Source organism: Staurois parvus, unplaced genomic scaffold, assembly GCF_062004578.1.
Source record: "Staurois parvus isolate SC_StPar_1 unplaced genomic scaffold, SC_StPar_1.0 ptg000672l, whole genome shotgun sequence".
In the NCBI taxonomy this organism is placed as follows: domain Eukaryota; kingdom Metazoa; phylum Chordata; class Amphibia; order Anura; family Ranidae; genus Staurois; species Staurois parvus.
Window position 1 is genome coordinate 1,498,365 of NW_028318468.1, and position 144,179 is coordinate 1,642,543.

General features: G+C 40.9%; 1 protein-coding gene across 1 annotated transcript; it reads left to right on the forward strand.

The window, feature by feature from the left end:
* The first annotated feature begins 1,790 nt into the window (after positions 1-1,790).
* RFX6 (regulatory factor X6) lies at positions 1,791-120,726 on the forward strand. The gene is made up of 19 exons (XM_089652139.1): positions 1,791-2,013; positions 5,750-5,906; positions 12,182-12,305; positions 33,512-33,573; positions 42,257-42,334; positions 48,882-48,909; positions 68,608-68,715; positions 75,349-75,426; positions 75,519-75,632; positions 75,719-75,768; positions 77,999-78,158; positions 94,281-94,425; positions 98,189-98,283; positions 101,809-101,926; positions 104,142-104,264; positions 105,647-105,856; positions 107,744-108,256; positions 117,569-117,787; positions 120,542-120,726. The coding sequence occupies exons 1-19, from the start codon at positions 1,791-1,793 to the stop codon at positions 120,724-120,726; spliced, it is 2,790 nt and encodes a 929-aa protein (XP_089508265.1).
* The last annotated feature ends 23,453 nt before the right edge of the window (positions 120,727-144,179 follow it).

Sequence of the window (144,179 nt, forward strand, 5' to 3'; positions counted from 1 at the left end):
TCAACGCACATCAGTGAAGGAGAAAAAATACCTGTTTGAAAAATTTTATAATAGAAACAAAGAAACTTTTTTTTTTTTTTCAAATTTTTTGCACTTTTTTATTTATAGCGCAAAAAGTAAAGCGCCCAGTGGCGATTAAATACCACCAAAAGAAAGCTCTATTTGTGAGAAAAAAATGATCAAAATTTCATATGGGTACACTGTTGCATGACCGCGCAATTGTCAATCAAAGTGCGGCAGCACTGAAAGCTGAAAATTGGCCTGGTAAGGAAGGGGGTATAAGTGCCTGGTAGGCAAGTGGTTAAAGTGTTACTAAACCCACAACAGTAAAATCAGTCTGTATATGCAGTAAAGCATGCTTGTTATACTCACTGTGGAACCTATTAAGGGGTTAATCCGCTGCATTGAGTAAAAAGGCTGTTAGATCCTGATTCTTCTCTGCCCCTCCTCTTGTTGAAATGACCACCTGATACAGACTGAACCCGTGGTCACATGCGCATGCTCAGTTTGGTGTGTATTGCTAGAGAGTTTTTTTTTTTTTTTGGGAGGGTGCATGTGATCAGCACAGAGCCAATCAGCACTGTCCAGACAGAGGATCAGAGGTATCACATCCTCCTAGAGCAGAAAGAAAACTCCTCTTACAAGCTTTAACCTGTGCTCTGTTGAAGTCACAAGACTACTCTAACTGCTGATGAGAAAAGGTATTTAGCAGTTTATATTTACTAAAATAATTGCATTTCCATGTTCTGTGTACTGTGGGAGACCAGATATAGTGAATGCAGGGTCCTGGGTTTAGTATGACTTTAAGGAGAAATGATAAAAATGTATGAAAAATTCTACACAAAATTTGAAAGTAGCAAAAAAATGGGGAAAGAAAGTTTAAAAATCAAAAGTGCAAATTTCAGAGAAATGGTTTAATTACCATTTTAAAAGTAGGCTGCTAAAATTACTTTGGCAGATTTACCTACATGTGCTCATACAGTATAATAATATTTTAATATATAATATTGTATTAGTTCTCTTTACATATTATTTATAGGCCTGTATAAATGAAATAACTTCCCTCATTCTAACAAGCGTGTTTAATGCTGTCATAATATTATGGTACAGATTTATACATTCATTTTTTTCCTTTATGCCTTCTAAATTTATTTTTGAATACACTTTCCTTTGATTTTTATCCTGCCTCAAAGATGTAAAGACCACACATTTGAGTCAGTCATGCAGCTCTAGATATGGAAACACATAATAAACAAACATCCCTTCCTCACACAATCTGACAGGATTGTTTCAACCTGTTAATCATTAATATAGTTGATGTGATCACCACCATTTTTTCTATCTTTTTGAGACAACAGATAACCCAATTTACTGTGGCTACGTCACATCCAGAGTCATTATCTCTACCCCTGTGTGACTTTTTGTCAAAATAAAAGCACCTGGGATTCTAGGCACCGACCTTTAGATGAACAACTGGCTTTCATTTGATAGGAGATATAGGCCAACAACAGGTTGTGCTTCTAGCTATACTTTAAAATAGCCAGTGATGTCAAAGCTTTTAGAGCAACATTTGCCGGACCAGAAAGCAAATATTGTATGAAGCTCGTGAAGGACCAGACAAGCAATATGCTCCACATGGACTTTTACACAGTCTTCTTTATAATTCATAACTATTTTCCCTTTATATAACACCTGGGATGTTGTTTGGATTCCTTTTAGACTGAAATTTTGATTTTGTCTTTTGAGTTTCTTTGACAGTTGATGAGCTGGCATAATTGTAAATTTATACAATGCCAATCGAACAGTTTTCTGAGACACAAGAAGGAGACTGTCCATTCCAAACTGAAGAGCCACATAAAAAAAGTAACACAAGGATACCGGATTGCTATGGGTCTATGGTGGAGAAAGAGCTTCTAGCTTATTCACAGGAAAGTCTCTGCACGGAGAGGAGTGATGGTATAATGCTTACGCCAGATGAGGAAGAAACTCCAGCTGGCCTTGGAATAAAAACAGGTATGATCTCCAGCTCTATATAATACTTAAAGCCAGTGTTTCTCAACCTTTTTTCAGTCAAGGCACCCTTGAAAATGATGCACAATCTTGAGGCACCCCATTCTAAAATGTAAAAAGTAAACTAATAGATTTACATAATGCATGAACATCTACACATGCACGATACCCAACGTTAGAGGTAATTTAGTCTGTTAAAGAAAATACACCTTTGCACATTGGTATTTACTAATATTGCAATGTTTCTCCTCTCCCCAAGTTTCTATCCCTCACTTAGATAATGTGACCCCAGTACTGACAGAGAGGGTTGGGACCCGACATCCTCCAGATCAAATGATGACATCATTGCTTGTTAGGATTTCGGTGACTAGAAGGTTCTAATGGTGCACATTGAAAAGCTTTGGCTTTGTTTAACTAAAAGGCAGGCTCAGGGATGGACTGACCATTTGAAAACTCGGGCACTGCCCGAGGGCCCAGGGTCAGTAGCAGCCCTCACCTCAACCTCAGCTTCAAAGACACAAAATGTTGAGGTATCAAGGGATATGTGACATTTTTTAACGTAACTACGGAACAATTTAATCACATCTAAACAGATCCAGATTTTATTTAGACAGGAGTGATCTGTACTTCATGAATTAACCTTTTCTTATGCAGCTGGAGCCTCCCGGAGCTGCATGCCTACCTATCTCTATGGGGATGCAGCACCCAGGGGCGGACTGACCATTTGGAAACTCGGGCACTGCCCGAGGGCCCAGGTCAGTAGAGATGCCCCTGGTACCTTTTTCATAGGCTTTTTTGAGTTTGGGCAAGGACACAGGGGCCCCATGATCCCCTATTGCCCGGGGGCCCCATGAGTTGTCAGTCCACCCCTGGGAAGGCTTCATCCACCCTCTGGCTTGTATACAAGTTTGGGCAATTTTTAAGCATTTTGTTAAGGCACCCCTGAATAAACCTGAAGGCACCCCAGAATTTTTATATGTGCACTCACACATTTGTGCATCGGTACACATTTGTCATCTTGCTAGCAGCAGCCAGTCTAGTTGATCAGTCCTCTGTGCAGGTTATACTCACGCACCCCAGAATGCCTGGGCACCCTGCTTGAAAAAGGCTGATTTAAACAATAGATAGAAAGATCTCTCTCAGAAAATGGGTGGCATTGTGTGATATACCCACCTAGTTGTTGCAGCAGAAGGTATTCAGAATTGACCACTTTCAAGAACTAGCTGACCCCTTGAAGAACTTTTTTTTATTGGTTTCTAAAAAATGTCAGTGGTTGATAATACGTTTCAGGATATGTGTATCTGTAGGTGATGTGAACACTCCTGGTGTCCAGAAGTGATTCAACCCTTTCTTTCCATATCAGCTACATGGTAGCCTAAGTATAGGGTGTAAAATTAAAGATGTCCATGAACCTAAGACAGCAGTCATTCAGTAAATGACAGAACCAACAAATTACATGTTATGCACCTGATGCTCAAATACACATGCAGAGTTGTGAAGGGGTACATATTTTAAAGCTCTGCCTAGGTAATGAAGTAGTATAATCCACTGGCAAAATAAGGTTCAAAGTCAACCAATGGTTTTGTACCCTGAGAACATACCTAAAGATTATGTAAATTGTTCTTTTGCAATCCACACACAGCCCAATTCTAAACATCATCCAAAGGTACAGGTATCTGACAATACACATCTTTTCTCTGTATTCAGTCTTGAGGTGCCATATTTGCAACAAACAATCAAATGTAAAATCATAGTTTTTAGCTTATTTGTAAAACTGAGGAAAACACAGGTTTTGGGACTGCTAAATTGTATATTGGACTTTTGGTGATAGTTATTTATTTTGTTTTAATATGTACACAGTTATATATGCTATACGCATCATTCTAGAAGCACATCTCACCACTTGCCCTCCAGAGGATTTACCCTCCTTCCTGACCAGGCCATTTTTTGCGATATGCCGCTACATTACATTAACTGACTATTGCGCAGTCATGCAATACTGCACCCAAATAAAATTTACGTCCTTTCCCACAAAAAGAGCTTTCTTTTGGTGGTATTTGATCGCCTGCGCATTTTTTATATTTTGTGCTATAAAAAAAAGACCAACAATTTTGAGAAAAAAACTATATTTTTGACATTTTGCTATTAAACATGTCTAGTAAAAAAATTTAAAAATTAAAATTCCATCATAAATTTAGGCCAAAATGTATTTTGCTATATGTCTTTTCTAAAACAAATCCCAATATATGTAAATTAATTGGTTTACGTGAAGGTTATAACATTTACAAATGGCGGTATATATACTGGAATTCTTTTTTTTTTTACTAGTATTGGCAGCAATCAACAACTTATTGCAGGACTGCAGGACTGCGGCAGGCATTCTGACACTGGGAGGAACTGACTTGATGTCACTGACATCCCCAGTGACACCAATACAGTGATCAGTGCTAATACAAAGCACTGACACTGTATTAATGGCACTGGGCAGGAAGAGGTTAACATCTGGAGCGATCAAGGGGTTAATTGTGTGCTGTTTCACATTATATGCTGTGTGTGTGCTTCCCTGTAAGCACACTGCTTTGTATGGCTCTGCTGTGCAGAGCCATAAAAAGCAGTGTGCAAGAGCTTACAGGGGGAGTACTGTATTGTTTACATACAGTTCTCTGCCTTTGGAGGTATTACTTGGCGATCACCAAGAGCCGACGAGTAATCACTGGCCGGGACCCAGTGATTGACAGCCGAGGCCGCAAATGGCGGCGCGGGTAAGGCACACACGTGGCTCGCATGTGCCCCTTAACCGGAACTGCGAAATCACGTATATATATACGTGATTTTGGGCACCCGTGCCACCCTGTAGCAGTATTTCTGCTATAGAGCAGACAGCAAGTGGTTAATGCACATATTTTTGGGTTTGGTATAAATGCTTAAATAAATTTGCAACTGAGTTCAACATTTCTCTACAGGAATTGTCTTTTGGTGTAATTACATAACGGGAAAACTTGAATGAAGGAGCTTGGAGGCTGTTGTTGCCAACCTCTCCTAAATATACTAATTACTTGACTGTCACGTTGATCCAATGACTGGATCCGCTGACTTGGACCCAGCAGGCAAATTAGGAGCATCGACTTTTCTAATATGCGTGCATGTTCCATGCCAGTGTCTCAATTTACTAAAGGCAGACAACTAGCATTTTCAGGAACATTTACATTTACAGTCTCTGTATTTCTCAAAGGACAGAAATTATACATTAGGCCAGTTTCTCAACTTTTTTTTAACACCATTGACCTTTTTTTTCGGTTTCAGGGAGCCCCTGCTAAAAATGACCACATATACGACTCATGATACATTAGTGTGATGGTCAATGGGAAGAATGTTCCCTACACCTGTGGACATTGGGAGGAATTACCCCCTTATAGATAGCTATAGATCAATGGTGCTAGTGGGGAACTTATCTAAGAGGAACCTTTGGGTTTCATGGAACACTGTTGTAGAGACCCTGCATTGGGAGATGTTTAGAATACAAGAGCAGGTACTGTACATTTGTATATGAAGTACATAGCATCTTTACTGTATACATACATCAATTTTATTCTGTGACATCTATAAAGGGGAAAATATTAATCATTTTTGCAAAGATGAGAAATAAACAGGTTTTCAGTTATGTTATCAATATGAAGAAATTGGTAAAAATATTAATGGCACATACATTTACAGACCTTTTTCTGCTGTTTGTATTCAGAGATGCATCTGTCAAATGACACGTGTTCATCAGAAGATGAGGACCTTGATATCATTTATAGGAAGAATAGAGTTATTTGCAATAAGGCAGCACAGAAAAAATCAATCACACAGATTATTAAGGATAAGAAGAAACAGACACAACTCACTTTACAATGGTGAGTATAAGAAATTCATATGAAAATCACTCTTTGTTTTCTGATTCTTTATACTATGTAGAAGTAAGAACATGTTAATGGTGCCCATGAATTCAGTACGTTCAAGGTGATAGCAAAATACTTTTGATCATAAAAATTGTTTCAGTGTTTTTAGAATTGGTTAAAACCTTAAAAAATATCCATGGATAACCCCAGTAGTAACAGCAACACACTGTTTAATGGATGTTGTGAGTCTATTGAATGTCATGAGCCTCCCTGTCCAGCTCCCAGTGCCTGAAAACCTGTTAGGTAGCACTGTGCAATGTTAGAATGACTCACAGTACATAGGATCCTTCTAATTTCTGGTGTGCAGGGAACTGTGGAACACATAATATTTTCCCTCTGATTGTTTTATACTCAAGGATTAGTTTTAAAAATCCTTGTGGATTCAGTAAAATAAATACTTGTTTTTATAAAAAAAAATTCAGATTTGATTTCTCTTCCTTGAATGTGGAATGTTGTTGTACTAAATGGTATAGACTTAAAGTAAATCCACCCCCCTTCCAAAAATGTAATATATTGTAGCAACCAATCCATAGATGTGATAGATCCATTTGTTTTCTTTGATCATGCTTTTTTTTTACTTTATTTTTACCTGATCATCCTTCCACATATTTCCTAGGATGACAATGATCACTTACTGTACTGCATCTACGGATGGGTAGCATGGTCATGCTAGGCAGCTTGTTGCTCATTTGGACTACAAACATTACCTCCTCTCCTCATGTCCATCACATAGAGGGAAGTTGTGTTGTAGTTCCAAAGAGGTAGCTGGGAAAGCTGATTCTTTGATATTTCAGTTTAGTTCATAGGACGTTTAAAGGATACTGGATTTCTTATAACAACAGGTATTTTCTGTACATGCAAAATTGTTCTGAGCCAGAAATAAACAAATAAATTAATAAACGTTTTGGAAGATAGTCGTTTTAAGAAAGATACTCAATTTTCAGACTGTTAGTGGGGTCAAATCAGCATTTGTTTTTGACCATAGTGATGAGAAAATTTGAAGGAGCAGGATTGCATTTTTTTCTTAAATGAACACATTTCTAACAGTGTATGCTTTTTTTTGTTAAGTAAAGTCCATTCACTCCAAAATTGAATGTTAAAGGAAACAAAATTTTGAATGACATTTGTTAAGCCGAATGTACTGAGAATTTTGATACAAATGTTCATATGAATATTCCTACAAATATTCATTAGAAAATCTACTAGTGTATATTCAGCTATACTCTCTACAAACACTCTGCTGGAGAATGTGATCAGCCTAATGTAAATAGTCATATCATTGTGTATGATTTTTAAAACGTATTTTTGTAAAAGTTTAAAAGTGAAATGTTATACTCCCACATTACATGTGCTTTCTTAGCATTGCTGGCAGTGATTATTGTGTAACTGTCCCTTTCTCATATTAAAGCCATTGAATCAGATGTGACAGACTGAAAACTCTACCTTATCTGTAGGACTGATTTTATCTCACCAAGGCTGATCAAATTCCCTTAAATACAGATGGCCACTAGAGGGAACATTTGAAAATCTACATTGCAAAATCTACTGAAATGCAGCATGAACTAAGGTGCAACAAGAAAGTAAAACATTATATCAAAATTTACAAAAATTTCCAGGAATAAACTATAGACTAGGGTTGGGCATCATGTCTGAGTCAAACATAAGTTAGACTCAAACACGGGCCATTTGTGTGTTTGGCGAACACATGAATGGTAAAGGCGTTCGGAGGGCTATTCGCCCGCTGTGCTCCACAATGCACTGTGCACTGACAGGGGATTGTAATTGGCTAAAGCAATGCACCTGACCAAAGGTCAGGTGCAAGGCTTTGGCCAATCACAGTGCATGATGACGTCACAAGAGCCGGGAGTGCCCCCACCCCCTCGTGACATCATCACAGTATTTAAAGGATAAATTCACCTTTAGGAACATGTTACATGTTCCACCCGGTTTTAGGGTGGAACATGTACTATGTTCCCATAGCCGCCCCCTCCCTCTGACAGGTAGTCTCCCCATACTATCTGTCAGATTTGAAAACAGCGCGGCCGTGCGGGGCTCCGCACACACGACCACATCACTCATTCTCAGAGTTCTGTGAATGAGTGCCTACAAGTCCCGGCAGCCTTAACTGCTGTCAGCTTGTAGTTTTCAGTGAACTACCACGGCACTGTGGGGTACCATGGAAGTTCATTGAAGCTTCCTGTTAGAATATCTGCTTGCTTGTACATCCCTAATGGCAAGCAGATATTCTGACAGGCTTGCAGGAGACCTGCTTGGCATCAGAGATCTACTGATTGCTGGTGTGATGCTTTATAGGCTCCTGCAGACAGAAATAATAAATGCACTGTTTTTGCAATGCAAAAAACTGTACATTTATTATTTTTGTAAAAAAGGTGAACTTCCTAAAATTCTTTAAGAACTGTCATCCCAGCACAACTGTCAGACAGCGGGAGCCAGCGTTGGGAGTGGAGTGGTTTTTTTTTCGGGTCAGTGGTGATGGCGGACATTGTGATTTACATTGGATCTACTTTGGGAGACATTTTTTAATCTTTGTTTTTAATAAAGGACTTGTCAAAGACTGTCTCTTGTAATTTTTACGCTACACGTTTTTTTTGTGAATGTGTAGCGGTACCATATACCCCATACTCATTCACATGGGGGGGTGGGATCTGGGGGCCCCCTTCTTAAAGGTGGCTTCCAGATTCCAATAAGCCCCCCCGCAGATACCCACAACCACCAGACAGGGTTGTGATGAAGAGGCCCTTGTCCCTATCAACATGGGGACAAAGTTCTTTGAGGGTGCCCCAAAGCACCCCCCCATGTTGAGGGCATGTGGCCTTGTATAGTTTAGGAGGGGTGACACTCACCCCCCCTCCTTTCTTGACCTGCCGGCCAGCATGCTTGGATAAGGGTCTGGTATGGATTTTGGGGGGGACCCCCATGCAATTTTTTAAACAATTTTGGCATAAGGGTTCCCCTCAAAATCCATATCAATGTCAGCAATTCTTTTTACATTCAGCTGTCAACGGAAAACCCCACTGACAGCTGAAACATTAAAGAATGTCTTCACTACTATAATACCACATGACTTAATAATATAACTCATGCAGTATTTTAGTAACTGTGCGGTATCTTGTCCCTGTTCGAAGTACGCGGTCGAACTTTCGGTAGGTTCGAATGTTCGACTGCAAACCAGACAGGGGGGTGTTCAGCCCATCACTACAATAGACCTTGAAGTAAATATGTACTTTGCCCAGGTAGAGCAAGACAAAAGGTTTGGAATAATTCCCCCTTTTCCACCAGTAGATTCACTATCCTTCACTCTTCCTCTGCTCCATTTATTTACATTAAGCAAAGAAACTACCTGGTACATTAGGTTATTGAGGAACATGTGACAGAGTCCATGTGACAGGAATGAGCCTAACGTCAAGTCAAGGGAGAATGTCATCAGCACACTGAGGATCACCAATATGGGTCCAAAAGTTTTAATGAATGATCAGCAAAGCAATGTTTCGGAGTCTCGCAGGACCCCTTCATCAGCAATGTGATGTCAAGACTCCAAAACGCTGCCTTGCTGTAACTATGTGATCATTCATTAAAACTTTTGGACCCATATTGGTGATCCTCGGTGTGCTGGTGGCATTTTCCGTTGCTGATTCTGTTCGCTTCCAGCCAATGGTCACAGCACCCACTTATACACACAGCCATTTTTAACACAGGAACGTGTGCGTTTGGATTGTACACTTAATGTCAAATCAATTCACTAAAGGTTACCGTATGTGATATGAAGATCACGTGACCCATTTTTCAGAAATATTGCATGAGATAATAAAAGAGTCAATTCATCAAAGTAAAATGTTGAATGTGAGATAAATGCTGCACATTTGTTAAAATAGTGAGATAAATGCTGCAAAAAAACATGAGATAAATCATTAAAGTCAATTCATTAAAAACAAACACATTCGTTATTTATCACCTCGTGTTTACGGGCGGTATTTTAGAAATGTACAAAATAACAATTAGAGGAACTCTGTACTGGCCAGAAAGTGAAAAGTATACAATGTATCAATGAGCTCACAAATGAAAATAAATTGTAAGATTTCATCAGAGGGAGATCGCTTTGTCAATGAAGTACACTAAAATGTTTTCATAGTTTAATATTGATCTGTGCCTTCTAGTGCTGTGTTAGGCTTCATGTAAATGACCCTACCCTGACTTCCGGCTTTGGATAAACACAAATCGCATCAAAAACACGGTACTGTGGTTGTGTTTTCCTATCTTGAACGCGATTCTTCTGCCTTCAGGATAGGAAAGTTTAACCTCACCTAAACACGGAAGCTCCTAAACCCTGCTAAAAGCCTATGTGTACATGGACACAGGCTTTTATGGCGCTAAGGTTAGTAGCTTTGACAAAAAAATGCCAAAAGCTCCTAAACTCAAGTTTAGGAGCTGCTCGTGTACATGAAGCCTTAAGCTGGCCATACATGGATTGAATTCTGAAAGAATTTTCTTTCAAAAATCTTTTCCAATATTTTTCTTTCACAAATCTTTTCTAAGAATTTTCATTCGAATTTCGCACCATTAGTGGGTCACAGAAATGGCCGATTTTTGTGTGACCATCGAATTTGAGTGATCGGGCATGTTGGAAATTTTTTGAAAAATGAACGAATTTCTAATCAATAATGGGAGAATCATGCGAGAAATGTAATTGAAAAAGAAATGAGCATGAGCTGTGACCTGGAAAGAAAAGAAAATTCTTGGCCACGAAAATTCTTTTCTGTAGCAACATGAGGTGAAATTAAAGGCTTGGTTGGTTGAATTTTGAACTCAAGGGTGGCGCCATCAGATTACAAAATGCTCGAAATTTCCAATTGTCTAAAGAAAATTTGTTTGAAATTCGACCCATGTATGGCCTGCATTAGCCTGTAAGAAAAATATGTGAAAATAACACTCAAAATAATGCAAAATTTAAGAACTAAATATCTCAGAACATAAATATTTAATTAATTTGGTAAATAACGCATTTTTTTTTAGTGAATTGGCTACTTTTGAGATAAGTACCACATGAGTTATTTTAGCTCAAAAATTCATGTAGTATTTGAATTGACCCCCTAATCCTTTTTAATAAATTAAATCCCTATTTGCAAAAACGAAGACTGCATACATATTGCAAAATGTATACAACACATAGAAGCAGTGCTTTAAAAACTTTTGAATGTAAAAAAAAAAATGAAACTAAATTAGACCCCAAATCAATATATTTTCCCTTTAAAACAGTAACAGTCAGTAAAAAAAAGAGGGGGGGGGGGGTTAGATCTTCTATTTTATCTATCTATATTTTTTTTTAAATCTTTTTAGCAGCCCTCACCTCAACCTCAGCTTCAAAGACACAAAATGTTGAGGTATCAAGGGATATGTGACATTTTTTAACATAACTACGGAACAATTTAATCACATCTAAACAGATCCAGATTTTATTTAGACAGGAGTGATCTGTACTTCGTGAATTAACCTTTTCTTATGCAGCTGGAGCCTTCAGGAGCTGCATGCCTGCCTAACTCTATGGGGATGCAGCACCCAGGGGTGGACTGACCATTTGGAAACTTGGGCACTGCCTGAGGGCCCAGGTCAGTAGGGGGCCCCATGAGATGCCCTTGGTACCTTTTTCATAGGCTTTTTTGAGTTTGGGCAAGGACACAGGGGCCCCATGATCCCCTATTACCTGGGGGTCCCATGAGTTTTCAGTCCGCCCCTGGCAGCACCTGTGTAGACACAGTTGCCCATCCTAATTTGACAATGTAGGGACGTGTAAGTGGCCCTAAATGCACACTATCAGCATTCTGGGCTGAGCACCCACCCCTCCATTTCTGTCAAATTAGGGCAAGTGGCTGTTTCTGTTCATCCACTACATTCCTATATAGGCACGTATATTTCCTGCACACTGCTCCTGGAGGCTCCAATTGTGTAAATAAATTACTGATTCACAATGTACAGGCCACAGCTCCCATGGAAATACCGTTCTACTGTATTCAAAGACTAGATTATGAAAGGACTCTTTAAATATAGTCATTTACAACACGTTTTTGGTTACATTGATAAATAGCTAGTAAAAAGAAAGCAATTGTGATAAGATTTTAAAGAAATGATCTTGGTCTGTTCAATCCAAACAAATGTAGTTTGACGTAAAAGGTGTGAGATGAACATAAATAAAATGTATGACTTTTACACCACAGGTTGGAAGAAAACTACATTGTATGTGAAGGGGTATGCTTGCCAAGGTGTATACTTTATGCGCATTATCTAGATTTCTGCAGAAAGGAGAAATTGGAGCCAGCTTGTGCAGCAACTTTTGGAAAGGTACTTTGTTTTTCGTATACACTTTAGAAATGGACTGCGTTTTGTAGTTACAGGCTTGCCAGCAATAATTGTCGCTATTACATAATGTTTGTGCAATTTCACTTTTGTTGAAAAATTCTCTCTTTGCAATGTATATAACATTATAAATGCATATAAAATGGTTATAATTATGTATAAAGTTATATACATTGCAAGGAGTTTTAGCAAACACACACATTTCTACCTACTGCTATTTCTCTTAGACAAACTCATCATTTTCACTTATTTTCTTGCTTCCTGAGGGCTAGGTGAGAGGGTTGGCCTGCTATAGTCACATGATCAATGATCAATCCTAGGGATATCATTAGAAAAAAGAAGTCAGAAAATCAAATGAACAGGAGATGTATACAATGTAGAATATTCCCATTGTTTTCATGTTTTCTGTGGTTAGCAAAGTACCATATTTGACTATTTTGAGCTTTAGATGTTAGAACTGGCTGTAGATTTAAAGGGACGATGTGCTGTAAAGATCCAACTATTCTGAACAGTATGAAAAAGTCAGGGGGGCAGTATGAGAGAGATATAGGATGACAGCTCCAGGGTGAGCTTATCTGTGGTGGAACTATAGTAACCTATCAGACTGATTGTTTTTACTGACTGGCTGTTAGCATGGTTTTGTTTGTAGGTGCCATAGACATGAGATGGTTGCTGAAATCAGTTTTTGATTGTCAAGTCAGAAGACACCCATGTCACAATTATAGCCATCCTTACTTCTAGAGTTCTAGAGGCTCAAGGTTTTTTACCTTCATGTATTCTATGCATGAAGGTAAAAAACCTCCTGTGCAGCCTCCCAATACTGAGCTGAGCCTCATCTTGATCCAGTGATGTGCTCGAGAGCCTCGGCTGTCAAGGGTTTCTCTTATCTCATTGGCTACCACTACCATCAATCATATACAGTGAGCCAATGACGAAAGAGCAGAGGGTGGGGCCCAGACACATCTGTCTCTGAATCGATACACAGAGCAGTGGCTCAGGAGCAAGTCTGCTTGAGTGCCCCCACAGCGAGCTGTTTGCTATGGGGGCATTTGGCAGCAGGGAGGGGCCAGGAGTGCTCACGGGGGACCCAAGAAGAGGAGGATCAGTGCTGCTCTGTCCACTGCAAAGAGCAGGTAAATATGACATGTTTGTTATTTAAAACAAATCTGCCTTTACAATCACTTTTTAGGATCCAGTTTAAGTTCTTCTGTCTTCAGTCTGTGAACTACTAGTGTCAACTCAGCAACCTGCATTTGCTTGTAGGAGTGAAATAAATTAGGAGGAAGATCACATTCAGTACATGGAATTAAATTGTTTTATAATACAAGTGACTTTGGGGGTCAATTTATCAACGTTTTCAACCAAAATTCACACAACTTTTCATTCAGATTAGAAAGTGAATCTTGGAGGAAAGTTGTGTGACTCTTAGATGAAAAGATTGATGAATATAATCTCTGAGTACAAAATTCAAATGTTTGCATCAGAGACCAATAAAGCAATCTGTTGGCTAGAGATAGACCCAGTGACTAACCTTTGGGGTTTGGGAATCCTTTTAGCCCAAGCCTGTCTTTAAATAATTAAAGACTTGAGTTTTGAAACAATCTGGAATGCAAGAACATGTCCAAAGCACATGAAATGTGTCTACAGATATATAACATATTTGACATGCAGCATGATTTGTTAAAGAGTAACTCCACTTTTGTTGAGAAATAAACATTCCCCGCTAAGTGATCTATGTACATTGCAAGGATTTTAACAAATGTTGTTCCAGATTCCTACCTTTTGTTATTTTGAAGAAATAGCTGTTTGTTTGTCTGGGTTCATGTGCAAAGTGAATGTGAATGGGAGTGACTTTTTCATTAGTGATCAGCTGTTGCACTTGTAGGGCTCTAATGAGGAAAGATGCAGGGTCTACATTCCTTTAGACTGGAAAAATCAGTGGCCAATCACCCAAGCAGCAAATTACATTTTGGGAGGGGGGGGGGGGGCGTTCTGTGCACCATCTGAAAAACCCAGCTGTGAAAGTACTTGTAGGACAATAAGTGAAAACTGGTTAAGGCAACAGTTTTCAAAATGAAAATGAGGTTTCTGAAAACAGGTTATTTGGGACTAATGTTTCTGTTGGATAATGAACTTCTCCAGGACAATGGTGTAACTTCAGTTTTCTGATCAAGCCGAAATTACTTCAAGTCAGAAGTCATTGATTAATTATCATATTTAGGTATTCAGTGTCTTCCTTATGACATCATATGTGTCAGAAAGGAAATGAAATGTAAGAGGCAGAAGAGTAATAAACTGTTGGCAGGTGGCTGAAAATCTCATAATTTTAGCATTTGCCAGAAGGTCAACTATACATGGGCTGGTGAGAACTACTAAGGGCTGCTCTACTGCACTTATTTTAATAATATGATTGTAAAAATCACTGAAATGTTTACTTTACAGCTAGGCACTTTTACTGTTATACATTTGGTAATGGCACTGCTACAGATAAAGACAGCAGATAGTGTACATAAATATTACAATTAGTAAACTATGTGGGGAATATTTATAAAGCAGTGAATGCGACATTCAATAAATTTGCAGTACAGGTGAATATGCATCTTACATTACAGGGAATGATTCATTACAGTAAATGATTCACTTCCTGTGAATGTTTGGTAAAATATTCACTGTTTTATAAATAAATACGCCCTTATGTGTTAATAATTTCAGTATACTGTAAATCAGTGCACAAACAGAGTCTCTCCCCACAGCAGCAGGAAAAAATACCACCTCCAAATGAATGTCCAAAATATATATATATATATATATATGTTTTAATGCTTGACAAAAAGGAAAGGTCCTTGGTGCACAGTACTTAGGAACTTCTCTTCCTGTGTGTTTAATGCATTAAACTCTTATCTGATTCTATAACACCTGGTGAATGTGGGTCGAAAAAGCTTCATTTCAAAACCACTTTTTTGTTTTTCTATAACATTCCCAATTTTCAATAACCACGTTGATTCCACAAAATTTGAACTTAGATGAGTAAATGCTACATTGAAAATGTGGGATTGGTTATATGGGATGGTGAACAAATGGGACTTAGTGGTATGCACTTTTATTCACAGTCAAATGTGAGCACATTTTATGAACATTTATTGATTGAATGGTCAAGACTATATTGCACTATTGAGCATCTTGTTTTTTGGGGGATTAATAACATCATGAAAACATCTGAGGGCTGGGAAGTTTCTAAGAATAGAGCAGGATTGAAGTTGAATTATGTATGATTTGAAGATATTTTATATTTTGTAAGAGTATATGGACATGTGAGAGTGAAGAACAAATACGGAACTCAGTGTTGTGTGGCACATCATCACTCATACACTATATTGGCAAAAGTATGGGGACACCTGCCTTTTACACGCACATGAACTGTAATGGCATCCGAGTCTTAGTCCGTATGGTTCACTATTGAGTTGGCCTAACTTTTCCAGCTATAACAGCTTCAACTCTTCTGGGAAGGCTGTCCACAGGGTTTAGGAGGGTGTCTATGGGAATATTTGACCATTCTTCCAGAAGCGCATTTGTGAGGTCAGGTACTGATGTTGGACAAGAAAGCCTGGCTTGCAGTCTCTGCTCTAATTCATTCCAAAGGTGTTCTATTGGATTGAGGTCAGGAAGCCAGTCAAGTTCCTCCACCCCAAACTTGCTCATCCATGTCTTTATGGACCTTGCTTTGTGCACTGGTGCGTAGTCATGTTGGAATAGGAAGAGGCCATCCCCAAACTGTTCCCACAAAGTTGGGAGCATGAAATTGTCCAAAATGTCTTAGTATGCTGATGCCTTAAGCGTTCCCTTCACTGGAACTAAGAAGCCAAGCCCACCCATGAAAAACAACCCCACACCACAATCCCTCCTCCACCAAACTTTATACTTGGTACAATGCAGTCAGGCAAGTATCACTCTCCTGACAAGTGACACATCCTTCGGATTGCCGGACCAGGAAGCATGATTCGTCACTCCAGAGAACACGCTCCACTGCTCGTGTCCAGTGGCAGCGTGCTTTAGACCACTGCATCTGACCTTTTGAATTGCACTTGGTGATGTAAGGCTTGGATGCAGCTGCTTGGTCATGGAAACCCATTCCATGAAGCTCTCTATGCACTGTTGTTGTTCTAATCTGAAGACCACAAGAAGTTTGTAGGTCTTTAGCTATTGACTCTGCAGAGAGTTGCTGACTTTTGCACACTGTGCCCTTCAGCATGTGCTGACTCCACTCTGTCATTTTACATGGCCTACCACTTCATAGCTGAGTTGCTGTTGTTCCCAGTTGCTTCCACTTTGTTATAATACCACTAACAGTTGACCGTGGAATATTTATTAGTAAGGAAAGTTCACGGATGGGCTTATTGCACAGGTGGCAACCTATCATGGTACCATTCTTGAATTCACTGAGCTCCTGAAAGTGACCCATTCTTTCACAAATGTTTGTAGAAGCAGTCTGCATGCCTAGGTACTTGATTTTATACATCTGTGTCCATGGAGGTGATTGTAACACCTGAATTCAATGATTTGGAGGGGTGTCCCAATACTTTTGGCAATATAGTGTATATGTGAGAAAAATAAATTATTGGTTTATGAAATTAAGTGGGTTTGAGGATACTACACTATATGGTTCTTTCTGTTTTGCTTTTTGGATATAGCAAATTGGATAACAAATGAAATAAAGAGAAGACACAGTAGTTTTGAAATTAAACTTTATTTTACCCACATTCACCAGAGGCCAAGGAATCTGGTAAGAGTTTAATTCATTAAACATACAGGAAGTAAAGTTCAAAAGTACTTCACAAAATGTATCAAGGACCATATGTGCTAATGTTGTTTCCTTTTCTAACTCTGGCAATGGATATTTAAAAATGTTAGAGTTAAAATAGTTTTTTGTTGTTGTTTAGTTAGCTATGGTGATACCAATACCAATATGTTTGCTTAGAAAAAAATGCACAATTGTATGCTACTTTTCTGAATATGGAACTCTTGCCTGCCCATATACAGAAAAAGAGCATTGAATGATATTGGCACAGTCTTACACAATTTCCATGTGTGTAGGATGTAACAAATTAAACTCTCAGCCTCAGCCTGTGCAGAGATAGTCCAGGTGGCAAGACACCAATCTAAGCACCAGTAGAGTGTTCATCACTGGACCCAGGTAACTCTTTACACAAAGAAATGGTTGTAAAACACTCAGGGGGAGATTTACTAAAACTGGAGCATGCAAAATCTAGCGCAGCAGTGAAAAGAGACCAGTCAGCTTTCAGGTTTTATTGTCAAAATTTAATTGAACAAGCTGAAGTTAAAAGCTGATTGGCTACAATGCACAGCTGCACTAGATTCTGAGTGCTCCAGTTTTAGTAAATCTACCCCTTAGTGTTTTCCAACCATTTGTTTGTGTAAAGAGGTACCTGGGCCCAGTGATGATCATTCTACTGGTGTTTCATTCAATGCTCTTTTTCTGTATATGGGCAGGCAAGAATTCCATAATCAGAAAATTAGGATACAATTGTGCATCTGCTGTTGCAATTCTGACGTTTATTAAATGTCTGTGACACTCACTGCCATGTTCAGAAAGGAGAACAGAGTTACACAAAGCCCTCATGGAGGGCTCAGAGGTTCAACATAACAATTGTTAAATATAATTTGAAAGAAAAAGAAAAACTGTGCAATAAAATGTTTACAGAAAACATGTTATAAAATAGACAATATGCAACAGTAAAATAAACAAGTTTAAAACTGTCAGGATTAAAATGAAAAAAAAAAAAAAAACTTGAACAAATCTTAGTTGTGGCATGTAAACAACACTTTTTTTTTTCATTTTAACAATTTTTATTGATTTTCACAAAGATATATATACATACAAAAAACATTACAGGAGAGAGAAGGAGCACATCGATGGTGAGATCTGCATGGTTACAAACATAATAATGACATATAGTTACATTGAGGAGGCTGTCAAAACTAAATATCTGTAGAAAGGCGGGAGGAGGATAAATTGTCCCATGGGTGCCACACTGCCTCAAACACAGGAATCGAACAGGTGTGTATAGCAGTCAAGTACTCCATCTGTCGCACATCAGCAATAGTTTTAAACAACATTGACATCGAAGGAGGTATAGAGGATAGCCAACACATAGGAATGCTTCTTCTGGCCGCAGTCAGAATATGTGTGGAGAGTTTCCTGGCCATTATGGGAAGACCCGGAAATGGCAGGCTCAGTAAAAAGTGCAGAGGCTCAAAAGGGAGAGAGGTCTGCAATAACAATTGTAAAAAAGACAAAACCTCTTCCCAAAAAGGGACAATGGAACCACAAGTCCAAAAAATGTGGAAGAGGGAGCCAATGTCTTTCCCACAATGCCAGCAAGCAGAAGAAGCACTCGGATTAAAGGCATGGACAACCTCGGGAGTTTTGTACCATCACATCAAAAGTTTATGTATTTTCTTTATAAACCACACAAACAGAAGATTTAGACGTGTTGTCCCAAATTTTCTTCCATTGTGTAAGGTCAATGTCACATTGCAAAAGCTGGGACCACTTGCGCATATAGTGACGAGTGTCATTAGTGAGGGGAGTAGCATCCATAAGAATTTTATATATATTAGAAACTATGCCCTTTTGATGTGGACCTTGTATACAGAGACGCTCAAAGGGAGTAGGATTCCCAAGAGTCAGCGTGGGGGATATAGTGGAGAAAAAGTGACGTATCTGGAGATATATATAAAAATGGAGGGAGGGCAGATCTTTTTTCTAGAAATGTGAGAATGGTTGCAGCTTTTGAGTAACAGGATGCACTAGGTGACGAAGTTGGAAAAGTCTGGCCATGACCCAAAGGGCCATTCGGGGGACCGCCAGATTATCTGGAAGGTTGGGGTTAAAAAGGATATTAATTAGTGGGGAACAATCGGAGGCTAGTGCAAACCTGGTTTTACATTTCCGCAATATAGTCATGGAGACCAAGGAACAGACAACGAATAGGGGAAAGGTCCACCTTCGAAGATGACCATAGGATAGAGCAGGGGTGAGTCGGGGTCAATTGTAAGGATTCTATCTCGGTCCACAGATTAGAAGGGGATAGAATGGACCATGATGTAAGGAAGTGGAGGTGAGTAACGTAATAATAGGTCATAATATCCGTGTACCCATGCCTCCTCTAGAACGCAAAGAAAGCAGTACACTAGGTGCAATTCTATGTTGCTTATTATGCCAAATGAAATGTAGAAGAGATTTCTGCAGGGAGTGTAGCTTTGACATAGGGACAGGGAGGGTCACAAATAAATACAAAAGTTTGGGTAAAACAGTCATCTTTATGACGTTGATACGTCCCAAGAATGATAAGGCTAGAGTATCCCAAGATTTCAGGGAACGGGAAATAGCTATGAATGGGGGGGGGGGGGGAAGTTGGCGTCATATATTGAACTATAGGAGGAAGTAAGGTTAGTACCCAGATATTTTAGAGAGCGGGTGCACCATCGATACAGAAAAGATTCTTGAAGGGGCGAGAGAACAACTGGTGAGATATGGAGTGGGAGTGCTTCAGTCTTGGAAGTGTTAACCTTGTAACCCGAGAGGGCCCCGAACTGTCGTAAAAGTTTATGCAGTGTTGGGAGGGAGATTTGGGGGTTCGAGAGTGTAAGGAGAATATCATCCGCAAAAAGGAACAATTTGTATTCACGACCATGAGACGTTATGCCTTGAATATCAGGATGGTACCGGATTGCAATAGCCAGTGGTTCCAAACAGAGAATAGACAATAGAGGAGAGAGAGGACATCCCTGACGTGTACCATTCGACATCAGGAAAGGGGGCGAGAGAATGGAGGCCATTCTGACCTGCGAGCAAGGATGAAAATAGAGAGCTTTCAAAGCTGCCACAAAAGGTCCACGGAAGCCAAACTTCTCCAAAACCATAAACATATAAGGCCAGCTGAGACGATTGAATGCTTTTTGGGCATCCAAGCTCAATAGAATGGCGGGAATAGAAGACCGGTTAACCAAGTCAACCAGATCAATAGATCTCCTGGTGATGTCCGCTGCATGTCTAGCTGGGACAAAGCTTACTTCGTCTCTGTGTTTGAGTTTGGAGATGAGTCTAGACAGCCAATTGGCTAGGATCTTAGTAAAAATCTTGTAATCAGAATTCAGCAGAGCAATAGGACGGTAGTTATCCAGGATAGAATGATCCTTGTCAGGTTTGGGAATTACAGAGATGTATGCACGAGAGAAGTCCGCTTGTGGAGTAATACCTTTAAAAAGTTTGTGATAGAAAGAGAGAAGGTGGGGAACCAGGGTACCAATGAAAGTCTTATAATAAGAGTAGGGAAGACCGTCTGGTCCCGGGGTTTTGCGTGAGGGGAGATGTTTGACTGTATTAAATAATTCTTCAGGCAAGATGTCGAGCATTAAGAGCCGCAATATCAGAAGACGAAAGCTTAGGCCATAATAGAAGGTCAAAAAACCTATCAAAAGAGATCTCTGTGCGAGGAGGGTGTTGGTCTGGGGTCAAACAGTTATAGAGGGATTCATAATATGAGCCAAAAAGACAGACCATTACATGAGGATCATAAGTAGGGCTTCCATTCTGCTGGACTAGGTGGTCCGGCACCGTACAGAGGGATTGGGCTTTAAGTCTATTAACGAGCATACAGTGAGGTTTGTTAGAGAATTCATAGAATTTCTGCCTGACCCAAAGGAGAGATCTCGTGGACTTACTTGCATCAAGGGTCTTGATTTGGTCACAAAGAGAAGTTACTCTATACAGCCCAGAAATAGACGGTTTTGCAAGGAGTCCACGTTCAGCCAGAGTTAACTGGTGGACTAGAGCAATCCTGGCAAACTCCGAGGACTTCTTCAGGCGAGAGCCAATAGAGATACAAAGGCCACGAAAACCGCCTTATGGGCTTCCCATACAGTTGAGGTAGATGTTACAGAGCCTGCATTAAGTTGAAAGTACATATCAAGTCCTTGAGAGAGCTCAGTACGGAGATGTTCCGTGGATAAAAAGGTCTCATTAAGGCGCCAATGGCCTGTTTTTGGAATAACATTAGGGAATAACATGTTTAAGGTCAAAGAAGCGTGGTCAGACCAAGTGATGGGATTAATGTCAGAAGAGACTAGAAGAGGGACAAGAGAAGCTATAATGAAAAAGTGATCTAGGCGGGAGTAACTACGATGAGGTGTAGAATAAAAAGTAAATTGTTTGTGGGTTGTCGGATCCGCCAGGCGTCAAAGAGACGATGCTCCCCGATCAATTTGTGGAAGGATTTTGAGGAGGAGCATTGCCACTTCGAAGGAGTGGGCTCAAAGAGAACCTTCCTATCTTTGTGAGGTGAAAGGATTAAATTAAAATCACTCCCAATAATCATATGTGGAGTGGAGAAGGACCCTAATTTAGCAAGCATTTGTGTGAGGAACTGTAACTGACCTGAATTTGGGGCATAGAGATTCCTTAACCTCCCTGGCGGTATGATTATTTCAGATTTTTGGTGCTGAAAGCGGTACCATTATTTTGCATGGAAATATGTAGTTTTTTTATTGTAGGCCTGTCATTTTTAGGAATAACTCACTGAAATCTATCCGAAAAAGAGTCTAGTAAACATTCCGGATATGATAAAACTTGGAACACGAAATCATAAATTATAATTTAATAAATAATCATACAAAATGATAATATAATAATAATAAGTTCGCACATCGCTGAGCAAAGACGCAGAATCGTTTTCAGTGTCTGATGACGAATTTCCCCACAAATCATTATCACTCAATTCTGCAAGTGGTTCTGATTTACTATCGCTGTTCTCTAGCTGCGCTAAAACCGATTTTGACCTAAAGGGACGCTTTTTGGAGGCCATGGACTTTTCCCACTTTCCAGGCAGAAAGAACAGTCAAAATGCAGGCAGGGCACAGGACAAAGCAGTAGGGACAAAATGTATGTGAAATGCTTTGAAACAGCAATGTTTTACTATGTAATAATCGTTTACAAAAAAAGACATTTTTTAAAACTTTCAAATTTGCCGGCACTCTGGCCCCCGTACGTCCCGACCGGACACTGGGGACACATCGCGGCCGGGGACGCTGCAGGGGACACATCGCGGGAGGGAAGGACAAGGTAAGTGCTGCAGAGAATCCCTGAGCAACGCGGCATGGTAAGCCCGAATGTAGCTCGGGGTTACCGCTAGTGTTACTGAAACTTTACCCCAAGCTACACTCGGGAATACCGCCAGGGAGGTTAAAATAAGGGGGGTGTCACCAAGCATACATTCTAAGATAATGAAGCGACCATGTTGATCGACCTTGGAGGAAACAACCCGAAGGGAGCAGTGTGTCCGAATCAGGATTGCCACCCCAGCCTTGCCAGATGGGTCGAAGGCTGAATAGGATTGGGAAAAATACCTAGTGGCAAACGAAAAGAGCCTTTCGATTTAAAATGGGTCTCCTGGACAAAAATAATATCTGCTCCTGAGGATTGGAATTCCTTCAAAGCCATCCACCGTTTCTGGATGAAATTAAGTCCTTTAACATTATAGGATAAAAGTCGTAGAGCCATCACAAAATGACAATGAGTGTAGCAAATGTACCAGCAGAAAAGATAAATGAAATACCATCGATGAGATAAAACAGAGAACTGATAACATTAATAGACAAACCAAAAAAATAACAATAAGGAACAGAAATATCCGTATGGATATGAACTGGGGAAAGACAATGGCACCCAAGTCGTCCAGGCAAATGTCTGGACGGGATCGGGGGCAACATGACAACCAGAACATATCAATCGGCAAACCCGGCCAAAAAGATACAGCATAAGAAGGCACCCAGGAAGGGAGAAGAAGAGAAGGGAGAGGAGGAAAAGGGGGGAAAGGGAAGGGGGGAGGAAGGGGGGGAAGAAAATGAGGGGGGGTGGAGAGGGGAGGGGGAGAGGGGAGGAGGTAGGGATACAAACTCGAAGTGCCCACAGAAGAACACCTCAAAGAAACATCAAGCAGGATTATCGCTGGAACGAGGGGAGAGAGGGCATTATGGAGTATGTGAAGGATGCTTCCTTCCCCTACGAACTGGAGTCCAGATCTTGCTGGGGGTAGCGGAAGGATGAGACGGAGTAGATGGTAATGAGGAATTGTCTTCCAGCAATGGAGGTAGTCCCAGTTGCTTCAAGAAGGAATCCGCCTCAAAAAGATCACGTAGAATAACTTGGGAGTTATCTTTGGAGACGACAAGCTTGAAGGGAAAACCCCAGCGGTAAGGGATACGATGGTGTTGAAGATGCGTGGTGAGTGGCTTCAGCGCTCACCGTTTAGCCAGGGTAATCAGAGAGAGATCACAAAAGAGCTGAAGCTGGTCTGCTTTAAATTCTGGGGAGGGATTGTTGCGTACAGAGGCCAACAAGGCTTCCTTGCTCTCAAAAAAACGGAAGCGGATGATGACATCACGTGGTCTGGTGCCGTCAGCCGGTCTGGGACCTAAAGAACGGTGGGCCCTGTCCATGCACATGATACTCCCACCACCATGCTTGACTGTGGACAAGACACATTTGTCTTCGTACTCCTCACCTGGTTTCCGCCACACATGCTTGACACCATCTGAACCAAATAAGTTTATCTTGGTCTCATCAGACCACAGGACATGGTTCCAGTAATCCATGTCTTTAGTCTGCCCCTCTTCAGTAAACTGTTTGCAGGCTTTCTTGTGCATCATCTTTAGAACAGGCTTCCTTTTGGGATGACAGCCATGCAGACCAATTTGATGCAGTATGTGGTGTATGGTCTGAGCACTGACAGGCTGACCCCCCACCCCTTCAAACTTTGCAGCAATGCTGGCAACACTCCTAAATCTATTTCCTAAAGACAACCTCTGGATATGAAGCTGAGCATGTGCACTGAACTGCTTTGGTCAACCATGGCGAGACCTGTTCTGAGTGGAACCTGTCCTGTTAAACCGCTCTATGGTCTTGGCCACCGTGCTTCAGCTCTCTTTCAGGGTCTTGGCAGTCTTCTAATAGCCTAAGCCATCTTTATGTAGAGCAACAATTCTTTTTTTCAGATCCTCAGAGAGTTCTTTGCCATGAGGTGCCATGTTTAGACATTAATGTCTGTGTGTTGAGTTATTTTGAGGGGACATCAAATTTACACTGTTATACAAGCTGTACACTTACTACTTTGTAGCAAAGTGTAATTTCTTCAGTGTTATCACATGAAAAGCTAGAATAAAATATTTACAAAAATGTGAGGGGTGTACTCACTTCTGGGAGATTCTGTAAATATGTAAGACTTCTGGCATGGGCTTTCAGGACCTAATATGCACACTCATTTATTCACAAAATTCATATCTGTATCGACAGTACATTTTTAAAATCCTCAGCCATAGTAGCAGTCTTTAAGAAATATTATTCTAATTTATATAACTTCTCAATTTCTGACACTGATTCCCAGCAGGTGGCCCAAGGAGCTAAAATTATTAAATATTTGACAGAGGCTAACCTACCTACTCTCAACGGATGGGACAGTAGAGATGGAATCATCTATCACTTCTGACAAATTTCTTATGGCAACAAAGTGGGGAGTGACTATGTGTTTTCATTAGACTAATTGATGGCCCATATCACCTTAATTCTCAAGGAGGGTAAAGACCCTCTGTATTCTCCTAATTGTTGCCTTATTTCCTTGTTCAATGTGGATCTAAATCTATTCACCAATATTTTATCAAGCTTATGGGGTCCTTCAAAAAATTATTCATCACAATCAGGATGGCTTTTTTCCTACCAGAGAAGCCCAGTATAATTTAATCAGGATGCTGAATGTCCTCCAATTGGCCCCGTTAAAACAATTTCCAAGGTTATTGCTTTCCACTGACGGATGAAAAGCATTTGACCTGATGGATTTGGACGTTTATGGAACTGAATCTCAAAGATATGGACTTCAGTGAAAGGATAATTACTTTTTCCTCGCCATTTGTAATAATGAATGGTACAAAGTAGGATTTCCCTCACTTGTTTTTGTTCTTACTTTGGAACCATTCTTGTTCCCTCTCCAATTTTCAAATTAATTACAAAAAGTCGGAGGCCTTAAATATTTCCCTCCCAGACAAGTTGATCCAGAACTTTGCCTTCAAATGGTTGGAATTGGTCATTACATACTCCGGTACTAATATCCCTCGGAATCTCAAACATATAAGGTTCTTTTCCCTGACATCCTAAGACGGATTAGGAAAGGTCTCACTCATTAGCATCATATCAGTAGATTTTTCTGGTTTGGCAGGAACAATGTTTGAACATGAATGTACTGCCTGTAAAACTGTGCCTGCTGCAAGCAATACTGGATCATACACCATCTTCTTTCTTTAAGGTAGTGCATAAAACATTGGAACAGTTTTTATGGACTCTTAAATCCCTGAGTTTAAAACAGTGTATCCTTACACTCCATAAAGAAAAGGGAGGGATTGCATTACCAGATGCTTCATTATACCATGTAGCTTGTCATCTTACAAGAGTAATTTACTAGTATTGTCATGGTCGGAAGAAACAATGGATAGACTTAGAACAAACCATTATTCCCACTGAAAACATTCCCTTGGTGTCAGGATAATGTCCCTGCCTCAGTAAAAACACACCCTACCATAGGTACCACTTGGGCTATATGTAGAAAACTCTTTTTAGTAGGAAATTTCTCTCCATCACCTTTTCCTCTCTTTCCAATTTTTGGAATACTGTCATTTCCTCTAGGTATAGAAGATCTTCAGTTTAGGGATAAAACTCACTGAAAGATATATACATCACAAAACTGGCATATGCTAGAACAATTGGTGCCAGACATTTGAATAGCAGGTGGCGGTTATCACAATTATCTCATTTCCTCTGTTCGTTGCTAATTGAATATTTTCTAGACCACTCGCACAATTTGAAAATTGATGCAACAAGATGAGCTGCTCAGACATCCAGTCTGCATTATGTACAATTCTCTTAAAGGAGAACCTCTTTTCCTAAGGTCACAGGTGTGCACTTCCTTCTGCACTTTTGAAACCCATTTTCAGCTGACAGCAGGCTAAAGTCCGCTGTCCATTGATGTCATTTAGCTGGTCCAGGCTCAGGAAAGTTTCCAACTTTACAGTTGAGATTCACCAAGATGCCTGGACTGGCAGATGGCTCAGACTCTCAGCAAGCTACTGAGAGCCTGAGCCAGCCGCTCCTACCCCATTCACAGCCCAGTGCTCCAGTGAGCATTGAAGGGGCAGAGCAGAGAACCAGTGACTGACTTCTCTCTGCAAACTGAATACCAAGAGCTGAGCAATCAGCGGTTTTTGATCGCTCAGTTCTCAGTCTTTAAGCTAGCAGCAGATAGATGCAGCATGGATCCATGCTGTATCCACCTAGGTGAGCATGACTGTTTTTTTTTAAACGCAAACGTATCTTTTAATGCCTCACTTGACAATTTTATCCCTCACTGTATACTTCCAAAGTACATCTGAACAAAGGGACAAGATAATCTATTATGCCCACAAGACATCCATCTTCACAAAATATCAGGAATCTGGCTTCAAGAATCTCACATGATGGTACAGGATACCTCCAACCCTACATGTTATGTAATCAGCAACTTTTGACTTATGTTGGAGATGTAACCCAGTTATATGCAATATCTTGCACATCTTTTTGCTTTGCTTTATCCCCTTTTCCATGACCCAGGCCTTTTATAATTACATCATAACAGCTTTCCCCCAAAAAATAATTGGGCAACTATATGGCAAATGAGGTTTAATGTTGGGACTTTAACAGATTAGACAGACACATCAAAATAATATCATCGAGGTTTTCTTATAACATTTAATTTAAAAGCTACTGGGGTGTATTTAGTTCCCTAAAAAACAAGATAAAGGTTATAGCAAGCCATAAACCTCTAACAGCCTCCCCCCCCCCTCTTCCCCCGAGGCACCTCCCCTCCTCAATCACTTGATTTCATAAACACATACGTACAGCATCATAATAAATATGGGGTGTGGGGGATATTTTCTTGGTACTAGAAAGGTGTATCTAATACCTAATTTGCACTATTGCTTCTTCAGTGGTTCATGGAGTTCAGTTGAATATGGCAAAGACTGAATACCACCAAACAGACCCAAAAAGGGGATTAACCCAATCCGTTAAAGAATCCCACAGAGTATGGCTATAAGCGTGGAGGGCAATTGTTGGAACTGATATGAACAGGGCAGCCAAAGATCTGACCAAAGATCTGACCCATGAATAGGAGGAAGGAGTAGCGTCCCTCACTCAGATAATTAGAAGACACAAAAAACCTGCATCAGTTGAGGCATCCAGCAGACATACTGTAGCTTAAACACCATCCATTCCCTATGAAAGCTTCACCTTTATGTATTATATTCCAGTGCACATGCCTAGATCTACTGCTGTAATAATACCGTCACTTCAGATGCCAGTGAGGAGAGCCCATGGTTTGTTTTCATACATTTGTAAGGGATGTGGTGACTGTATATTCCACTGAACCTACTATTTATTGAGGTTTATAGTTAATAAATGTAAAGCTATGCACTTGGGGGCTAAGAATATGCATGCATCATACACACTAGGGAGAGCACAACTGGGGGAATCAATCGTAGAGAAGGATCTGGGAGTTCTGGTAGATCATAAGCTTAATAATGGCATGCAATTCCAAGCTGCGGTTTCTAAAGCCAGCAAAGTTCTTTGTTGTATTAAGAGAGTTATAGACTCCAGAGAGAGAGATATCATTTACCCCTGTACAAATCATTAGTTATACCTCATCTGGAATATGCAGTTCAATTTTGGGCACCAGTTCACAAAAAAAATATTGGGGAATTGGAGAAAGTGCAGAGAAGGGCAACCAAATTGATAATAGGCATGGAGGAGCTCAGCTATGAGGAAGGATTTGAGGAACTGAATTTAAGGAGGGAGATTAAGGGGGGATATGATCAACATGTTGTGGTCCATATAATGAACTTGGTGTAGAGTTATTTACCTTAAAGGCCGTCACAGAGGACAAGGGGGCACTCTTTACTTCTGGAGGGAAAGAGATTTAATCTCCAAATATGGAAAGGCTTCTTCAAAGTAAGAGCTGTGAAAATGCGGAATAGACTCCCTAAAGAGCTGGTTCTGACCAGCTCAGTGGATTACTTTAAAAAAGGTCTGGATTCTTTCCAAAATGTACATAACAACTGCATACTAATTTATAGGTAACATTGATCCAGGGAATATCAAATTGTCTCTGGGGGATCAAGAAGGAATTTTTTTCCCCTGATGGAGCAAAGTGCATCAAGCTTTATTGGGGTTTTTCTCTTCCTCTGAATCAACTACGGGTATAGGATTGTGTACTAACTACATAGCTACGACATGACAACCCCAGGATGAATATGACCCCTCACAGAGTAAGAGTGGATAGGGGAGAGACCACCTCTGTCTTTTGAACACTTGGATGCACCTATTTTTTTATTTTATATTCTTGATGACAACTTAATTATCAGAGTGTAAGGTAAAGAGTGATGATTTGTGCATTTTATGTCAGCAGGTATTTTATGCCTTTTAGGAACATTGGAATTGTACTATTTGTATATGCTGCAGTCCTGTTCTGTATATGAACAACTTGGCTAGTTTATTATAGGTCTTCATATAGGTCTTTAATATAGGTTTATTGTAGGTCAATAGTGCACTATTTAATGGGGATGTTATAGAACCATACAATTTTCAAGGTAAACTATCATGTTCCATATGTTTTTGTAACTGACTGCCTGGAATAAAAGTGTTTTATTGAAGTTTTAGAGCTTATCTATACATTGTTGGCCTCACTCAAGTTATATGTTAGTTTATTGATTAAACAATCCTATAATGAAAAGCAGCCAGTTAACATCTAAAAATGTAATGTTTAAGACAGGAAAGATATTTAAACATTATCTATATTCATTTAGAACTACCTGCAAGTGCACTTTAAGACAGGCCTTAGATGACTGATTTTCTCCCTGCCGTGGAGCTACTGTGTTCTCCCTGCAGGGGGCGCAGAGGGGGAGCTGTGCCTGCTGGGAGAGCACAATGATTATTGCTAGTTGCTATGGCTGCTGGCAAAAATTGCATGTAAAATCCCACATGCTGGTTGTATCCAAGTCATACAACAATCAAATAGGGAACAATCAGCCCGCCCATAGATGGTTTGAATCTGGGCCGGTTCCTCCTGAATTGGCTGAGATGCAAACCATCTATGGCCAGCTGAAGTTGTTAAACCATTGATTTTTAGGGTAATCTTAAGTAAATTGGTGTAATATTTGCATTTTAGTAGTTTGATTTTCTGTTGTTATTTATTCTGTGTAGCATTTTAATAACATAGTATAATTAATTTGCTGTAATTAGTAATTTTATGGATGTTGTTGTGTCTTGTTTCTGTTTGTTATTGTGATTTTTTGTTGTCTTTGTTGAATGTAACTGTATCTTAATAATTTCCCCTTGGAATTGATAAAATATTCTTCTGCATCTGAATCTAAAAGGATTTTGAAACAACAACCAATAATATAATGCAAAATCAATATTAGAAGATTGATATGTTATATAGTCTGTATGCATGTGAAAGGACCATTCACACCTATGCATGGACCTCCTAGCTGTAACTGGGACCTAAACAATAGTTTTAATTGACTGTAAGATGGGATTGAAATTGTCGTGAATGAGCATGAGAAAACCTATAGCTTTCTAAAACAATTTGTGACAGTTTTTTCCTATTTCACTTCCATCCTGCAATAAACTGTATTTAAGCTGTCAATGGATTGCCCAGTTTTGATTTTAAAACTTACAGATTCTTTGGGCTCTGTTGACAGTACAGTTGTAGGTAGGGGATTCCTGGTAGTGGTAGTTATCATATTTGTTGTTTCCTTTTGGCTTAAAAGTGGTTGAAATTGATTGAAAATTGCCACATGCATGGCCATCTTTATGCTTTGTCCGTCTTAATTCCAGCCACCATTGCTAGCTGTTGAGATGAGATGTTGATGTAGATGAAAGACTCTGCATAGGTCTTGATTTTTTTTTTTATTTCTTCAGTAAGTTTATAGAGGCTGTTGGAGGCTTGGACATCAGTACTGGGAGGTGTTTTTATACATAACAATAGTTCTTTAAATAGCTGATAGCAAAAAGGTGTTTTTAAGTTATAGTATACATTTGTAGACATTCCTACAATGGCACATATTCACAGGAACAAAGGTCATATGGCCTTCGATTCAGTGTACCATTACACAGCAGTTTACATATGGGACATAATTAATTCTGTGGAACAGCTAGGCAATGTTAAACAGGAGCAGTGAGATAAGTATATTATACTTAGTTTCATTCATACATCCTCTTTCAGCTGCTTTGAAATTGCAACAGAACAAAAAAACCTGCCAGTTACGGAGTAACTGTAGCTGCTGGCTTTTATTAAACACATACTCACCTATCCCAGGGTCCAGCGATTTACTCACCCACGCCATCCTTTCTCCCCCTCTCCTCTTCCCGGCATCTCAACTTTGGGCACCAGGATGTGAAAGCTTGCATTTTCACAGCTGGGTATCCACTGCGCATGCACCAGTTGTGCTTCATATCCTGATTGGTCTGGCAGTCTTCTGGGATCTGTGAAGTGTCCCAGAAGTCTGAGAGAGGAAGGAGGGGGGACAAACTTCTGTCTCAGTTCGCTTTGACGAAGTGGGAGCAGGTACCTGTCAAAACCAGGTATCTGTCCCCCCCCTCCCCCCAAAAGTGTCCAATATGGCAGTGGAGAGGGGAGGAGGTAAACAAGTGGGTAAACAAGTTCCACTTTTGGGTGGAACTCCGCTTTAAATATCTTTCTGATTTGGGTGATTCTGATTTGCTGCCCAAGATCCCAAGTGTATGGGTTGCAAATGAAAAAAAAAAAACTTGTATAGACTTACATAATAAACTTCCCTCGTAGTGTTAAATCTGGGGTCTGCCGAAGAACAGCAGCAATGGTAAGCTGCTGCAACGTTAAAGTGACACTAAAGCTTCATTTTTTCTTTTTTTTTTTTAAACCAACATGTCTATACTTATCTGCTCTGTGCAGTGGTTGTGCACAGAGCAGCCCCGATCCTCTTGTTTTTGGGTCCCTGCCAGGGCTCCTTGCTTTTCCCCCTTGAGCAGTACCTCCAGGGAAATCCGGTAGCCCTGGGGGCACCGCTGCATGTCCGTCCCCGAGCCGCTTCTCTATGTGTGCATAAGACACATAGAGCTGTGGCTCAGCCCCGCCCCTGCTCTCTCCTCATTGGCTCACTGGCCATGGTTGACAGCAGCGCTGCACACAGTAGTTTTTTTTTATCTTCATGCATAGAGTACATGAATGTAAAAAAAGACCTTGAGCCTTTAGAACCACTTTAAAGTAAAATTTTAAAATTCTCAGTTGGATTGAATACCCTGCTGTTTACCTGTCTTTTCCCTAGTTAATCTGTAAAATTGTTCCTAATGCCTTGTGCACACATTCATTTTATTTTCATTCAACCCAGCGGGCTGAATGAAAAAAAGCCGGCAGATTACTGTACTAACCCAAGTGATGTTAGTCCAGCGATCTCTCCAGATATGCTATTGTGTTCTGATAGGGGCCCCCCCTCCCTCCAGAGCTCTCTACTCAGCATTCGCAGCCATTAGCACTGTTCGGATTTTCGGGTTTTCCAGCAAGCCTCTTCGGCAAAAGTTGGTCCTTAGACTAGCTTCTGTTGGAAGGACATCTGTACACATGCTCTGAATATCAGCCGGTTCCTGCTTGATGTGGTAGTAAAGTCTTTTTTTCTCTTGTACCTACAGGTAAGCCTATAATAGGGCTTACCTGTAGGTACAGTAATTATCTCCTAAGCGTGCGCTATTTAGAAGATATCTACTTTATCATCGCCGGTGGAAAGTGTGTAATCTATAGGATCAACTGGTTAGAATAAAGACCTAAATGCTGAAAAGAAAACTAATGTAGCTGCCAAATCTAAGGATTGATAAACTGCACTGTATACATATTTTATTTTTGGGTTTTGACATGCTTTAATGCCAAACTCCAGGCTCAAGAACATTACAGCAGCCAAACATTTTTGCTCTTCAAAAGCCATACTTGCATACTTTTATGTTCTGCAATCCAGTTGGTTTACATGCTGAAAATTGCACAGCTCCCACTGTACTTCCTAGCCACTACAGATATAAGTGCCACAGGTTTCATAAACCCAGTCATGTCTCCTGTGCCCTATCATCATTACCATTCACAAAAAAGGACCCGGAGCCTAAGAATAGCGCAGCAGGAGCTGTTGAGTGAGTCACCAGTAAGCAGATTCGAACATGCTTGGGACAAATCTAGATTTATACTCAGACAAAAAAATGTAATAAAAAATAAATGTAAAAAATATGTGGCAGACTCAAAGGACCACATTGCATTTTTTTTGCTATCACTCTTCTGTGTTTTTATTTGTGTACTAATCCCGGCATGTAAACTAATCAATTTGCAGGACATAGAAGTATGCCTGAATGATGGTGATGGTTTCTGTAAACCTGTTAAGTTAATCATAACCGGATTTGGGCTCTAGAGTACAATGGCAGAAAGAGGAGAGTGGAAGGCTGCTAGAAGAAGTAGTTAAGATGATAAGGAAAGTAACCTATGGAAATAAAAAGTAAAACAAGTGTGCAAAAGTAAAGCAGGAGACATTATTGAATGAAATGATAAAGAAGTGACGCTGAGTTTGTGATGCAAATACTGTCTTGATGTTTGAACATTAGTCCTATCGCTATACAACCATACAGCAAAGTCTTTGTTGCATCATTGACCTGAATACTGAAAAACATCGTACTGGGGTCATTGGTTCGAATACCAACCATGGCATCACCTGCCTAGAGTTTGCATGTTCTCCCTGTGTCTGCGTGTGTTCCCTCTGGGTACTTCGGTTTCCACCCACACATGCTGGTAGGTTAATTGGCTCCTGTCTAAATTGGCCCTAATATGTGTATGTATGAATGTGAGTTAGGGATTGTACACCCTTGAGGGTTAGGGACTGATATGAATGTATATATATATATGTAAAGCGCTGCATAAATTGACAACGCTATATAAGTACCTGAACAAAATAAAGCAGTGCTGTATTTTATTTGAAATATTGCTGGAAAATGTAAGCTAACTCATGTCATATATGTATGTTTTTAGACAATTCGACAGAAGTTTCCCCTTCTGACCACAAGACGACTGGGCACCAGAGGACATTCAAAGTAAGACCAGTATATTATGACAGTGTGTTTTTATGACTGCTTAGTCGTGATTATTTATACCCTCCAACAAACAAGCAAAACTCAATGGCCAACCACAAAGTTTAAGGATTTGTTTCGCTCAACATAAACTACTGCTTGTAGAATGATAAGATACTTACTTATACTTACTTTATACATTGCAGTAGTAAGTGTAAATTACAGTGTTTAAATACAAGAAGATTATAGTATTTGATCAATATTTGATGGAATATTGAAGAACAGGGATGGAAATGGATGCTGGAAATGATGTATTAATTTTTTTCTGCTGTAGGCACACACAGGAGATGTTCAATTTGGATGGCAAACTGATTAAAAGCTTGTTTGGTTGGTTTTTCTGGAGCTATTTTTAGTGAGGGGTTAGGATGATTCAATAGAGATATGGTATACAGAATGCTTACACAGCCTACATTTTGACAGACGTAAATTAATTGATTTCATAAATGGCAACAGCAATAGCATAGCAATAAGGAGGCTATTCATTCCAAAAGGAGACTAAACCACTAATTTCACAGTATGTAGTAAAGTATATGTGATGATTAAGGACCATCATAGTTTTCTCACAGAATGGGCAGTGGGCCATTAGGCCTCCTTGAACTTGACTGTTCAGTTATTGTATGCTTGCAAAATTTTGCGTGTTACCAGAAATTGCATTAAGAAAGCTTATTTATTTAAAATGGGTTGCCAATACATGGAATGAAAAGGAAACTAAGCCTGCACTTTTTTTAATGCAAAACATCCTTGAATCAGCACAAGTTCCTTGGAACCTACTGTACTTGTTGATATACTAAAGGAATAGAGACTGTCCACTTATTAAAGTGTATGTTCACTGAGCATAGTAATTAACATTATGCTGTGTTTATGTCAAATCGGTGGCATATCTAGAACCTTCAGGGCCCAGGTGCAAGAAACCATGAAGCCCCCCCCCCCTACCCCTGGCCGTGGCTCTTCCCACTGATCCCAGGGGCTGGGGGTAGCAGGACCTGGATAGGAGGGGCAGTGGGGGTGGCATACAGAGGAACCAATCCCCTTCATTTTCCTCCTGCAGCCACTGAATGCCTGTGAGAGGGAGAGGAGGACAAGCTGGCTTTAAACAGTTGCAGGAGGAGAATGGAAGGCATTTTTTTTAATGCTGCCCCCACCGTCCCTCCTATCCAGGTGCACAGGTGCGCAGCATGGGCTCCCTGGAGCATGGGGCCGGGTCACAATTGTGACCCCTGTAGTTATGCCCCTAGTCACATATAAACTCTCTGGTCATATGGAATGGGGGTAATGTACAGAGTATTATGGGATATAAATACACCCCCCAATCAGTCAAAGATTGGGGGGTCATAATATACATTTAGACATCATATATACAGTAATACACTGTTCCTTCTCACCCCCTCACCCACAGAGGTCAGTCATAGATGGTGGTTGGGTCTTCTGGGCTTGTAGTTCAGCCTTCTATGGATCCCCTTCCCCCATGACAGGTCCTCTTTCCCCCTCCCACTGACTGATGTATGGCTAAGAAATAGGGGGGAGGGTGGGCTCAGCGACAGGGGTGGGGTTACCAATTTCTAATCCCCTCTCCATGGAAAGTCCTCTTTCTCCTCCATTGACTGGTGTGTTTCTCAGAAACAGGAGGGTAGGGTGGGCTGAGTGACAAGGGGCAAGGTTACCAATCTCTAATCCCCTCCCCCATGACAGATCCCCTCCCACTGACAGGTGTAAGGCTCGGGGACAGGAGGGCAGAGCTGGCTCAGTGACAGGGGGCAGGGTTACAAGTCTCTAATCCCCTCCCTCATGACACCTCCTCTTTCCCCCCCTCCCACTGGCCTTATATGGCTCAGGGACAGGAGGGCAGGGCGGGTCCAGGGGAGGGGGGCAGGGTTAATATTAACATAACCCTGCTATGCTGTCACTGTCCCAGGCATTCAGTGGCTGAAGGAGGAAAGTGGAGGGCATTGGTTGCTTTATATGCTGCCCCCACCTCTCTATCCAGCTGTAAAGGAGGTCGCACATGCCCCCTGGAGCATGGAGCTTGGGTCACAATAGCGACTCCAGCAACCCCTATAGTTACGCCCCTGCGTCAATCAACCTATTGTGTTTTAGAAAAAAAAAATCACTTTTTAAAACATTTTCCTCACACATGATTGGGTAATCAAAGTAAACGCAACTTTACTAAGCTTAGCAAATATATATCAATTGCAAATTATACCTTTTTCAATGTGACCATTTGCTTTGCTAAGTGGCCAATCTCTATTCCTTTACTAAATTATCCTCTATGTGTTACTGTTCTTATTACCACATTTCCGCAAGCAAAGGTGTGAAGACAGCCCTAAAGGGAAAGTAAAGTGTATATTCAGTGAGCACATATTGTGAGTAATTTTTGCATTGTATTTTCTGGTGTGACTTTGGTCTGTGTACACTGGCATTTTTTTGAGTCAAAACTGCTTTTCTTCCCACACAATGGGAAAGTTTGAATCAACTCAGAAGGAAATCAGGAGTAGCTCAGAAGAAGGTCAAAATCATCTGTAAAGCAAAGGTAGACTAACCAATAAAAAGTGTTTGTATAACTGCTTAACACGGATCAAATGACCTATTGATTAACAGCCTCTAATGCCTCAATTAATGAACCCCTATTAAGCAGGCCATAGACGTGGGGAAACTCGGACATTTTTTTTTCAAAAGTCGTAAATCGGTCGTTCAGACGGCCGACTTTGCCACTAATTAAAAAAAAAAGTCGGCGGGTTTTAGTCCCGTCTACAGCCGTCAATTAATATAATAGCGGTGTCCCTGCATAGAGACCCGTTATTATATTTGACAGAAGAAATAGATTATACAGAAGAAGAAGAAGAGAAACAACATTGTATCTATTTGTACTTGAATAGAAACATCTGTATCCGAAATGCATACAAATAGATACAATGTTGCAACTTTTTTTCTTCTCCGTCTTCTTCTGCAAAATCTATTTTATCTTCTCCTCTTTTCTTCTATTCTTCTTCTTGATATTCTATTTCTTCTTCTCCTGCAAAATCTATTTCTTCTATTTCTTCATAGTCAATTTATTGTCAAATCAGCCAGAAGAACGGCCGATTTGACCATAAATTACTGCGAAAATCGGCCGACCTAACAAATCATCCCAGGATTTTTCAGCTTGGATGATTTTCAAAATCTCTTAAAATTAAGAAAAACGGCCAACATTTTTCTCCACTAACGGTACGAATATCGGCCGATAATTCGGCAAGAAAATCGGAAATCTCTGGCTGCCTTTAGGTAGAGACTATTCAGTAAGCAAAGTGAATGTTCATATGGCTTAGTAAATAGGGCAAAGGTTTGTTTACTTTGCACATGACAGGGTGAATGAAGTGAATACAGCTTGAACTTTTTCAGTATACTAAGAGAACATTCACTTTGCAGAAATGACCTCTCTACTCTCTGACTTCTCTACTCTTCTAGTAAATCAACCCCATAGAATTGAATTGTGTGAAGGAGCAGTATGTGATACTAACATGCAGGAGATTTGCATGTCTAATGAGAATATATGGCTACCTTGTGTATATACATCATTAGAAATTATACATGAATCAGTTTAACCACGTGACAACCGCATTACGTATATAAACATTGTGCTTTCAAAGTAGTTTACCGGGGTTATGGCTGAAGAAATCAGCCCTAACACTGGTTTTGTTCAGTGGATGGCCAGCTTTAACATGAAAGTGGCCCTAGTGGCTCATGAGCCACTGGATGGCTTTTAGTACTTGCAGAAGGGGACCCCCCCCCCCCCCTCTCGCCACTCTCCGGTGTTTCCCAGGCTTACCGTTAATGCCTGAGAAATGATCCAATGGTGCAGCCTCCTCAAGATGGCGGCAATGAAAGATTTTATCGCCTCTGTCGTGATGGAGGGCCGGAGAGACGCCATGACGTTAAATCCGGTCATGGGGGGAAGTAAACACATTTTTTTCTTTTTTTTTAAATCTTTTGCTTTTAAAGCACAGAACAGGTCTGGGGTCTTTTTGACCCCAAATCTCTTCTTACAGAGAACCTGTCACGCATATTTCTATGACACTGGATGTTTACATTCCTTGAAATAGGAATGAGTGATCAAAGAAAAATAAAAGGGAGAGTTTAAAAATAAAAATATAAGAAAATCTTTTTTTTAAGTGTCCCATCCCAACGTGTTCACGCGCACAAGCGAATGCATATGTAAATCATGCACACATATGTAAACAGTGTTTGCAACACACATGTCAGGTATTGCTGTGAACGTTAGAGTGAGAGCAATAATTCTAGCACTAGAACTCCTCTGTAACTCTAAACAGGTAACCTGTAAAAATTTTCAAAGCATCGCCTATGGAGATTTTTAAGTACTATAGTCTGTCGCCATTCGACAACCGTGCACAAAAAAATTTAAAGCCTGACATGTTAGGGATCTATGTACTCGCCGTAACATCCTCTTTCAAATTTAAAAAAAATTGGGTAACTCTTGTGTTTGTTTTTTTTAATACACTAAAGTGTATTTCCCCCCCCCCCCAAATTTTTTTTGTGTTGAAAAACTGCCACGCAAATACTGTGTGACATAAAAAATTGCAACAATCGCCAAGTCATTCTCTAGGGTCTTTGCTAAAATAATAAAAAATATATATATATATATATATATATATAATGTTTGGGGGTTCTAAGTAATTTTCTAGCAAAAAAAAAAAATTGCACTTGTAAACAAAACATCCCAGAAAATGCTTGGTCAAGCTTTTATTACATTGATAAAAATTGTAGGATCATTCTCATGAGGCTGATTCTTTCCATATATGTTTTTTAAAAAAAACAACCTTGAAGACACCATACATTCTCCTTAACTCATGGATTGAAACTTTCAGTCGGAGGTTAGAGAGTTCCAGAAAATCCACTAGTTTTGGACAATGATAGATAGATCTCTCATCTTCCAGCACTAACAATGCAAGATCTAGCTATTGTCTTTAGGTAAATAATTTTTAGCTCTTTAGAGATGAAGTACAAATAGCAGAACCTTATTTAGGGGATGTGATTGAACATGCTGAAAAAATGGCATGACAGCTGGCCCCATGATAACATGTTATTGCAGGCTGGAGATAGCTTCCTTATATCAATCTGCTTATCAGCCGTTGTTTGTGGCAGTGCATGATAAAGACAGGTCTTGTGGGTGCACACACAAAAAGTGAACATATGCTGCAGGAAATGTATAGTATCTTTCAAATAAAGAAGCCATAAATGCAGTAAATTAAATATCAGCCTCCTTTTTAAACTAACAATTGTGTAAATTGAAGTGATATGCAGTAAGAGCAATGTGAAAAATTTGTGGGAAAGATAAGCAATGTTTAGTTTACAGTATACTTTAGGTTAAATTGATTCAAGTGTTTTAAGGTAATAGAATTTAAGATGGGTGACCTATTTTAATTTGCTATATAACTAAAAAAGGTTAATAATACTGGTGTTTATTTAACCCTTCAAAAAACATAGGTGCCATCACTATCAGTTTCTTGAGGATTCTAGTAAATACAGGCGTACCTCGGTTTACGAATGCCTCGGTTAACGTAATTTTTGGTTTTCGATTGAAAATCCATTGAAAATAATGCCTCGGTTAACAATTTTTTTTCGCAATACGAAGTAAGTTTCCCCAGGATGCATTGCGCCTGGATGATTAATAGTGCGGGTCCCGTGCCTTTAAAGTGCACTTTATAAAGAGTTTTGAACAGATAAGACTTTTTTTTTTTTACTTTTTTCTGACCACTGGAATGGATTAATTGGTTTTCAATGCATTTACGATTTTTTTTAATCATGTCCCTGTACAGTACTATGCCTTTAAAGTGCACTTTATAAAGAGTTTTGAACAGATAAGACTTTTTTTTACTTTTTTCTGACCTCCGGGACGGAATAATTGGTTTTCAATGCATTTACGATTTTTTTTAAAATCTTGTCCCTGTACAGTACTATGCCTTTAACCGCCTCCCGCCCACCATATAGTAATATGATGGACACAAGGTGGTTCTCTGGTTCTGGGAGGACGTCATATGATGTCCTCCCATTCTAACCACGCATGCGCGGCTCCGGGAGAGCGATCGGCGGTATGTTGTGTCCCTCGGACACAGTGGATCACCAATCCACGGAAAGAGCCGAAGATGTTGGCTCTGTCATGTGATTAGCTGTGTCCAATCACAGCTGATCACATGTAAACAGGGAAATGCTGGTTATTGGCATTTCTCTCCCCACGAGCTGTCACGCTGACAGCTCGAGAGGAGAGGAGAGCCGGTAATCGTCATTCCTCAGAGGGGACATGTACACAGATCATCAAAGCACTGATGATCAGTGTGCCCTGATGATCTCTGTAGCCCCAGCAGTGCCACCTGTCAGTGTCCATCAGTGCCAGCTCTCAGTGCTCATCAATGCCACCTGCCAGTGCCACATCAGTGCCACATTTCAGTGCCCATCAGTGCCACATCAATGCCACATATCAGTGCCCATCTGAGCTGCCTTTCAGTGTCACCCATCAGTGCCAGTCAGTGCCACCTATCAATGCCAGTCAGTGCCACCTATCAGTGCTACCAATCAGTGCAACCTATCAGTGCTGCCAATCAGTGCCGCCTATCAGTGCCAGTCAGTGCTGCCTATCGGTGCCTGTCAGTGCCGCCTATCAGTGTGCATCAGTGCCACCTAACAGTGCCAGTCAGTGCCACCTAACAGTGCCAGTCAGTGCCGCCTATCAGTGCCAGTCAGTGCCACCTATCAGTGCAACCTACCAGTGCCACCTATCAGTGCCATATATGAGTGCTGCCTTTCAGTGCCCATCAGTGATGCCTGTCAATGCCCATCAGTGCCACCTACCAGTACCTCCTCATCAGTGCCCATCAGTGCCACCTATCAGTGTCCATCAGTGCAGCTTATCAGTGCCAATCACTGCAGCCTCATTAGCACACATCAGTGAAGTAGAAAAATCACTTATTTACAAAATTTTATAACAAAAACTAAGAAAAAACATTTTTTTTTCAAACTTTTCTGTGGTTTTTGGTTTGTTTAAGTAAAAATAAAAAACCCAGAGGTGTTTAAATACCACCAAAATAAATCTCTATCTGTCACAAAAAATGATAAAAATTTCATACGGGTATAGTGGTGCATGACCGCGCAATTGTCATTCAAAGTGCAACAGCGCTGAAAGCTGGAAATTGGCCTGGGCAGGAAGGGGGTATAAGCAGGGGAGGACTGACCATTTGGAAACTCGGGCACTGCCCGAGGGCCCGGGGTCAGTAGGGGGCTCCATGAGATGCCCCTGGTACCTTTTTCATAGGCTTTTTTGAGTTTGGGCAAGGACACAGGGGCCCCATGATCCCCTATTGCCCAGGGGCCCCATGAGTTGTCAGTCCGCCCCTGGGTATAAATGCCCTGTAGGCTAGTGGTTAAAGTGTACTTTATAAAGGGTTTTGAACAGATAAGATTTTTTTTTTTTTACTTTTTTCTGACCTCTGGCATGGATTAATTGGTTTTCAATGCATTTACAATTTTTTTAAATCATGTCCCTGTACAGTATTTATGCCTTTAAAGTGCACTTTATCAAGAGTTTTGAACAGATAAGACTTTTTTTTTACTTTTTTCTGACCTCCGGAACGGATTAACTGGTCTTCAATGCATTTACGAATTCATTTTTAATCATGTCCCTGTACAGTATTTATACCTTTAAAGTGCACTTTATAAAGAGTTTTGAACAGATAAAAGACTTTTTCGTACCTTCTTTCTGACCTCCAGAACGGTTTAATTGGTTTTCAATGCATTCCTATGGGTAACCGCTTTTTGGTTTACAAACTTTTCACAATACGAAATGTCCCGGAGAACGCATTACATTCGTAAACCAAGGTACGCCTGTATATTTGAATCAAGATTTGATGACATTGGGACCCAAGCATGCTAAACTAAAATTATTAAAAGAGCAGAAATGGAAGACGTGAAAGCAGGCTCAAGGTCAGGGCTGTATTTACCTTTAGGCACTGGGTGTGTACCTATAAGTAGCAAAGGCTAAATAACTGCTTTTTCCTGTACAGTTATCAACCATGCATTGTTTCTCATTATAACTAAAAATCAAGTAATCTCACAAGCTTGTTTATTCTTAGTTAGTAAATAGCAGTATCAGCTGTATAGTAGGTGTTTAGGTCTAATAGCTCTTTGGTTAAAGAAAACAAAACGTGATATTTAGGATTATGTGTGTTCATAATTAGATTGGTTTTCCCATTTGGTTGAATTTGTGTATTTTATTAATATGATTAAATATAATTGAAATCCTTCCCTATTCTAGCCAAAACTGAGTGAAGTTGCCCTTTAAAAAGTACATCTATGTATGGAAACCAAGGCACATTGTGGGAGATTTACTAAAGCTGGTTCACTCAGAATCTCGTGTACCTGTACATGGTAGCCAATCAGCTTCTAACTTCAGCTTGTTCAATTGAGCTAGCAATAAAACCTGGAAGTTGGTTTTTATGCAGAAGTGCATGAGATTCTAAGTGAACTAGCTTTAGTAAATGAACCCCATTGTGTCCAGTTTGGAAAACAGTATGTGATTTTCATGTTTGTGGTTAAAGTAACTGCAGGTTTCTTTCATTATTTATTTTCCCTATTATAAAAATGTGCTTTTTTCTTTGTACAGATATCATTACTATGGCATTGGCATAAAGGAAAGCAGTGCATATTATCATTCAGTGTACTCTGGAAAAGGGCTGACGAGGTATAAATACTTTTAAAACAGATAAAATAATTATTGATATTTGGAAAAATAATTATCATCGTCATCATCATAGTCATCAACATCTTTATTGTGTTTTAAAAGCTGAAAATAAGCATTAAATTGCATGCAGGTGACACAGACTGTCTGGTTAGTACTTTTTCTTTTAGGTTTTTACTGTAATGCTGTAGTACTACCAAGTCCTTTTTGCTGGTTATCTGGGAACTCATGCTTGTAATTAGAGATGAGCGAATCGAACCAGGCGAAGTGGAATTCGTTTCGAATTTCAGGAAAAATTCGATTCGCGTCGAATCCGAATATTTGCATAATTCGGGTGCGCGAATCGGATTTTTCCCGATCAGCCGGCAAAAGTGTCCCTGCAGAGAGCTCCGCTATTTCTGACAGTTCTCTGACAGTTCCTTCACATGTACAGCGGTTGAAACATTGTATCTATTTGTTTCCATTTAGGATACAGATGTTTTTATTCGGAAATAAATAGATACAATGTTTCAACCGCTGTACATGTGAAGGAACTGTCAGAGAACTGTCAGAAATAGCGGAGCTCTCTGCAGATACACTTTTTGCTGTACTGGAATACTTCTTCTTTTCATTCTTCTTTTCATTCTTCTCATTCTTCTTTTCATTCTTCTTTTCATTCTTCTTCTCATTCTTCTTTTCATTCTTCTTCTTCTTTTCATTCTTCTTTTCATTCTTCTCATTCTTCTTTTCTTCTTCATGAAAAGAAGAATGAGAAGAAGAATGAAAAGAAGAATGAAAAGAAGAATGAGAAGAATGAAAAGAAGAAGAAGAATGAAAAGAAGAATGAGAAGAAGAATGAAAAGAAGAATGAGAAGAAGAATGAGAAGAATGAAAAGAAGAATGAAAAGAAGAAGAAGAAGAATGAAAAGAAGAAGAAGAATGAAAAGAAGAATGAAAAGAAGAAGAAGAAGAATCTTTTCATTCTTCTCATTCTTCTTTTCATTCTTCTTTTCATTCTTCTTCTTCTTCTTCTTCTTTTCATTCTTCTTCTTCTTTTCATTCTTCTTTTCATTCTTCTTCTTCTTCTTTTCATTCTTCTTCTTCTTTTCATTCTTCTTTTCATTCTTCTTCTTCTTCTTTTCATTCTTCTCATTCTTCTTTTCATTCTTCTTCTTCTTCTTTTCATTCTTCTTCTTCTTTTCATTCTTCTTCTTCTTCTTCTTTTCATTCTTCTTCTTCTTCTTTTCATTCTTCTTTTCATTCTTCTTCTTCTTTTCATTCTTCTTCCTCTTCTTTTCATTCTTCTTTTCATTCTTCTCATTCTTCTTTTCATTCTTCTCATTCTTCTTTTCATTCTTCTTTTCATTCTTCTTCTCATTCTTCTTTTCATTCTTCTTCTTTTCATTCTTCTTTTCATTCTTCTCATTCTTCTTTTCTTCTTCATGAAAAGAAGAATGAGAAGAAGAATGAAAAGAAGAATGAAAAGAAGAAGAAGAATGAAAAGCAGAATGAGAAGAAGAATGAAAAGAAGAATGAAAAGAAGAATGAGAAGAATGAAAAGAAGAATGAAAAGAAGAAGAAGAATGAAAAGAAGAATGAGAAGAAGAATGAAAAGAAGAATGAGAAGAAGAATGAGAAGAATGAAAAGAAGAATGAGAAGAATGAAAAGAAGAATGAAAAGAAGAAGAAGAATGAAAAGAAGAAGAAGAATGAAAAGAAGAATGAAAAGAAGAAGAATCTTTTCATTCTTCTCATTATTCTTTTCATTCTTCTTTTCATTCTCCTTCTTCTTCTTTTCATTCTTCTTCTTCTTTTCATTCTTCTTTTCATTCTTCTTCTTCTTCTTTTCATTCTTCTTTTCATTCTTCTTCTTCTTCTTTTTATTCTTCTTCTTCTTCTTTTCATTCTTCTTCTTTTCATTCTTCTATTCATTCTTCTCATTCTTCTTTTCATTCTTCTCATTCTTCTTTTCATTCTTCTTTTCATTCTTCTTCTCATTCTTCTTTTCATTCTTCTTCTTCTTCTTTTAATTCTTCTTTTCATTCTTCTCATTCTTCTTTTCTTCTTCATGAAAAGAAGAATGAAAAGAAGAATGAAAAGAAGAAGAAGAATGAGAAGAAGAATGAAAAGAAGAATGAAAAGAAGAATGAGAAGAATGAAAAGAAGAATGAAAAGAAGAATGAAAAGAAGAAGAAGAATGAAAAGAAGAATGAGAAGAAGAATTGAAAAGAAGAATGAGAAGAAGAATGAGAAGAATGAAAAGAAGAATGAGAAGAATGAAAAGAAGAATGAAAAGAAGAAGAAGAAGAATGAAAAGAAGAAGAAGAATGAATGAAAAGAAGAAGAATGAAAAGAAGAATGAGAAGAAGAATGAAAAGAAGAATGAGAAGAATGAAAAGAAGAATGAAAAGAAGAAGAAGAATGAAAAGAAGAATGAGAAGAAGAATGAAAAGAAGAATGAGAAGAAGAATGAGAAGAATGAAAAGAAGAATGAGAAGAATGAAAAGAAGAATGAAAAGAAGAAGAAGAAGAATGAAAAGAAGAAGAAGAATGAAAAGAAGAATGAAAAGAAGAAGAAGAAGAATCTTTTCATTCTTCTCATTCTTCTTTTCAATCTTCTTCTTCTTCTTTTCATTCTTCTTCTTCTTTTCATTCTTCTTTTCATCCTACTTCTTCTTCATCCTCATCCTCATCCTCTTCTTCTTCTTCTGAGGATGAGGATGAAGAAGAAGAAGAAGAAGAAGAAGAAGAAGAAGTAGGATGAAAATAAGAAGAATTCCAAGCCGGCAAAAAGTGTATCTGCAGAGCTCCTCTATTCTGCAGATACACTTAGAGGAGCTCTGCAGATACACTTTTTGCCGGTTTGGAATTCTTCTTATTTTCATCCTACTTCTTCTTCTTCTTCTTCATCCTCATCCTCATCCTCGGAAGAAGAAGAAGAGGATGAGGATGAGGATGAAGAAGAAGAAGAAGAAGTAGGATGAAAATAAGAAGAATTCCAAGCCGGCAAAAAGTGTATCTGCAGAGCTCCTCTATTTCTGACAGTTCTCTGACATAGAACTGTCAGAAATAGAGGAGCTCTGCAGATACACTTTTTGCCAGCTTGGAATTCTTCTTATTTTCATCCTACTGCTTCTTCTTCTTCATCCTCATCCTCATCCTCTTCTTCTGAGGATGAGGATGAGGATGAAGAAGAAGAAGAAGAAGAAGAAGTAGGATGAAAATAAGAAGAATTCCAAGCCGGCAAAAAGTGTATCTGCAGAGCTCCTCTAAGTGTATCTGCAGAATGGAGGAGCTCTGCAGATACACTTTTTGCCGGCTTGGAATTCTTCTTATTTTCATCCTACTTCTTCTTCTTCTTCTTCATCCTCATCCTCAGAAGAAGAAGAAGAGGATGAGGATGAAGAAGAAGAAGAAGTAGGATGAAAATAAGAATTCCAAGCCGGCAAAAAGTGTATCTGCAGAGCTCCGCTAAGTGTATCTGCAGAGCTCCGCTATTTCTGACAGTTCTCTGACACTCACTCCATACAGCGGTTGAAACATTGTATCTATTTGTTTCCATTTATGGAAACAAATAGATACAATGTTTCAACCGCTGTATGGAGTGAATGTCAGAGAACTGTCAGAAATAGGCTATTTCTGACAGTTCTCTGACATTCAATACTCCATACAGCGGTTGAGGAGTGAATGTCAGAGAACTGTCAGAAATAGCCTATTTCTGACAGTTCTCTGACATTCACTCCATACAGCGGTTGAAACATTGTATCTATTTGTTTCCATTTATGGAAACAAATAGATACAATGTTTCAACCGCTGTATGGAGTGAATGTCAGAGAACTGTCAGAAATAGCGGAGCTCTGCAGATACACTTAGCGGAGCTCTGCAGATACACTTTTTGCCGGTTTGGAATTCTTTTTATTTTCATCCTACTTCTTCTTCTTCTTCATCCTCATCCTCATTCTCAGAAGAAGAAGAAGAGGATGAGGATGAGGATGAAGAAGAAGAAGAAGAAGAAGAAGTAGGATGAAAATAAGAAGAATTCCAAGCCGGCAAAAAGTGTATCTGCAGAGCTCCTCTAAGTGTATCTGCAGAATAGAGGAGCTCTGCAGATACACTTTTTGCCGGCTTGGAATTCTTCTTATTTTCATCCTACTTCTTCTTCTTCTTCTTCTTCCTCTTCATCCTCATCCTCATCCTCTTCTTCTTCTTCTGAGGATGAGGATGAAGAAGAAGAAGAAGTAGGATGAAAATAAGAAGAATTCCAAGCCGGCAAAAAGTGTATCTGCAGAGCTCCGCTAAGTGTATCTGCAGAGCTCAGCGGTTGAAACATTGTATCTATTTGTTTCCATTTATGGAAACAAATAGATACAATGTTTCAACCGCTGTATGGAGTGAATGTCAGAGAACTGTCAGAAATAGGCTATTTCTGACAGTTCTCTGACATTCACTCCATACAGCGGTTGAGGAGTGAATGTCAGAGAACTGTCAGAAATAGGCTAGTTCTGACAGTTCTCTGACATTCAATACTCCATACAGCGGTTGAGGAGTGAATGTCAGAGAACTGTCAGAAATAGCCTATTTCTGACAGTTCTCTGACATTCACTCCATACAGCGGTTGAAACATTGTATCTATTTGTTTCCATTTATGGAAACAAATAGATACAATGTTTCAACCGCTGTATGGAGTGAATGTCAGAGAACTGTCAGAAATAGCGGAGCTCTGCAGATACACTTAGCGGAGCTCTGCAGATACACTTTTTGCCGGCTTGGAATTCTTCTTATTTTCATCCTACTTCTTCTTCATCCTCATCCTCATCCTCTTCTTCTTCTTCTGAGGATGAGGATGAGGATGAAGAAGAATAAGAAGAAGAAGTAGGATGAAAATAAGAAGAATTCCAAGCTGGCAAAAAGTGTATCTGCAGAGCTCCTCTAAGTGTATCTGCAGAATAGAGGAGCTCTGCAGATACACTTTTTGCCAACTTGGAATTCTTCTTATTTTCATCCTACTTCTTCTTCTTCTTCTTCCTCTTCATCCTCATCCTCATCCTCTTCTTGTTCTTCTGAGGATGAGGATGAGGATGAAGAAGAAGAAGAAGTAGGATGAAAATAAGAAGAATTCCAAGCCGGCAAAAAGTGTATCTGCAGAGCTCCGCTAAGTGTATCTGCAGAGCTCCGCTAAGTGTATCTGCAGAGCTCCGCTAAGAAATAGCGGGGCTCTGCAGATACACTTTTTGCCGGCTTGGAATTCTCCTTCTTCTCATCCTTCTTCTTCTTCTCATCCTTCTCCTTCTTCTCATCCTTCTTCTTCTTCTCATCCTTCTTCTTCTTCTCATCCTTCTCCTTCTTCTCATCCTTCTTCTTCTTCTCATCCTTCTCCTTCTTCTCATCCTTCTTCTTCTTCTCATCCTTCTTCTTCTTCTCATCCTTCTTCTTCTTCTCATCCTTCTTCTCATCCTTCTTCTTCTTCTCATCCTTCTCCTTCTTCTCATCCTTCTTCTTCTCATCCTTCTCCTTCTTCTCATCCTTCTTCTCATCCTTCTCCTTCTTCTCATCCTTCTCCTTCTTCTCATCCTTCTCCTTCTTCTCATCCTTCTCCTTCTTCTCATCCTTCTCCTTCTTCTCATCCTTCTCCTTCTTCTCATCCTTCTCCGTCTTCTCATCCTTCTCCTTCTCCTTCTTCTCATCCTTCTCCTTCTTCTCATTCTTCTCCTTCTCCTTCTCCTTCTCCTTCTTCTCATCCTTCTCCTTCTTCTCATCCTTCTCCTTCTTCTCATCCTTCTCCTTCTCCTTCTTCTCATCCTTCTCCTTCTCCTTCTTCTCATCCTTCTCCTTCTCCTTCTCCTTCCTCATCTCCAAGAGCATTTAAATTAAAGGTACAGTGTTCTGCACTAATTTAAAGGCTCTCTGAAGCCTAGAAACCCTTTTTATAAGTTAAATTCGTAGCGAATAAATTCGCATCGAATCGAATTTCTTCCTCAAATTCGGCGAATCAGCCGAATCGAATTTTTGAATAATTCGCTCATCTCTACTTGTAATTCATAAAATGTAGTCCCAACACACCCACTACTGTAGTATGTACTACAGTACTGTACTGTAGTGTACCAATGACACTTGGACTCTGTGCTTTGTGGATTCTGGCTACTTTGGGTTACAGAGGACTCAAATTTTGATAAACTAAGCTATCTATCTATCTATCTATCTATCTATCTATCTATCTATCTATCTATCTATCTATCCATCCATCCATCCATCCATCCATCCATCCATCCATCCATCCATCCATCCATCTATCTATCTATCTATCTATCTATCTATCTATCTATCTATCTATCTATCTATCTATCTATCTATCTGTCTATCTGTCTATCTGTCTGTCTGTCTGTCTGTCTGTCTGTCTGTCTGTCTGTCTGTCTGTCTGTCTGTCTATCTATCTATCTATCGATTGATCGATCTATATATCTATCCATCCTTCTATCCATCTATTGATCTATCTATCCATCCATCTATCTCCATCTCTATTTATATTTATATCTGCATAACTGTCTAATTTTTCATATTTATTTTCATAAAGGTTTTCTGGCAGCAAGTTGAAGAGTGAGGTATGTCAATTTGTCTTGCTGTCTTTAAAACAAAAATCTTGTATTGCTGTTTTGTTTAACTATTTAAACCCAATAATAAAATGTATTATATTTTTGTTTACAAGTTCTTTGATACGGTGGCTGCATTAGTTTCCGTTTTAGGCTTCTTTTCTGTTATTTTTACCTAGTGATCCTGCCAGTAAAACTGTTCCTGTTCTAGGGTATCTGTGCCCAATGATTATGCTGTATCTATGTCACCTTAAGATGGAATGTGTGTAAAGACTATAGCACATACCCCCTCTTCTCATTTTTATAATATAGGAGGAAATATTATGTAGTCCACAGATATAGATGTTAAATTCCAGTTCAGCAGGGGAAGATAGCTCACTGGAGTTCTAGCAGAATCTATGAGTATCTGTCCTTGCTGCTGGTGTCTTAGAGAGACAAAACATGGGGACATGTGCATATATTAGAAAGTTGCAATAAATATATATATATATATATATATATATATATATACAGTATATTGCCAAAAGTATTGGGACGCCTGCCTTTACACACACATGAACTTTAATGGCATCCCAGTCTTTGTCTGTAGGATTCAATATTGAGTTGGCCCACCATTTGCAGCTATAACAGCTTCAACTCTTCTGGAAAGGCTGTCCACAAGGTTTAGGAGTGTGACTATGGAAATGTTTGACCATTCTTCCAGAACATTTGTGAGGTCAGGCACTTATGTCAGATGAAAAGGCCTGGCTCGCAGTCTTCGCTCTAATTTATCTCAAAGGTGTTCTATCGGGTTGAGGTCAGGACTCTGTGCAGGCCATTCAAGTTCCTCCACCCCAAATTCGCTTATCCATGTCTTTATGGACCTTGCTTTGTGCACTGGTGCTCAGTCATGTTGGAACAGGAAGAGGCCATCCCCAAACTGTTCCCACAAAGTTGGGCTCATGAAATTGTCAGAAATGTCTTGGTGTGCTGATGCCTTAAGAGTTCCCTTCACTGGAACTAAGAGGCCAAGCCCAACCCCTGAAAAACGACCCCACACCACCAAATTTACACTTGGCACAATGCAGTCAGGTAAGTACTGTTCTCCTGGCAAGCGCCAAACCCAGACACGTCCATCGGATTTCTAGACAGAAGTGTGATTCCTCACTCCAGAGAACACGTCTCCACTGCTGTAGAGTCCAGTGGTGGCGTGCTTTAAACCACTGCACCTGACGCTTTGGACTGCACTTTGTGATGTAAGGCTTGGATGCAGCTTCTCGGCCATGGAAACCCATTCGATGAAGCTCTCTTTGCACTGTTGTGCTAATCTAAAGGCCACACAAAGTTTGTAGGTCTTTAGCTATTGATTTTGCAGACGGTGACTTCTGTGCGCTTTAGCATGTTCTGCCCCCACTCTGTCATTTTACATGGCCTACCACTTCGTGGCTGTGTTGCTATTGTTCCCAGTTGCTTCCAGTTTGTTATGATACCACTAACAGTTGACCGTGGAATATTTAGTAGCAAGGAAATTTCAAGCATGGACTTATTACACAGATGGCAGCCTATCATGGTACCACACTTGAATTCACTGAGCTCCTGAAAGCGACCAACTCTTTCACAAATATTTGTAGAAGCAGTCTGCATGCCTAGATGCTTGATTTTATACACCTGTGGCCATGGAGGTGATTGGAACACCTGAATCCAATCATTTGGAGGGGTGTCCCAATACTTTTGGCAGTATAGTGTATATATATACATATATATATATATATATATATATAGATTGTAAGCTCCGAGGAGCAGGCTCCTCCTATCCCTCTTGTATTGAACTGTACTGTTGCTGTATTATCTCCCATTATATTGTAAAGAGCTGAGCAAACTGTTGGCGCTATATAAATCCTGTATAATAATAACTATTAATATATATATATATATATATATATATATAAAATTGGATCAAGGCACAGACTTTAACTTCCTGTACCTCAACTGTACGGTACCAGAATTGCAAAGTATACTGCCAGGAAGGAACTTGGGAATGGAGTGAGGGGGAGGTTTGGATAATCATCTAGTGAGCACTGTCATAACGACAGGAGATATCTTCACAAGCCAGTCCTATCCCTATACCAATTACTCCTGTTCTCCTCAACCTACATGAGTAAATCCAGGAGCATATAAAAACTTCTCAATAATAGCTAAAAAAAAAAACATTTTTTAATGTAATAAAACTATAAATGCATACATTAATGAAATCACATTTCAGGAAAAACCCTAAGGTCCCATTCACACCTGTGCATTTTATGCGCATGCTAGGTGCAAAAGTCTTGCATGAAGCATGTTTGATACACTTTTATTAAAACACTTTGATTTACTAGCACTGGGGAGTGCAAAATCTGATGCAGCTGTGCATGGTAGCCAATCAGCTTCTAGCTTCATGATAAAAAGATAGAAAACATGAGAGCTAGGTAACAAGCCGCTAGCATTAAGGTGAAACCTCAGACCCTTTAGATAAATATATAATATATAATACAGAAATGCAGTACTGAGAACAGTAGTGAAAAATATATATATATATGAAAGTGTGGTGCTAAGGAGCGCTTTAAGTGGTACAATATAGTGGTATTGTCTAATTATGACGTATTGATATGGTGAACATAAAGTGAATGATTAAAGTGACATTCAGTGATCAATGCATAACATAATCAAGTCCAAATGTCCAAAGTGAAATCCGTGACTCGGTCGCTGGAAGCTTTTGTATAATATTGCTCTAACCAGAAGCGCAATAAATAAGTGCATTTGTGTATATAAATCTCATCATGGTCATCTGGATCTGAATGGGTGTATCGAGAATCATCTGGCACACGTCAGCACGTCAGGTGATCAGCAGACCTCACTCGCAGGTTCCAGGGGCATCACGTCCGATGTTAGAGACTAATCATGGGCATATGGCAGGTGTATTTTCAGGACTCCACCTTAGGGGCTCGTTGAATAATGAGCCAGAAAAAAATCTTTGATGCAGTATTTTTTATTTAAATATTGCAAGGAATGTGAAAAAACAAGTGCATTCTCATCTGGCTAACAATAATAAAGATGGCCGCCGGCCTTCCTCGTGGCCTGTGAGACGTGACATCACGTCACCTGCCACCTGCTGGCAGCTGTCATGGGGGGAGGAGGCTTTGGGGGTGAAGGAAGGTTTGTAGCAACATGTTACACCCTAATTGCGGGTATAACATGTAACACATTGCTAAAGGTGAACGTAGCCTTTTTTTTTAAATGTTTAATTCTTTTTATTGTTTTTCCAAGAAAAATACACTTAACATGACCATTTACATGCTCAGGCACTCACCCACGCAGGGGTATCTTAGTGAAAAACAAGGTTTCAGACTGCAAACATACCAACATACTCTGGAGCCATCTGCATGCTGACTGACATGGCTGAGACATGGCTGAGGCTCATGTCCAAGATGGCCACCAGAGATGAAGAAGAGCGGAGATCACTCTGGGGAGGACGAAAGGAGCACAGCCTTCCAGGGGACAGCGGGGAAGCTTGGGGGGTGCCAAGGGGTTTTCTAGAGCCCAGGGTGCAGGTTAGAGAGCTCAAGTTAGGTATATAGAAGCCCGGAGAGTGTAAATGATAAGGTCAGGATGTATCCATTTCTTCTTAAAGAATGTCAAGCACAGATTTGCCACTGGCAAATGCCCTTTATAACTCCAGTAAAATCCAACAGCATCTTGGCAGCAAATGAGCAGTTTATGACTGGCAAACTGGTTCCTTTAGATATGGGTAGCACAGTGGTTACCAGCACTAAGGTCACTGGTTTAGATCCCAACCATGGTACTACATGCCTGGCATTTGCATGTTCTCCCTGCATGGGTTTCTTCCGGGTACTCCCACCCCAAAGTCCCACTGGTTTCCTTCCACCCCAAAGGCATGCTGGTAGGTTAATTGGCTTATGTCTATATTGGCTCTAGTGTATATGAATGTGAGTTAGGGACCTTAGATTGTATGCTCTTTGAGGGCAAGAACTGATGTGAATGTACAATATATATGTAAAGCGCTGCTTAAATTAATGGCGCTATATAAGTACCTGTTATAAATAATATATACAGTTTAGAGCCACCTTTCTATGTTACTAGGTTGCTATCATAATGTGAGTGAGGCTTGTTAGTCTGTACATCCCTTGACTCCTGTTCTGAAACTTGGGGACAGATTGATGACTAAAGCCTAGTACACACGATCAGAAAATCTTACAAAAAATACTGCTTTAGGAGCAATCGTACGATGACCTGATTGTTAGTACACAGGTTTTGTCTGAAATTATGCAAAGGAACAAGCATGATAAGTTTTCTTGCACGATACCAGATTGTATGATTTTCATTTAACTAGCACAATTTTTGTCCAAAAATACAATACAAATACAATACAAATACAATACAATACATTACATCACTTCCAAATTTTTTTCTGTCGTACAAGAATTTTTGTAACTTTAGTAATCTCTTTACTTTTGATATGAAACTAGCATGCAAAAAAACCCCAAACAATCATTTGTTCGGTATTCTCATCATGTAAGTAGTAAGTAAACAGGATCAAACATATCTGATTTTTTACAGTTTCACTGTATCATTGGAATACATTTAGTCAGCATATATGTAAATATTAATTATAATATATGATTATGATATTCATTTTATATATAATGTACAGTCAGAAAGCGAGGACAGTGCTTGCAGTTAAACAGTGATCTAATACACATCAATAAAAAGGTTTCGCACACAGGTCAGTAAGTACAGAGGAAGTCACATATGTTTCATATCAGTGATTCATAAGTAGTGTACCGTGTGCTAACTATAATTAAGTGATATACTTGATTCTCTTCTTATGAACTAAGGCTTAAGATATAATAAGATTTTCTTCCTATGATATGCCCTGCACATAGGTAGGCAATAGTTTAAAGGAAAATTTGATACCAACAGTATTTGTGTAATGAATAGTAATGCAAGGTATTTGGTGTCTAGGACTACTGTACTAGTCTGCGTTTCAAAAGAAACAGCTGTAAATTAACATTATCTAACATGTAGTAAGTAATTGATGTGAAAGATTGAACTACAAACAGACTTGTTTTTTGAGTCAATGTATCACTCACTGTTAGTAACAGCAGGTCTTGGTGCTCCAAGTACGTAGCTAATTATATCCAGCAATCCATGAAAACAGTCCAGGGTGCTTGTGGCATATTGTTTTTTTTTTTTTAGAAATAAATTCCAAAGCTTAAAGAATATGTAAACCCTCACCTTGTAAAACAACACATTTAGTTTAATATAGTAGAGAATAAGTAAATAACCCTCAAGCAGCATACAATCTAATGTTCCTAACTCACATACTTGGGCAAATTTAGACAGGATCCAATTAACCTACCAGCATGTCTTTGGAGGAAACCAATGCAAGCACAGAACATGCAAACTCCAGGCAGGAGATGCCGTGGTTGGGATTTGAGCCAACGACCCTAGTACTGTCACGCAGAAATGCTAACCATTTAGCCACTGTGGATGCATAGGGCCTAGACATGTAGTTTGGTACCATAACATAAATATAATATAGTGGTGCGTGTGTGAAATTATGATTTGTAGGACTAGGGTTACAGTGTGCACATACAACTATATTTCATGCTCCTGTTAAAGTTTATATAAACTCAAGAACAAATATTTAAAGGCTAAGCTTACTTTTTTTTTTAATAAATATTAAATGCACATGCTTTTGAAAGTAAAAAAAAATGCATTATTTTTTTTCCCCAGAACCCTGCAGAGCATTGCACCCATGATTAGTGGATTGCGGGTGTAATGTCAGGTTCCTGCAGACACTTCCTACAGTCCTTTGCCTGTACCTCCTTATGGGCTGTCAGTTTCAGAGCTGCAGGAAATGTCAATGGACTACAAGGGCTTGGATCAGTGCTCCCATAGTCCATTGAGAACTACAACCTGTCTCCCTCAGTGACAAATGTGACTCGTAGTTCATTCACTCACAGATTGCTGTGAATAAATGATGTGGCTGTGTGGGTGGAGCCCCGCACAGCCATGGCAATTTTAAATGTGACAGCAGCCTCAGGGCAGAAGAACTCCACCTGCTATCATTGGGGGGGCTTTGGGGATGAAGGAAGATTTGTAGCAGCATGTTACCCCCCCTAAAGATGGGTGTAACATGTAACACATTGCTTTTTACCTTTTTTACCCTTTTTTATAAGTATTCACATTACATTTGTTCTCAGCTGAATAAAGAGCTCAGGGAGGAGAAACAGCAGCACATTGATCTTCCTAGTAAATGGATGTGCAGGGAGGGGGGCATGTCAGCACATGTATGGTCATTGGATTTTCTCCCAGCACATGTAAAAAAAACTGACCACACCATGCTCTCGTGCCTAGAGTGGTCAGTTTTTGATAGAAAAGCAGAGGGACTGACAGGAACACCAGGGGCTTCACACAAAGGAAACAATACAAAGAGAACAGGACTCTCTTTCATACAATTGCATGGTACAGCAGGCACATGGCAAGAATATGAAATATTGGGTTTATACTGTACATTCTTTAAAAACAATTAAAACACATTCAGTTGCTGAACGTTTCTTGTGCACTGCATTTGCTTGAGAAAGTGTGTGCTTAGCATGAGAAACATTTGTCAGCTGCATGTGTTTTAATTGTTTATAGGCTTTGGAATTTATGACTAAATAAAGAAGAATGATATACGGGGAGAACCCTGAACTCAATTGTGTGTGGGGGTCTATTTTTGCTGGGGTGGGGTCTATTGTTGCTGGGGGGTCTACTGTTGCTAGGGTAGGATCTATTTTTGCTTACATGCAGGAGATCTATTTTACTGTTTTTCTTATTATCATTAACACATTTCCATACAAATTACTTAGTAGCACAAAATGATACTTGCTTCTGTATTCTCTACAAGGGGCGGTACTGGGAGGTGGGTAGGGGATGGAGCCAAGGGACAGTGATCAGAAGTGGGTAGGGGGTGGAAGCAAGGGATGTTGCTCAGAGGTGCGTAGGGCCTGAGACAAAGAGTGACTCAGAAGGGGTAGTCCTTGCTCCTCTTTTCTGGGAAACAAAGCCCTGCATAAGGGGGTTTATTTACTAAAGCTGGAGAGTGAAAAATCAGGCTCACTGATGCATAGAAGCCAATCAGCTTCTAACCTCAGATGGTTCCATTAAGCTTTGGCAATAAAACCTGAAAGCTGATTGGTTTCTGTGCAGAAGTAAGCCCGATTTTGCACTCTCCAGCTTTAGTAAATAAACCCCAAGGTGTTGATAGGCTGCTCACTTTGCAAGGGATTTGCTACGGAGCTTAGCAAATGGGATAAAATTTCACTTTGCAAAAAATATCCAATATTGGATGAAGGAAGTCAGCAAAACTTCATCTCATTCACTAAGCTCTGGGAAAATTCCTTTGCAATGTGCAATTTACTTTCATGGGCTTGTGATCATTCATTTTTGGACAGTTGGCGCTGATCTACTGAAAATACAGCACAGACAACTGGAGTACAGTGGAGCTGTTTGCTCTAGCAGCCAATGATTATTATAATACAGGATTTATATAGCGCCAACAGTTTACACAGCTCTTTACAAAATTTATCTGATTTCATATATTTTTGTATGGGAAGATGAACTGAAAAAATTGACTGGTTGTTGTGTATGTAAATATTTCATTTGTTGCCATTTTCCTTTGCTTCAGTTTTTACACTGAGAGCATCAGATGTCATTTTCACCTGAAATGCAACCAACTATTTAGGGCATATAATTTGAAATCCTCATTTGTACCCATAGGCGGAAACAAGTGACTTTGCCTATTCAAAAACTATAGAGAACATTAGCGGTCCAATACATTTTTTTCAGCCTACCAGATCTGTCTGCTGTACTGCACTGATCTGCTCAGGAAATGTATATCCCAACATAGTTACAATGTTACATATCAAAACATATGGTGTGTCATTGTCAATGTTGGTAAATAACCTGATGATACATACACAAGCATCAGGTGCTAATATTTGCATTGGAAGTGCTTACATTGGTCCCATACTTTCCTACCTTGCAGTGCCAGTCAGAGGGCAGCTAGTACATGAGGTCTGTGACATCAACATAGCCTGATGCTGCAACCAGCATTCAGTGCAGAGCTGTGTAGAATGAAGACAATAATTCAGTGAATACTGCTAAGTATTGAGCCATTTTAATCAATAATTTCACTGTGTATAGGTCAGTTCTTTCACCTGATCAATATTCTCCTAGACATTGAAGGGGGGCAAGATGGAAAGAGCTTGTTAAACAGTGATAGCATCTGCCTGTGTACACACAGCTGCCTTCATTACACTCTTCAGCATCCAGCTCAGAACAGGAACTTTATGTTTGAATTTGTTCAATTTGGTCACTCACAAATTGGATAAAGCTGCATATTAATTATTTGCTCATCAAAATAATGTCCACTTTTATTGTGTTACCCTGTATGACCACAGTGGTTGGCCTTACAGAATTCAGTTATGCGTAGTTTGCTTCTAATGAACTTTTCTGATACTTTAACTAAGAAATCTGCATGTTACAAATGAATATAACAGGATAAAACCAAAAAAACCATAATGCGTTTAGTGTACCTAATGTGTTTTAAGAATGCAGCACACAACAAATAATAATAACCAATAGGCACGCAATCTTTACAAAAAAACAATAACACAATTTCTGTAAAGAGATTAATTTCAATATAATATTAAACTGTTATTTATATATGCAGTACTTCAAGAACCAGCGTGGGTATTCATGTGACATAAACATAAAAAGTTGAATGAATCAATAACAAAAATAAAAAAATGACGAGTGATTGACCATCAGCATATTGCACCACATCCCCAATAAAATTATACAAAAGAGAGTGGTTATGGGATTTTGGAGGTGCATAACAATGAACCAACTATTTTTTTAAAGTTTTTTACCAATTTATTGCAATAAAGTTACAAAAGATACAGATAGGTACATCAAACTTGACAACAAGACCATCTGGCTGAATGTCTAACTACAATGCTATAGGGGGATATATTCTGATAACCGAAGACACTTCTCTAATACACAAGGATGGTATGTTCATCTATATCTCAACATGCCTTCTGGGGTTTTTGATACCTGCGTTACCCCACTGACCGATCCTTCACACATCATATTTTAAGCTCTAGCAATACCTGTCTGGCTGGGCCAATACATGAGGATGTAATGCCTTCTCCCCTCCCCCCCTTTTTTTTTTTGTTCTTTTCTTCCCCAACATCTCACCCTATAATTCTTTCTACTACTGTCTTTCTTTCTAACCTCTTGTCTTCACACCTGTTATTTCCCTGTATCAGTTCTTTTCTACCAATCAAATAGAGCATTTACCTGCACACAGATATGACTAACTTTAACCATAACACATACGGTAGCTATAAATATGTAAACAATGACCATCACTGTACCCAACGCTTTCCCTACCCTTACCCCTAACATCACACTACTTTACCATTGAAAAGTGGATGAGAGTCAGGACGAGATAACTAGAGATGAGCGAATCGAACATGACGAAGTGGAATTCGTTCCGAAGATTTGGAAAAATTCTATTCGCGACGAATCCGAAGATTAGCAAAATTCGGATGCACGAATCGAATTTTCCCAAAAATGGAGGCGACATGTGTGGCGACGGAGAAAATGGACAGAGAAGATGGGGCGGGGATCTCTGGGAAGGCGGCAGACAAGGCGCGCTGACCCATAATGCATTCATGATATGTGATCGCATTAGCCAATCAGCAGCCAGCCAGCACTGTGTAATGGTGGAGCTATAAATCGCGGCCATCTTAGAATTCTCCATTAGCCTCCGGTCATTCAAGAGAGACAGACCTGTGTGTATTAAGGGACAGAGTTAGGGCCACAGAGACTTTAGGGCCACAGAATCGTTACTCAGGGACACAGAATCGTTACTCAGGGACACAGAATCGTTACTCAGGGACACAGAATCGTTACTTAGGGCCACAGCTATCAAAGAATCGAAAATTTAAAGTGACATACACCCTTTTTTTTTTGGTGGCTGTCGTGCACAGTTGGTGCTGCAGTTTGCCGATTGTGCTAAATAAACTGACTTTCTGCTTCACAACCACTATTGTACGTTCAAAGAGTTAAATCCATATACACGCCGGGTGGCGGTAATATTTTTTGGGTGATTAGTGCATTCCAGTGACATAAACGTACAGTTTCCAGCCAACGGCAAGCTGCAATTGACCGATTGTGCTAAATAAACTGACTTTCTGCTTCACAACCACTATTGTACGTTCAAAGAGTTAGATCCATTTACACGCCGGGTGGCGGTAATATTTTTTGGGTGATTAGTGCATTCCAGTGACATAAACGTACAGTTTCCAGCCAACGGCAAGCTGCAATTGACCGATTGTGCTAAATAAACTGACTTTCTGCTTCACAACCACTATTGTACGTTCAAGGAGTTAAATCCATTTACACGCCGGCTGGCGGTAATATTTTTTGGGTGATTAGTGCATTCCAGTGACATAAACGTACAGTTTACAGCCAACGGCAAGCTGCAATTGACCGATTGTGCTAAATAAACTGACTTTCTGCTTCACAACCACTATTGTACGTTCAAAGAGTTAAATCCATTTACACGCCGGCTGGCGGTAATATTTTTTGGGTGATTAGTGCATTCCAGTGACCTAAACGTACAGTTTCCAGCCAACGGCAAGCTGCAATTGACCGATTGTGTACAATAAACTGACTTTCTGCTTCACAACCACTATTGTATGTTCAAAGAGTTAAATCCATTTACACGCCGGGTGGCGGTAATATTTTTTGGGTGATTAGTGCATTCCAGTGACCTAAACGTACAGTTTACAGCCAACGGCAAGCTGCAATTGACCGATTGTGCTAAATAAACTGACTTTCTGCTTCACAACCACTATTGTACGTTCAAAGAGTTAAATCCGGTTTTATTTTTGGGGTGCTTATTGAATTAAAAAGTATGTCAGACAACACGCAGAGGAGTGGCAGAGGAGGCAATGTTTCAGGAGCGAGCAGACGTGGCAGCAGAGGAAGGGGTCGAGGCAGCACTAGTCGCAGCCAGAGGCCAGTGCTCCCGGTGTCATCCAGCGGTCGTGTCTCCACCGACAACCCTGCCGTCATCGATTGGTTGACTCGGTCGTCTTCCTCTTCCCAGGTCACCTCTGACACCTACAGCCAACGGTCGGTGGGTACGTCAGACACAACCGTTAGTTGGCATGGCCCGGGAGCAAGCCCACTGAAATCACGTGTCCTCTACCTGCCCCTGTCCTTTGGTGTTCCCTCACCAAGCGAAGTATCGCATGCTGTGGGCTCAGCCCCACTGTACAGTGAGGAAGAGCTAACAGAGGGCGGTCAGGAACGGGGGGAGACATCCGCCTCTTCAGCAGCCAGGCAAAGAAGTACTGGCGAGGAGAGTGGCTCGGTAGCCGGTCTAGAGACAGGTCTGTCTCCTGACCCACACGCAGCCGAGGGGGCTAGTAGTGACGCGGAGACCCTAATTGATGATGATGAGGCTGATCGCACTTGGCAGCCTCGTCGTCATCAGGCTATTGCTTCCGCATCATCAGGAGAAGAGGGTGCCAGCTTGCCAGCGAGCAAAACAGTCGGTGGGTTGCCCAGGAGGCAGCAGGGTCGCAGCAGTGTCAGTGGAGCCAAACGGCCACGGAGTAGAGCACCAGCTCCACTGCAGCCTACCACCACGGCCAGTAGTGGTGCCGGTGTGCACGGAGGAAGTAGCAGTCAGCCAGTAAGGAGTAGCGGGGGCAAAGTTTCCTACTCGGCGGTGTGGCAATTTTTCGGCAAGCCGCCCGAGGAAGTAAACGTAGCCGTATGTCGACTATGTGGCCAGAAAGTCAAGCGTGGCCAGGAGGCCAATATTGGGACTACAGCGTTGCGTCAGCATATGCAGCGTCGCCATTCGGTGGCCTGGGAAAACCGTGATAAAGATACGGCGGTTCTGCCTGCCCCAGCCCCCGCTCCATCACCCGCTCCGTTACTTGCTCCGTCACCCGACGCCAATCGCCCTCTATCAGCCAGTCAAGGCTCCAACACCTCTGCTGAGGGGAGTTGTCGCTCGTTGGCATCTTCCGCTCGTTCAGATGCTCCTTCTCCTGCTACTCCTCTTCACGGATTCCGTCAGCAGTCTTTCTTGGAATCCGTTTCCAAGAGACAACAGTTTGCGAGCACGCACCTGACGGTGCAGAAGCTGAACGTCCTTCTGTCCAAGTTGCTGGTGCTGCAGTCCCTCCCTTTCCAAGTGGTGGACTCAGCACCTTTCCGAGAAATGATGGCTTGTGCCGAGCCGCGGTGGAGAGTGCCAAGCCAGCATTTCTTCGCCAAAAAGGCAGTGCCAGCCCTGCATTCACATGTAGAAGAGATGGTGGGCCAGTCTTTGAGCATGTCGGTCTCTGCCAAAGTGCACGGCAGCGCCGACGTGTGCAGCTGTAACTACGGTCAGGGACAGTACATGTCATTTACGGCCCACTGGGTGAACGTGGTGCCGGCACAGCCGCACCAGCAACTTGGACAGGTCACGCCGCTTTTGCCTCCACGTTTGCACGTCCTTGGTCCAGCAAAGATGTCCGCCTCTACCACCTCTTCTTCCGCCGTGTCCTCAGCCGCCACCCCCGTGCCAAGTCCCATTACCCGACCGGCATATCACATGTGCAGGGCGCAACGGTGTCACGCTGTGCTGCACCTGGTATGCCTTGGCGAACGTAGTCACACAGGGGAGGAACTTCTGAGTGTAATGAACAGAGAAATCGACAGATGGCTGTCTCCGCGCAAACTGAAAATCGGAACCATGTTGACCGACAATGGAAAGAACATGGTGTCTGCTCTGCATCAAGGAAGGTTGTGCCATGCGCCATGCATGGCTCACGTGTTCAATCTGGTTGTCAAGCGGTTCCTAAAATCCACCATCCCACTGCAAGACATCCTTAAAATGTCACGTAAACTTTGCATGCATTTCAGCCATTCCTACACCGCAAAGCACACCCTCCTTGAGCTGCAGCGGCAGAACGGAATTCCACAGCATCGCCTGATCTGCGACGTTGCAACAAGGTGGAATTCAACCCTACATATGTTAGACCGCCTTTACGAACAGCGAAAGGCCATCACCGATTTCCTGATGTTACAAGCGGATAAAGGTACTCCCCTGTGTAACTTAGATGTCAGCCATTGGCAGCTCATGCGTGACACCTGCCGCTTGCTCAGGCCCTTTGAGGAGGCCACGCTATTCGTGAGTCGGCAGGACTATGGGATGAACGACGTCATTCCTCTGTTGCACGCCCTGGAACAAATGCTGTTAACAATGGCTGGTCAGGGTGCGGTAGACGTGGCGCACAGATCTCAACGCCACATGACCCCTGTGGGGGCAGGACAGGAAGAAGAGGAGGAGGTAGAGGAGGACATTGGTGCTCAGGAATTATTGAGTGAAATGGGTGGTTTTTCCACTCAGCGGACAGGAGTGGAGGAGCAGGAGCATCTGGTAGAGGAGGAGGAGGAGGAGACAGAGGACCCAGACGCACCGTGGCAGTATGCTGTGGAGATGGAGGCAGGGAGTCCCTCGCATTCCTTGGCACAAATGGCCCATAGCATGCTCGGTTGCTTGCGTAGCGACAGCCGAATAATAACCATCAGACAGAGGGATGACTTTTGGCTGTCCACCTTGTTGGACCCTCGCTACTGTTCAAAAATGGTGGCCTTTTTCACACCTGCTGAGAGGGAGGCCAAAATAAAGTACTATAAAAACCACCTATGTAGTCAGTTGGTCTCTGCCTTTGTGCGCCAACGTCCATCCTCAGACACTGTGGGCCCTGTGCGCTCGCGTTCCGCTGCCATGACAGCAGGGGAGGGGTGGGGTGGTAGGAGCAGTGGCAGCTCCACCAGCAGCGGCTGCCTCAGTCTGCAGTCGATGATGAGTAGCTTTCTTCACCAGCGCAGTGAGGAAACTACTAACCAGCCGCAGCAGCAGCAGCATCAGGTGGACCTGGAGCAGGACCTCAAACAACAGGCTCGGGCCTACTTGGACAGCACCCTGCCAACCGAGGTAGACAATCCCCTTGACTACTGGGCAACGAAACTTGACCTTTGGCCCCAACTAGCTGAATTTGCCCTTGAAAGGCTGTCATGCCCGGCCAGTAGCGTGGCATCGGAGCGCGTGTTTAGTGCGGCAGGAGGTATTGTAACTCCGCGGAGGACACGACTGTCCACCCAAAGTGTGGAGAGACTCACGTTTGTGAAAATGAATCAGGCGTGGATTAGTCTGGATTTCAAACCACCAGTTCCTGACACAACTGACTAAATCCGCCATGAATCATGCCCCAAACATGTTATTATTTTTAACATAGGCCTCTGTATGGCCTTCAATTTAAGCTGCTTACACTTCGCCATTCTGCCATGGGCCCCTGTACCGCCTCCTCTTGCTGCTGCCAGGTCCAGAGTGTGTCATGGGTCCCTGTACGGCCTCCCATTGCTGCTGACTTCATCGCCAGACTCTGCCATGTGCCACTTTCAGGTCTCCTTACACTGTTGGTGGGTTCCATTTTGTGATAGGGTACTGTATGGCCTTCCATTGCTGCTGCCTCCACCGCCACCCTGTGCCATGTGCCTCTGTCGTCTGCTCATGCTGCTGACGGCTTCCGCTTTTTAACCGAGGCCTGTGTTTGGCTTCCGAATACTGCTGCATCCACCGCCACCCTGCGCCATGTGTCTCTGTCGTCTGCTCACGCTGCTGACGGCTTCCGCTTTTTAACCTAGGCCTGTGTATGGCTTCAGAATAATGCTGCCTACACCGCCACCCTGCGCCATGTGCCTCTGTCGTCTGCTCACGCTGCTGCCAGGTCCATACTGATTCATGGCCCCCTGTACCGGCTCCTCATGAACGTGGTTCAGCGGGTTTGCATCACTTAACGGCAAATCGTTGACAAACGCTGGGACGTTCAGTGTTGTGCGCATTAAGCCAGACACCAAAGGGCAGCACAGACCTGTTATTACTCGCTCAAGCATGGCTGAACAAAACCAGTCTCTACCACAAATTGGACCCAGACCTGCCCAGGGTCTCGTAAGTAGATTGCACGGAGGAGTAGAGTTCGTTATTGGAATTAACTGTGAGGGACTTTTAAACCTAGGCCTGTGTATGGCCTTCAATTGAAGCTGCTTCTGCTCCGCCACTCTGCCATTGGACTCTTGATAGTCGTCTCCCCACGCTGCTGCTGGGGGGACTTTTTAACATAGGCCTCTGTATGGCCTTCAATTTTAGCTGCTTACGTTCCGCCACTCTGCCATGGGCCCCTGTACCGCCTCCTCATGCTGCTGCCAGGTCCAGAGTGTGTCATGGGTGCCTGTACGGCCTCCCATTGCTGCTGCCAGGCCCGTAATCTGCCATGGGCCCCCGTACCGACTCCTCATGCTGCTGCCAGGCCCGTAATCTGTCATGGGCCCCTGTACCGCCTCCTCATGCTGCTGCCAGGTCCAGAGTGTGTCATGGGTCCCTGTACAGCCTCCCATTGCTGCTGTCTCCATCGCCACACTCTGCCATGTGCCACTTTCAGGTCTCCTCACACTGCTGGTGGGTTCCATTTTGTCATAGGGTGCTGTATGGCCTCCCATTGCTGCTGCCTCCACCGCCACACTGTGGCTCCACACTCTGGTTTTGGCCCCGTGACTGCCCAAATGAGTGAAGTGTGCGGCGATTCTAAGATCGACGGCACTCATCTGCATGTCATACTGACTGACAGTATTATTTCTCTTCCCCAGCAGACTCCAAGGGCATTTAAATTAAAGATACAGTGTTCTGCACTAATATAAAGGCTCTCTGAAGCCTAGAAACACCCTTTTTATAAGTTAAATTCGCAGCGAATATATTCGCCTCGAATCGAATTTATTCCGTGAATTCGGCGAATCAGCCGAATCGAATTTTTGAATAATTCGCTCATCTCTAATCACTAACATTCAGTAACATAAAATTGATGCTTGTTTGTCATTAGTAATATTATTATCATGAAATAACATAATGACTTTTAATCTTATCTCCTTGGTAATGAACACTTTCAAACATATGGCATGCCTTAAAATATAAGTATATACACCAGTACAATATACCAGATAATCATTCTAAGTAAATCCATTAGTTTTACTAAATGCTTTGCATTAAGAAGTCCTTTGCCTCTCAGCCTTTTTCCTTTGCTTTTAATACACATAATGGGCAATTTAATTACTTAATTGCACACTTTATCAATATACACAAAACTTAATATTTGCAGTTAAGTGATTGGCTATAAAATATTGATTTAGTATACATGTTTTGCTTGTTAAGTCTTATTGTAAAATCTTTTTCCAGCCTGTGCTTAATTTTTCCTTTCACTGTCCTTATCTCTATTCTTGTTACGCTTATGTATTAAATGTAATTTGCTAATTTTTTTATATCTAAGAATAGAAAGATGGGTAGGATGCAGGGGTGGACTGACCATTGGGGAACTTGGGCACTGCCCGAGGGCTCGGGGTCAGTAGGGGACCCCATGAGATGTCCCTGGTACCTTTCATAGGCTTTTTTGGGTGTGATTTGAGTGTGGGTAAGGACACAGGGGCCCCATGATCCCCTATTACCCAGGGGCCCCATGAGTTATCAGTCCGCCCCTAGTAGGATGACCCAAACATGATAATGTATCTTGACTGGACTGCTAAAGCTAACTCAATGATATTCTAAACTGTGCAAATGTACAAAAAATAAGTCTGGAATTGTAAATGGTTCATATAGGCCTTTCAACAAAGATTGCGGGGTTTGGTTTCAGCCTCAGGCACTCTGATATGAATGCAATTGTTGTGCAGTGCCCATTATTGCACCTTGAATTATGTGAGGGCACAGGCCAGCAGACATTGTACTGCATAAATGTGTTCTGTCTTTACAAATGTCATGAAAGATAGGCCTGGATCTGAACAAGAAGAAAACCAAAAGCTTGCTATACACTAATAGATTCTTGCACAAACGTTAAAAATATACAAAAACTCACATCAGTGCATTCAATGACTTAATGAACATTGTTAAAAAGTACTTTAAAAAAGCCTGCTTTTACCATTTGAGTTTGGAGTAAGTGGACTTTCCTTAACCTCTTTAAGCCGACCGTACGCAAATATGTGGCCTCTCAGTGGCTGGGCCTTGACGCTGAGCGGCCGCATATTTACGTACCATTTGAAAACAATCATGTGCTGAGAGTGACATGTGCTGGCATCCCATGGAACGGTCCCGATCTCTCCTTGTGATCAGGACCTTTCCGATCATGTGACTGCTGTGACAGCCAATCACGGCGGTCACATGACCCTAAACCCTGCCCCACCTCCCGGCATCAGAAACACCTTAAAGAGCTGGGAGGCGCTGGCGTGAAGCGGCTAATGAAAACCACATAGACTGTTAGAAATCCATTGGTCAAGAAAAGTTTTGCATCCTTTGAATTTTTTTTTTTTTCAAAAATGAACACAAATTTGACCCTACTAACAGTTAGAAAATAAAACAACCTTTCTTAAAATGTATATTTTTGAATGAAATCCTACTAGTGTCTGGCCAGCTTAAGTGTAAGGCCTGCAAGACAGGGTTGGGAGGGTGCTAGAGTCACAGAGGGTTAGTTATAGGAGGAGACATGGTGAGAGGAAATTGGCACTTACCCTGATTGGAGATCTGAGTTTTAATGTTAGAAAAATAGAAGGAAGGTCCTGAGGGAGCGAGACCACCCACAGTCCAGATGTTCAAAAGAGGGGTAGAGCTCTGAACCAACTTTACCACCCTCCTGCACATAGATAGGATTTGTTTTTTTTTCGATAAGAATATTGTGTAGGTAAAGTTTTTTTTATTCTCACCAAGCAACTTTTTGTTTTGTCATTGCAGCTAGTTGAGGTCTTAGGGTCCTTGAGGGCTAATATTTAATCAGGATTAATAGAGATACCATATCTGGTATGGTGCCCATTAATTACAGTTAAATTGGAGTTCAGGTTTTGTATGTGTGGTGATTATGGTGGACATGCCAGTCAATGTCCTGGCAAGTGGGGGCACCTCTGTTGAAGAAATATGCCTTTGAAGACCTAATACCTTCCTAGTAGATATCACTGTATGTAAATGTAACTCTTGGTGTAGTTTTAAATATTTGTTGGGTTGTATAAGGATGGGGGGGGGGGGGAGATGGGAACAGCCCATGTAAGGGATACCAAATGTAGGTATCCAGCAGGAATGACCAAGTCAGTGGGCTACATCTCAAGGAATCAGGAACCAGGCAAAATAAGGTTAAATAAAGTTAATAACATATATATCACTCTTCCAATACCAACACCAGTAAACTATAAACATTTGATGCATTTCCCTTAATGAACATGCAGGGCTAGAGTACTTTGAAGAATGGACAGCTTTGTGTGGTGGCTGAATTAGTTCCCTTTTTTCTTTTATATTCACCTGGTGATCATTCCAGTAACACACTACCTGGATGGACTTTTGTCTTTTTTCAGCCAGACTAACTATGTAACTATGTACCTGTCCTATTAAGACAACTATCACTGACAGTACTGTATCTATGGAGAAACAGCAATGCCATCCTAGGCTGCTTTCATGACTTCAATGACAGATACCTCCCTCTCTCTGTTCATAGGGAGGAGGGATTTCGTAGTTCACAGAAGTTAGCTGGAAAAACTGATAACATTGTTTGAAATTTCAATTACAAGGATACTAGATTTCTATCAGGATCAACAGGAAATTGATAGGAATATGCAGCTGTAGAAAATGTACTTTACAGGAAAAAATGAAAACAAATGCAGCCACTACATCTAAGATGTAATACAATACATTTTTGGTTTAGATATACTTTAATTTGAGAGGTTATTATTAGTTTGAGAGTGAGAGGAATGGGAAGGGGAAGTGTTCAGATCAACACTTCCCCCATGTCTATACTTACCTGCTATGTGCAGTGGTTTTGAAAAGAGCAGCCTGGATTCTCCTCTTCTCGGGTCCCCTGTTGGCTCCCCTGGCCCTTCCCTCCTGTCAGGTGCCCCCACAGCAAGCAGCTTGCTATGGGTACACCCGCTGCTCCATGTGTCCATTCACACATGGAGCCACGGCTCGGCACCATCCCCTCTCTCTTCTCATTGGCTCACTGACTGTGATTGACAGCAGTGGGAGCCAATAAAAAGAGGGAGTCCTGGGATAGTGGAGACTCCAGTGCACATCACTAGATTGAGAGGGGGCTTAGGTGAGTATTGGGGGGGCTGGGGTGATGGCGCACACAGAAAAAAAATTTGAGCCTTTAGAACCACTTGAATTTTTACTTGTTTACTGTTCCAAATGCCCCACAGCATAAATTCACTGATGCGCCTGCTATATAACTCATTTTAAATATTCTTGCATATAATTGCTATAACAGGAGTTGCCCAAGCTTCATTTTCTGTACAGAGCTGTACAGAGCTTTGATTTTCTTGACCTTTAGCTGTGTATTCAGTCATGTCTCTGTTTTACAAAATGTTCTGAATTAAAAACAATGATATGCAAGAAATGGTACAAAATGTTATTTTCCTAATTTTTTGTTAAATTACTTTTATATTTTGGTAACATGTAAAACATTTAAATAGTATATACTGTATACATTATATTAAACTCACAAAGACATTTATATTTATACACAGGGTGGCTTTACCAGAAAATATTCCCTTAGCTCAAAGACTGGAACTCTGCTACCAGAATTTCCGAGTGCACAGCATCTTGTTTTACAAGGGTGTTTATCTAAAGAAAAAGTAAGAATAACTGATTGTATTGTTGCATTCCACACTTCAGGGAAAGAAAAAATAATAATTTCCTAGGGATGTTTCTCCTCCCAAGTTAAAGTAAGATACCCTCTGCTTGTCTGGAACACACCAGAAAATAGTTTTTTGTGATATTTTTTTTGAGACAGCCGATCGCTTTCCCTCTGAGGCATTTCACCTCATAAAAAGCTAATAGTCATATTCAAGAGGGAGGTCTAATTATTTAATGGGTTAAAAAAAAATCAGAATTTACCTTGCTAAATTAACATCAATTCAGGATGGATTCTGATTGTTATGGATTACTGTACCTAAATTAGTATTTGTGGAAAAAAATTAAAATATCTTTAATATAGTCAAAAATGTAATTCGGTACAACAATTTATTTTGTAAATTTTATAAACTTTCTCAATGAAAATTCCACCCTCCATCTTGTGGTGCAGCATTTCCCCCTTACTTTGGGTTAGGGATTGTGAGCCCAATCTTTTCCCCATAACTGACGGCAGCACTACATATCCCATGACAGATTGCATGCACAATGCTAATGTACATACACAATGATGAATCAGAATGTTTCTGCTGACCACTATAATTATGACAGCAAGTGTTTTTTTGTTGAGAGTAGCTTGTCTTTCCATTGTAGTGTAGGGTAGTGTGCACATTATGGTGGCTGCAATAGGGCTCCATAGGGACCCTGCTAGTGAATGTAGCCACCACAAAATTTAAAGTAAGCTTGGGCAATAAGTCAGATCGACCCTAAGAAAAGCAAATGGTAGCAATAAACATACCATACTGTAACTAATTGTGACTTTGTGATATTTACATTTTTGATTTGGGTTTAATAAAACTTTAAAATATGTATTAACCGCTTCCCATCTGCCCTAAAGCAGAAATACTGCTACAGGACGGCACGGGTGCACAAAATCATATATACATACATGATTTTGCATTTCCGGGCAGGGGGCGTGCGTGCGCTACCTACGACACCATTTGAGGCCGCGGCTGTCAAACACTGGGTCCCAGCCGGTAATTACTTGCCGGCGCCCGATGATTTCCAAAGATCTCCGATGGGGAGGAGGACTGTTTTGTTTACCAACAGTCCTCCTCCCTGTCAGCTTGGGCACACTGCTCTGGATGGCTATGCACAGCACAGCCATCCAGAGCAGTGTGATTACAGTGAAGCACCCAGGCACGGCCTCCTAGTAAAACACTCCCTGCATACAGCTCACCCTTTGATTGCCCCTCATGTTAACCCCTTCCTACTCAGTGCCATTAGTACAGTGTCAGTTCTTTTTTTTTTAGCACTGATCACTGTATTGGTGTCACTGGGGATGTCAGTGACACCAAGTCATTTCACCCCAGTGTCAGAATGTCTGCTGCAGTCCTGCTATAAGTTGCTGATTGCTGCCATTACTAGTAAAAAAAATAAATAAATAAATAAATTCCAGTATACTGTATACCGCCATTTGTAAATGCTATAACTTTCACGTAAACAAATTAATTTACACGTATTGGGATTTTTTTTTAGCAAAGACAAAAAGTCCAAAATTTTGTTTTTTTCTCAAAATTTGTAATCAAATACCACCAAAAGAAAGCTCAATTTGTGGGAAAAAAAGGACTTACATTTCATTTGGGTGCAGTGTTGCATGACCGCGCAATTGCCAGTTAAAGTAACGCGGCACTGTAACGCAAAAAATGCCCTGGTCAGGAAGCGGGGTAAATCCTCAGGAGGGCAAGTGGTGAATACCACTCTGTTCTGCATCTTCTAGGGTTAAATTTTTTATTTCAAAATAGAGCTAAAATAATTGATCGCTTGCATTGTGCAATTTAGCTAGCAGGAACCTATATCTCATGTGTACAGTAGCATATTGTTGGAATATTCTCACTGAACTACTTACATACACTCACAAAGGTTGAACTTGATGGACGTATGTTTTTATTTATTTATTACAGATACTTGTATAGTGCCATCAATTTATGCAGCGCTGTATATATATATATATATATATATATATATATATATATATATATATTGTACATTCACATCAGTTTTTCATAAAACATCCTCCACCTTGTATCTATCCTAGTGGAGTGATTACTGCTTCTCTTTACCTCTGACCCAACCTTGTTTGGTAAAAGGGAAGGGGCATTATACATGTAATCCATTAAACTAAGTTGCAATAATGTTTTGGCCATTTTATTGCAATGAAGAGGTGAAATTAATGAAGCTTTGTAAGCATTTTGATTGGTTAATACATGTTGCAAGGCATTAGCCTTCATCAATTCTGATTCAGTCTTAGCACAAAAATGCGTGCTCATTGGAGAAAACCGAGTCATATCATCATGTTGTACCCATTGAAGACCCTTGTATGCATTCGAACAAAGTCTTAGTTTTAATAACATGCCTTCATTGCCACCATTGCCTACTAAATGACTCATTTAGGGCCGGGGGAGATGTAAACATCAGCAATGTGTATGCAACATCGGCAGCACAGGAGCAGAATGATCTCAGCCTTCAGTCATTCGGAATGAATAAAGGCCAAGGTCATTCTGTGTCTGTACCATCACATGTTTTTGTGTTTACATCTACCTTCTGGCCCTGACTTCACTAGGTGGTGGCAGCAGTGCATATGGCCATGACCATTTAGACTATACACAAGTAAATGCTCACACAAGCCTTTATATGTGTACCACGTATAATACAGTCAACACTATACTGAGGACTCAAATTTTCTTGTTGCTGTTACACAGCTAACTGCTATGGAGGAATACTGACCAAAAATCACTTTTGTAAATGGGTTCATAGCATACAATATTGCTGCATTCAGATCTGTATAGAACTATACACAATACTTATCTGAACGCAGTATTTTATACACCCATATCTGAAAGCTCAGTGAGTGAAGAAGATATCACAAATTGATGTATGTATCCTATTTGATGTAATACACTGAATTTTACTGTGACATATTGAAGTTATACATTTTGATTGGTGTGATACGCTGAAGTGGGCACTTCATGTATTAGTGTTGAAGACTTATGGATTAAGGGCAGGGGCGGACTGACAACTCATGGGGCCCCCGGGCAATAGGGGATCATGGGGCCCCTGTATCCTCACCCACACTCAAACCACACCCAAAAAAGCCTATGAAAGGTACCAGGGGCATCTCATGGGGCCCCCTACTGACCCCAGGCCCTAGGGCAGTGCCCGAGTTCCCAAATGGTCAGTCCGCCCCTGACTAAGGGGTAGAACACTGCAAACAATAATGCCTGTACAACATATTTTTCATGTTTTTCTTTCTGTCTGTGACCCCCTTTGAGCAGATTTTGCCTCAATAACAGACAGCAATAAAAACATTGTCAGAAATTCTAATACTCTGTCACTTTAGTAAAATTGTTTTTTTATTTGTCTGTATTCCCGTTGTAGATATTTTCATCACTTTCTGTTTGGACAAGAAGTAGGGGAATATCTCACCAATAGAAATTGATATTTTTATCATTCTAATTAATGGTAACTATAGAAGGGCCGTAAACTCACTGTGATGAAGCAGCTGCCCATGTAGGCAGGGATCTCAGCTATCGAGCAGAAACGGCATATGAGTGATTAAACTCTTCCTTCTTCACAAATAGTTAATGTAAAAACTGGCTCTGTAGAACTGAAATAGATCACCCTATTGGATCCTTGCTCAGGAATTTCATCTCAGGTCATGTAAATCTCAGCTCTTAATGTCATCTTTTGGTGCTGATATTTCCAGTGTTTGGTGATGTAACTATGGTTGTTCCATGGTGAATTTGGGATTTTGTTAAAGGTAGGGTAAGAGTCAAGAATTAGTGGGTTAGGGATATTGTTACAATATTGAGTGCTAAATTTACTTTTATAATTCAGTCTCAGTGATCATTTTCAAAATTAGGTTTAGTTTACGGGTTATGGTGAAGATTAAGCCAAAATGTTTCTTTAGATTGTGAATAAAATGGTGGATGGTCTCCCACTGGAGAGATTTCCCTTTCACTTCCTGTTCTGTAGACATAAAAGAAAGTGAGAAAAATCCCCTCTTAAACAGTTGTTGCAAAAAAGAAGTGTGGCAGTTGGAAATTTTACCTTCTTTTTCTAGTGTGGTGACAGCTCAGATTATTGTTTTTTTCTTCACTTTTTCTCCCAGTAGAGAAGGTGAACAGGACAATTATGCAGGCCATAGATGGGTCTTTAAAAAAATGAAAAATCGGTCGTTCAAGCGGCCGGCGTTACCAGCAACGGTAAAAAAAATCGGCCGATTTTCATCCCGTCTACAGCCGGCAAAAAGTGTCCCTGCAAAGAGCTCCGCTATTTCTTTGACAGTTCTTTGACATTTATAGTGGTTGCAACAATGTATCTATTTGTATCCATTTAGGATACAGATGTTTTTATTCGGAAACAAATAGATACATTGTTGCAACCGCTATAAATGTCAAGGAACTGTCAAAGAAATAGCGGAGCTCTTTGCAGGGACACTTTTTGCCGGACTGGAATTCCTCTTCTTCATCCTCTTCTTCTTCTTCCTCTTCTTCTTCCTCTTCCTCTTCTTCATCCTCTTCTTCATCTTCTTCATCCTCTTCTTCATCTTCTTCATCTTCCTCTTCTTCGTCTTCCTCTTCTTCATCCTCTTCATCCTCTTCTTCTTCTTCTGCTTCTTCTACTTCTTCTTCATCCTCTTCTTCTTCTTCTTCATCCTCTTCTTCTTCTTCATCCTCTTCTTCTTCTTCTTCATCATCTTCTTCTTCATCCTCTTCTTCTTCTTCCTCTTCCTCATCCTCTTCTTCAGCTTTCTTCATCCTCTTCTTCAGCTTCTTCATCCTCTTCTTCATCTTCCTCTTCTTCTTCATCCTCTTCTTCTTCTTCTTCATCCTCTTCTTCTTCATCATGCTCTTCTTCATCCTCTTCTTCTTCCTCTTCCTCTTCTTCTTCTTCATCCTCTTCTTCCTCTTCTTCATCCTCTTCTTCATCCTCTTCTTCTTCTTCATCATCCTCTTCTTCTTCTTCTTCTTCTTCTTCTTCTTCTTTCTCTTCTTCATCCGCTTCTTCTTCTTCATCCTCTTCTTCTTCTTCTTCTTCTTCTTCTTCTTCCTCTTCTTCTTCCTCTTCTTCATCCTCTTCTTCTTCCTCTTCTTCATTCTCTTCTTCATCCTCTTCTTCATCCTCCTCTTCTTCCTCTTCTTCTTCCGCTTCTTCTTCCTCTTCTTCATCCTCTTCTTCTTCCTCTTCTTCATCCTCTTCTTCTTTTTTCTTCTTCTTTTTGTCTTCCTCTTGCAGGTCACTGCTCATGCGCATATTTTTTTTATTGGTAAAAAGATCGGCCGATTTGCCCATCATTGCTGCAAAAATTGGCCGATCGGCAAAATCGGCCGATTTTTTTCCAACTTTACCGATAAAAAAAATCTGCCAAAATACTGAAAAACGGCCGAACAATTAGCCCACTAACGATCCGAAAATCGGCCGATTTTATTTTCGGCCGAAAAATCGGCCGGTTTTCGACCCATCTATGGCCTGCATTAGAGGGAATTTATCTTCTTAAGAAGAACACAGACAGCAATAAAAAAAAAAAAATCTGACAAAGGTTCTAACCCTGGCATTGTATATAAGGGCTGGTTCACACCATAGAAACGCAGTCTAGATGCATTCCAGATGCGTTTTTGAATGCGTGTTCTTGACGCATTTTTGCCTCATTCCTGTGTGTTTTTGATGCATTCCAGTTAATTTTTTTCCCTTTGGTTTTTTCTTCAATGTAAATAGGGACATGTGCATTCCAGTGCATTTTTGGTGCATTTTGGTGTGTCCCAGTGTGGTTTTGATGCGTTGTACAGTATCAGTATAGTTCTGTGCAGGAAAAATGCAGCCTGTTCTACTTTTTTTCTGCAACCAGAACGCACTGGAACTGCAAGCACTGATGTGAACTATGACATTAACAACCATATAACCTACTTTTGTGCAGTTTGGATGAAGAAAAAAAGCAATTGAAACACATGTAGTGTGAACTGGCCCTAAGGGTTATTATTTAAAGTTGGAGTAACAGCAAAGGTTAAGTGGTGGGCATCACTTTTAAGGATTAAGTAATGCGTTAGTAATCAGTGTAAAGTTCAGATTAAGCATAATTTGACCATTTCATTGGGCAATAGCACCTTTGGTCCCCCTATAGATATATTGTAATTGTGCAGGTTTTCCATATTCCAAACAAAAATAGATTATACTCTAAAGTAAACACAGGGGGGGATTTACTAAAGCTGGTTCACTCAGAATCTCATGCAGTTGTGCATGGTAGCCAGTCAGCTTCTAACCTTGTTCAATTAAGCTTTAGCAATAAAACTTGTAAGCTGATTGGTTTCCATGCAGAAGTAGGCAAGATTCCGAGTGAACCAGCTTTAGTAAATAAGCCCCAGTGTGTGAAACTATACTGAAAGGCTATTAGAAAGTAGAGAATGCAGAGAAAGGATCAATAATTTCCTGATACAAACTATAAAAAATAGAATACAATCCATGATCGATATGTAGGGTTTAATTCATTCCAATTTCTATAAAAGTTTGTGTACACGTATGTTTATGTTTCTCTTACATTATTGACCTTTGATATTTTTTTTCTTTTTTCTTCTTTTTAGGTAGATACACTTATCATGATGTACAAAACACACTGTCAATGCATACTTGACAATGCCATCAATGGAAATTTTGAGGAGGTGAATTGTTTACATATGTTGGGGTGGATGTCACAGTGTCATATACATCAATTATAAATAAAACATAAAAAAACTACTTTTTTTTATTTTAGATCCAACACTTTTTACTGCATTTTTGGCAAGGGATGCCAGATCATCTACTACCTTTGCTTGAAAATCCTGTTATTATAGATATATTTTGTGTTTGTGACTCTATTCTTTACAAGGTAGGTTAGTCTTTTTTGTCTTTTTTTTATTTCTACAATCCTTTTTGACATCTTGATATTCAGTTACATGCTTTTGTTTATTTTAGGTTCTCACAGATGTCCTTATACCAGCAACAATGCAGGAAATGCCAGAAAGGTATATTAGGATGCAAATTTTCACAAAAATGCTTATTGTCTATTGTTATTTCACCAACTGCTTTACACATTTTACACTTGGAAGGCAATGCATTCACTTTACCACATTTTATGTCTTTATTTCTGATACGTTTGGTTGGGAAACCAGATATAGTGCTTTAATACAGAAGCATTATTGTCTGGATTGGAGGATTTTTTGAACAGCAAATGCATTTTAAGAAGACCCTCCCGCCAGTCCTTTTATTTTAACAACAATCTTCCCATTTTAATATATTTGTATTTAACCTATTTTAGATAGGTTAATAATCTGTAAAAGCCGTCCTTGTGTTGACATTCAAAAGCAATGACATTGCTACTACATGCCAACATCTTGGATATGATATCAGCAGTCCCAACAAACTCAAAGCTATTAAGTGGCATTTTATAATATTCACCTTCGCTCCTCCTCCAGCTGCTACAGGCGCAGGAGGACAAGGGAAGCAAAATTCTACAGAGTGTCACTTCAGTGACAGCTCTGAGTTCACTGGGACTGATGACATCACATCCAAGATGGCATCACCCAGCAGCACTCTTAGAGATTTTGGATGTTTACAAAATGTATTCAGATGTCGTTATAAACATAAGGAGGAGATATTTTTTTCAACATATTCTTTTTGCTCAATAATCCTATTTCAGGATCCTGTAGGTGACCACTGACAACCCTCCTGCATATACTTTAACACTGTACATTCCTTTAACACACAAAAAAGCTGCATATTTTATCTGATTGCTGAATATTGCAGAAATAAGGCCACCATCAGTGTTCACATCCTATGGGAAGGCAAACAGAGAGTAAAAGACTAGTCATAATATTGTCAGTTGGCTGCCTGTAGCTAGCTGAGCTGAATATTAGCCTAATATATTAGTATGTTCTTACTATGAAATGGAGCTATTTTGCTGCAACCAAAAATCAGAGAAAATCTATGGGTAGGTTTGAATTCTATTGGTGGATGAAACTAAGTATTTTCAGTTCTTAGTAAAAACACAATAAAAGGGACATGAAATGTGGAAAGTGTCCAAAATAGGCAGGCAGAGCACTAGTCACCAGTATTGCCTGTAAGCTCCCTGCAACTGATCTTTTTTCTATTAGTATCATTATTATTATTATAGAAGATTTATATAGCTCCAACAGTTTACGCAGCTCCTTACAACATAAGGGCAGACCTTAAAATTACAATACAATTTGATACAGTAGGAATCAGAGGGCCTTGCTATATTTACTGATTTATCATTCCATATTCTGCACTGTGTTGCTTCATCACATCAGAACTAGCCCCCTACGACTGGTGGGGAACATTCAAGCAGCAGCAGAAGAGATGTAGGCATGATACAAAATATAGTGGAAGCAGGGGGATCCTCAAACTATGAGTCCTATGGTCAGGGCAGGGACAAGGGGTGGGCGGGAGTTGTGGCTGCCCTGGGCACAATGGTTTATGGGGATGGGAGCACCTTCCTTCTGTATTAAGGCTGAAAGGTGTAGTGACAGCAGCATCACTTCTCCTGTCAGCCCAGTGCTGGGAGTGGTGAGGAGAGATCCTGGAGAAGGTGCGGGCTGTGTTCTCACTTTCCCTTCTTCCTGGTGGGACTGCGTTGGAAAAACTGTGCACTTCCAGGTCGATGCAAAACCTGACTGACAGATCAGGAGCTGCATAGTGATTTTGACAAATGACAGCTGTGCATAGGATACCCTAAGCTTGCAAATCATGAAGGGGGGGGGGGGGCACATTTTGGCATCTTTGCCCTGGGCACTTGATGACCATGTCCCAGCACTGCCTAGGGTACAGCTTCCTCTCCAGCACATCCCCAAGGGGAACAGTGAGCAGCACAGTAGTGACATTATCAAATCTCCAAACCACCTAAGCAGTCAGAGGTATCATTACCTTAGATATCATACTGCAGATATACAGTTATTAGGTTACAGAACAGGAAAACCTGAGCATATTCACATGTCAGAAGGTGCACTGCTATTTTTCAGGAATTAACAAAAAAAAAAACATTTTCCAGGGTGCTGCTAAAGCACAATTAACATTTCTGGATAGTCCCTCTAAGATAGTAAATCTTTACTTGTTGAGCTCTGTCATTTGTGCTTGTTGGTCTTCATAAACTCCTAGAAGAATATCATTTTATCATAGATTCATATTTGTTCTATTAACATCTTGCTGCATCAACCTAAATGCTACATTTTTGTATAGTTTACTAGCTGACATAAGAAACTTTGCTAAACACTGGGAGCAATGGGTTACGACATCATTGGAAAACCTTCCAGAATCACTCTCAGAAAAGAAACTGCCAATTGTTAGAAGATTTGTGTCATCCTTGAAGAGGCAGACTTCATTTTTGCACTTAGCTCAGGTAAGTTCTGAAAATCATATTCTATCTTCAGCTACATTCCTAGTGAACAAAAATATCTCAGAACCATTAATAACCATTAGGGCACTGGCACTCCATACAATACTTTTAATTGTTGAATGGAGCAAGGAAGGGACAGCTCCTTTTACAGCTTTTTATTGCTTTCTGTGTTTCTATTGAAACAGCCTGCAGTACAATCCCAACAGAGGTTGTACCAATTCTCTACTCTGTTATTGGGACATAAAAAAATTGATTGGTATTGATTTCCTAACTATGATTTCAGAAAATTACATTTATTCTGATTGACCTTGATGGGCAACTGTGTAATGATGTTATTATTACTGTACATATACATTTCTTGAACAATATAAGAGGCTTGTGTGCATGTTTTTACAATGAGTTTTCCATGATGGTGAATACATCTGACAAGCATTTGTGAGTTAGAGTAACAGCTGGGCTCTGGTAACCTGTTATGACTCTCGGGGATAGTAATAAAGGAAATCATATTCTGGCATCACACAAATTGCATGTCTAATAATATACACGGCAGAACTAAATATTGTAGGGACATGCTGCCTAATAAGTAAGCATTTGCATTTGGCCGCTATAAAAGCTGAGGACATCATATTTTATTTAAAACAAGTAAAATATATATTTTAGTTTATTATGTCACAGTCAAAAGCCAGAAATACTGGACATCAGAAACACTGGACACACAGCACACCATTTAAATGGTTTTACAATGCCACAATGCAAGATTAAGAGACTAGTCAGGTTTAGTCCTTGTGAAAAATATACATTGCAGCGTGTTTTTTCAGAAACAAGAACCAGAAAAACTGAACTGAGTAGCTGGAAAGCATGTACCGTATTTTTCGCCGTATAAGACGCACCTGACCATAAGACGCACCTAGGTTTTAGAGGCAGAAAACAGGAAAAAAAAAATTCTGAACTAATGGACTGCAGACACAGTACAGGAGATGACCAGAGACTGCGGACAGCACAGGGATGACCAGAGACTGCGGACAGCACAGGGATGACCAGAGACTGCAGACAGCACAGGGATGACCAGAGACTGCGGACAGCACAGGGATGACCAGAGACTGCGGACAGCACAGGGATGACCAGAGACTGCGGACAGCACAGGGATGACCAGAGACTGCGGACAGCACAGGGATGACCAGAGACTGCGGACAGCACAGGGATGACCAGAGACTGCGGACAGCACAGGGATGACCAGAGACTGCGGACAGTACAGATGACTGCTGACCTTTGGGGAGGTGGGGAGCGGGTACCTGAATTTGACAGGTACTCGCTCTTACTTCCACAGAGTTTTTGTTTGAGCTTACCTGTTCCTCGATCCAGCCGCGCGCTGTCTTCCCGGCTTCTGTAATGGCGCTCGGCATGACAGCCGGGTGCCCAGTGTGCATGAGCGAGAAGCACTTGCGCTTTGTGATTGGTCCGGCGGCTTCTGGGATCTGTCATGTGTCCCAGGTACCGCCTTACCATTCACAAAAAGCACCGCTTCTTGCGCATGCGCACTTGGCACCCGGCTGTCATGCCCAGTGCCCACACTACAGAAGCCGGGAAGACAGCACGCCGCTGGATAGAGGAACAGGTAAGGTCCCGCTGCAGAGCCGAGCGGCCGGCCCGGTATTCTGACACGGCCGCGGTGGAAATACCGGACCGGCCGCTCCATATTCGCTCTATAACACGCACTGACATTCCCCCCCCAGTTTTGGGGAAGAAAAAGTGCGTCTTATACGGCGAAAAATACGGTACTCCTTATTTGCTAAGATCTTATGTCAGAGAGAGATCTGGCAAACCTAATGTGGCGTGAACAAATCACAATGCCTTTTTTTTCTCAGACTGTGGACCTAAACAATTGTAAAAATTTGATGTGCACTTCAAGCCTTTTTGCTAGTCTGGTATTTAACAGTGAGAGACCAGGCAGAATACATATAAAATAAAGAACATTTAGAGCTATTAAGGCTGAAACTGAGGGACACCATTTAAAGGATAAGTTCACTTTTTAGACAAAAATAATAAATGCACATTTTTTTGCAGGTAACAAAATGTGCATTTATTATTTTTGTCTGCAGGAGCCTGGAAAGCATTGCACCAGCGATCAGTAGATTGCTGATACCATGCAGGTCTTCTGCAGACCTGTCAGAATGTCTGCTTGCTGTACAGGATGTACCAGCAAGCAGATATTCTGACAGTAAGCTTCAATGAACTACTACAATGCTATGAAGCGTAGATCATTGAAAACAACAAGCCGACAGCCGCTAAGGCTGCCAGAACTTGAAGTTCATTCATTCACGGACGTCCGTGAATGAGTGACGCAGCTGTGCGGGCGGCCATGCTATTTTCAAATTTGACAGATAGTACATGGATACTTTTCCCCGGATTATCTGTCATAGGGAGGGGAGGCGGCAAGCAGCAGCTGTGGCTACGGGAATATGTTACATGTTCCACCCTAAAAACGGGTGGAACATGTAACATGTTCTCAAAGGTAAATTTATCCTTTAAGTCTTTATTAGGCTGCAATTTTCAGAAGGAGAGAGAAATCAGAATGCGCCTTGAAATCTAAAATTTGGGCCTTTTTTTGAAGACTAAAGATGGATAAAATGTGACAGTTTTGCAGCACAGTCAGTGCCAGGACAAGGTCATCTAGCTCCCAGGGTGAATATGCTAAACCAGCCCCCCCCCAAAAATGTATAAGTATTGTGTCAGCAAAAATTGTCTGCCTCCCCCCAAAAAAGCACTAACCTTCGCACTTACATCCTAAGCATAAATTGCTTTTGCTCCCAAAATATTTCCCCTCTTCCAGTACAAATCCCCCCCCAGTTCAAATCCTCTTCCTCCCCAAACCTTCCGAGCACAAGAACATGTATAAATCCCCCCCCCCTCTAAATCTCCGTCTCCCAGCACAATTCCTTCCCTAAATCCCCTCTCGTAGAACTAATCCTACCCCCTAATTTCTTCTCCTAGCACAAATCCCTTCAGTCATCCCCTGCTAGCACAAATCATGCCCCCCCAATTCCATCTTCTTAACAGAAATCCACTCTCCTAGTACAAGTCTACCCTCCAATGTCCTATTCTAGCACAAAATATCCACCACGCTCAGAGCAGCCACCCCTCTTGTCCACTCCTTGTCCTAGCCCTGAGCACAGTTTTTAAGTCCATATGGACCTTTAGCATGCATAGAAAATAGTGTCTTTTTTTGAACACTGATGATGGACATAGGATACAAATTTGCACCTCAATTAAAAAGCCCATTTGGGCAGGCCACATTTACTAGGTGATTGAGCAGACCTGTAGCTTCGGTTAAAAAAATTTTTGGACACTGGCAATGAGAATAGCATGCAGGTTTGCACTACGGATAGGAAGCCTATTTGGAAAGGTTGCAATTTGTGACCAAATTAAGCAAGCAGTTAGCATCAGGAAATAAACAATTAGTGTGTTTTTTTTTGCACACTGAGGATGGAAAAAACATACAGTATAGCAACACAGATGACAAACTGGTATGGGCAGTCTACAATTTTGGAGGGATAGAGCTGGTAATTTATGCCAGTAAATTGTGTGTCAGTGCCTTTGTTTTGGACACTGAAGATAGAAACAGCATACATCTTTGCAACATATTTGTGAACCATTCATTGTTAAGCTTACAATATAAGAGGGAGAGAATAACCAGACTGCAATTAGCCAAAAAAATCGGCTTCCTTTTCCACAGAGTGAGGACTATTTGACAGAGAGAGAACAAAGAAATTGCACTTTACAATTATTTTTTTTACACAACAAAAATTAAGGTACCTGCCAGCACAGCTTTTTTACCCATTGTGGAGAGGCCACTATTTATAATCAACAGAGAGGGCAGATTAAAATTTAAATAATTAAATCACACTGTGTATTCACAGAGATATGATATAAACATTGTACAAATTTCAGAGGATCTTATTATTATTAATGGAAAGCCCATTTGTAGATAGAGGGATTCATTAACTAACATTAGAGAGTGCAAAATCTGGGGCAGCTCTGCATAGAAACCAATCAGCTTCCAGGGTTTTATGTCAAAGCCTAATTGAACATGCTGAAGTTAGAAGCTGATTGGCTGCACCAGATCTTGCACTCTCCAGTTTTAGTAAATCAACTTTAGAGTCTGCTTATTTCTGCCTGAATTCGTAAAGGAAACTGTATTTAGGTGCACATTAAAAATGGGAATTGTATACATTTTTAGAACATACTGAAATCTTTTTGAAAATAGACAAATATGGAGGCAGCTTATTTCAGCATGCAAATAAAACATGTATTTTTAGGACACATTATATAACTGTTTTGTAGATTTATTGCACATTAACGCTTCTTTTTTAAGAGTAGGCAATTTAGGATGCAGGGAGATGATATATTTCAGCCATCAATAATGAGACTATTATTTTTCTGACACATAATCCTTTTTAATAAAATACATAACATTTGCAACTGTGAAGCAGTTGATAAAAATTTAGTGTGCCACATTAGAAATTGCTGTTGCAAAGAACAGCAGCTATGGCCCCATTTTTTGGACAGTAATAGTAGCAGGCCTGCAACAATAGCAGGAGATGTTGATAGTGGTAGGTATAGAGATGGGTTAATGATGGATTAGTGTACACAGGGAGACCAGACATGGTAATGGTGACAAGATGTGAGGTTGTTTCTGCCCTTTCCTCTTCTGACCTGCTTCAGATGATCTTGTAACCCAGGGTACCTATTCAAGGAACTGCTGCCCCACCAATGTGCCAAGGAAGGCACATATGTCAACTTTCCGTGCTGGAATGCAGGCAGCAGGTTGGTTTCATTGTCACACACCACCATTCCTGGCACAAGTTTCCACGTGGTTAATCACTTCTGGGCCTGCCCCTGCAGAATTGAAAGAATTTCTAACCCAACGGTGACTGCTGTATCCTAAGCTTACCAACTGGTTTTCACCTCAGCCATTGCATAGCTTCTTAACACCTATGGGGGACTGGTGGATCAGAGGACATCTGGATCCTGGATCCTTTCACAGAATCAGAGCAAGGTTGCAGCCTACAATTGCCCCTACTCTGTGTGTCTCCATACAGACCAGTGAATAGCTGTTTGTCAGGGACAGTGAATAGCTGTTTGTCCTGAACCATAGCAGGTCACATACCCTCAACATGGGGGGTGCTTTGTGGTAGGGGGGCTACCCCGAGAGCATCTTGTCCCCATGTTGATGGGGACAAGGGCCTCTTCTCCCCAACCCTGAGCAGTGTTTATGGGGGTCTGCAGGCACGGAGATTATCAAACTCTGGAAGCCCCCTTTAACAAGGGGGCCCCCAGATCCCAGTCCCACCATGTGAATGAGTATGGAGAAAATTGTACCCCTACTTACTCCCCAAATTTCACCAAAAGTTTAATTGTCGACAATTTACATTCTGCTGTCAGTGGGGAGCCCCGCTGACAGCTGATAATTAATCAGTTGTTAAGGACATGGGCAGCCAGCTTGCCGGCCTGCACCTTAACACCAAGCTAAACTGCTAAACACTGGGAAAATTTCTGCACACAAAAGGTTAAAATGCTGGAAAAATGTTCATACTGACCGTTTTTAATACAGTATTTTCCCAGAGGTTTTTTAAGCTCCTAGTGGGCAGAGTCTTATAGTGTTTGGACCTCAACTTGGGTCAAAACCATCACTGGCTAGTTTTGCACCTGAGCAGAGCTCACAGGTAATTAAAATACTATATATATATATCTCATATTTACAGTCACTGATTGTATAGTAATCAATGTCTGGCCACAGATTCTCTAGATTAGAAATTTTCTTTAAAAAAGAAGTCTTTGTAAACTCCTGAATTTGTTTGCATATTACATGTTGTGAGGATGTTTTGCTTTCCATCAAAGTAGGAAAAACAAATAGCAGGGAAATTGCCTAGAGCAAATGTATTAATAGGAAAATGGATGTAAAGCCATATTTTAATGTAAAATATTGGTGACAAAATCTTTAGTCCTTTCCTGACATGCCTGGCCTGTATGTCATCATTGCAGCATGGCTACCATACTTTCTCTCCTCTGAGGTGCCTGCCATCATCCTTGGTGACTTTAACATCCCAGTCAATGTTCACACCCCTGCCACCTCTCAACTACTCAACCTAACTTCCTCTTTTAACCTAACACAATGGTCACAATCCACCACCCACTCCACTGGCAACACCCTTGACCTTGTATTCACCCACCTATGCACTCCCTGTAACCTCTCTAACACCCCTTTCCCTCTCTCTGATCACAACTTTATCAGCTTCACACTCTCCCTGCCTCCTACCTCCCATGCCTCCAACCAGCAAACCATTATCTGTAGAAACTTCCATCACCTCAGCCCTGACCTTCTCCACTCCGCTACTGAGCGCCTCTATGATGAAATTGCACCCCTGTCCTGCCCAGAGCTGGCCACATCTGCCTACAACAACTATCTATCATCCTCCCTGGACGCTCTTGCTCCACTTTCTACACGCAGAACCAAGCCTCGCCTATCACAACCCTGGCAAACAGATGACACCAGAAGTCTCAAGAGACGCAGCCGCACTCTTGAGCGAGCATGGCGTAAAAATAAATCCCTGAAAAACGTTACCCTCTACAAATCCGCTCTTCTCAAATACAACTCCAGCCTCCATGCTGCTAAGCAAACCTACTGTAACACTCTCATCAAGACCCTCTCATCCAATCCTCATCAACTCTTCTCTAGCCTTAATTCCTTACTCCACCCCCCACTGCCTCCACCCACCAACTTACTTACTGCACAGGAGATTGCCAGTCACTTCAAGAAGAAGATCGACACAATTTGTGATGAGATCTCCCGTGTTAAGCTTCCTCCTCTAACCAACATACCAGGCACAACACCAAATTCTACACTCTCCTCCTTCGACCCTGTTACTACCAAGGAAGTTACTTTCCAAGGCCCACTTCACCACCTGTCCCCTGGATCCTTTCCCCTCACGACTGTTGCAGCCTCCTTCCTGCTCTATCCTAAACTCTCTAACCCACATCTTCAATCTCTCACTCTCCATGGGCACCTTTTCCTCCCCACTCAAACATGCACTGGTTACCCCCATCCTCAATAAACCCTCGCTGGACCCCGCCTTTTTGAATAACTTAAGACCCATTTCCCTGCTCTCGTTTGCCTCCAAGCTTCTCGAGCGCCTTGTTCACATCCGTATGAATTGCTACCTCACCGACAACAACCTTCTTGATCCCCGACAGTCTGGCTTCCGCCCACAACATTCCACAGAAACTGCCCTACTAAAACTCACTAATGACCTACTAACTGCTAAAATCAACAGCCATTACTCCATACTCATACTCCTTGATCTTTCCTCTGCCTTTGACACAGTCGACCACCCGCTCCTTCTCAGTAAACTCCACTCCATCGGCCTCCGTGACTCTGCTCTCTCCTGGCTCTCCTCTTACCTTTCTCAGCGCACTTTCAGTGTCACATACAACTCCTCCTCCTCCACTCCGCTTCCTCTTTCTGTTGGGGTACCCCAAGGTTCTGTAATTGGGCCCCTCCTTATTTCTCTCTATACCTCCTCCCTGGGCCAACTGATAACCTCCCATGGCTTCCAATACCACCTCTATGCTGATGACACCCAGATCTATCTCTCCACTCCCCAGCTCACCCCCTCAATCTCCTCACGTACCACAAATCTACTAAGCGACATATCAGCATGGATGTCACATCACTACCTTAAACTCAATCTTTCAAAAACTGAGCTTGTAATATTTCCTCCCCCCTGATCCCCCACTCATGACTTTACCATTAAGATCAACAGTACTACCATTGGTCCTTCCCCTCATGCCAGGGTGCTAGGCGTAATCCTAGACTCTGACCTCTCCTTTGGGCCCCACATCCACTCACTGGCTAAATCCTGCCGCCTCAACCTCCGGAACATTTCCAAAATCCGCCCCGTGCTGACCAATGACACCACAAAACAACTTATCCACGCCTTGGTTTTAGCCCGCCTTGATTACTGCAACTCCCTCCTCACTGGTCTACCGTTATACAGGGTATCCCCCCTTCAGTCTATTATGAATGCTGCTGCTAGACTCATACACCTTACCAACTGATCAGCGACTGCTGCCCCTCTCTGCCAATCCCTCCACTGGCTTCCACTAACCCAACATATAAAATTCAAAATACTAACCACAACTTACAAAGCCATCCACAACACTGCCCCTAGCTACATCACTAACCTCATCCACAGATACCACCCAAATCGCCTATCCGCTCCTCCCATGATATCCTCCTCTCTAGCTCCCTCATCACCTCCCCCACGCTTGCCTCCAGGATTTAACCAGAGCCTCTCCCATCCTCTGGAACTCCCTACCACAGCATGTCCGGTCAGCCCCCACCTTTTGTATCACCTCCAACTTCCTTTAGATTGTAAGCTCCATGAGCAGGGCCCTCATATTCTGAAATGTATTGTAATTGTACTGTCTGCCTTATAGGCACTGTGCAAACTGTTGGCGCTATACAAATCCTGTATAATAATAATAATAACTGTACACAGCACAATGTGAAGGCCTTACATGTAAAGACACCAGTGTAATATAGCTAAAGAAATGTTTACTTTCCTTCACTTATTCATTCAAGTAGGACTCACCCTCTTATGTCTTACATGTCAAACTACATTCCAGAATTTTTCAGAACATCTCTGTGGAAATTTTCATGTACTCAGAGTTTACATAGGTACTGTACATAGTTCGTCAGGTGCAAAAAATAGCCTAAATCCACAGCTGATTCAAAGTTAGGCAAAATACCTTTAAAATGTGGTTGAATTTGCTTCAACAGAGGGAAAAATGCTTACTGGCTTCTCTATAGCAAACAGGTGTACCCTGAATCAATCATCTACACTGTTATAAATTTTATTAAGAAATACAGCATCCTTTTTTTTAACAACTACTGAACTGCCTCCTGAGGAAATCTATACCACATTTTCACAGCTGTTATTAGAAAGAAGCCTTTCTGTATCTGGAGGTTAACCTTTTCACTACCATAGATGTAAAGCTTATGCTGATAGCAGCATAGGCTTTTAAACACACGTGAAGATGCTTTAACCACTTGCCCTCCAGAGGATTTACCCTCCTTCCTGAGCAGCCCATTTTTTACGGTACAGCGCTGTGTTACTTTAACTGAAAATTGCGTGGTCATGCAATGTTGCACCCAAATTAAATTTATGTCCTTTTTCCCCACAAATAGAGCTTTCTTTTGGTGGTATTTGATCACCTGTTCGTTTTTTATTTTTTGCACTATAAACAAAAAAATTCGACAATTTAAAAAAAAACAATATTTTTTACTTTTTGCTATAAAACATATCCAGTAAAAAAAATTAAAAAACAAATTTCTTCATAAATGTAGGCCAAAATGTATTCTGCTATAGGGCGGTCGGGAAGTGGTTAATATTTTTTAGCAAACTATTGGCTTTCAACTGGATCTGATTTGAGTGGCTTTTAAGCTGCCCAAACACTACCATACACCCTGGAATGTAAACGAAAACAAATAATCTAGTTCAATACAGTGCTAAGTGCATAAACTACATATCCCCTTATTATTGTGTCAAAAACAATATATACACACTCACCAGCCACTTTATTAGGTGCCAAGAAAATATCCCCCACACCATTACACCACTAGCTTGAACTGTTGATACAAGCCAGGATGGATCCATGCTTTCTTGTTGTTTTCGCCAAACTCTGACCCTAATATCTGTATTTTACAGCTGAAATTGAGATTCCTTAGACCAGGCAACATTTTCCAATCTTCTATTGCCCAATTTTGGTGAGCCTGTGCAAATTGTAGCCTCTGTTTCCTATAATTAGCTGACAAGAATGGCACCTGGTGTGGTCTTCTGCTGCTTTAGCTCATCTGCATCAAGGTTTAATGTGTTGTGCGTTCAGAGATGGTATACTGCATACCTTGGTTTTAAGGAGTGGTTATTTGAGTTACTGTTGCTTTTCTATAATCTCGAACCAGTCTGCCATTCTTCTCTGACCCGAACAAAGCATTTTCATCCACACAACTACTGCTCACTGGATATTTTCTCTTTTTCGGACTACTCTGTAAACCACAGAGATGGTTATGCGTGAAAATCCAAGTAGCTCAGCAGTTTTTAAAATACTCAGATCAACCGTCTGGCACCAACAACCATGCCACGTTCAAAGTCATTTAAATCTCTTTTCTTCCCCATTCTGATGCTCGGTTTGAACTTCAGCAAGTCATCTTCATTACGTCTAGATGCCTAAATGCATTGAGTTGCTGCCATGTGATTGTCTGATTAGCAGTTTGTGTTACCAAGTAATTGAACAGGCATATCTAATAAAGTGTCCAGTAAGTGTATATACAGTATATAGTTGGTAACTAAATATTTTTATGGCCACAAGGCATTTCAGTTTTTTGACTGAGTATGTATAGTATAGCATTTTTGTTTTTTCAAATTAAGCCATAAACTTCTCCAGACCATCATTATTTAATAATATCTGTAATAATAATAATAATAATAATAATAGTATATGTGAATGTCTACATCGTTCTGAAGTTTCAGTCTTGTTTATCTGTTGAAAAGTTCAATATATCCCTTCAGGAGAAGAGATATTTCATATATACTCCATACATCTCTTCAGGTTTCCACCATTCCCTGGCTGCTACTTGACTGAAGGGTGAGAACACTGTCCAATATGCCCCCATTGCCCTAATTCTCCATAGTATATGGATATTTAATTGGGTCAGATTGGGGGAAATCGACTACTTCCCCCAGCCTAACTTCATCAAGTATCTTGACTATAGTGAAGGGACAGAGCCTGCTATAGAAATCTGATAAAAAGGTATTAGCAATTTGCTGTTTCATCTTACTAGCAGTAGAATTTTACATTTTTAGGCAGACATACCCTGCAATATTACTAATCATATTTAAATTAAAATGTTAATTCTCAACTTACATGTATAGATGGAATGCTGGGCCCAGTCATGATATGACATTACGTGACTTTCTCTATTTTAGATTTAGTCTTACATATTTACAGTTCCACTTAGCTCATTATATAAAGAGGCCACCAAAAATTATTATTTGCCCCACTAGAAAAATCCTACAGGGATGACTTATATACTCAAACTCAAAGTAAACATGTAACATCAGTAGAGTTACTCATATATAAGTGACATATTGGTCTGTTTACATGGCATTTTTTGACAGTACACTTTACATGAACTGACTGAATAATCACTTTTCTGTTTATATTGCATGAGAATGTGTTTGTGACTCAGTTACAAGCCTATGTACTGCATATACTGTATAGATGAAATCCCTATTGGTGACACGTTAGCAGCCTGAATGCATACCCTTTGATAGGGAAGTATTCCACTGCACGGACAACAGCTTTGAAAGGAAGTATTGGGCATTGTATTGATATCTGCAAATTTTGGATTTTTTTCATAACAATAACCTGACGTGTACAAGTCATGTGATTATCCTAGAGGTGTTTTGATCAAAGGTTTTACCTAGAGCGGCTTGTTTCTCATAAAACAGTCACTATTCAGCATTCTTGACTATGTTGCAATTTTTGGAGATTTATGGGGATTATACCTCCTGGCAAGCATGTCAGTAAAAAAATCTGAAACACCAGAGTTTATATAAAGCTGAACTCCAGCTGGTCTTGGAAAAAGCCCATCAGCTGGGACTTACCTACAGATGGGGCTTTCCTCTGGCTGTCGCTTTTCGGAAAGGGTCTGCTAGCCTACACCTTGAGAACACCGGCGGATCTGCATGACATCTTTGCCTTCATGGAGACTGACCCGATCCAGGTGCCCGATTGGCTCCAATCTCTTTCTTGAAAATCGGGACATTTGAGCATGGGCTGTCCATGGATGGGACTGTCGCCTAGGCCTCTTAGACCACGATGACGCTCCAGGATGCCCGCCATGGAGGGCTCATGAGAATCCTGACTCCTGGGGACTTGAAGTCATGAGGTTACTTTTCTTAATCTTGTCGATACCCCGGGGGAACCCTTTCCCTCTATAATGACTGCTAACCTTTCTGATCTACACATGGACCTAGTGTTCTCAACACCTTACTTTCCTGGACACCTTGTCAAACCTCAGAGAAGGACTTTGTGCCTTAAAGTTTTCTTTATGTCTTGTGCAGTGCAAGATACATGAACAGTGCTCTTTGTCTTTATTGTCACCTCAAGGGAGCCCTCTCTGATTATCACTTCCTATATTACCCTTGGGAGGTGAATGTTGTTAACCATGCCAGGCTCCCTTCTAACCCGTAGTGAAGGACTTTAAATGGTGCAGACATGTGTCACGGATGGCCTTATATTTGAATAAGAGAGCTTAGTTCCTCAATGTTTTTATCTCCCAGGAGTTAATCCTGGGGGGATACACTTTCTGTACTACTTTCCATTAATGAACCATATGAGGTGTTTCTTTAATGATGGAGGCTGTGTGCTCTGGGCTCTGTCCTTTTATGGATTCATGCTGCACTTTGGTCTCCTGCTGACCTTGTAGGTGGTTGGTAGTGCTATTCTCTGGGAGTGCTAGTGGAGCCTGGGTCCCCGGGAGTTCCATACTTGCACCCCTGGTTGACATTATCTATGCTCGTGATGGGACCTTCAGGTTCCCCATCACTCTGGTTTACTGCCTCCAGGGACATGTGTAGTTAGCATGTTTTTCTTGGTTCATCCTCCCCTTTTGGGTGAGACTTTGGTCCTGTCCGAATTGTGGAGGACACTGCTGGGGCTCAGGGGATATAACTGGCAGTTATCTCTGTTGTGCCCAAGTAGGCAAGTTTATTTAACGCTTTATAGAGTTATAAGTTACTATTGCTATATTTGTTTTTAAAGGCTGGTGTCACTTCATGCTGTTGTATATATGAATTGTATGATGTGTCAGCTAGCCTAGGTTGAAGATGCTGGGAGCTCTCCCCCTCTGGCTTTATCCAACTACCTCCCCCCATTATTTGGGTGTGTCCTGTCACTTTAAATTCTCTATCCACCCTTTTTTCTTTTCTTTTCTCTCTCCTTCCCTACTTTCTTTCTATCTTTGCTTTTCTCCATCCTCAGTTTTCTGTTCTTCCCTCTCTTCAGTTCCCGCACTCTCTTGTTGTTCAATTTTTTTTCCTTCTTTCTTTCTGGTCCAAGGGGATGGATACTCTCTGCATTGTTTCCCTTAATGTTAAGACCCTTAATTTCCCTGAAAAAAGGCATGTCTCCATTGCTTACGAGCAGACATAGCTACCTTTTCCCCTTCCTCCAGAACAGATTTTACCCCCAGACTTATCACACGATTAATAATGCCACTAAATCAAAAGGCAGGTTATCTTGGACCTGTTTAGATGCCCTGGTGGATGGTAATTATTGCCTAAGGAATGATTGGTGGAGTTAAGATGACTCTGGCAACCCTATACGCTCCCAATACCCAACAAGACCTTTTCCTGCAGTCCACTCTGGCGAAACTTATGGACTTCACAGGACGGCACTTGATTTTGGGTTGTGACTTTAATGTCCCACTCGTCCCATTGGTAGATACCTTTTTGGTCTTCTCTTAACTTTCATCATGCTCTTGCAAACGTATTTCCCAACTCCTTCATACCAATCAGCTTGTAGATGCCAGGAGGTTACTCCACTCGGGTGAAAGTGCCTATACTTATTACTCAGCTCCCCACAAGATATAAATAAATATATAGTGTGGCGCTCAAAATAAATAAATATATATAAATAAGTGATCAATACATATACAAAATACCAAAATATTGACTGCTAAAATAAATAAATAATCAATAAAAATAATTGCAATAATACCTCAAGTGATCACACTCTAAAAGATTAAAGTGGCTCAAATAAATAATCAATAAATACGTGCATCAATAAATGACTCAAGTGATCACACTCTTAAATGAAACAAGTGGCTTATATAAATCACATGAGTCCGCAGTTTCCTGTGCGCGGTGACGCACTTCCGGCGTGCGACGCCATCTTGCTACACCCAGGAAGTCCCAATTCACATGCAGTGTACCCACACATCGGTGAGGAGGGAGGACTGCTGAGATATGTGAGTTTTGTTACTTTGCACTTTGAAAATAAAGGAGTCTTTAATGCTACACTTAGAGGGTGTTTTCTTCTTTGGCTCACTGGATTGGTGAGCCATTGTTCTTCAGAGGCACCTTGGCTGAATAAGAGAAATAGGAGGCCCACCAGGAAACACAAAGAAGGAAGGAAAAGTTGTTGGCCCTTTTTGATTCTAGGATCCAGGTTGATCCTACAAGCCTGTTGGCCCTTAGGGGTCGCAGGGAGGAGGTGAGGAGGAAATTTAGCCACTGTTTGGAGAAGATTTTGGCACAAATCACTTATTGAACATCACCGTATATTGCATGAATTGATTTATCACTTGAAGAACAGTATATATATTGATCTGTAGAAGGAACGGACATTTATTTATTCTTTTGCACTATTTTTTTGGCACTTTTACACTTTTTAACAAGTTGGTACTACTTTTTTTTGGTCACTTATATGTCAATTATAAGCATGTGATTTATATAAGCCACTTGTTTCATTTAAGAGTGTGATCACTTGAGTCATTTATTGATGCACGTATTTATTGATTATTTATTTGAGACACTTTAATCTGTTAGAGTGTGATCACTTGAGGTATTATTGCAATTATTTTTATTGATTATTTATTTATTTTAGCAGTCAATATTTTGGTATTTTGTATATGTATTGATCACTTATTTATATATATTTATTTATTTTGAGCGCCACACTATATATTTATTTATGTTTGCACACTACACTAGGTATTAGTAGGAGAGTGTTGGCAGCTGTATTAGTCGTTCACCATTTTTAGCGCAAGAGGATTCTCTAGACTACTATCCCCACAAGATATACCCTCGTGTTGATTTTTTTCTGGTTCCCCACCGGCAACTTCATGCAGTGGTCGAGATTTCTATAGGAAATATTACACTATCAGATCTTGCACCAATTATCTTGAAATATTCCATTTCAGAAAACCCCTCTTCCAAGGCAGCATCTTGGGAGCTTAATGAGCGCTTACTTCAGGACCTGCTGACTTTGGCAGATGTGGTCAAGGAACTTGACGACTACTTTCCAACTAACACTATGGCTGACTGTGACCCTGGAGTGGTCTGGAAAGCACACAAGGCGGTTATCCAGGTGCTGATTAAGCATGGTGCTTGTATTAAAGGGGAACAAGAACGGATGCTTGTTCCTTTCCTAGCGGACATACAGTGGTTGGAAAATAGTCATAAACATACACCTTCACTGGCCATTGAAAGGGACCTTCTGAGTTTACGGCTCCAAGTTTCAGATTTACTTAGATACAAAGCCAAGGCGGCCATAAAGGCCGGTAAGAAACTATTCTATGAATCGGCTTCTTGCTAGATTATTGCGAGACCTCCATGCGACCATTTATGTACATCATGTGCTGCACCCCGATGGCAGTAAGGCATCCCTTCCCAAGGAAATTGCTCAGATGTTTGGAGACTTTTATGCTTCGTTATATAATTTTCAGGTAAAGACTCCAACACAGACTCAGCTTGATGACTGTTTCATGTTCGGGCATGCCTAGGCTTCCTTTGGATCTTATTTTCATATCCTTTTTTTCCTATTTTATTATTTTTTTAATCTGTGAAGTCTTAAAAGAAATTTGAATATAAAGATTGTATTTGTTCCATTTTGTTATGTTTTTTTACTTTGAGTTTGAGCTTTAAGACCATTGTTTATGGGATATACGTATTGCTTAGAAGGTGGGGCCATCGTCTCAAACTTTATGTTGAAGGGTCCTGTTGTGCCAGTTACAGCGACAGACCTACGCAAGGCAGAGAGGGCTATGCCCTTGAAATTAGAAGCTGGAAGTATTTTCCCTGGACTTATCCATCTAAAAAAACATGATTGACATGTATGTTCAAATCTTTTGCCTGAACATTATGGTAATTCTCAGGTGATACACTGTTAACAGGCATCGTATGAAAGTAATGTAACTTATCGGTACTGTTGTATTTTAAATGCATTGATAAATGCCAGTGAAATAATCATGAACATATTATCTCTTCTTTAATTGAACAGATTGCAAGGCCAGCTTTGTTTGATCAGAACGTGGTAAGCTCCATGACTGCAGACATCGATAAGGTAGACTTGTACAGTATTGGATCTCAGGCTCTTCTTAGCAGTTGTAGTGGTGCTGATTCGGACAGTGATGTCTACACAGAGCGTGAGTCCACAACCAATCTTTTCATTTTTTGCAGCAAATGAGAAGACATATATTTTAATGAAATAATTTTAATTCTACTTGTATAGTGAATTGGTATTGTAAAGTAATTATTTCAAAAATATTTCACAAAATGACTTAATTTGCTACCAAAGACTTGAATAGGTCAGAAGGTTATCCTTGGATTGCTGGACATTTTTTTTTATCTATTTTGGTCATACCATATCAACAGGTGCCTCTGTGGGGCACTAAAAATTTGAAGGTGTATAATCTCTCAAAAACTCAACAAACGCATATAACTGTTAAAATCTCATGTTTATTTTTTTAACTCAACCATAAAATCAGGATGAGTCATTAACAGGACAAAAAGTAGCATAAGTAATAAAAACATACAGTACATAACATATAATTCTAGACCCATCCACAGCATGACATAATTTACATTTATTCAGCCTGGGAGCTGCCATAGTGAAAGTTGCCCATATTAAACTATACATATATAGGGTCTGGTTACAAAATAGACAATAACATTGGCTGTGGTGGAGTTCAAAAATCTCAGTGCATTTCCAGATGGTCAGTTTGCATGGGCCATACAAAGCCTAAATAAATGTAACCAGAGCACTCCATGAGGGGCAAGGGAAGAGCATATCCAGTACCAAAACACAGTAAAAAATTATAAACACAGCAAGAAAATAACTTATAAATGCAAACTCATGGTCAGTGCACCATCCCAATACAAAGGTAATTAGGTAGAGTGGGGTTGATTTACTAAAACTGGAGAGTGCAAAATCTGGTGCAGCTCTGCATAGAAAACAATCAGCTTTCAGGTTTATTTGTCAACGCTTAACTGAACAAGCTGGAGTTAGAAGCTGATTGGCTACCATGCATAGCTGCACTAGATTTTGCACTCTCCTATTTTAGTAAATCAACCCCAGTGTGTTTAGGTGTAGTAATGAGTTCAGGTATCCCCCTGCACCAGTATAAACACAGCAGTGTCCCCAGCTGACTAATAAAAATATGATCCATCTATGGCCAGTTTTAGCCATGATTAAATCAAACTTCTGTAGTGCAAGCAAGGTCACACTTATTGACAGAAAATCAGGAATGGTCATACAACTAGTGGGAAGAATAGACCACAGGCAGGTAACCAGCCAGAATCCAGAACAGAAGATGTTTTGAACTGAAAATTCAACAGGATTTTTAAATTTTACCCTACAAATGATGACAGTCACTGAGAACATATTTAATTCTGTGCTATTCAATTGCACCAGGCAGAGTTTTGGTGCCTGGTAGTGTTGGAGGCATGATTCACATATTTTATATAAATTAACTATATAAAAAACATGGGACCTGCATGCTTTCCGCACTGAGGCTTGTGATGTATGACTTGGTGGGTATACAGTAGAATATGGGTTTAGGCCTAAAGGTTGGTTAATTGTTATGGGTGCAATTTTGGTGTTAATTGTTGGGGTTAAGGTTTTTCAATAAATAGAAGACCTGAGATGGGACAAAGAAGATGGAACACATTATTTACCAGCTTTAAGCCTTTTATCAGTAAATTGTTCAAGTGTTTAATCTTTTAATCTCTAACTTTTACTTAATGTCAGATGAATAAGTAAAGGTTTTATAGGATCTTTTTCCCAGTTGACCAGGCATATAGCCACAAAATTAACTTCCTCCGCATATAGCCTGTACTACATCTCCACAAAACCTTTTTGACGGCAACAGTTGCAGTAAAGCACAATGTCCAACACCACCAGGTTTAAAAATTTAAAAAAGTACCTACCCACTGCTAGGGCATAGGCAATATGAGCTGGTTCCAGAATAGCTGAATGCTCACACACCCTTGAATCTATTGGAATGCAGATACCATACCATAAGCCTTGTGTGCTGAGTGGCTATTGTTTCAGGGAGGATCTGTGATTTTTTAAACATTTTGTATAAAAAATTTTAATTGGCAAGATATTGTCTAACACATGTCAATAAGCAAAAAAATAATATTTAAAATTCATTTTGGAGGAGAGTAGCAATTTCAATAATGTTTAAAGTGAAATATTCAAAATACACAATTTTTTGGAGCTTCATACTCGTCGATGTCTTGAATCTGCCTGTGGTGCATCTGTATAATGTACGCAATATACTACAGCAAAAGTGATAATGTTGTGTAGTAGCTTGTTTTTTTTTGTTGTGGTTTAAAAAAAAACCATGGAGACACTCCAGAATAAATACCAGTCCCATAAGGTTTTTTTTGTTTTTTATATATAAGACAGCAGGGAAACTAACTTAAATATCTGCAAATGATATTTTTAAAATTATTTTATAAATGGTCTTTTTGCTGTAATACATCGTGCAGCAAAATTGTCAAAGAAAAAAAATGTTGGATCTCGCTCAGATATTTTTTTACCTAGCTCTTTATCCTTGATGAAGTTCTATTATGGATTTTAAAGGGGAAACTCAATGCAAATTTTTTTAAAAAATGGACCGTGGTCCCACCCAAAATTCAAAAGTAGACACTGTGGGGGTTATTTACTAAAACTGAAGCATACAAAATCTGGATGCAACTCTGCAGATAAACTGATCAAATTTTAGGTTTTGTTGTTAAAGCTTTATTGAACAAGCTCAAGGTAAAAGCTAATTGGTTACTATGCAGAGCTGCACCAGATTCCATGTGTTCCTGTTTATGTAAATAATCCCCTTAGAGTCTGACATGTATGCCAAACCTGTATCTGGGCATACAGGTTTTCTCCATTTTGTCTCCATGTTGATTAGAACATGGGCCTGTTACCCAGAGCACTAGCTCCATGGTTGTGGGAGGTTTGCGAGTGAGGACCATATTTGAATCTGGAAGCACCCTTTCAAATAAAGGGACTCTCAGATATCTAGTTTTCCCATACCTGAATGAGTACCCATACTCATTCACAACAAAAATGTAAATAGCAACAACACACATATTTTCACAAGCCCTTAATTAAAAAAATAAAAAGTTCCATGTTGTAAATCCATCATCAATTACATCCTCCTTAATGAATGATACCAAATGCCTGCATAAACAAAAAAAGCCAAAATGTCAATGACTCTGTCATTACACCCCAAATAATGAAAGATTTTCCACTGACAATATTATTGACCATATATGGCCTTGACCAGTGACCAAATATGGACAAATATAGCTATGTCTATATTTGGTCAGTGATGTTTATTCAAACCTGTCTCTTTGTTTACATTCTGTCTATAACCAGGAATCTCTAGCTGACATCTGAATAGAAGGTGGTTCAATCATGGTTGTTATGACCTCACTAATTGGGAAGCATACAGCAGTAGAAACCTAACAGTGGTTTTTAACCCTTCATAACTCTTCAAAAGTTTTGTCTTTAGCTATTTGTTAAATGCATACAAACTGTTCATGTAAAGTTAATGTTCAGATAGCTTACAAATATTGAAGTCTGAATACTCTGACTACTCACTCATGTGTAGGGTTAAAGGAGAGGATTTTGCAATTCACACGATTGGTTCATTGATGATCATTTGTTTTGCTAAGTGAACATTGTCATTCATAGTAATTCAACCCTCATAGTGTATCACAAGGATAACAGAAAAGTATGTGCTTACTATAACTCACCATTACATCTTGTTCTATCTTGTTATAACCCGTATCCACTATTATTCCATATCTCTATTGATTTTCAGTTATCTGACAATTATTCCAAGTGTAATTTAGTTCCAGGACATTCACAGCAATATCATGTTGTTCTTAAATATATTGCAGTTTTTCATGAACTAAAAGACCTTTTGAAGAAAAATGCAACCGTGGAGTCCTTCATTGAGTGGTTGGATAATGTTGTGGAGCAAAGAGTTATTAAGGTAATTATTTTATTTAAAGGAAACAATAAGCAAATTTGAGCATTGTGTACAAATAATATTTAAGATAAAGAATCAACAATTTTAAGCAGAGGATTGATGTCCCATAGCTATAGCTGTATTTGGATGAAACTGAAACTTTGAGCAGGCTGTGTATAATTCCTACATTTGCAAGTATTCATTTTTTTTTAAATTTGGGTAAAGTAGGGAATGGTTGAAACATCATCATGTTATTGCCATTTCCCTTCACTTCCTGTCCCATAGACACAGCAGAAAATGGAATCTCTTCAAAGTGAGGAAAATGATCTCTTAGACAGTTGTCTAAACAAGTGCCCTTCGATCTCTGTCCTGGTGACAACCTAAAATTTTTAATTTTCCATATTTTGGTCCCAATGACAGGGGGCAAGAGAAGAAATCGAAAGGGTGAATCTCTTTATTGATAACCCAAACAACAATAAACACAAACTACACCATCCAAAACAAAAAGAGGTTTTGGCTTTTGGCAAACTTTAAGGCTCCCTTTTTAATTTTTGACTGTGTTACTTTTAATTTCTTGACTCCAGAAATCATTATATTTCATTTTTTAAAGCATCAATTTTTAACCCATATAAATGATATTTGTTATAAGAATTAACTCACTTATTTCAGTTTATATAAGTAAATCTGTAAGAAATAGTCACTATTATTTGACATATTGTTTTGCCATTGTGCATTCAATGTTACTTCATAAATAAGAGGCTTATGTTTTCTAATTTTCTGTGATGAGTAAGGAAAAGGGAAGATTTTGAGGGAGTGTGGAAATAGAGGCCTGAGTATATCTTTACCAACACCCATCTTGTTTATTACCAAGCCTTAAACTGTTTTTTTTTTTGCAAGTATAGATATTTATAGACACTAAATTTACTTGTACAGTATTTATCCCATACAGTTATCAGAGTAGAATATTTGCATTTTGTATTTAACATATGAGAAGATAATCTGAACCTAATGATTTTCAGTAGGGAAGAAGTGGTTCTGTTAGAAAGAAAAGAGAAAGTATAAAAAGAAAGTTATGTAAAATAGAGGTATGATATACAGTGAAGGAAATAAGTATTTGATCCCCTGCTGAATTTGAATGTTTGCCCACTCGCAAAGAAATGATCAGTCTAAAAATCGAATGGTAGGTTCATTGTAACACTGGGAGACAGAATAGCAACAAAAAATTCAAAATAAATAGAATACATTTTGGCCTAAATTTATGAAGAAAGATTATTTCTTTGCAAAATTTTATAGCAGAAACTAAGAATAAAGTGTTTTTTTTTCAAAATTTTCAGTCTTTTTTGTCTGTATAGAAAAAATAAAAAATACAATGGTTAATAAATACCAAAATATTAAATACCAACAAAAGAAAGCTCTAGTCACGTGCAAAGAAATTATATACATTTCAATTGCATACAGTGTTGCATGCCCAAGCAATTGCCAATTAAAAGGGAAGTATGGGAATTCCTTTTTTTCCCCAATTACTGCAGTAAAGAAATAAAGAAAAATGAACACCGTAACCCAGACTGTCATAAGAATGATATTCATGGTACAAAGCAGTTCTGAAACATGCTATTTTTTTGTAAAAAATAAAACTATACTAGTAATTTTATCACTTGTATTTATCTGTTTGATAAATGTCATATGTCTGAAGTGACTAGACTTTTCAAATAAGGATAGAGTAGACAAGGTGACATCATTTTAGTTAATGAAATAATGTCAGAGAGCATATATTTTGTGTTTGCACTTGGGGGGCTAAAAACATGCATGCATCATACATCCTAGGAGGAGTATAACAGAGTCAATGGTGAAGAAGGATCAGGGTGTTCTGGTAGATCATAGACTTAATAATAGCATGCAATGCCAAGCTGCAGATTCCAAAGAAAGCTAAATCTTTTCTTGTATTAAAAGAGGTATAGTCTCCAGAGAGAGACATCAATTGGCCCCTTCACAAAGCATTAATAAATCCTCATCTAGAATATGCAGTTCAGTTTTGGGCACCTGAGGCAATATTATCATATTATATATTATCAGCTGGTGTAGAATTATTCACTTTAAGGTAATCACAAAGGGCAAAAGACCACTCTTTATGTCTGGAGGAAAAGGGATGCCTGAAGGTAAAACAAATCTTAATGCCTGAGTGCATTTTTGTGCAACAATGGCATGTGTTAGTACAACTGTACATATCATCGTAACTACTTATTGTATCTAGGGAAATTATACCTTTTTCAGGATAAATTGGGCCTTTATTTGGTAGTAAATGTTAATGGATAAATCCTGATTTTTTTTTTATTGATATTGATATTATCAAAGGAAAACTGGCCAAAATAGTAACAAAAAATATTTTTTATTAGCTGTATATTTCTTGCCATTACCATGATTCACTGCCAAAAGACCCCCCCCCCCCAAAAAAAAAAAAAGAAATCTCCTGCTTCTAACATTCGCACTACTATATTATTTGTTGCCTGCATCTGTAAATAAATAGTGCACATTTTGGTTTTCTTTTTCTATCCCATTTAAAACACACTGTCACTGACCTTTGACCCTGACACTAAACTAACTCAGGCAGTGATATAGCTATTTTATCTGTATTTATTATACATTTTTAATACGGAGACCTTTTTGTTCTCCTATGACTAGGAGAAAAATATACAGTGGGGAAAATGCAGCAGACAGAATCTAGAACTTCTATCTTCAGCTTGCTCAGTTCAGCTTTGAGAAATGAAAGATAGAAGTTGATTAGTTACTTTGCACAGCTGCTCCAGATTATGGCAGCTCTAGTTTTGCTAAACGTCCATCAATGCATGTTTTTTTTTCCATTCAGAAGGAGTAGGAGAGTACAGGGCCTGGTTTTACAAAGTACATAGCGAATCACAAGCTATTACTTGATCAACAGCAGGTCCTCCAAGCTCCCATTTATTTGTACAAGATCCAGAGCTGCCGATGACAGTTCAGTCTCTATTCTGCGAGCGTTGTATGGTGTACGCTTACAGCACAAACATTTGTATATATGCGGCACCTCGGAGGAGTGCCCACCTCCATGACACTGCATACCTTAGGTCAACATCCACATTCATAAAAGCTTCTTCCCAGTAATGTGGAATAGACTTACTCTGGAGTTAGTTCTATGTATCTCAGTTGATTGTCCTAATATAAGCTGGATGCATTCCTAAATGCACAAAGTATATACTGGCTATGAACATTTATAAGCAATAGCACCAGAGATGGTTCATCCACAAAATCACTTGAGGTGCTGCAGAACTACTATCTATATAAATATATATATATATATATATATATATAATATATATATATATACATATACATATTTATATATATATATATATAAATATATATTGTATATCACAGATTTTCCATTTATTTATTTATTCATTCAATTCTTCTATTGATTGTCTGATGACTTGTATATTCAACCTAACTACATACATATGTATAGAATTGCTCAATTTTACTTTATTATCATTATTTTATTTTATTTTTTTTAACCAGACAAGCAAACAAAGTGGCAAGTCACTGAAGAAGAGAGCTCAGGATTTCCTGTTAAAGTGGAGTTTTTTTGGTGCCAGGGTTATGCACAATCTAACATTAAACAATGCATCTAGCTTTGGTAGGAATCACAATATATTTCTCTTTAGTCTAGATTTTTAAACTGAACTCCAGGCAACAGCTAAATATACAATTTAAAGTGATTCTAAAGGCTTCTTTGTTTTTTAAATAACAAACATGTCTATACTTACTTGCTTTGTGTAGTGGTTTTTCACAGAGCAGCCGGGATCCTCCTCTTCTTGGGTCCCCTGTCAGTGCTTCTGGCCCCTCCCTCCTGTCGGGTGTCCCCACAGCCAGAAGCTTGCTATGGGACTACCACTGGTCTGTGTGTCCATTCACACATGGAGCCACAGCTCAGCCCCACCCCCTCTTTCTTCTCATTGGCTCACTGGCTGTGATTGACAGCAGTGGGAGCCAATGGCTCCCGCTTCTGTCTCAGCCAATTAGAGGAGGGAGTCCCGGGATAGCCGAGACTCCAGTTCACATCATTGGATTGAGAGGGGGCTTAGGCAAGTATTATGGGGGATGGAGGGGATGCTGCACACAGAAGGTTTTTTACTTTCATGGATAGAATGGTAAAAAACCTTGAGCCTTCAGAACTACTTTAACTTCATGTATGTGAGAGGTTGCCAGTTTATCCAACTAGTGCTGAAATTTACACAACTTTCTTCTTCTTCAGTTTAATCATCTTTTTAAAAATAAAGTAGAAAGAAGCCCAGCCTTCAAAGACAATCATTACTACATAGCTGTCTTGCCAACAGTACCATTGGACTCTGCTGAATAATAATCTCCCATATGTCAGATCTGGCTCCCTAGTGTTCATGAACAGGTAACAGGCTGTGGAACACTCTTGACAAATCCCTCTGTTGTCTTCTCCAGCATGTTCCTTATAAGGTCACCTAAGATAGCTCACCTACCCATCTCCTAGCGCTGTCACTCCCTCTCCCATACCAAGTGCTGCTGTATAGGGGATTACAATAGGCCAATACCAAGTTAAATCAGTTACCTACATGATCTGCATATTAAAAAAAAATCTTTATATTGTTTTAATGAATACATGTAACTGCATAATTGATGTATTTTTATGTTTGCCTGAAGTTCAGTTTTAAGGAAACCTTTCTGCAAAAGCCAGTTCTCTGCCTGTCTCTGGCCTCAGTGTTTTCTGAGGCACCGGCCAGGAACAAGCATATAGTTAAGAACACAGAAAATAGCTATTTCAAATGTTGACACCAACAATGACTGCTTATGTATACTTTTGGCATAGATTTTAATATGGTAGCATTATGGTATCCTTTTGTTGAGTTCTGCTTTAATCTGTGTGTTGACAAATGCTATGTCTACAGTTTTATCCTTTCCCCTTTGAGGTAAACAGTTTGCTTGATCAATGAATGCCACAGAAACTTTTCCCCTGGTTTGGCACACTCTGTGAATGGATTTCTGCAGCAGTCAGTTGACCCCTAGCAAATTAATACAACACATGTGTGTATTTTTTCCTGGCATTATCCAAATAAAGGTTACTGTATAAAGGGGAGCCGCCATCAAGTTGTAATCTAAGAAAGAGCCCCCTCTGCATAGCATTGGAAAACCAGTTTTGGAGTTTTCTGAAAAGAACAATATAGAGTAAAATGTAAGCAGCAATTATTTTTTTTTACCTTATAATATGTTAATATGCAACATACAGTATACATGGAACAAATATAAAGAAGATGTTTTCCCAATTTGGCTTTAAAAGTGGAAACAAACTTTAAATTCTTCCAGTGGAAATGATAATAGCCTTGCTTGAATAAAAAAGACGTAAAAACCTACACAGAAAACAATTTCTTCCAGATTAATGTGCTGTTTTGCTGGAAGTAAATAATGCCAGATAAGGTGTTAATTTGTTTCCATATGTCCATATCCTTTGACTGGACCCTACAGAGTTGGTGCTCTTTGCTGTATTTGGACAAGAGATAAAGTAAACACATATAAGTCAGCCAAGCTTATTGTGAATTACTTTATTTGCTTTTCCTTTAGTACAAGGCATGTCTTGCTTTCATCAGCATGGTCTCTGATCTAGTTTGTGTGCTTTAAGGTAGTAAATATATTGAACCATGTGCCTCATTCATCCTAAGATTAGAATTAGAAATCTAACTTTAGAAACCATCCTTTGTTGGTTTTGGTAGGTCATTTGAAGTGCATATATTGTGTATTTTTTGCCTTCACTTGTCCCCTGTAGATTGTGGTCAGATGTTCATAAAGATAGTATCAATACTTTACTCTCTCTTTTCTGTTTGTAGGTTCATTTCACTTAATACGAATGCTTCTTGATGAGTATATTCTACTTGCTGTTGAAACACAATTTAATAATGATAAAGAACAGGAACTTCAGAATCTGTTAGATAAATACATGAAGAATGCAGGTAAACAAGAATTCATTTCTATCTATCTTTCCAAATAACATGCAAATCTTTAAAAGCATGATATGGTAGAAATGTATATTAAAAGTGACACTAAAGCTTTGTTTCTTTTTTAAATAACAAACAGGGGCAGACTGACCATTTGAGCACTCGGGCACTGCCCGAGGGCTCGAGTCAGTAGGGGGCCCCATGAAAGGCCCCTGGTACCTTTTTATAAGCTTTTTTGGGTGTGCTTTGACTGTGGGCAAGGAAACAGGGGCCCCATGATCCCCTATTGCCCGGAGGCCCCATGAGTTGTCAGTCCGCCCCTGATAACAAACATGTCTATACTTACCTGCTCTGTGCAGTGGTTTCGCACAAAGCTGTCCAGAACCTCTTCTTTTTGGGTCCTTGCTGGCACTCCTGGCTCCTCCCCCTCAAACAGTGCCCCCAGGGAAAGCCATTTGCCCTGAGGGCACCTCTGCATGCTTGTCCTTAGCCGCTGTTCTATGCATCCATAAGACACATAGAGCCATGGCTCAGCCCTGCCCCCTTTCTCTCCTCATTGGCTCAAGGGCTGTGACTGACAGTAGCAGGAGCCAATGGACTCAGTCAATGAGGAGGAAGAGTCTCCATACAGCAGAGGCTGTCGAGAACGTCGCTGGATCAGAGGGGGCTAAGGAAAGGAATGGGGGGGCTGCAGGGGCACTGCACACAGAAGGTTTTTAACCTTCATGCATAGAATACATGAAGATAAAAAACCTTGAACCTTTAGGACCACTTTAATGCTATATTTTTTTAAATTATACATGATGAACTGTTTATGTAAATTTCTGTTTTGATAATACCAGGCATAACCTGGAATACGATGATTTGGGATCATGATATATCCACATCAACAAATCTTTAAACCATTCTGCCATCTAAATCAGTCCCAAAGGGGTTGAGTTACTAGAAGCAAATAGACTGTTTACTTTGCAAGGGAATTTTCTGCCATAGCTTAGTGAATGTGGTGACGCACAGTTGACTTTCATCATCCAATTATGTGCAAGCAAACATTTTTTTTTTTAATTTTCCTTGCACATGACTGGGTGTATTTTGCAAAGTGACATTTTACTACATTCACTAAACTATTGGGGAAATTCTCTTGCAATGTGCAACTTCCCTTGCAAAGTGAACAGCCTATTTTGCTTTTTGATCAACCCCAAAGTGTCTCCCACTGTGTCCAAGCTGGACCAACAAAACTATATAAAAACTGCAATACCTAAACGTCCACTTTAATTGCATCATTATCTATTTTTATTCATCCTTGCTTTTTGCAGGTCATATTAAAGAAAAGCAAATGTGTATTTCTTTCTTTGTTTCTTAACTTTATTTGGTGAGCCATATTTATTTTATCTATCTAGATGCAAGTAAAGCAACATTTACGGCATCTCCTAGCTCTTGCTTTCTTGCTAGTCGCAACAAATCTGGTAGTCTTCCAAATGAATCTACTGTCAAAAATGAGTGTCAGCAAGAACAAGGTTACGCAGCTATGTCACCAGACCAGCATGCTGGTATTGTACGTGGACTACACTCCTTCTCGAATGAAAATAATGAAAATATTCAAATTACAGGTAAAATAATAGACAAAACTAACTGATGACTGACAGATGCATATAAATAGATAAAGCCCAAATCCAAGCTAAGGGATCCCCTCCACAGTGCTCCCCCTTTCCTCCCAGATTCGTCTTCTCATGTAGGTTTATCTTCAGATCTAATACAGCAGTGGGCAGGACTCACTGATGCAGAAAGTGGCACGGACATGATTTTAGCACTACTCCGTGCATTATTGTATGTGATAGCATACCACAGGGGGTGGGTCCATGATACTCTTCACTCAGATGATGTCTTAATATCTAAAAGCAGAAAGGAAATACTGTGGGGGATAACACCAGAGAGAAAATATCAGAGCTGTCTTTTGTTTTGAATCCCTACTGATAGACCAAAAAAAATATAACATAAGATAAAGATATGATAAATAAAAGCACAAACATGCATAAAAAGTGATGACAGCTACATAGGGTGATTTATAAAAAATAATTAGGTTATTTTAATAATCTACATCTCCATAGTTATTTTTCACTTGATTTTTTTTAATTTTTAAAAAATCAATGAAACATGCAGTGACCTGAAAGAGGTTAATGTCCTACATTTGGCAAAAAGTCAGCTGTTAAAGAAGAATTCCAGGTATGGTCCAATGTAACTATACATATACAATTCATAGCTGATGTCCTTGGAAGTTGGAAATAACTAAAGTAGACACTGCTGCTGCCGTGATCTCTACTTGCTTCCAGCTCCCTTGCTGAGCTGCTGGTTTGCTGTACTCTGAATACAGGAGATCACCCCCTCAGCACAGGTGCCATTCAGAGAATGCTTTGCATTTTCTGTATGAATGCAAAGCATTCTCTAATTGGATTACGTGGAGAGTGTGACATGATCACCATGCCTCTTCACCTCCTCCAATCTGACAAGGCTTTGCATTCATTCTGAAATGTAAAGCACTCTTTGAATGGGGCCTCTGCTGAGTGGCTAACCTCTTGTGTTCACAATGCAGCAGGGTAGTCTCTCAGCATGGGACTCGATCTCAAGTGGAGATCACTGGAGTAGATGTCTACTTCAGTGATTTCCAGCTTACAGCGGTATCAACCAGGTACAGTATATGCATAGTTACATCGACCAAGCTTGGATTATGTATGAAATACCCATACCAGAGGTATGGGTATTTACCCAACATTTCCTATGCCAGAAAAGATGGTGGAATTACGTAAAATAGCTGTCTATGTGGAGAGCAGATCCAATAGAGTAAACTTCATCTGATTCTTTAAAGGCAAAAGGGATGTTTGGCATATTAAGATGGACCAGTCCAGGTATATAATATGAAGTCAGGTGCAAATAAAAGTCTTTAAAGTCCAATAAACTCCAATTCAGCAGAAATCTGATTCTTTAAAGCCAAATATTTATTGTTTAAGCATTGCTTTATATCATATTGTGAAATTTCTAGGTCCACAGTCAGACCTTTCTGTTTGAATGTTTTTAGGTAGCCAGAAATTAGAAATTTAAACAAAATTAAAGCTTAACACCAGGACAGCTGTTTATTCTTAGTTTATGATAGAGTGAGGAAGGATTAGAACCACTGGAACCATTTCCATTTTCTTTCTGTTCATTTTACAGTGTCAAATAGTAATGGAAGTAAAGGGAAATCTCACCAAAAGTTTTATAATGCAGGAAAAAGTCAAAAGTTGTTTTTTTTTTGTTGCTGTCTATGTCCCCACTGAGACATTGATAGATATTAGACAGAACATAAATGAGGTAAAATCTCTCCAAACAGCAATTCAAATCTGATTGATGTTTAACCTCTCCCTATAGTCTACACAAACACTAACGATGCTGCTTTAAAAGTTAATATATAATGTATTTTGCATAATTTTAACCTTTTTACCCATTTCAAATTATATTTATAGATCAGATGGATGTTACTCAAAGTACAGCTCAGTTGATGACTCCACCAATGTCACCTGCCATGTTAAATCGTGGTAGTGTTATAAATCAAGGACCAATGGTTTTGAGGCCTTCTAGTGCCGGCCAAGGAATATCTAGTCATTCTCAAGTTTCTTCATTTTCTGAGCCCCTCTACCAGAACCTTCCTCAGTCTAATCAGAACTACTTGTCATCTGGAACAAACTACCAAGCCATGTTCCGAGCTCATGCTCAGACTACTTCTGGAGCTTTCCATCACAGACTGGATCATAGTCGATATCAGCAGATAAATGAGCAGCAGGCTTCAAGAGATTATTTCAGCAACAGCTGTGCAGTGACTTCATTTAGTGCTCGTCCTTCCTCAAATTATGGAAATTCATCAAATCCTCAAGAAATTCAGAGCATGCAGTTTCTCAATGCTAGTGGATTCAATTATCTAAATGGATCAGTTTCCGGAAGCTGCCAAGGAGGAGCCTATTCTTCAAACACACCTAATGGTAGTGTTTACAACTTGCCACAGTTTTTGTGATTGTATATATTTTTTTCCACAGATATCTTTTGTAATGTGATTTTTGCACATTTTTTTATGAACTTCTTTCTATTTCGGTCATAGATGTAATAATGTTAATACCAATTTCTGGAAGAATTGTGACTTTCAGTAATTTTTAGGCAAAACTGCTTCAATGCACACACATCTGAATGAAAATATGTATCATTGTTCAAAGAGATAATTTAAGGCCCATTCACACTTGTGTGTTATGACATTAATGTGCATTTTCGCAACCCAAGGCAACTTACCTGCTCTATATGTGGTGCATTGTGAAGCTATTCATTGTGAATGGCACCCCAACACATTGTACAGTAAAGCACAATGCATTGCAGTGCATCACAACACACATAAGGGTCCTGTACAATTGTTCATCTATTGTGGGGAGCTGGAGGTCCATTCACAATGGGCTGCCTTTACACAAGGCAGCCCATTGGCCATAACATGTGTTAACATGTGTGCATTGAGCCACAATAATGGCATACTTAAGTGTGAATGAGCCCTTGGTTTACTAAAGGAGTAGAGAATTCTCACTTTGCAATGTGATTGTTGATGTAGCTTAGCTTAGTGAATAAAGTTAATCTTTTTAAACAAAATATTTTTTAACCATTGAAAGCCTTTAGTGTTCATGAATTGGTAGTTAATCTTATAAAGTGTTATTTTATCACCAGTAGCACTATGTTCTGCTCTTCTAAATATACATATTTTTAACTATTGCAGCATTTTTATGTAATATTAGCTATTTTTTTACACTTTTTTATTTTTTTATCAAAAGATTTGTAGATTACCCACTAGAGGTAGGGTTAATTACCCACTACAACGATTTTACTTTACAACTGTTGAGATAAGATATTAGCTATAAAGCCTGGGGGTGGAAGGGGACCGATTAGAGGGGCGCTTGAGTCAAAGTAAACATACAAAATCTGTGTGCATGTGAAGATAACAAAAATCCAATGCTGTATCATTTGAGATTGCAAAGGCTGCAGTTGAAACTGACCCCATATGCTCTGTGACATTTCCAAACATAAACAGCCGATGTTAGATGCACAGGAGATTCCCCTTTTGCAGGCTGTGCAATAAAGCTATACATGGCTCAGCGGGCTGAACTAAAAAAACGGAATGGATTCCCCCTTCCACACATTCAAATCCTCCCCACTTTGTCATTGTATTCTGTCAGCAGATTAACCACATCATCAGAATACGCTGATCCGCGTGACAGCTGATTGGCTGCATGAGCTGAACAAAGCAACGTTTTCCACGAAGCCCGTTTATGAGAAGTCAATCGTTATATTAACTTCTCATGAATGGAAATAGCCATAAATGGATCTAAATTTGGCCAGTCCCTGCTGAATCAACTAAATAATAATCCATCCATGGCCAGCTTAGGGAAAATCTGTTTAGCTGTTTTAACAATTTAGCTGTATTGACCCCAGAGCCTCTGGTCATTCTTGTCAGCACTGAAACTAACCCTGTATGCCTAATGCAGTATTTTGTAGGCTTTATAAAATGCCTAGAGCCTCTCCCCAGCAAAAAACTGATAAGAGGAAAAAAAAAGCCGCAGTTTAAAGACATTTGTATTATGGTTTTAGAATAATTGTGTGCAGAAGTACTAACACTTATATCAAAATTTAAAATAGTAGTCAGTGTTATTGCTACTGCAACCCTTGTATTTTTTTTACTTACTTTTAGACCACCTTTTTCAGTACTTGTTTACTGTGGCAGGTGGTGAAAAGCGTGGGAGGATTCAGAATTTGCACTGAGACCCTGAGATTGGAGATACTGAAAGAGACTGCTGAGCTATTGAAAGAACAGCTGTTAAGGTGACAGTTATTTCCATGAACTGATGCCTGTCAACAACTCTGGTTCTTAGTGTACTGGTTATGCTGAGAGCTTTCTATTACCTATCTATGATACAGATATACTTTACATTAGGATCAATGACATTAGAAAGGTTGCTGGGGGTTCCATCACAATTTTGCTATTGGGCTCCTTGATCTGTATTTACAATCCTGATAAAAACAATGTCTGCAAAACATTAAAGCATACTGATGATTATCTATACCAAACTGATTTCTTTTTACACATTTGTCTTTTTTTGCAAAGTGTATTAATTTCTTCTACGATCAGCACAAACATAAGCATTAATCTTTGTAATTTGAGTTTTTTGCACAAAGTATGAGAAAAATAACGTAACACATTGGGAAAGTTCTGTTGATTAATGTGACAGTGGCACACTTAACAAATTTTATGCCCAGAGTGGATCTTTTTAAATGGCCCTACTCTGTAGAATTACATTTTCAGTAATAATCATGAAATGAAACAAAAAAAAGTGGTCTGAAAATGTTGAAAATGAAACTTGTAGAGTCCCCTTACACTCCTAAAATAATAGTCAGGGCAGTGTAGACTTACATCCCTGGTCAGTGTCTTGTTTTCTTTTAACTTGCTTGTCAGTAGACAGTTCCCCTTACACTGGTAGTCTGGGAGAGAGGAGCAATCCTACATTAGTGGTTAGTGACTGAAAAAGTGCCCCCAAGGGAGTAATCCTATATTGGTAGCTAGTAGGAACAATGACCTTTGCATTAATGCTCAGTGGGAGGAGGAATGTTCACTACAATGGTTATCAGTGGAAGGAAGAATGCCCCTTACATGACTGGTCTATTGGAGAAAAAAATGTCCCTTATATAGGTGGTTAGTAGAAAAAATGACCTGTTACTCTGGCAGTCAGTGGAAGAAATGCTCCTTACATTAGAGATGGATCAGTGGGGAAAACATTCCCTTACATTAAAATCAGTGTGTACCATTTCCCTTTACATTGGTGGTCAGTGAGAAGAATGCCTCCTACACAGATGGTCAGTAGGAGTAGGACCCGATTACAGCCCGGGCTAAAAGTTTTGAGAATGACACAAATATTAATTTACCTGCAAGGAAACATGTGCAGTCATCATTGCTTTGCACAAAAAAGGATTCACAGCCAAGGATATTGCAGCTACTAAGATTGCACCTAAATCAACCATTTATCGTATCATCAAGAACTTCAAGGAGAGAGGTTCAGTTGTTGTGAAGAAGGCTTCAGGGCAACCAATAAAGTCCAGAAAGTGCCAGGACTGTCTCCTAAAGTTGATCAGCTGCGGGATTGGGACACCACCAGTGCAGAACTTGCTCGGGAATAGCAGGAGGCAGGTGTGAGCCACTTCTCTCCAGGAAAAACATCAGGGACAGATGATATTCTGCAAAAGGTACATGGATTGGCCTGTTGATGACTGGGGTAAAGTCATTTTCTCTGATGAATCCCCTTTCAGATTGTTTGGGGCATCCAGAAAAAAGCCTTGCCTGGAGAAGAAAAGGTGAGCACTACCATCAGTCCTGTATCATGTCAATAGTAAAGCATCCTGAGACAATTCATGAGTGGGGTTGCTTCTCAGCCAATGAAGTGGGCTCACTCACAATTTGGCTAAGAACGCAGCTTCCAAGAGCAATTTCTCCCAACCATCCAAGAACAGTTTGGTGATGAACAATGCCTTTTCCAGCATGATGGAGCACCTTGGCAAAAGTGATAACTAAGTGGCTTGGGGAACAAAACATCAAAATCTCGGATCCATGGCCAGGAAACTCCCCAGACCTTAATCCCATTTAGAACTTGTAGTCAATCCTCAAGAGGCGGGTGAACAACCCCCCCCCCAAACAAATTCTAACAAATTCCAAGTATTGATTATGCAAGAATGGGCTGCCATCAGTCAGGATGTGGCCCAGAAGCTGAGTGACAGCATGCCAGGGGAATTGCAGAGGTCTTGAAAAAGAAAGGTCAACACTACAAATATTGACTCTTTCCATAAACTCAATGTAATTGTCAATAAAAGCCTTTGACACTTATGAAATGCTTGTAATTATAGTTCAGTATACCATAGTGATATCTGACAAAATGATCGAAAAAGACCGAAGCAGCAGACTTTGTGAAAATTAATATTTGGGTCATTCTCAAAACTTTTGGCCAGGGCTGTACATTATTGATCGGTGGGAAGAGTGCCCTTTACATTGGTGTTCATTAGAGAAGCAACCTTTTGCATTCATGGTCAGTTTGGAAAAGAGTCCCCTTACATTGGTGATCAGTGACATGAAGAATTCCCCCTTGTCTTGGTAGTTTGTGGGAAGAGCGCACCTAAAATTGGTGGCCAGTGGGCAGAATGACTCATTACAAAGTAATGGTCAGTAGGTGAAATTCCCCTTGAATTGGTGACAGGAATAATGCCTTTTTAGATTGGTGGTCAGTGGCAAGACAAAGTATTCCTTAGATTTGTGGTCAGTAAGAAGAAAAGTGCCACTTCTTACAATGTTGGCCAGTACGGAAAAGAATGTCACCTTAATTTGGTGCTCAGTAGGAAATAAAATTACCTTTCACATTGGTGTACAGTGGGAAAGATCCCGCCTAAAATAGTTTCCAGTGATAAAAATGTCCCTTTACATAAATGATTAGTGGTGAGAGTGACCATTAACATTGGTTACCAGTGGGTAAAGTTATCCTTGAATTGGTGTTTAGTCAGCTGAAAAGTTTATTGGTGTCAATGGTTACTCTGGAAAAAGGGAATGCTCTAACAGTCAAGGGCACCATCAGGCAGATCAATCTAATTGAATAACCTGCTCAGTCAATGCACCCTCTTGTTGCCACCACCTTGCATTTGGTATGCAAATGCATATGATAAAATCTTTAGTGATAAGAAATAGAAACATTGTTTCTGGTTGTAGATGAATAGCAAACACCCAGGGGAAATTAACATTCTGCATGCAATTAATAAATTGACTTTATTTTGTATTTTAAGTCTGATTTACACCTAGACATTTAAGTATGGTTACAGTATTTTCTGACCACCTGAACATTGCATGTTGCATTCTGTAGCATTTTCTTCAACAGTACAGCTCTTGCATGCATGGCTTAATAATATTCTGTTTTCAAGATGTAGTAAGGCTACAATTTGCCCATGGTTTTTGTGTATTTTAATGTAGCAGGCTAAACCCTCCTAATCATTAAACACATATAAAATGCATATCAGAATTAATGTAAAAATGATTGATGATAGTATGTGCATACACTGCTACAGAGGTTGGGGTTTTAATTTGAGACGTGGCACCCAGCAGAAGGCTTGCTACCTAATGGTAGCATATGGCTATTTATGATGCCTATTATCCAGATGTGAAATCAATTTGGCTGGCTTTAGGCACAGTAAAGGAAAATTCAGAATACAAACTAGTAATAACTAGTATTGTTCATCACTGTTCAAGATAAACTGTAGCAGATTGAATTTTTTTGCAAAGACACCTCACAAAAATGCAGAGTTAAGAACTGTACTGCTGAAAACAGTGGCACTGAACTCGTAAATTCACAAATGCATAAAACACATTTTATTTCATAGATCAACAGAATTTTCCACGTACATATATTATCAGTTTTTGTATTTTTTCACATTTAAGTCAATTCACATAAATTAATGAATAGGTTTTTGTGTGTTAAAGTTAACCTACTACTATGGGGTCCTAGCTAAAGTAACACCATCCTGTAAAATATGTTGTATACCAACCTTTCCAGTAGCCCTTGTTCTTAAACTCCACCACATAGCAGTCTATAGTGAGGTGAGAGCCAGCAGGAGGAACTACAGTGTGCAATGGAGAAGCAACTATTCAATGCACCTGAAAATGTCAGAACTTATCTGGCACAGGGCATAGGTTTAAGACAGAGGCCACCAGAAAGAAAAGAACACCACATCTCCTTTTACAAGCTGAGCTTACTTACTAGTTTGGACCCCATTTTGACAGGATCACTTTAAAATACCACTAGCTTCTGGCTGGTGTTACAGTTAGGTGTCTGATGAGCAGACCAGAAAATTAAACCATTTGAGGCAGATAAAAAAATACTTCAGGACATAAAATACTGATACATCAGGAATGAAGGCTTTCACTGGTTAAATAATAACTTCACTCTGATAACAATGATAACAAACCTATGGGGTATTGTAATATGTTAATTGAGTGTTTTGACAATAACATTACAATGTGATAATGATGAAAATATTGAACATAGCACAGTGAACAAAGTAACACACTGGTCTTCCTGATCAGGATCCATAGGTAAGGATGTCTATATTGCAGCATGCTCATGCAAATCACAAACTGCTAGAAAGATGTACCCTCTGCATGAGTTTACCCAACCACACCCATCCAAATTGAATAATCTTCAGCTACTTATGAAAAGAATAAATTGACACCTACAGCAAAACCTGTTGCTTTATGTGTTCTCAATCATTGGCTTGGAGACATGTTTACTGCACTGTAGCTCAACATATGCAGGGTCAGTTTGCTTTTAACAGTTTGTGGTGTCCAGCAATTGCATGAGCGCATTGCAACACAATTCTTCATTTCTGGCAACTAAAGACATTTGGACCATTTTAATAAAGTAGTAGAACATTTACATGTTGCAAAGAGAATGCTTAGTTAGCATTGTAAATTAGTTGAAGTATTGTTCACTTTGATCAGCCAATTGTGTTCACGCAAAACATTTACTTTGTTAGAGCTGAACTCCAAACCTAGCATGTACCCCATACCTACCACCCCTGTGTTTATACCCAAAAATGTGTTTTTATTTCTTGTTTCCATTAGAAAGATATGCTTCTGTTTTCTGTGACTTCATCATATGGCTCCTAAATATTCATACAGCAGCAGAGAACTGGAAAGAGGGGTAGGGGGCATTACTGTGGGTGATGTTCCTTGTCATTGCAGATACTGCATATACTGCCCCCTTTTGTCAGTCTCCACCATATAAAGAATAGCCAACAGCAAAACCCCTTTGCTTTGCACATCCTATTCTTGTGCAAACAATGGACACAGCTGCACAACAAAAGGTTTAGATGTTTGTTGTCCTTCATGTGGCTCTATTCACTGTATGAAACAAGACTGCATAGAGAGAAAGTTGAGGAAGAGTCTGCCCAGCATACACACTGCTATCAGTGTTCTGAGCTCCTGGGCAATTAGCAGCAGACATAGCAGAGAGACTATAGTTCCCAGAAGTCCATAGATTTGCACCATTCTGTCAAAGTCCTGACCTAGGACTTTGGTCAGAGAGAAATAGAGGCTGCCAAGTGGGTATAGCCTATGATTGATACCTCCCTGTCAGTGTCCTGAGCTCCTGGGAATTTAGAAGCAGCAGGACAGGGATGTGCAGGGCTAGCATAGCGGGCAGTGAGAGGCTTCTGAGCAATTTGTTTAAATTAGCAGGCACAACCATACAGCCTATGCATTACACAACCCTATCAGTGTCCTGGACCCCTAGGTAATGTGGGACACAGTTCAGAAGAATTAGACCAGAGAGGAAGAACTAGGAGGGGAGAGGTGGAGTTGGATGGAAAGAAGCTATACCTTTATGCTGGTATGATCCTACTATTGAGGGCAGAGTGAGAGTGATGATGTCAACTGATTAGAGCTTCTAGGGGCATTGAGGGGACCAGTCACCCTGAAGCACATAGAGCATGCACAGGTGTCTGGTCTGCTGAACAGAAAATACCAGAGAAATTGTCTCAGTAGGGTAACTTTGGGAGAGAATATCACAACAATGTAGAAGAAAATTGTCTATGCAAGGACAAACAATAAAAAGGCAAAAAGTTAACATCCCTGCATATTGAAGCTTCACCACACACTAAGCTCTGGGGAAAAATGAGTCGAACTGAACTTACAAAGTGTGCAGTCTATTTCCTGTTAGTAAATCACCCGTCATAGGTTTTTAATATGCTAACCCCTTTGTTGTTTCATCTCTATACATATGCACTGTGCACTTTGTAATCACAGGCCTAGGCCACTGTATGTATTATCAAAATTGGAACAGACAGAATCTGGAGCAGCTGTGCATGGCAACCAATCAATTTCTATCTTTCATTTTTAAAGCCTAACCGAATAAGCAAAGGAATGAAGCAGGCACAATTGTTCCAGATTGTGGCTGCTCCAGTTTTGATAAATTCCCCTCCAATAAGTTCCTCCTTCTTACTTCTTGTCTGCAAGAACAGCTGAAGACACTTGAATGAATGGCCAAATGTCTTCCCAACCCAGCTTAATGTGACTAACTCGTACTAGTGTTTTGTCTGCAGTTCTAGTTCAGCTGCAGAGCTAAATCTTAACAGAGAAGAGTTTACACTGGTCTAAGCCTGTGATTATAAATCACAGAGCATATGTATAGAGATGCTACAACAAAGAGGTTACTGTATATTTGCAAAGTTGACTTGTATTCCTTAGCATATTAAAAAGATATAGGGGGGATTTACTATTAGGAAATAAACTCTTCACTTCAGCTCAATTTTCCCCAGAGCTTATTGAATGTGGTGTAGCTTCATTTTGTAAAGAATTCTCAATCAGGTGCAAGTAATAAAACATCATTTTTGCTTGTACATAATTAGTTGATGGAAATCAGCAGATCTTCATTACATATTCTAAGCTCTTTGGAAAATGAGTGCAACTTCACTTGCAAAGTGAACAGTTATTTGCCTTTAGAAAATCAACCCCATTATATTTTAAAAGTATAGTTATCTATTAAGTAATGTTTGAATTAAATACCTGGAAATGGTAAATGTCATATGTATATCTAATTATATACTGTATATTTTAGTCATCCATATAACTGAATATCCAATATTTTCAAGTCAAAAGTCCTCCTGTGTTTTGCATACAAATGGCTTCTTTTTAAAAAAGAACTCCTAAGCGGTGAAAATGTTTTAAGATTGCACAACTGTTCTTGACATAACGTGTATCTAAAGCTGTAATTATTTTATTTCTTTTTATCATTGAGTGGGGAAGGGTTATAAATCCTGTCAGGTTTTTATTGCTCTCTGTGTCAGCCTTGGGGAAATTCACTTATTTGTCCTGGTGACCATTGTCACCTGAACTGAAAGCAAGGGAAAATCTATTTTGAGTTGTCACTGGGTCAGGAATTAAAGGAAAAATCAAATGTTTCAACAACAACTGTCTAGATAGAATTTTTTTCTTACATTAGAGATATCTCCTTTTACTCTCTGTTAAGAAGTAAAGGAAATGCTTTCCATATGGATTGAGACACAAAGAAAGTCAGTATTTTACCAAATTCCTACTCCATCTAAAATTTAAAAAGAAAGGTTTAGCTTTAGATATACTTCTATGTTTACGTGATATATTACTTGATATGTTTTGCTGCTTTATCTGATATGTTAATTTGTTTTATCTGCTATAAATAATTGTGGTCCCCTTTTTTTAACAGGATACTATGGAAATCATTTAGGCTATTCAGAGTCCCATCGACTTGGATCCATGATAGATCAACATGTATCTGTGATTAGCAGCATTAGTTCTGTACGTCCATTGCATTCTTTTAATGATATTCATGATCCACTCAATATTTTAGAGGACAGTGGAAGAAAGCAGCTGGGATCCTATTATACAGAAACATCACCTGCTATTCTTTGTCGTAATTCAGTGGGTAAGTAAAGCGCCAATCTCATAGTTGTGCAACTAAGTTGAATAAAGATATCCATAGCAGGGGCGGACTGCCCATTTGGAAACTCAGGCACTGCCTGAGGACCGGGGGTCAGTAGGGGGCCCCATGAGATGCCCCTGGTACCTTTTTCATAGCCTTTTTTGAGTTTGGGCAAGGACACAGGGGCCCCATGATCCCCTATTGCCCGGGGGACCCATGAGTTGTCAGTCCGCTCCTGATCCATAGGGATTGATTTACTAAAACTGGAGAGTGCAAAATCTGGTGCTGCTCTGCATAGAACCCAATCAGCTTCCAGTTTATTTTTTTTGGTCAAAGATTAACTGAGAAGCTGAAGTTAGAAGCTGATTGGCTACCATGCACAGATGCACAAGAGTATGCACTCTGCAGTTTTAGAACCATCAAGTTCAGAGAAATAAAAAACACCCTACTTTCTTGAAACCTTAGTCAAGATTCAATCCACAGTTCTACAGATAGGTAAAAAAAACCCTAAAGCATGGATCTGTAAATACAGGGAAAAATCCTTCCATATCCTAAAAAAGACTATAGGATAATTCTCTGGATGAACATTATAAAATGTTACATATTTTCTATAATTATTAGTAACTACTGATGTTTTTTTAGAAATGCATCTAGAGTTTTTAAAGTCTGTGAGAACCAGCTCCTGTGGAAGACTATTCTTACAGTTAGTCATTTTTAGTTACCGGTATGTAGATGTAAGCCTGATTTTCCTTAACTGCAAAAAGTGTCCTCTTATTTTTTACGTGACTTTCAAGTGTAAAATATTTACATTAGGTGACTATAACCTCTTTAAAAGTGAGTTTGAAGCGTGAAGGTTTTTTTTACCTTCATGCATTCTATGCATGAAGGTAAAAAACCTTCAGTGTGCAGCACCCCCGCTGCCCTCCCCCCCCAAATAATTACTCTAGCTCAGTCTTCATCCAGGACCGTGCACGGGAGACTTGGTTCTCCTGGATCTCTCTCTCCTCACTGGGTGAGGCACAGCCAGTGAGGAAGGTGCATGAGCCATGCTCTGTGTGCCCCATAGACAAACAGAGCTGGCTCAGGACTGAGCATGCATGAGTGGGCATTTGGCAAGGGGGAGGAGCCAGAAGTGCCAGTGGGGAACCCGAGAAAAGGAGGATCGGGGCTGCTCTGTGCAAAACCATTGCACAGAGCAAGTAAGTATGAAATGTTTGTTATTTTAAAAAAAAAATAACCTTTAGAATCACTTTAATATTCAAGATTGATTAGATAATTTTTTAATCTTTCCTCATATTTGAGGATCTTCATGTCCCCGTAAAATTGAGTTGCCCTTCTCTACACTTCTTTCAGTTTACCAAAATATTTGTTTGGTCTACGCCAATATATTTATTATCAAAATTGCAGCAGACAGAATCTGGAGCAGCTGTGAATTGTTATTTTAAAGCAAAAAAATAACCTTTAGAACCACTTTTATATACAAGATTGATTAGGTTAATTTTTGTGCATCTTTCCATAGCTGAGGTTCTTCATGCCCCCTTATTAATTTAGTTGCCCTTCTCTACACTTCTTTCAGTTTACCAAAATCTTTGTTTGGTCTAGTGCCGAAAACTGAACATCTCATTTACTAATGTTTTTTGTAGGGGTACAATCAGGGGCGGACTGACCATTTGGAAACTCGGACACTGCCCGAGGGCCCAGGGTCAGTAGGGGGCCCCATGAGATGCCCCTGGTACCTTTTTCATAGGCTTTTTTGTTTGGGCAAGTACACAGGGGCCCCATGATCCCTTATTGCCCGAGGGCCCCATGAGTTGTCAGTCCGCCCCTGGGTACAATTATGGTAATGATTTACTAAAGGAGTCCAGGCTGTTCCCATAGCAAAGTGAATGTTGGTAAATCAGGTGAAGCTTTGTTCACTTTGAATACCCAATCATATGCCAACAAAATAAAAATTTACAGGAATCCTGCGAGCACACGATTGGCTAATTGACGTAAACAAAGCTTCAGTTTACTTACAAACATTAAGTTTTTCAGTGTTAGTGGAGAGATCAGTATGGTGAAGAAACTCAATGCGACATGTCTGTGTGATGAATGATGTTTCACAGTCAAAATAAACATTTCTTACAGTGAAAAATGGACTTTTAAGCATTGGCTGTAACCTACCCTTACACTGCTGGAATGCTGCACATTTGGTCAATGTCACAACTGCTTAATAACCTTTTTCATTGGGCCCTGCATATAGTGACTGTCTCAAAAACAAAAAAGGAATATTTTGGCGTTCTGGCTTTGACCCCTCATAAATGACAAAAATCTAACCCAATTGTTATTTAAACTAAAAATGCACCAATGACCAGACTTTGGGTATTCAAGCATTTGCATATTCTTAATAAAAAAGCCATTTACCTTTATAAAAAAGACCCTAGTGACCTCTGTAGCTACAGAGACTATGAAGTATTTGGTCCTCACTATTTACATCAGAAGTGCTGAAGTTTTTTAAGCCTCGCCTCTCTCAGAAACTAGAAGGATGGAAGGCTGCCAGGTCAAAACTGGGTGGGTTGAGGGGTGGGGGGGGGGGGGGGGCAGGCTGAGCTGCTAAAAGTAGGACTTACAAGATTTCAATCATCCTGCTGTGAACTTGGAGGAAGAATAGCATGTAGCTACTGAGAGCAGAAGGTGATTATTTTAAAGAATGTCCATAGCATGGTTAAAAGTCCATCTTAACTATCAACTTAACATGAGTTTTTAACTTTTTTTCAGCAGCTTCAAATTTGCAGAGTGTGATATCTGCCCCCACCTCTCAATGTATGTATGGAATGGCAGAACAATATGGCCCTCAAGAACCACTGGAGACCCATGTTCAGTCTAGTGACATGAGGGAGATGATGTCCTCTTTACCTCCAATTAATACAGTCTTCATGGGAACCTCTTCAGGAAATACATAAGTCAATTCTGTTTAAATACATTAAAAATGAAATTTTACAGAAGTAAATTATACCTTTACCCACATTCCCGACAATTTTGGCATTGTAAACGAAGGAAATGAAACAATAGGATAACCAGCTTTGAGAACAGTATGTTTAACCACCACCTTATGTTTATCTACCTGGAAAAATGTATTTATCACCCATTGAGGGGCATAATAATGCAGTCCATGTTATGAGGGTTATGCTACAGCTAACAGGAGGTTTGGATACTTGCAAAACAAAACAAAAATTAAGCAAGCCCCTGTATAGCCACATCTCCAACCATCATGTCAAACTATCATGTTTTTTGTTAGTGTCCTAGGAGGTTGGATACTTTATCATCAGATCTGCTGTGGAAAACTCTGATTTTTTTTAAATATTTTTTTTCCTCTTCAATCAAGCCATTTATTCTAGTGTAGATACTTTTTTCTTTTGAGAGCTCCGTCCCGTGAAGCCTAGATTGCATTCTGCAGTCACTTTTGCAGAAGTTGTTTTCTTTTTTCGGGTCATAATCCTGTGCAATGCCCTTTTGTCTCTTTCGGTCAGTAGACCATGTTGACTGCACTTATGCTTATCAGACGATGTTTTCCTGGAAACTGTATATGCCGCCATAACCTTTGATACTGTACCATGCTACATGGTGAATAAATTGGGAATTTCAGTCATGGTTTCACCAGCTAAATGGGAACCAACAATTTGCCCTCTTTGAAGCTCAGTAATCTCTGACATGACTCTGCATTACTAACAGCGCACGCAGTGAATGACAAAAGTGAGACTTCCCACTTGTTAGCTAGGTGTCTCCTCTCCTTATGTCATTTCTGCTTTCAATAGGAAACATGTTGTAACTTTCACACCTGCAAATCATGTACTGTTTTCATTTCTTTGTCCAACCCCTTTGTATTGATGTCATCTACTTTATTCCTTCTCTATAGTCAAGGGATTGGTATTTCAATGTGAGGCCTTCACAATAGTAACTTTCTTGTAGTCCAAAATTTAGTTCACTATTTATTTGTTGGACTAAATCCTATCCTGTTTTGTGATTGTGGCTCCACGTGCATTTTTCTATGTAGTTGGAGTGTAGTTTGGAGCAATATCCAAATTTGAACATCAGGTTGCTCCCATATATCCTTCCCATACCCCATACATTATCCCACATCCCTGTGTTCCTCAAAGGATGATAAAGAAAATAAGATTTTTGTAATTACAGTAAAATCTTTTTCTGCCCCACTGTGCCCCTCTTGGTTTTTGGTCTTATGTATTGCTCGCTCACAAAACTGAGGCATGACAGTTGAAAGAGAGGTTATACTATCTTAACATTTTGCCAGTGTCCAAACTTCCCATAGGTGACAGTATAACCCACATGTCGTAGACTATTCTACATTTCTGTCCCTCAATGGACTCCAAGAAAAAGATTTTACAGTGAGATCAAAAATGTTCTTTTTTTCACTAATGTTAGTGAACATATATATTCATTGTGTATGCATCACCTTGTACTGTAACTAGCAATGAATTAATGATGTTAAAAATGGGCAATAGGGATAATTCTACAATTTTTATTAATCTGTATATATACATACAGATTTTTCTGAGCTGAAGAGAAACATACAATTTGTGAATTATAATTGCCCGGATTCTTGATTTTTTTGTTTTTTTTACTGATCAGACAAGTCTGCATGCAAATACATAAACATTAGAGAATTAGGCAACGTTCACACTAGCATTGTGTGCAGGTGGCAGAAAGGCATTTGGGAAGCGTTTTTACCACTTCCCAAATGCCTGGGACAATTCTGCACATTGCAGCACATGGTGCTGTTCTAACGGGAGCGTTAGCGTCATGACGTGGCAAAACAGACGCCTCTGGTCGAGTCAGGAGGCGTTGAAGCCTCCTATTCTAGTCTATGGTGCCGCTCCGCAAACGCCCGGCCGGCGTTTGCGACGCGGTTGTGGGGCGTTTGTGGAGTGGTAACACCAATCAAACTTCATTATAGGCGTTTGTAGGGCATTTTTAATGCTCGGCAAATGCCTAGCAACCGCTGCTGAACCGCGCATGAGGCGTTTGTGGAGTGCTTGCCAAGCGTTAAAAAACGCTCTGCAAATGCTGCACCAACGCTTGCCAAACACTATAGGGGCTTTTGGCAAGAGTTGGTAAAACAGTCAAGTGTGAACGAGCCCTCATACACAAATATAATTGAGAGAAAATCATTATCATTTTCTGGCAGAAGACAATAGGCATTTATGTGTCCTTTGAGGCATAGGCCAGTGCTGACCTGGGTTTCATCTTGAGGGTGAACAGCTGTCCTGTGACAGCTGATTAAGATTTTCAAATCATGGATGTGGAACTTTTAGAGCTTTATACGAGTGTATTGACATATGAATGTATGGTTTCCTGTAGGTTAAAATTTGGAATATATATTTGTAATATTCTATTATTTTTAAAAATAAAATATTGTTTAAAGGACAACTTTAACTTTGGTACAGTTGTCCTTTAAGGCATCTTTCCATTCCCCTGACTGCAGCCTACCTGGTCCAGTATTACCACTGCACCTATTCTAACTTTCTTCACTGTGCAGCCCAGCTCAGAGATACACAACCTTTATTTCAGAATCTGTATTCGCTAGATCCTCCTCACCCTGCACATGCTTGCCGTGGCCCTATTGAGTCATTGGGGAACAATAATTTTAGCAATCTCCAATGGTTCTGCAGAGTACAGTGCTTCCTTTAGGAACAATTGATATCACACCGTACATGTGCAGAATGAAGGGGCCCCAGTGAGAATAATTTCTGAAAAAATGTTGTGACAGTCCAGGCAAGTTTGCACAATAAAGAGTGGGGGAAAATTTAATTTTTTAGACCAGGTGGGCTGCATTTGGGGATGGGGGAGGGAATACTTCAAAGAACAGCATGTACCAGAGATACAGTTGTCTTTTAGGCTGTTTAGGCTTGCTGTTGTGTATTTGAGACAGGAGGTGAAGAAAATCTCCCCAATGGGACAAGCAGAATAAGAAACACTTTTTTTTTTACATTTTATCAATTTGCTACAATATGCAAAACTGAAAAAGGTTTTGCTTTAGATATACTTTAGGCTTAATAGAAATCCAACAGTTGAATATAATTTTCAAAGCTCAAAAGTAGAACCCACAGAGCTTCATATTGGTGTTTTGCCATAGTTTGTTGAGTCTTTACTCCTACTGGTTGACTTGTCACCTTTGGTGGTGAACTTTTGGTTTACATAGTAGAAACTGTGCCAAATTTTAGCAATCTTATTTGTGTAAACACATTTCCAGCTTGAATCTATTTAAGAGAAACACGCCAATTATATTTTAGTTTCTCAAACTCATATAAATTAAAAATACATTTCTGAATGGCTGCTATTGGTTACTGCACTTTTCAGTTTTGACACTTTAAATTGATTTATTAAGTATATTCAATAATTGTAGTTTGGATGCATGGTAAATATGACTGCATGGTTCATATAACTGCAAAACGTATGCTGATTTGCGAAAAATAAAAGGATAGTTCATCTGTATGCCCAGCCAGTATGATACAAATATGCTGCTGCTTGCTTGTTCTCCCACCACTCATTATTATAAAAAAATATGATAGGCTGATATTGTGGCACATCACAGATAGAGTACAACCTGTAGTTTGATTTTGTTTATCTCCTAATTTTGTTTTCACTGTGCATGAATGTTAGACTGTGTCTTCATTACCGTAAAGAACTAAGTTGATAAAGGACCATAGAAAAGCAGTCAAAGGTGTACCAAGTGTGTGCTCTGACATAATGTGGTATGTTACCATATGATGCATTGGGCTGGTCATGGCTGTAACTTCTATGGCTCTTCATCAGCTATTGATGTGTCTGCCACACACTGCATACACTGAACCCTTGAAAGGAACTCTGTTTATAAGAAAGACCATCATATAATTTGACCAATTTGAATGTATATATTTTTACCATGTATATATGTGTGTCTACCTGTAAAATATATGTATATTTAGACATGTATTATATTATCAATATTTATTACTGCTAGAGTATAGGTTTACTAGAATTTACTTGACGTAGCGTCAGGATACATTTTCTACCTCCTATGGAATTGTTTACAAATTCATACAGTAAGATCTCTTATTATTCTTGTTCATTAAACTATGTTCTTTCCATGTGAATGGCAGCCTGATTTATTTACCCGTGTTTTTAGTAAATGATGGTCTTTTGGTTATTACAGGTATCTACAGAGATGGTCACCTTTAAACCGCTCTCTGTAAAGTTTGTAACTGGGGAGGGTGGAGCTATACCACAACTAAAGGCCCATCTATTAGTAGGTAGTTAAATTTAACAATACTTGTTTTTTAAACATTGGAGACATTTTTCTGCTTATCTATACACATTTTACATCTCTGATAAGTGTAAGTAACCAACTGCATTATTTACTGCATATCCACATAGGGAGAGCTGTTTGGATAGGTGGAGAAACATCTCCAATATTACAGAAAAAGATCAGTTGAATGGGACTAACTACTATTAGGCACACCATGTCTTGGGTAAATGAGAATCTTTAATCTCCATTCACACTGAGCTGAGTGTTTTTCAGGTTTTTATTTCAAGCTTTTTTTCAGGCGTCTGTGAGCCTTTTTTTGACCAGATTTGCTAATATTATAGGCATTGTTTCAGGCATTTTTCATTAAGGTGTTTTTGCTGTGGCCAATAGAAATAGAAATAGCTGCTGTATGAGCTGAAAAAACCTAAAAAAAATCACTTGAAAAACACTCATTCCCATCATTCCCACTGTTCAGGTGTTTTCCATTGAAGTCTATGGGGACAAAATGCTCAGATCTGCGTGAAAAGTAGCGCATGTACCTTTTTGAGCGACAGGCAGTTTGCTACAGCTGACAGAGTGCTCAAGTGTGAACAGGGGCCATTGGAAATAATGAGATTTTGCTTGTTGAGCGTTGAGTTTCGAGCTGAAAAACGCTTAAGTGTGAACGGGGTCTTAGAGATACAAATGAAAGTTACATATTTTTAAATATATTGCAGCTTCTGACAAATTAGGTTGTTAGCTCATATAGGTAAATTTATATAGAATGTGAGTAATATTATATTGACAACTGAATAAAGATAATTTTTGGGGAGAAAGGAAAATCAGAAAGCTGCTATTACTATTAACAATGATGATACTATTAATAAATATAGCATAAAATAATACTTTTCATATTATACTATTAATCCATGATAAATTATAAAATCCACTTAATGTAAATACAATGTAAAAGGTTTTTCTATATATTTTTGGTATATAAAAACTGAATTAACTGTTGTAAGCTTACAAATAAAAAAAATTTCCCAAAAATTGTTAAAGTTTCCCTTTTAATCTGAGGTATCTGCAATACACTGCAGCCAATTTTCACAGATCTTTCCATATTTGGAATGAGTAAGTCTGCTTCCTAAAACTTGTACTGTGTAAGTTTCTTTCTTTGTATGATAGATCACCAATCAAATTCATACTTTCAAGGAATCTTTGACTCTGATTGGTAACTGTGATAATGTAGCTCCACTGAACTCAGTAGGGACACTTTGATATGTCAGTTACATAAGATATTTTATTTCTTCATAAACCATGGTCAGATTACCTCCATTTTCTTAAATTTTGATATTCTAGAGATCAACAGCTGTTGATGTCGCATTGTGCAAGCAGAAAGCTCCTTCAATAGCTCTGGTGTGGGGTATGGGGTGTATTCATTTTTGCATCAACTAATTTGAATAAAACTGAAGAGTTTGTAATCTAAGTTATATTATTAACCTTACTTTCATGTAATGAGCTAAACAAATGTCCTTTAAAACTCAGTTTTGTCAAAATTTTGGAAATTGGTCTTGTGTTCATTGAGATATTGTTTACAATCTTACTTTATTGTTTACTATATTGCCAGAAGTATTGGGTCACCCCTCCAAATCATTGGATTCAGGTGTTTCAATCACCTTCATGGCCACAGGTATATAAAATCAAGCACCTAGGCATGCAGACTGCTTCTACAAACATTTGTGAAAGAATGGGTCGCTCTTAGGAGCTCAATGAATTCTTGCGTGGTACCATGTGGTGCAATTAGTCCATCCGTGAAATTTCCTTGTTACTATATATTCCACAGTCAACTGTTAGTGGTATTATAACAAAGTGGAAGCAACTGGGAACAACAGCAACTCAGCCACCAAGTGGTAGGCTACGTAAAATGACAGAGCAGGGGCAGCGCATACTGAAGTGTACAGTGTGCAGAGGTCTCCAACTGTCTGCAGAGTCAATAGCTAAAGACCTCCAAACTTCATGTGGCCTTCAGATTAGCCCAACAGTGCATAGAGCGCTTCATGGAATGGGTTTCTATGGCCCAGCAGTTGCATCCAAGCCTTACATCACCAAATGCAAAGCAAAGCATCAGATGCAGTGATATAAAGCACACCGCCACTGGATTTTAGAGCAGTGGAGACATGTTCTCTGAAGTGATGAATCACCCTTCTCTGTCTGGCAATCCGTTTGATGTGTCTGGGTTTGGCAGTTGCCAGGAGAACGGTACTTGCCTGACTGCATTGTGCCAAGTGTAAAGTTTGGTGTGGGGGATTATGGTGTGGGGTTGTTTTTCAGGTGTTGGGCTTGGCCCCTTAGTTCCAGTGAAGGAAACTCTTGAGGTACCAGCAGAATGAAGGGGCCCCTTCATTCTGAATGAGGTCCATAAAGGTGAATGAGGTCCATAAAGACATGGATGAGCGAGTTAGAGGTGGAGGAACTTGACTGGCCTGCACAAAGTCCTAACCTCAACCCGACAGAACACCTTTGGGATGAATTAGAGCAGAGACTACCAGCTAGGCCTTCTTGTCTGACATCAGTGCCTTACCTCAAAATTGTGCTTCTGGAAGAACAGTCAAACATCTCCATAGATATGCTCCTAAACCTTGTGGACAGCCTTCCCAGAAGAATTGAAGCTGTTATAGCTGCAAAGGGTAGGTCAACTCAATATTGAACCCTACGAACTAAGAATGAGATTCCATTAAATTTCATGTACATGCAAAAGCAGACATCCCAATACTTTTGGCAATATAGTTAGAGATGAGCGAAGTATTCAAAAATTTGATTCGGCTGATTCGGCGAATTCGAGGAATAAATTTGATTCGATGCGAATATATTCGCTGCGAATTTAACTTATAAAAGGGTGTTTCTAGGCTTCAGAGAGCCTTCCTATTAGTGCAGAACACTGTACCTTTAATTTAAATGCCCTTGGAGTCTGCTGGGGAAGAGAAATAATACTGTCAGTCAGTATGACATGCAGATGAGTGCCGTCGATCTTAGAATCACCGCACACTTCACTCATTTGGGCAGTCACGGGGCCAAAACCAGAGTGTGGAGCCACAGTGTGGCGGTGGAGGCAGCAGCAATGGGAGGCCATACAGCACCCTATGACAAAATGGAACCCACCAGCAGTGTGAGGAGACCTGAAAGTGGCACATGGCAGAGTGTGGCGATGGAGACAGCAGCAATGGGAGGCCGTACAGGGACCCATGAGAGACTCTGGACCTGGCAGCAGCATGAGGAGGCGGTACGGGGGCCCATGGCAGATTACGGGCCTGGCAGCAGCAATGGGAGGCCCGTAATCTGCCAGCACCCTATGACAAAAAATGGAACACACCAGCAGTGTGAGGAGACCTGAAAGTGGCACATGTTTGGGGCATGATTCATGGCGGATTTAGTCAGTTGTGTCAGGAACTGGTGGTTTGAAATCCAGACTAATCCACGCCTGATTCATTTTCACAAACGTGAGTCTCTCCACACTTTGGGTGGACAGTCGTGTCCTCCGCGGAGTTACAATACCTCCTGCCGCACTAAACACGCGCTCAGATGCCACGCTACTGGCCGGGCATGACAGCCTTTCAAGGGCAAATTCAGCTAGTTGGGGCCAAAGGTCAAGTTTCGTTGCCCAGTAGTCAAGGGGATTGTCTACCTCGGTTGGCAGGGTGCTGTCCAAGTAGGCCCAAGCCTGTTGTTTGAGGTCCTGCTCCAGGTCCACCTGATGCTGCTGCTGCTGCTGCTGCGGCTGGTTAGTAGTTTCCTCAATGCGCTGGTGAAGAAAGCTACTCATCATCGACTGCAGACTGAGGCAGCCGCTGCTGGTGGAGCTGCCACTGCTCCTACCACCCCACCCCTCCCCTGCTGCCATGGCAGCGGAACGCGAGCGCACAGGGCCCACAGTGTCTGAGGATGGACGTTGGCGCAGAAAGGCAGAGACCAACTGACTACATAGGTGGTTTTTATAGCACGTTATTTTGGCCTCCCTCTCAGCAGGTGGGAAAAAGGCCACCATTTTTGAACGGTAGCGAGGGTCCAACAAGGTGGACAGCCAAAAGTCATCCCTCTGTCTGATGGTTATTATTCGGCTGTCGCTACGCAAGCAAGCAAGCATGCTATGGGCCATTTGTGCCAAGGAATGCGAGGGACTCCCTGCCTCCATCTCCACAGCATACTGCCACGGTGCGTCTGGGTCCTCTGTCTCCTCCTCCTCCTCCTCTACCAGATGCTCCTGCTCCTCCACTCCTGTCCGCTGAGTGGAAAAACCACCCATTTCACTCAATAATTCCTGAGCACAAATGTCCTCCTCTACCTCCTCCTCTTCTTCCTGTCCTGCCCCCACAGGGGTCATGTGGCGTTGAGATCTGTGCGCCACGTCTACCGCACCCTGACCAGCCATTGTTAACAGCATTTGTTCCAGGACGTGCAACAGAGGAATGACGTCGTTCATCCCATAGTCCTGCCGACTCACGAATAGCGTGGCCTCCTCAAAGGGCCTGAGCAAGCGGCAGGTGTCACGCATGAGCTGCCAATGGCTGACATCTAAGTTACACAGGGGAGTACCTTTATCCGCTTGTAACATCAGGAATCTGTGATGGCCTTTCGCTGTTCGTAAAGGCGGTCTAACATATGTAGGGTTGAATTCCACCTTGTTGCAACGTCACAGCATGAGGAGTCGGTACGGGGGACCATGGCAGATTACGGGCCTGGCAGCAGCAATGGGAGGCCCGTAATCTGCCAGCACCCTATGACAAAAAATGGAACACACCAGCAGTGTGAGGAGACCTGAAAGTGGCACATGGCAGAGTGTGGCGATGGAGACAGCAGCAATGGGAGGCCGTACAGGGACCCATGAGAGACTCTGGACCTGGCAGCAGCATGAAGAGGCGGTACAGGGGCCCATGGCAGATTACGGGCCTGGCAGCAGCAATGGGAGGCCCGTAATCTGCCAGCACCCTATGACAAAAAATGGAACACACCAGCAGTGTGAGGAGACCTGAAAGTGGCACATGGCAGAGTGTGGCGATGGAGACAGCAGCCATGGGAGGCCGTACAGGGACCCATGAGACACTCTGGACCTGGCAGCAGCATGAAGAGGCGGTACAGGGGCCCATGGCAGATTACGGGCCTGGCAGCAGCAATGGGAGGCCCGTAATCTGCCAGCACCCTATGACAAAAAATGGAACACACCAGCAGTATGAGGAGACCTGAAAGTGGCACATGGCAGAGTGTGGCGATGGAGACAGCAGCAATGGGAGGCCGTACAGGGACCCATGAGACACTGTGGACCTGGCAGCAGCATGAGGAGGCGGTACGGGGGCCCATGGCAGATTACGGGCCTGGCAGAAGCAATGGGAGGCCCGTAATCTGCCAGCACCCTATGACAAAAAATGGAACACACCAGTAGTGTGAGGAGACCTGAAAGTGGCACATGGCAGAGTGTGGCGATGGAGACAGCAGCAATGGGAGGCCGTACAGGGACCCATGAGAGACTCTGGACCTGGCAGCAGCATGAAGAGGCGGTACAGGGGCCCATGGCAGATTACGGGCCTGGCAGCAGCAATGGGAGGCCCGTAATCTGCCAGCACCCTATGACAAAATGGAACACACCAGCAGTGTGAGGAGACCTGAAAGTGGCACATTGCAGAGTGTGGCGATGGAGACAGCAGCAATGGGAGGCCGTACAGGGACCCATGAGAGACTCTGGACCTGGCAGCAGCATGAAGAGGCGGTACAGGGGCCCATGGCAGATTACAGGCCTGGCAGCAGCAATGGGAGGCCCGTAATCTGCCAGCACCCTATGACAAAAAATGGAACACACCAGCAGTGTGAGGAGACCTGAAAGTGGCACATGGCAGAGTGTGGCGATGGAGACAGCAGCAATGGGAGGCCGTACAGGGACCCATGAGAGACTCTGGACCTGGCAGCAGCATGAGGAGGTGGTACGGGGGCCCATGGCAGATTACGGGCCTGGCAGCAGCAATGGGAGGCCTGTAATCTGCCAGCACCCTATGACAAAAAATGGAACACACCAGCAGTGTGAGGAGACCTGAAAGTGGCACATGGCAGAGTGTGGCGATGGAGACAGCAGCAATGGGAGGCCGTACAGGGACCCATGAGACACTCTGGACCTGGCAGCAGCATGAAGAGGCGGTACAGGGGCCCATGGCAGATTACGGGCCTGGCAGCAGCAATGGGAGGCCCGTAATCTGCCAGCACCCTATGACAAAAAATGGAACACACCAGCAGTGTGAGGAGACCTGAAAGTGGCACATGGCAGAGTGTGGCGATGGAGACAGCAGCAATGGGAGGCCGTACAGGGACCCATGAGAGACTCTGGACCTGGCAGCAGCATGAGGAGGCGGTACAGGGGCCCATGGCAGATTAGGGGCCTGGCAGCAGCTATGGGAGGCCCGTAATCTGCCAGCACCCTATGACAAAAAATGGAACACACCAGCAGTGTGTGAGGAGACCTGAAAGTGGCACATGGCAGAGTGTGGCGATGGAGACAGCAGCAATGGGAGGCCGTACAGGGACCCATGAGACACTGTGGACCTGGCAGCAGCATGAGGAGGCGGTACAGGGGCCCATGGCAGATTAGGGGCCTGGCAGCAGCAATGGGAGGCCCGTAATCTGCCAGCACTCTATGACAAAATGGAACACACCAGCAGTGTGAGGAGACCTGAAAGTGGCACATGGCATGACACACTGTGGACCTGGCAGCAGCATGAGGAGGCAGTACAGGGGCCCATGGCAGATTAGGGGCCTGGCAGCAGCTATGGGAGGCCCGTAATCTGCCAGCACCCTATGACAAAAAATGGAACACCCCAGCAGTGTGTGAGGAGACCTGAAAGTGGCACATGGCAGAGTGTGGCGTTGGAGACAGCAGCAATGGGAGGCCGTACAGGGACCCATGAGACACTGTGGACCTGGCAGCATGAGGAGGCGGTACAGGGGCCCATGGCAGATTAGGGGCCTGGCAGCAGCAATGGGAGGCCCGTAATCTGCCAGCACTCTATGACAAAATGGAACACACCAGCAGTGTGAGGAGACCTGAAAGTGGCACATGGCATGACACACTGTGGACCTGGCAGCAGCATGAGGAGGCGATACAGGGGCCCATGGCAGATTAGGGGCCTGGCAGCAGCTATGGGAGGCCCGTAATCTGCCAGCACCCTATGACAAAAAATGGAACACACCAGCAGTGTGTGAGGAGACCTGAAAGTGGCACATGGCAGAGTGTGGCGATGGAGACAGCAGCAATGGGAGGCCGTACAGGGACCCATGAGAGACTCTGGACCTGGCAGCAGCATGAGGAGGCGGTACAGGGGCCCACGGCAGATTACGGGCCTGGCAGCAGCAATGGGAGGCCCGTAATCTGCCAGCACCCTATGACAAAAAATGGAACACACCAGCAGTGTGTGAGGAGACCTGAAAGTGGCACATGGCAGAGTGTGGCGATGGAGACAGCAGCAATGGGAGGCCGTACAGGGACCCATGAGACACTGTGGACCTGGCAGCAGCATGAGGAGGCGGTACAGGGGCCCATGGCAGATTAGGGGCCTGGCAGCAGCAATGGGAGGCCCGTAATCTGCCAGCACTCTATGACAAAATGGAACACACCAGCAGTGTGAGGAGACCTGAAAGTGGCACATGGCATGACACACTGTGGACCTGGCAGCAGCATGAGGAGGCGGTACAGGGGCCCATGGCAGATTACAGGCCTGGCAGCAGCTATGGGAGGCCCGTAATCTGCCAGCACCCTATGACAAAAAATGGAACACACCAGCAGTGTGTGAGGAGACCTGAAAGTGGCACATGGCAGTGTGGCGATGGAGACAGCAGCAATGGGAGGCCCGTAATCTGCCAGCACCCTATGACAAAAAATGGAACACACCAGCAGTGTGAGGAGACCTGAAAGTGGCACATGTTTGGGGCATGATTCATGGCGGATTTAGTCAGTTGTGTCAGGAACTGGTGGTTTGAAATCCAGACTAATCCACGCCTGATTCATTTTCACAAACGTGAGTCTCTCCACACTTTGGGTGGACAGTCGTGTCCTCCGCGGAGTTACAATACCTCCTGCCGCACTAAACACGCGCTCAGATGCCACGCTACTGGCCGGGCATGACAGCCTTTCAAGGGCAAATTCAGCTAGTTGGGGCCAAAGGTCAAGTTTCGTTGCCCAGTAGTCAAGGGGATTGTCTACCTCGGTTGGCAGGGTGCTGTCCAAGTAGGCCCAAGCCTGTTGTTTGAGGTCCTGCTCCAGGTCCACCTGATGCTGCTGCTGCTGCGGCTGGTTAGTAGTTTCCTCACTGCGCTGGTGAAGAAAGCTACTCATCATCGACTGCAGACTGAGGCAGCCGCTGCTGGTGGAGCTGCCACTGCTCCTACCACCCCACCCCTCCCCTGCTGCCATGGCAGCGGAACGCGAGCGCACAGGGCCCACAGTGTCTGAGGATGGACGTTGGCGCACAAAGGCAGAGACCAACTGACTACATAGGTGGTTTTTATAGTACGTTATTTTGGCCTCCCTCTCAGCAGGTGTGAAAAAGGCCACCATTTTTGAACGGTAGCGAGGGTCCAACAAGGTGGACAGCCAAAAGTCATCCCTCTGTCTGATGGTTATTATTCGGCTGTCGCTACGCAAGCAAGCGAGCATGCTATGAGCCATTTGTGCCAAGGAATGCGAGGGACTCCCTGCCTCCATCTCCACAGCATACTGCCACGGTGCGTCTGGGTCCTCTGTCTCCTCCTCCTCCTCCTCTACCAGATGCTCCTGCTCCTCCACTCCTGTCCGCTGAGTGGAAAAACCACCCATTTCACTCAATAATTCCTGAGCACAAATATCCTCCTCTACCTCCTCCTCTTCTTCCTGTCCTGCCCCCACAGGGGTCATGTGGCGTTGAGATCTGTGCGCCACGTCTACCGCACCCTGACCAGCCATTGTTAATAGCATTTGTTCCAGGACGTGCAACAGAGGAATGACGTCGTTCATCCCATAGTCCTGCCGACTCACGAATAGCGTGGCCTCCTCAAAGGGCCTGAGCAAGCGGCAGGTGTCACGCATGAGCTGCCAATGGCTGACATTTAAGTTACACAGGGGAGTACCTTTATCCGCTTGTAACATCAGGAAATCGGTGATGGCCTTTCGCTGTTCGTAAAGGCGGTCTAACATGTGTAGGGTTGAATTCCACCTTGTTGCAACGTCGCAGATCAGGCGATGCTGTGGAATTCCGTTCTGCCGCTGCAGCTCAAGGAGGGTGTGCTTTGCGGTGTAGGAATGGCTGAAATGCATGCAAAGTTTACGTGACATTTTAAGGATGTCTTGCAGTGGGATGGTGGATTTTAGGAACCGCTTGACAACCAGATTGAACACGTGAGCCATGCATGGCGCATGGCACAACCTTCCTTGACACAGAGCAGACACCATGTTCTTTCCGTTGTCGGTCAACATGGTTCCGATTTTCAGTTTGCGCGGAGACAGCCATCTGTCGATTTCTCTGTTCATTACACTCAGAAGTTCCTCCCCTGTGTGACTACGTTCGCCAAGGCATACCAGGTGCAGCACAGCGTGACACCGTTGCGCCCTGCACATGTGATATGCCGGTCGGGTAATGGGACTTTAGGGCTGAGGACACGGCGGAAGAAGAGGTGGTAGAGGCGGACATCTTTTGTGGACCAAGGACGTGCAAACGTGGAGGCAAAAGCGGCGTGACCTGTCCAAGTTGCTGGTGCGGCTGTGCCGGCACCACGTTCACCCAGTGGGCCGTAAATGACATGTACTGTCCCTGACCGTAGTTACAGCTCCACACGTCGGCGCTGCCGTGCACTTTGGCAGAGACCGACATGCTCAAAGACTGGCCCACCATCTCTTCTACATGTGAATGCAGGGCTGGCACTGCCTTTTTGGCGAAGAAATGACGGCTTGGCACTCTCCACCGCGGCGCGGCACAAGCCATCATTTCTCGGAAAGGTGCTGAGTCCACCACTTGGAAAGGGAGGGACTGCAGCACCAGCAACTTGGACAGGAGGACGTTCAGCTTTTGCACCGTCGGGTGCGTGCTCGCAAACTGTTGTCTCTTGGAAACGGATTGCAAGAAAGACTGCTGACGGAATCCGTGAAGAGGAGTAGCAGGAGAAGGAGCATCTGAACGAGCGGAAGATGCCAACGAGCGACAACTCCCCTCAGCAGAGGTGTTGGAGCCTTGACTGGCTGATAGAGGGCGATTGACGTCGGGTGACGGAGCAAGTAACGGAGCGGGTGATGGAGCGGGGGCTGGGGCAGGCAGAACCGCCGTATCTTTATCACGGTTTTCCCAGGCCACCAAATGGCGACGCTGCATATGCTGCCGCAACGCTGTAGTCCCAACATGGGCCCCCTGGCCACGCTTGACTTTCTGGCCACATAGTCGACATACGGCTACGTTTACTTCCTCGGGCGGCTTGACGAAAAATTGCCACACCGCCGAGTAGGAAACTTTGCCCCCGATACTCCTCACTGGCTGACTGCTACTTCCTCCGTGCACACCGGCACCACTACTTGCCGTGGTGGTAGGCTGCAGTGGTGCTGGTGCTCTACCCCTGTTGCCGTTTGCCTCCACTGACACTGCTGCGACCCTGCTGCCTCCTGGGCAACCCACCGACTGTTTTGCTCGCTGCTAAGCTGCCACCCTCTTCTCCTGATGATGCGGAAGCAATAGCCTGATGACGACGAGGCTGCCAAGTGCGATCAGCCTCATCATCATCAATTAGGGTCTCCGCCTCACTACTAGCCCCCTCGGCTGCGTGTGGGTCAGGAGACAGACCTGTCTCTAGACCGGCTACCGAGCCACTCTCCTCGCCACTACTTCTTCGCCTGGCTGCTGAAGAGGCGGATGTCTCCCCCCATTCCTGACCGCCCTCTGTTAGCTCTTCCTCACTGTACAGTGGGGCTGAGCCCACAGCATGCGATACTTCGCTTGGTGAGGGAACACCAAAGGACAGGGGCAGGTAGAGGACACGTGATTTCAGTGGGCTTGCTCCCGGGCCATGCCAACTAACGGTTGTGTCTGACGTACCCACCGACCGTTGGCTGTAGGTGTCAGAGGTGACCTGGGAAGAGGAAGACGACCGAGCCAACCAATCGATGACGGCAGGGTTGTCGGTGGAGACACGACCGCTGGATGACACCGGGAGCAATGGCCTCTGGCTGCGACTAGTGCTGCCTCGACCCCTTCCTCTGCTGCCACGTCTGCTCGCTCCTAAAACATTGCCTCCTCTGCCACTCCTCTGCGTGTTGTCTGACATACTCTTTAATTCAACGATTATGTGTCCCTGAGTAACAATTCTGTGTCCCTGAGTAACAATTCTGTGTCTGTCCCTGAGTAACAATTCTGTGTCCCTGAGTAACAATTCTGTGTCCCTCAATAACACTTCTGTGTCCCTCAGTAACAATTCTGTGTCCCTCAGTAACAATTCTGTGTCTGTCCCTGAGTAACAATTCTGTGTCTGTCCCTGAGTAACAATTCTGTGTCCCTCAGTAACAATTCTGTGTCCCTCAGTAACAATTCTGTGTCTGTCCCTGAGTAACAATTGTGTGTCCCTCAGTAACAATTCTGTGTCCCTCAGTAACAATTCTGTGTCCCTCAGTAACAATTCTGTGTCTGTCCCTGAGTAACAATTCTGTGTCCCTCAGTAACAATTCTGTGTCCCTCAGTAACAATTCTGTGTCTGTCCCTGAGTAACAATTCTGTGTCGGTCCCTGAGTAACAATTCTGTGTCCCTCAGTAACAATTCTGTGTCCCTCAGTAACAATTCTGTGTCCCTGAGTAACAATTCTGTGTCTGTCCCTGAGTAACAATTCTGTGTCCCTGAGTAACAATTCTGTGTCCCTCAGTAACAATTCTGTGTCCCTCAGTAACAATTCTGTGTCCCTGAGTAACAATTCTGTGTCCCTCAGTAACAATTCTGTGTCTGTCCCTGAGTAACAATTCTGTGTCCCTGAGTAACAATTCTGTGTCCCTCAGTAACAATTCTGTGTCCCTCAGTAACAATTCTGTGTCTGTCCCTGAGTAACAATTCTGTGTCCATGAGTAACAATTCTGTGTCCCTCAGTAACAATTCTGTGTCCCTGAGTAACAATTCTGTGTCCCTCAGTAACAATTCTGTGTCCCTCAGTAACAATTCTGTGTCCCTCAGTAACAATTCTGTGTCTGTCCCTGAGTAACAATTCTGTGTCTGTCCCTGAGTAACAATTCTGTGTCCCTCAGTAACATTTCTGTGTCCCTCAGTAACAATTCTGTGTCCCTCAGTAACAATTCTGTGCCCCTGAGTAACAATTCTGTGTCCCTGAGTAACAGTTCTGTGTCCCTGAGTAACAATTCTGTGTCCCTCAGTAACAATTCTGTGTCCCTCAGTAACAATTCTGTGTCCCTCAGTAACAATTCTGTGTCTGTCCCTGAGTAACAATTCTGTGTCTGTCCCTGAGTAACAATTCTGTGTCCCTGAGTAACAATTCTGTGTCCCTGAGTAACAATTCTGTGTCTGTCCCTGAGTAACAATTCTGTGTCCCTGAGTAACAATTCTGTGTCCCTCAGTAACAATTCTGTGTCCCTCAGTAACAATTCTGTGTCTGTCCCTGAGTAACAATTCTGTGTCCCTCAGTAACAATTCTGTGTCCCTCATTAACAATTCTGTGTCCCTCAGTAACAATTCTGTGTCTGTCCCTGAGTAACAATTCTGTGTCCCTCAGTAACAATTCTGTGTCCCTCAGTAACAATTCTGTGTCCCTCAGTAACAATTCTGTGTCTGTCCCTCAGTAACAATTCTGTGTCTCTCAGTAACAATTCTGTGTCCCTCAGTAACAATTCTGTGTCTGTCCCTCAGTAACAATTCTGTGTCTGTCCCTCAGTAACAATTCTGTGTCTGTCCCTGAGTAACAATTCTGTGTCTGTCCCTGAGTAACAATTTTGTGTCTGTCCCTGAGTAACAATTCTGTGTCCCTCAGTAACAATTCTGTGGCCCTAAGTAACGTTTCTGTGGCCCTAAGTAACGTTTCTGTGGCCCTAAGTAACGAATCTGTGGCCCTAAGTAACGTTTCTGTGGCCGTAAGTAACGATTCTGTGGCCCTAAGTAAAGTTTCTGTGGCCCTAAGTAACGTTTCTGTGGCCCTAAGTAACGATTCTGTGGCCCTAAGTAACGTTTCTGTGGCCCTAAGTAACGTTTCTGTGTCCCTAAGTAACGTTTCTGTGGCCCTAAGTAACGATTCTGTGGCCCTAAGTAAAGTTTCTGTGGCCCTAAGTAACGTTTCTGTGGCCCTAAGTAACGATTCTGTGGCCCTAAGTAACGTTTCTGTGGCCCTAAGTAACGTTTCTGTGGCCCTAAGTAACGTTTCTGTGTCCCTAAGTAGCGATTCTGTGGCCCTAAGTAACGTTTCTGTGGCCCTAAGTAACGTTTCTGTGGCCCTAAGTAACGTTTCTGTGTCCCTAAGTAACGTTTCTCTGGCCCTAAGTAGCGTTTCTGTGTCCCTAACTCTCTCCCTCAATACAGACAGCTCTGCCTCTCTTGAATGACTGGAGGCAAATGGAGAATTCTAAAATGGCCGCCATTTATAGCTCGACCATTACACAGTGCTGGCTGGCTGGCTGCTGATTGGCTAATGCGATCACATGTCATGAATGAATGCATTATGGGTCAGCGCGCCTTGTCTGTGCGCCTTCCCAGACATCCCCGCTCCGTCGCCGCACATGTCGCCGCCATTTTAGGAAAAATTTCGATTCGCGCATTCCGAAGTCTGCTAATTTTCGGATTCGTCGCGAATCGAAATTTTCCTAATATTCGAAACGAATTCCACTTCGCCTAGTTCGATTCGCTCATCTCTAAATATAGTGTGTATATATATATTGGGTTTGGCCATACTTTTCCTTTAAATGTATTTGACCAAACTGCAAAAATGATCCCACAGCATCTAAGCCTATTCTGCAGCATTTTGCATTGTTTTGCCCACAAAATGTGCAGGAATGTTACCAAGATAGATCTGAAGTTTACATTCAGCTGATGCTGAGCTGTTGTGCTTTTCAGTGACATTGCTGTAAACTGAGCCTAAGAATGTAACACTGGTTCAAAAGTCAATTATCTTAGTGAACAATAACTGGCAAGCCTGTCTAGTTTGCAGTATTGCTGTTTGTTGCAATTGCTGTGCTGGTATTGAATCAAGTTCAAAAATATTGTTTTGTATTATATATTGTGAAGTTTTGAAATTCAGGATGCTTTTGGCATAGGTCACAAATGGAGACTCCTCTTGACTCTTGCTTGTGTAAATAGCCTAAAGTAGAAAAAAAATGGAGGTCAACTAAATCTAATTTTGCTCTTTTTTCTGTGAAAACAATAAAATAATTCCAACCCAATGTGGTATTGGGGTGATTAAACTCAAGCAGTAGGTGCGTTTACAATGAGTTGCGCCAGTCCAAAACTGTATTTTAGGGCATGGCAGCCCACTTTTGTTCAAATACATGGAAATTTCACATGTACATCAGTTGCCCACAGAGGGGCTTCTTCCACACAATATGAACAAATGAAAATACCAAACCACCTGGGACACTTGTTGGCAGCACTGCTGCTTCTCTCACCAGTCCCTTTGACTGTGTTGTCCAGCTCTCTTGGCTTGCTAGTTGCAGCACTCTGTTGCTCAGCCCACCTCCAGCCTTTGGATTGGGGTTGTCCTGACACCCCGATAGGAGTCGACCTGACTCCTGGAACAAGACCTGCTGTCTCCTGGTTTATAGTTGGGGCACCTCTAACCCCTTGCTGAGACCCTCTGTCTCTCGGCTTCTGGCTGGGGCTCCTCTGACCCCTCAATGAGACCCTCTGTTTCTTGGCTTCTGGCTGAGGCACCTCTGACCCCTGGGTGAGACCCTCTGTCTCATGGATTCTGGCCTTCACTCTTCCACACTGGGAGCAGTCCTCAAACTGGAAGCGGTCTCCAAACTGAGAGCGCTGAGCTATCCTCAGCCCTGAGTATTTAATGACCCCATACACCTGTGTACTCACACAGATTGCAGACACCTGGTAAATTCCAAGCCCAGGATTGAAAGTTCAAAACCAAAACTACAGAATCTGGAGAAAGAATAGTCCAGAATCTTACATTAACCCTTAATGCAAATCCTGTGTCACATTTTCCTATATTCTCCCAGTGACAGAGCCTCCCTCTATCACACCACATTTCAGGGCTTGATAAACAGCCAATGTCTGCTGACTATCCTAAAGCACACTTCTATCTCAAAAGTGATTGCAGTACACAGGTTAAACCATCTGGGGAGTAATTTGGTGGTTTACAGTTGGTGTTATATATAGAAAGATAAAGAGACTTAGGGCCTTTGTCAGTGGAATTGTGGGGAAGAGCACTATTTATTGTTCCCATAGCCTCTCTCTCTCCTACACAGAAGCTCATACAGCTGTTTATTTTACACAGAACATTAAAGAGGATCTCCAGTCATATGTGTAAAAATTCAAAGTCAATAGCTACAAAAACTGTAGCTGGTGCCTTTTAATAAACATACACTCACCTGTCCCAGGATCCAATGCTGCAGGTCTTCTGGGACCTGTGAAGTTTCCTAGAAGACTGCAGTGGCCATTTCTTCAAGAGGAGCGAGGGGGGTGTCCTTAAAGGGGAGTTTTTGTTTTTGGCTGAAGCTCTGCTTTAAAACCACCCAGAAAATTCTTCCAAAGGCACTGTAGAGGAATCCAAGATTGTCCCAGTTGTAATGGAGGTCCTGCTGATCTAATTCATATGTTGTATTGATGCCTTAAACTTCATTGATACTTGCAGAATATTATTCATATTATATCCACTGCTTATAATGTTTCAATACCACTAAACCCCGGTATGTGCTTGTTAGGTTCCAGCTGAAGAATTTACATTACATTTCTTGGGCATGTAGAACAATTGCCCAACAAAGAGTAAGAGTGGAGAAATAAAATTAATTCTACCATTGCCAGAGAAAAATTATTTTTTTCAACACAGGAGCTGCCCTCATAAGTTTGGGAAGCTACAGAACCAATGGTTTTCTGCCCCTGGTCTAGTGTCTATCTCTTTAATATCACAGAGACTACTACAATGATACCGTAGTACCATGGTACCATACTACTATGGATAGTACCATACCTTTGATAGTACCATGGATCCAAACATTTATATCCTGCTAGACCTCTAATCATTAATGTGCAATAAGGTTTCACAAGGATATTAATACTCACTTATATCTGGTTTTCTTTCACAGTGGACAGGTCAAGCTAAGATTTTTGTTTGTGGATTTTGTGTGTGCAGTGTGCAGGCTGCTCACCCGTACCTGTACACCTGTCACATTAGGATGAGCGAATGTATCCATGAATAAGGTGCCTACATGAAGTACCTGGAGGCTAGCTAAGTTTATATGTGCATTTTTAAAAAGACTGCTTAGTGAAAAACAATATGTTAGCTATGATTTAAATGCAACTGTGTGTAAAACTAAAATAATAGTATTACAAGCATACATCTGTGGTGCCAGACCTATTTCCCATATTGTAAACAATATCACCTTATGTTTAACTATATTTTCCTCCAGTAAAAGGTCCACATAAGTGACTTGATGTCCATTAGACAGAATAAGAACTGGCCCTTTTTAAATTTACTTCCTTGCACAAGCGTTGTTTCTGGTAGTAGCTGAGCTCTTCCATTGATGGCACAGATGGACATACAATTTGAAAACATATAAAGATTACAATAAACTGGCAAAATATGAGGACCAACTTGCTGTGCTGCTGGTTGAATATTATCCTTGTTCAAATAATGGACCACATGCTCACTTCACTCTTCAGTTCTGGTTGCTACAACAAAGATTGACATGAACTTGAAACCCACAATTTTAAAGAGATGACAGCACATTAATTCAGTATGAATTTATTTTTTAAACATAGATTTCCTTTTTCATTGTCACCTTGAAAATGAAGGGAATGGACAATGATAGGATTACTTAAGTGCTTTAGCACAAATGCAATCAATCAAAAGCCTTTAGCTTCAGCCTTTTAACTATTTACACAGATTCTCTTTTAGCCTGGCTATATAACAGCTAGTTGACTTTTTCCCCAAAAAGACCATCAGGAGTTGTTTGCTAAGGTATGAGGTTTCTGAAATCTTCAGGATAGAACCTTAATTATCTTAAATCTATGAATACTTTAATAATGTATGTATATAATTACATTTAAAGTGTTACTAAACCTAGGATCCTGCATTCACTATATTTGTTCTCTCACAGTACAGACAATGGAAATGCAATTATTTTAGTAAATATAAATTGCTAAATACCTTTTCTCATCAACAGTATATAGCAGTCTTGTGACTTTTATCAGTGTCTAGCCGAGCACATGTTAAAGCTTGTAGGAGGAGTTTTCATTTTGCTCTAGCAGGATGCAGAACCCCTGACTTCTGTCTGGATAGTGCTGATTGGCCCTGTGCTGATCACATGCACCCTCCCAAGAAAAAAACCTCTCTAACAATGCACACCATACTGAGCATGTGCAGAGTGTCTCCACACAATAGGTCTTATCAGGAGATAAGAGAGGGACTCTGGATGAAGGCGAGGATCAGAGAAATCAGGATCAAACATTTTTTTACACAATGCAGTGGGATTAGCCCCTTAGATTCCACAGTGAGTATAACAAGCATGCTTTACTGCATATACAGACTTATTTTACTGTTGTGGGTTATTAACACTTTAAGAACATAAGTAACCTGCCCTTGTCCCAGATTATATTATAAAATGTATGAAAATCATTTAAAGACCAGATTTTTCTTTATAGCCCTGTATTACAGCATGCTGTGATTTTTAATTGTGTTCCGCTGAAAATTTCCTTAAATAGCTTTCTTCTACTAGTGGAAATGTGTTTCCTGTCCCCCACTCTAGTGCTCTATGCTGGCATAGACCAGTAAAGGCCAATGGTACAATCATATTCTCACACACTGCGCATATGCTATAACAGGAAAGTAAACGTAAAACTATGAAAATGGATGTTGTTAGTAAAACATCTTTCTGACTTGAAGATGAATTCTAAGCAGCTGTAAAAAAAACACAGATTAATTCAATGATGTATTCAATAATACATCCTCAAATTTATTAATTAAAAGGCAAGTACACAATGGTGGCAAACAAAATTGAAGAGCTATAACTTCAGCTAATTGAGGAGGACTTTGACTTTGTGAGAGTATTAGAAAACGTGTTAGACAGCTTGGTTTATACAGAAGAAAAAGATGGGTTCAGTAATCACAGCAATAATGTTAATACCAGCAGATCTAAGGTACTCCCTTGGCTAAATTAAATCCAAGTTCAAAGAAGAGTAGAATAATTTAATGAGAGCAAATCTCCATGACCAGATGGTTTATACACCAGTTCACAAAGAGCTTAGCCAAGCTATAGCTAAGTCATTGTTGCTAATGTTTAAGGAGACATTACAAACTGAAATATTACCAATCAATTGGCAAAAGGAAAATGTAGTACTGATATTAAAAAAAGCATTAAGACATATATGAGGTAACTACAGATCAATCAGCTTTACATTGATAGTATACAAGTTATGTGAAGGAATGGTAAAGGAATACATTCAAGCATTTGCTAGCATGAAAAGGTATAATAAGTGACAACCTTAATGGCTTTATGAAGGACCATTCTTGCTTGCCAGGCCAACCTACTTTGCTAAAGCATTTAATACAAACACTTAATTTACAAGTTAAGGTCCATTGGCATTGAAGGAATTGTATCTAAATGAATAGGAAACTGGTTACAGTTACTTGTCCGGAGAGCAGTGATTAATCTTTCATTTTCTAAGTGGTCTAAAGGTAGTGAACAGAGGGCTCCAGGGGTGCGGTTCTGAGACCAGTTCTCTTTATCTTGTTTATAAATGATAAAGAGGTGAAATAGCTCAATCTCAGTGTTTCACTTCACAACAGGACATAGAATCTACACTCAAAAATGTTTTATGAAAATTGTGGGGTGGACAGCTACGTGGAAAATGAGGTTCAGTACTGAAAAATGTACATTTTTGCAAATTGGGAGCTAATATGTATGCAAGCTACTCATTAAGAAGTGATCATCT

Coding starts and splice junctions, on each gene's coding strand:
- RFX6 (XM_089652139.1), top strand. CDS start 1,791: ATGCCAATCGAACAGTTTTCTGAGACACAAGAAGGAGACTGTCCATTC. Junction 5,907..12,181: donor ACACAACTCACTTTACAATG/GTGAGTATAAGA, acceptor TTTACACCACAG/GTTGGAAGAAAACTACATTG. Junction 33,574..42,256: donor GGCACCAGAGGACATTCAAA/GTAAGACCAGTA, acceptor TTCTTTGTACAG/ATATCATTACTATGGCATTG.